We start from the raw sequence: 121,896 nt of genomic DNA on the forward strand, positions 1-121,896 counted from the left end.
GGCTGCTCCCATGAAGCTGGGATGACCTGACACTTTCCATGTTCTAACCTGGTTTTATAACTAAAGTTAGTTGGTTTGGCATTTTAGATTTATTTTAAAGTGAAACTGCATCAGAGAATGAAAACGCTACATCACATACAAAAACCGTTTGTGAAATCTGCATGAAATAAACTCAGTTCAAACAGATGGGAACATGGCAGTGGGGCTCACATTTTAGGTTAGGTCAGGATCAGGGTGTGGTTACCGAGGGAAACCAAGTGAATAATTGGGTCTGATGATGAGAAGGCAGTGGCTAGACTTGGTGGCTAGAGCAGCTGAGACAGCGACGGGCGACTGAAATAACCATCTGACTGAGCCGACTCCTCTGAGCTGCCTCACCTGCAGCTGGAAGAACTGGTTGGATGGGTGTGAGGAGAGAGAGATGGAGCGGAGAAAGGGAAATGGGAGGACTGAGACAAAAAGAGAAGATTAGACAGAAAGATTCATGTGTGAAGTAAGACTGGGGGGGTGAGAAAGACAAAAATACTCTTTGTAAATGAGAGAAAAAAAACTAAATATAGAGAAAGGGAACATCAGCAAATGAAAGATGGGGAGTGTGATATACAGAGAGACAAAGGTATGGTGTATGTACAGTTTTAAAGATATATCAAAATAAAATGAGAGATGGTGGGAAAGAGAGACATTCTGCATTGCAACCCCCATCTTATCCCCCTCAATTATTCAGCCAATCTCTTTGAGATGCCAACTCAGCTTGTTTGCCTCAGTGAGCAACTGCTGGGCTTTTCCTCTGGTGTAGCTGAGCTCAAACACAGAAGCTGAGAAGCTTTCTAATCGTTGATGATCTGGCCAGGAACAATAAAGGATTGTGGCAGCACAAACCTAGTTGGGCAAATATTTGAGCTTAAGCAGCTAAACCACCAACACCCACACACACACATCTGATGAATTTTAGCTCTGATAGCTTGGTCCTGTTCCTGTGTCCTGCTGCAGGAAAGTGGCTTATGTTAAGACCCAATTAATGGCTCTCAGTGTTGGCAACTGTTGTATGTGTGTCTGTGTGTAGGCAACCTTGTTTATTTTGTCCTTATACTACACAGAGCCGTTGCAAGAATGACTACACAATATTTCTATATAATATTCACAATATTATTTTTTAAATCATGTAACGTATTAAGGAATGTGCAGCCATATATACTTGTATTTCTACACCAGATATAAGGTAAAGATACTGTGCAATGTGAAATGGACAGGTGCATGTGTTCTCAAAACAACAGTAGTAGTTTGGCCTACTTATCAACACAGTCAACAGTTGCAGCAGCGGCCGTGACACAGGTCATGGGGGCAATTAACGTACCTTAAAACCCTTAGCATGGGCGCCTGGGTAGCTCACCCGGTAGAGCAGGCGCCCATATATAGAGGTTTACTCCTCGATGCCGCGGCCACATGTTCGACTGCGTCCTTTTGCTGCATGTCATTCTCCCCTTTCATGTCTTCAGCTGTCCTGTATGAATAAAGGCCTAAAAATGCTCAAGAAATGATCTTAAAAAAAACAAAAAAAACCTTAGCATGCGTGATTGGCTGAATTTGCATAAAAATCACACTCCTCAGAGTCTTGACATAGTCCAGTCTAGACACACAGAAGGGATACATTTGCACATTTACACAATGCACATTTTATAGATTCAGTGTGACTTACACTTTCTCATTATCTCTGATGTTAATTGTGAATAAACATCCATAAAAACGTTTAGAAATCATAGGAAAAATGCACTCCTTATAACGGCAAAACTTGCCTGAGAACTCAAGTTTTTAAGTTTTTTTCAGTATCAAAGTAATCCACTGATAGTTGTCTGTACACTTATGCGTACATTGCAAACAGGAACTGCTAAGCTAATTCTGCTTATTTTTGATGGTGCTAATTTGCGAAATGTAAATAAAATAAAAAACAACAACTTGTAGCCCAAAGTGTAACTGAATCCATGGCAATGTTACACCCACTGTTTACACCCCCAAAGCATTATTACGGGGTGTAGTTGTCTCAGTTTTGTCTAAGGGGGGTCCCACAGCGTCAGACTTTAAAAACCCCAGGTCAACACACTAACTCAATCCCATTTCCAGTGAGGTCGAGGAAGGAGCTGGCACAGAGGCTGCTGATGCCGCTGCAGCAGCACCCTCCAGCTCTTCACCAACACCTGAAGCGGCCTCCTCCTCCTCGTCTGCCCCAGCTGCTCCCTCTTGTTCAGGGGCAGCCAATGAAGCCCCGTCCAGTCCCAAGGTAGTGATGGAGGCAGACAGGGCCAGCCAGATGTCCGGTTCAGGGTGCACCAGCCAGGCTTCAGTCGATGATGAAGATGACGTGCCAATCACAGATATCTACTTTGTAAGTAAAGTAAAACCCTCAACACACACACACACACACACACACACACACACACACACACATTGCACATTGCACATTGCAGTGCATGCACACACACATTTACACTTTTAGATTCTTTTAAATCCCTGTTAAGAAAGTAAGCACATCTCAGACTAGGACTAGCTCCCATCACTTCTCATCTGTTTTTTCAACCAATCATCCTTCAGTGTCAATGTGTATTGGCTGATATAAGATATATTTGTAATAATCAATATATTTATAATCATAAAGTTAAGGACTCAGCTATATGATCTCCCACAGAGGCGTTGACAGAAGGACCACAGGAAGGGAGTAGCGACTCAGGCTGGTATGGGAACAACAGTGTGTGCAGTTATTGCTTGCAGTGTGTGGTGTATTAAGTTAAAGGAACAGTTTGACATTTTCGGAAATATGCTTATTCGCTTTCTTGCAGAGGGTTAGATAAGAAGATTGACACCACTTTAATGTCTGAATGGTAAAGTGAAAGCCAGCAGCCGCTTAGCTTAGCTTAGCTTAGTTTATTATAAAAGTGTGAAAGCAGGGGGGACTATGTGCTGGACTATTTCTTGGCTGGGTCTTTGCTGGTTGCCTGGCAACCTCACATTGATGACAAGTGTCCAGGAAGTTACTGCGTCTGGCCAAGAAATATCTGGCACATCTGTCGTTTTTGCACTTAGCTTTCTGTTGGTTTCATTTTGTACAGATGAAAGAAACAAATCAAACATGTTAGCTAGCTTTAGAGGTGCTAGTTGGCCGGTTTTCTTACTTTTGGACAGACCCAGGCTAGCCATTTCTCCCCATTTTTAGTCTTTATACTAAGCTAAGCTAACCGCCTGCTGGCTCTAGCTTCATATGTAGCGTACAGACATGAAAGTTGTAGCAATCTTCCCATCTAACTCACAGCAAGAAAGAATAAGAATAGAATAAGCGTATTTCCCAAAATGTGTAATTATTTAGTTAAACACATTGTATTGCAGGGTGCACTATGGTTTGGAGTGATTGCAGAGCATGTCATCCTGTCAACATCACTTTGGAGTTCCTGTCTAATATAATCGCCAACAAGGCCGCAGAAACACTTAGCAGCTCATTTTGTGTGGAAAAACAACTAAAGCTTTTGCAGTGTGCATGTGTTCAGTCTACAGAATCGTCCTTCTTAAAGCAGCTGGCTACCATTAGATAGTGTTGTGTTGGCAGCTCTTAATATGCCCAAAGGCACAGCTATAAATGAATGTATGGGTGTCAGGTGGAGGATAGAGAGGGCCAGTGATCACAGTTACAGATAGAAACGGTCCCACCTGGCCGCACTATTACTGGGTTTTTCTTATCAGGAATCAAACACCCTCTCACCCTGTGGATCGAGAAATCTTAATGGCCAACAGGTTAGTCAAAGAGCTCCCTTAGTTATCTAAGAACCCTCTCGTTTGACTGTCTCTGGCTGATGCCTTCTTCATGCTTCAAAAGCCGGTCACTCTCTGTAGCAGCAGGGGCTCTGTAGCGCTGCATGAGGGGAAGGGACTGAAGTGTAACTACACAGAAACAAGCTGCAGGTGCTGCGGTCACAAGGGGCTTCTAGGGACTGGCCAAGTGAAAGTAAGTTGTTTCATTAGCTGTTAACACGCTGCCATAGATCCAAACTGAGGTTGAAAGCTTCATATGTCTTGTATATGGCTTATGGACAGGTACATTTAAACCTTTAGGATCTCTGTGGCTTCACTCAGCAGCTCAGTCAGTCAACTCGCCATCTGATCATCCTTTGTGCTCCCTGTCTGTTTCTGCCATCGTCATCATCACTTTTGACATCCCACACAAATCACGTTTCTGCATGGCCGCTCAACCTTGTTTTTTTCCATTGCTAAATGCCTCATGTGCTGATCCACAACTTTCACACGGAAAAAAAGCAAGAACCACTGGACAATTTCAGTGTTATTGTAAAAAAAAATGTATTATTGTGAATTGTCAGTATTTTCAGTTGACAGTATTTTGTCAAGGCAAAAATCCGTTGCTTACATAATTGCTGCTTGTACATTTATGTCTATTATGATTGTAAGAGAGAGGAAAGCAAATTGCACACAATGCTGCAAAATAAAACAGACTGAGTACAATCACATTTGATATGCTTTAACTTGGCTCTGTGCATTTGAGCACATTTCCTTTATTTTATTATAGGGTTTGGTTTGCTAGCTTAAGTTTTTGCAAGAGAAAATAAATCAGATGTCAGTCCTTATAATGCCGAGCAACTTGCATTTCTTTTTATACATAACAAAATGATGCGCTGCTGCTGTTAAGTGTACAGACGATCTGCAGGATTGTCCAGTTGGTGTTAAAGGGTCATATCTTTCAAAGCTTTAAATTACACAGTAAGTGTACAAGGAAGGGTCAGTGAAAATGTTTCAATTTTCATACAAGACATGGCTACGACGGAACATTAGGGCCACATCAAGGGAAAAAGGAGGACGATTTTTTATTTATTTTGCATTTTGAGAATAAAGTTGAAATGTCGAGAATAAAGTCGACGTGTCGAGAAAAAACTTGATATTTCAAGAATCAAGTCGGACTTTTGAGAATAAACCAAACTACTAACTTTACCTATAGTATTCTACAAAATGCATGAACTCTTTCTCTTTTAGCGCATAAACACAGTATGGTGATAAGTATTAGGACTTTGAAGAGATTGTGCCGAAAATTGCGTCTGTTCAGAAGGAGAAACCACACAAACTTGGAAGAGGTGGCCGTATTCCTGCAAACTGAAATAGCTTGTAATGGACAGATGCAAGGGTATCGATGGTTACACCTACGTGCAATACAGAGAGGATATGTTGTATCACAATACACAATAAGACAATTGATCAACTTGTTTGATCCTGAAGGAGTGGCGCTCAGGCGAGCGCAGCACTCCAAGGATGTAACCCATATCTATGGTGCTGCCTACATGGCAGCTGGCATGGCGGACAGTCGCTCTAATGTGATTAAGTGATAAAGGAGTTGAATTTATTCTCGTCATTTCAACTTTAATCTCGACATTTCGACATTATTCTCGAAATGGTATAGTTCAACTTTATTCTCGTCGTGTTGACTTTATTCTTGACATTTCGACTTCATTCTCGAAATGCAAAATAAATTTAAAAAAATCTTTCTCCTTATTTTTTTCCTTTGATGTGGCCCTAATGCTCTGCCCTACATGGCAGCGTTTGTAATCATGTTACTCCATGGGAAAAACACAGCACATCATTCAGCTGTGAGATTGGAGCGATTGCTCACGTCACAGAGGGACACAGGTGTGTGTGTGTGTGTGTGTGTGTGTGTGTGTGTGTGTGTGCGTGCGTGTGTGTGTGTGTGTGTGTGCGTGCGTGCGTGTGTGTGTGCGTGCGTGTGTGTGTCTCGTCACTTTACAGGTTCCTCAGAGTGGCTCGTGACTAAATTATTCAACCAGTATCAGCAGTCTCCACATTCACATTCCATGATTCCCGCCCTGCCCTCTTTCACCTCTGTCCTCCACATCTAATTTTATTTTCTTCTTTAGTCCGCTCTCCCTCATCGTCACTTCTTCACCTCCATCATCTATCCTGCTCTGTCCAATTCATACACAAGCCCCTACTCTTAAATCATTTACACCTTCCCCCATTTCCATCTAGTCCTGAAAAAATAAAAAATAATATAATTCTCCAGTTCTCGGTCTTTTTCTCAGTCCTGTGATTGTCAAACACCGTGGGGCGTGAAAACAGAATGACTGCCAGACTTGTTAATCTATCTGGTATCACTGACTCATCCAGTGTATCTCTGCTGGGTGACACACATTCAGAATAATCCAATTTCCATTTTCACCTCAGCGTGCTTCTTTATTTTCCACTTTTCTCACTCCTCCTCACTTCCTGTCTCTCTTCATCTCTTCTTTGTTTGTCCCTGTCCCACACACACCTATGTTGTCAGTTTCCTGATGGGAGGACCTGGGTGGTCTCTCCTTTCCGACAGAGGAGGAAATGCCAGTCCAGTTTACCAGTAAGTGAGAACTGAGTTAGATGGTGCTAGTCTTGTCGGCGGTCGCTGCCTTGGTATTAGACTAGATTAGTCAAGTGCATAGCTGTTGGTTTTAAGAAACATAAATTACAGTGTTTCTGTAGTTTGTCATGGTTTGCGTGATGTATTCCCTACCGGTGTTTTTGTGATTGTGTTGAAACTAAAACATAATACCTACTCTCCACATAGTGAAGTGTGGGAGGCAGGTAAACACAAAACATCTTATTTGACAGTTATTCCGTTACTCTTGTATTCATCTTCTTTGTAATCTCTTTTTGATTCCTCGCTCTTCCCCCCATTGCACCTGTGTGGATAGAGCGTTAGCTCCAAGGTGCTGGGCTGTGTGTGTGTGTGTGTGTGTGTGTGAATGTGAATATGTGTGTGTGACAACAACCCATCTCCATCACCATCACAAACATTCCGTTGCAGCTGCTTCCCTCTCTTAAAGGGCCGGTACCTAAAATAAGAAGAAACCTACTTTTAGAGACATTATGCAAAGAGCACTTGTGCTTGTTTGACAAGGGGGGGGACACGACATCATGTTCTTGTGTTTTGCTTTGACTGAGGATGCGCTCTGTGTCTGTCCTGGCATCCTGGCTCTCTTCCCATTCCCACTTCCTCCTCCCCGCTCCTCATCCTCCCCGTTTGGCTGATGCAGCGACTCATCCCTCGCTCTGCACACTTCACCTTGCTTCCCAAGAGTTAGTCCAAATGGAGCAAACACTAAGAAATCTCATTTAAACACGTCAGCAAGACCCATCCTAATATTGACATGCTTACAGCACTTCTCTGTACCACTACAACCTGTTATTTGCCAAATTTTTTTCATCTCTGTGTTCAAGTCTGCTAACCGCCAAAAGGATTAACACATCCTTTTACACTCTATTAACATTTTTACACCTACTTGATATGTCAAATTCACACTTTCCGATGTCTCTCAGCAACATTTCCTCCTATATGCATCCCTAATTTTCATTTCCTGTCTTGTCTTTTCTTCTCCTGTGATCTCCCGTGTCTTTTCTCCTGCCTGCCCCTGCTGCTTGTCTCTGTGCCTCTGGCCTTTCCTCTGTCCCTCTGGCCCCCTCTGCTGTGGTGGGTGTATAAAAACAGCCTCAAGACGACAGGACCTGGGTGTACTCTCCGCTACACTATGGCTCAGAGTCTAAGGCCCTGCCAGATGGGGATTGGGAAAGAGAGACAGTAAGTGAGAAGCATCGGACTAAAATATAAAGGACAGGGAAAAAAATCCCTTAGACGAGGAAAAGAAGTCAGTTGTGTTCGGTCTTCATTTGTGGTAACAAGGATGGAAAGGATCAGGTGTAGCTTTACCTGCGTGAGAAGCTTCTACAGTAAATGTAAAACAAGCTTCTCATTTTCAAAAGTGCTTGCTCTGCATCCAGAAACCCATGCCAACATTACAGCATCCATTCCTCATTACTAAGTGGGTGGAAATGGTCACTTGCAGCTCGCATGACCATTTAGTTCCCGACCAGCCATCCTGTATCCCTCCAACAACAAGCTGCTCATCGGCCTGCGTGAAGCCGCTACACTCATGCATCACCACATTCCCACAGCTCATGCTGCTAGGCGGTCACACTAAAGATATGTAGATTAAACTCACAGAGGAGTCACGATTTACAGAATGTGGACATCATTAGGCAATGTGGGTGACTTTTTTTTTATGCAATTATATATTAATGTAAGCATTTTTTAGTCAATTAATTTTACTTAAAGAGTTTAGAGTTTATTTCCAGTGTTAAGATTTAAATGTTAAATGCCACTATTTGACTGCAATTATGTAGCTGATACGGATGAATTAAAATCCAGAGCATTACAGAAAAACATTAACCATTAAAGACATCTTGCATCCTTCCCAGCACCCCTACCCTCTCAAAAGTAGGCAACAAATACACAACTCAAAGACATATTCACAAAAATAGACAGAGACAAGCAATAGAATCCACATCAGAATTAAAATATTTCATATTGGCTCAGGAAATTCTTACTTCACAGCTGCTCACTCAGAAACTAACACTCTGTTATGGTTTGATGTGTAATACATGAATACATCTTCACTTTTCCTGGTTTTCAGTTACTCAGGGTGTGTGTGCTGTGTTTTTTTCTTTTGTTTTCCTGTTTCCCCTTTATATTATAAATGCACTCTGATTAGATGGCTCACTGTTTCACTATCAATTGCAAGTAATGCATGGGAAGATACACATTTTACACCCTGGGGAAATAAAAGCATGTGTACACTCTGCCTAATACATGCACTCTGTCTGTCTCCAACAGTAAGCCCTGTTCTCTGGCAGAGAGGAGCGAACGTCTCATTGGAGAGGACTCATCGGTCTGATGTCCAGACCTCAGCGGTAGCAGCAGGATCTCTGTCTGAACCAGGATTTTAAACATGCATACAGAAACCGGACACTCTGAGGGGGAAAGTGACTTGCGTACCAGAGGGGGGGGGGGAAAAAATCCTGACAGTGATGAACATCACTGATTTCCAACCATCCCTGCCTTTCACCCTTGACAAATGACAAAATTATATCAATTTAATAATAATGTGTATGTGTGACATACAGTACGTGTGTATATGGCTGTAGTCCTATATGTTTGACATACAAGAAAGACCATAGTAACTTACTGTGCCTATGAGGAGTATTCACCCCACTTGGAAGTTTTCATGGCCACATTAAATCCCCTTCGATTCAATGTTATAAAACATGATAACTTCCAAGTGGGGTGAATACTTTTTTTATAGGCATTGATACAGGATGTTCTAGTTCACACAGGCACAGCGCTCTGACAGGCTCTACAGGCTTGGCCACTCACTGCCCCTCACCTGGTAAGCAGTTTAAACAACTGAAAGACAGTTCAACAACACAAAAAGATAGATAATCACTTTCACCCTGGGTCAAGATTGGCCTCGACTCTCGCAATGCTGCTGCTCGTCCTGCTCAGGTCTCCTTGCTGCCTGTGACGTCCATCTGAGAGTATAGGACATGGGGCCACATGTAGACTGCAGTGTGCTGAGTGAGGAGTGAGTGTTGGGGCCTGTGGTGTTGGAGGGCTCTGCTTGTGCTCATAGAACTGGAGTTACACCAATAACCATCGTTTGGTCAAAAGAGAACATCTGGACTCTGTCGTCCTTACATTTCCAGTAGTGAATATATGCAGTTTAGTTTATGAAGGAAAGGGTTTAAGTGCATAATTTCCTTTAGTGAATATATACAGTGATAATAACTTGTTTCATTCGTAGCATTATAATTTCAATCAAACATTTTCTATTTCTGAACTTTTCTTCTTTTACTACAGGTAGCTTCTATTTATTTGTCCGTTTGTATTTTATTCCAAACTTTACTGTTTTCTGTTACTTTTGTACTTCTTTTTTTTTTAAATTTGCATCCAAAGAATGTTCTCTTTTTGTTTTCTATAATTCCATCTCTGCAGCTTTTTATTTTCCCAGTTGTTTCTTTACATCACATGTTTATCGCGTCAACTCTAAACTACTTTTTTCACTACTTCTCTTGTGTGGAAACGGCTGAGGCTTATGCCTCCTGCCTTCATAACAGAAGGCATCATTTGCAACACTAAGGCAGCAGACATTGTCAGTCATTATAGTAACCTTCGCATCATTGCAATGTCTTCCAGTGTTGCCCTATTTTTGGACAGATGCACACAAATCATTTGTAACAATATAAATTAATATTTTATTTTAGGTGGAAAAATAATAAGCATATCAGTGACAGTTGCTATATCTGGTCGCCCTCACCTCATAATAAGAAATCCATTGACTGGACATTTCAAATGTTTGTAGATGTAGAGCATCAGTTGTAGTATTTGCAGTTGATATCGTACCTGTTATCTATATATTTGAATGAACACAGTGTTGACTTGGTGAGACACAGCAGTTTGTTAATGGGTTGAATGTTGTTTGCACTTATCAAGAGGACCTGAAAATGAACTAGTGATAGAGGCCAAATAAACATACATTACTTTATCTTTGTTTCTGCTCACACAGGCTGATATTTAGGCAGCATTTCTTTTAGGATTATTAAGTGTGTGTGTGTGTGTGTGTGTGTGTGTGTGTGTGTGTGTGTGTGTGTGTGTGTGTGTGTGTGTGTGTGTGTGTGTGTGTGTGTGTGTGCGTGCGTGCGTGCGTGCGTGCGTGCGTGCGTGCGTGCGTGCGTGCGTGCGCTGGTGAAGTCAATCACAGTCATTGTTAGTGTTTACTGTAGTCTCTCTGTGGCGGACATCTTAGGACTCTCAAGTAAGACATGTTAAAATTCAACAAACTGATTTTAAATCTAACTTCAGAAACTGTATCTTCAGATGGTTGGTACGTTTCTGAGTGTGTTAGTGTGTAACAGAGGAAACATCAATGTCAGACATTGTAAAATATAAATCAGTTTGTTCCCATGACGTGCAGTGGCCATGTTGTAATCAGTTTGCTGTCGTTCATCAGATGGAGACCATAGCAGCAATATTTTGTACAGTCTAGCTTTTAAGTTCATTTTTATTGCCTTATTGAGAAATGTTACATGTAGGCCTATCGTTTATATTTTTTTTCACTTGTGCTGTTGTATTTATTTTTCTTTCTCATAGTTGTGCTCCTGAGAATGTGTACATACAATTATAAATACATATATAAAGATATACAAATATATTTTCCATTTGAATCGGAGAATATTATTTTTATTTGGTTTTATTTTTGCTGCTGGGCAAAAAATGATTGCAATCTACATAATTTACTGTACCATTGTCTTCAGTGTGTTTATTGAGATGCAGCTGCTGTATATTTATGGTCTATAAACCCCAGCTGTTTCTTTATAAGATATCCAACATTGAAAGATTTGTGGGTTTTACTGTACATGCAAATCAATAGGGATTCTTCCAACTGTTTCAGCTGTGTTGTGTATGTGTTTTCAAATCGCTGTGTGCCCTCATCCAATAGGGAGAGTCCTTGACAGAGACATAGCATGATTTCAAAATGAATATGCATATCAGAAATGTGTATTTATGTATATCTGTGTATATTCATCTATTTATACATGAGGATAAATAGATGGCTGTATGTGCGTGTGTGTTTGGACTCAATCAGAATGAATACAAAATAAAGCAGTTCTATGAATTGTTCATGGAGATAATGTCATACCATGTTTTATTGATTCCTTGTTGAAATCATCAGACATCTAGTTGGAAATGGAAAGGAGCCGTTTGTACCAGTGACCTTGGATTTGGGATTTCTAAACATGTAACTTAATTTGAGAGACTGATCAGCATTGAGTGATTTCAGTTGTTGCCCATTAACTCCTGAGTTCACAAGTCATAAGGGTCATATGAGTAATTGGGTCCTCAGATTTTATGATTGAGTATGACATACCAGTACATGACAAACAAAAGCAGTGTTTTGGAGGATTTAGTTGGACTGTATTTTAGGGATCAATTTAGCTCCATTTGTAATCATATTACAAATCAATAAACTATAAATTGTGTAATTCATATGGCTAGATGTATATGTAACAAAGTAGAATTAAGTAAGAGAAAAAGCCAAACAATGACACATAATACATTGTTTCACTATCATTTGTCCACACAGTCACTGTCACGTGGTTTTAACTTTCTCCGTCATATTTGCCGCATTCTAGGTTGTGTTTCTTCAGCTCCAAGAAACACCTTAGTATTGTGGGATGTTAATGAACATGACCATCTGCCTATTAGATTTAGAAATGTTGGCCTGATGGTGATGCTACATTAAAGGTCTAGAAAAATGATGATGAAGTCATTTCATGTTCATTTGGCCACTAGCTGTTAAGCTATCTTGCTCTCGCCTTTAAGTGTTGGACAGATGATTGCTATCCAGACCCGTTCTAATATCTGGAAAATGTGGCTGTGGGAGTTGGTAAGGTCGGATCATTTGAGGCCATTCGGAACCATTCAAGATAAAGTTACTTTTCTCTAGCACAGCCAGAGACCATCAAGTGTCCATTCCTACCAGTAGAGGGTAGCTCTGCCACAGATCAGACAACCAGCATGCCAGAGGAGGAATCTCAAATCCAGCCTTCCCTGTAACTTGAAGAATACTGGAAAAAAGAATTGCCTCATCAATGGTTCCACTCATGTAAAAGTGATCACAACCTGCAAATATGACAATCTACTGGGTCCGTATGTGTTAAAAATGTAATCACTGTAAAAAAAGGTGGAAGTACAAAGTGAACAACATGACTTAGTTAATAGCATGTTATATTAACAGTGGGATTGTTGTATAGTTAGGGGCAATTAATACATAACATAGACTATTGAATTGGTTGGATGTAGATGATCTGATATTTCCAAATAATACCATAACATTTGTTTTGAGATTGGCTATACTCCTGAGTAAAATTTAAAGAAAAGAAAAGAACGCACAATGCTGAAATACATCCTTAGTGTACTGATTCTGGTGTTCTCTCCCTTTGGTCAACATTGTGAAACAGTCAGCATGCTAGAAAATATTTTTTTAGGCTGGTTTGGTTATTATTGCTCAATCTACAGGATGACACAGGGCGTCAACGTTTAGAGAACAAAGGGTGTAATGCCTCACCGTGTTCTCTACTGTGCGTGATGATTGGTCTGCATTGTCAAAGAAAGCAGATGATTGGTTAATTTATGTATCAGTCAACGTGTTAACATTTGTGATTGGTCGAAAACGACGTTCCTAAACTCACGTGCTCGTTCTCTTCCTTGAAGGCGGTGTCTTCTAGCTGCCGGTGAGGAGGAGTGTTGTTGTTTGTGGGGAAAGTACCTAAAAAGTGCAAAAACTAGTCTTCTACAATGGGAACCCGAGATGATGAATACGACTATTTGTTCAAAGGTAATTTCTATATTAATTGTGGATAAATGACAGCGTGGTAGTCATCTTTATAAAAGTTCGACGACAGTAACTGAGGAAGTCAACTTAGCCAGCGTTAATGCTAAAGTTAGCTCTACTAGTAGCAAAGTGGCAATCGATAACCTGAGCAAAACCTGTAATCGCTATTATAAGTACACCTAGCATTGTGTAATGCTACACTCTTAAGTAGCTAGACGCTGTACTCGCGAACCAATAGGCGAGTCCAGTAATGGCAGTTAACGCTAGTGACTTGCTAACGTCAGGCAAATAAGTAGCTAAATAAGTAAGCTAACGTTAGCTTGCTAACATGGTAGCTAACGTTACTCGGCCTTGTTAAAATCACTTGAGACGACCTCAAGTGTACTTAAAACCTAAAGCTCTTCAACAGCCGACCTCTGTCGTCCAAGACAGAAGATTTATTTTAAAATGAGTTCCTTTTACAAGTCATCTAGCTAACTTTATAGCTAAGACTGACGTCATTCCGCTATCTTGCTGACGTCGTTAAACAATGAGCATAATAAATGCTGCTTGAAATATTGATCTAAGCTGCTATGCTGTCATGCACTACTTTAAACATGTAAGGTAGTGTACCAAAATACATGTTTTACTTTTCACCTTCAATCAGTATTTTATCACAGCAGATAGATAGATAGATAGATAGATACTTTATTAATCCCTAAGGGAAATGTAAGTCCCATACCGGTCATTCACTAAACAAAAAAGACAAGGACACTCAATGAAACAACATTCAATGAAAGCCATAAATAATAGTCAACCAGAATTAAAGTCAGAATAGGAACTAAACTCAAAACTTAGACCTACTGTAAGTTGGTACTAAATGTGCACCGTACCTTAGTGTGCAAGTAGGTACATTTGTGTGCTGTAGAGCAAGCAATCATGATTGCTATCTATCAGCACTGTAATAAAATATTGATTGAAGGTTAAAAGCACCACTTACCTTTTACAGTTTGTCAAACTAACACTGCAGGGCTGCTGTTCAATGTTTTTTTGTCGTTGTGTATTTTGGTTCTAGTCGTACTAATCGGAGACTCTGGCGTGGGGAAGAGTAACCTGCTGTCCCGCTTCACAAGAAATGAGTTCAACCTGGAGAGCAAGAGCACCATTGGGGTGGAGTTCGCCACCCGCAGTATCCAGGTGGACGGCAAGACGATAAAGGCTCAAATTTGGGACACAGCTGGACAGGAACGCTACAGAGCAATCACCTCAGCGTCAGTTTTTTATTTTTTCATTTGACTGCAATATTTACTAGTTTTGTGATTTTTATTTTTTAAATCAAAGGCTAAGGCTGTTTGAGCCCATTAGGAAGTTTGGATTTCATGCCTAAGGATCTCATGCACATAGAGTCAGTATCCTCTTTTGAATCCCACCTTAAATCTTTAATTCTGATAAATTAAATCTAAAAAGGCTTTTTCTTAGTTTCTTATATGTAATCTCTACATATGGTGTATATATAACATAGTATATGGTAGCATAACATATATTGGATTATCTACAGATATATTTCAATTAAGTTACCTATCACAAAGCACAATTCCTGTACTATACGTATTACAAATGTTCACATGTATTATAGCAGTAAACATGCAGATAAAGTTAATTTACTTGAGAAATTCCATTTTAATTGTTTCTACCTGAAATGATTTGAAATGCGAGTGTTTTCATGATAAATGGATCAAATTTGCACATTGCCGTCATTTTTGATTCATCAATTTCTTTGCTCTGCTGTCACCAGGTACTACCGGGGTGCAGTTGGAGCTCTCCTGGTTTACGACATCGCCAAGCACCTGACATACGAAAACGTTGAGCGCTGGCTGAAGGAGCTGAGGGACCACGCTGACAACAACATCGTCATCATGCAGGTTGGAAACAAGAGCGACCTGCGCCACCTCAGGGCGGTGCCCACTGATGAGGCTCGAGCCTTTGCAGGTAAATTATAAAAGGTTTCGTGTGTGTGTGTGACATGCATTCAAATTGCTTTCATGTGTAAAAAACTTCTTTCTGTCCTCAGAAAAGAACGCTATCTCATTCATTGAAACCTCCGCCTTGGACTCCACTAATGTGGAAGAAGCCTTTAAGAGCATTCTCACAGGTAGGAAAAGGGATGAACTCAAATATAACATGCAGCTTACTGTGAATCTCCTGGTAATGTAACATTAAGTTTTACTGAACACCGTCATTGTTTTCTCTCACAGAAATCTACCGTATTGTATCTCAGAAGCAAATATCGGACAGATCTGGAAATGATGAGTCTCCAGGCAACAATGTAGTAGACATAAGCCTCCCCCCAACCACAGACGGGCAGAGGGGCAACAAACTCCCTTGCTGCCAAAGCCTGTGATGCTCTTATCTTCTTTTCCTGTCTGACTCTCTGTCGGTCTTTCCTCTCTTCACCTCTGGTTTACTTCAGATGTCATGCTGCTGTCATCATAATACCCTCATGGTTATTTGACATTCCTTTTTTGCTGGTTTCTTCTTGTTTCTTTGTTTCTTCCTCTGGATTCAGAAGAACCTGTCTGCAATCATTTACGGCCTCATAACCTGGAGAAGGAGAGAGAGTAAAGCTCTTATGATGTTGATCTTGAAGCTAACTTCTTTTTAATTAACTAGCCTTCATGGTCCTATTGACCTGCTCCTGTAGAAGGAGTGGTGAGGGATCAGTAGACCTGTGTATCACTGCTTCAAGTGGTTTCTACTTGCTTCCTTTTCTCGGCTTTCAGTGATACAGACTTTTGCCACGATCTGCTACAGTGGAATCCCAATTTGATGTCTGGTTGACCTGATTCTGCCTATCATGCAATACGGGTGTAGAAGAGGAGACGCTAAGGCGGTACCACTGGAGTATTGATGTGTACTCTGTCTGGAGTTTCTATTTGCCTCTTTAGTTTTCCTCTTTGAGCCATGTGCCCACCGTGGCATGATATTAGCATGAGCCAGGGAACAGACTGGCTGTGACTGTCTGACTTAATATGGGCAAGTGTGAAACAAATTAAGTGTTTTTATTTGTGTGTGTGTGTGTGTGTGTGTGTGTGTGTGTGTGTGTGTGTGTGTGTGTGTGTTAATCTCAAAGATACCAAAGGAGATGGATGCAATTGTTATCAGTTTTGGGTTTTCTCATTTAAGCGTGTTCAAAGCTGCTGAGGTTGCATTTCATTGCTGTATTTGGTGAACCAATCCAGGCTATTTTCAAAATAATGTATAATGCTAAATAGCAAAAAGTAATGTTATAAATTGTGGTGTATGATTTATTATTATTGATATTATGTAATGATAGTATCAGCCTGGATCAAGCCTTGTGTTCTTCACTTTTTAAACAGGATGTCTCAAAATGAAAATGTCTTTTGCACTTATTGCCAATCATTTCAGTGGAACAAATCACCATATATTTTTAAAATACACTCAACATCTTTATCGGGTAACATTTTCCTGTTGGTTGTAAAGAAAAAAAAATGCACTACATGTGTGTTTTTTGTTTTTGTGTGTGTGTACATCATTTTCCTCATGCACTCACCCTTTGCTGTCATATTAATGTTATCTGTTAAAGGGAAAAAATGGATAAAGATGTAATCTGAAAACATTTACATAGAAAATTAACTAAAAATGTAACACACTCCAGCTAGTTAAGTAAGTGGAACTGAAAATCAGAAATGCAAATTGTTAATGTTTGGCAGAAATGCCTCTCTTTTCACTCATCTGTGAGAAATGCGTTCATGTGTGATTGTTTCGATGCATTGTCGTGTGATATTTCACATTTCTTCAAAAATATGTAAAGGTGGCAAACGTAAACTTGTTTTGCTACTTTTCGCATTACACAGAAAATACCGAAGCATAAATAAACCAAATCCACATGACCATATAGGAGACAGACTTATTTTTGGATACATTACGCACTCAGTGTACCCATAACTTTATGCTGTGTTCACCACTATTGTTTAGCAACTTAAGTGTCACCTACCTTTCGTAAATCTACACATATGATGGCTAGGTGCTCAAAGTTTTAGTAGTAGTAGTTTTACAGCATCTAATCGGCAGGCTCCCTAAAATATTGGATATTTGGTTTTAGAATTCTTCATCCTTATTCAAACAAATCTTGTCATTGTGAATGCATTTTAGCACTACATAAAAGAAATATGTAAAATGTTTAAAAAATTGCTTGTTCAATTCAACATGGTCGGCATTTCTGAAAAGGGTTAATTAAGTAGCTCTCCATAATTAAGAAATAATATTCACTATGCAGTTGTAAAACCTGCTATTTCCAGGACTGTAAAATAAAATGTGGGAAGAAATGACAATTTCGTGCTGTCAAGTGTGTGTCTGTCTTGTGCTGTCAGTCTTTGAAAGAGTTCCGTGTTTGTTTTAAATTGTAAATGCTTTATAGAAATCGTATGGTCCTGTCCGTTTGTCTTTTGGCGTGTTGCGCATGAGATGTTTTCGGTGTGCGCCCCACCCTTTGACAAGCTGTTGTTATTCACAATCACAGTTTAACTCGTCCGGTTTGTGTTTTTGCACTCGTCTGCCCTGTCTCCACAGCAGAGGCAGACAGCTGATGATGAGCCTCAGGGGGATATTTAAAGCTCTGGGAAAGCGGAAGCCTGGTCTGCTGTGTTATCAGCTGAGGGCTGCTAGCTAGCACAGCACCGAATAGCATATCACTAGCTAGCGAGTGGCACTTTGTTCAGCGCTGTTACTTCACACATACAGCTAAAAATGAAACGAGAAGGAAACACGAGGTTGTTAGGGCGGTAAGGCCTGCAGCAGTGAAACGTCTCTAAGAAGAAGACACGGGGTGAGTAGACCTTTAAATGTTACACCAGGCTAGCGGCTTACTGTAGGTACTGACAGCTAGCAGCTAGCAAACAACACAGCTGTAACGGGCACCAGCTGACCTATTTGCTGGGCAATTGACATTAATTTAAAAAGAAATTGCAATGGAAATAACTTGGATAATTGCAGCTAATGTCTTAAATATGTAACTGCAACATAGCTAACGTATACACAGCTAATGCATGCCGCCGCCACGTCAATATATTATTGCATTGACATGACACAAGCCTGTTCCAGACAATTGTCTGGATCACAGCTGGATGCAGTGATGGCAGTTACGAAACCGTGAAAACGACTTTAATTTGTTAGTACTAAATGTATCATAGCATAATGTAGTTGCACTTATTAACTGAATTAGAATTTTTAAAACCAGGTTACAGTCACATTCACATGTAGCGTTTGGCAAAAAATAAAAAATAAATGAATTAACTGTGTTTCTTAACTGACTTCTAAAAATACGTTGGTCTGTTTACTTCCTGTGTTTACACACAGTACACCACTCAGAAACAGTAACTTAGTAGATTTCGTTGTTGTTTTGGTTACCCTTTGTTTATCTGGGTCAGGGATTGTGCCTCTTTATCGTGCCCCCATGATGTGTCAGTATGCATAAATAATTGTACCGAGCAGTAGCCTAGTAATACTGAATTGAATGGGTTAAGAGTTAATCTGACCAGGGACCTGTGTATTGAAGTTCAAGTTCAGGCCTTCAGGCTTCACCAAACATTTGCAATCCTTGCTCTGTTAATTTAAAGTATGAGCCAGATTAGCCTATATTTGGGATTTGTTACAGTTAATGTAACAGTTGTAACAATGTTTTACGGTGTTAAGGGCTGCATATTTAGATCCTTTTATTTTGATGTATTAGAACATAGTTGTTTGCAATAGCAATAATAAAATAAGCATATGACTAGTATATAATGAGTAGAAATGTTACAATATCCATATCTAATGGACCAAGTGTGGTAATTTCTATATAGTTTCAACAATATAGAACATTATTTCCTTCACAAGTATATGTGTAGCACCAATTGCCCAAGATAAAAATGTCCCCATGGAGACAATAAAGTATATCTTATAATAATCATTGCAGGTCTGTTTTTGTGGATTGAATTGAATCAGATGTTGTGTTGAAATGATTGTAGAGTGCAAAGTCTTGTATTATTTATTCATAAGGAGATAGAATGAAGACACAAAATCCCATAAATTAACACAAGAATTTCTGCACCATCTGCCATGTTAAACCTCCTGTTTGAAAACAACACAACAACAGTGTTGAGTACATAGGATTATGTTAGTTTAGGTGTAATGCTATCATTTAATAGTGATGTGTATACAGCCACTGGCCTTCTATGAGCACCAGTGACCCAGTATTTACCCAATAGTCTGGTATGAAGGATCGAACGTAGGCTCAGTCAGTATGTGAACACTGTCTTATGTTACGTATACAATATGTTTGTGTGCCAAAGTTACTCACTTAAATGTAACTGTGCTAACATCATTGGAATCGTGAAAAAGTTGAGAATCTCATAATTCTTTCAAGAGGAAAGAAGCTACTTCTATATCATATCATGACATACTTTTTTATTTTTTAGAATGTCTTGTCATTTAAATCTCATAACTGTATTGTCTTGTCAAAATGAAAGAATTTCATGGAAAAACTTTCCATTTGCCATTGGTCTGTCACTGTACTGGATCATTTCCAAAAAGCAAGACAAATGTACTGTAGCAAATTTAGCAGTGTACCTCTTATCTTTAGTCAGGGGTTATCTGAGTGGAGACAGCTGTTTATCACACTTGCTTTTCTAATGGTTTTGCAGCTGCTATGTGCAAATTGGCCCACCTCCCAGCTCACAGCATTCTTGTTAATGACGTCTTTGTAGATCACCTTAGTTATTCTCACATGGCAGAAAATGAATAGTACATGAATCACACTTTCAGATGAGCACTGTCCTAACATAAAGCTAAGTTTACCTAGAACTAGACAGTACTGTTATACTGCTGATAATACGACTGTTGGTCCGACTTTTATTGCTTTCACGCGATTATTTAATTTCACTCATCTTGGAACAGCTAAACAGGATATTGTAATGTAAAGCTAACTATCACAATATTGTGTTGACCCAATATGACAGTCTGTAAATCTAGTGTCATTTCACATATATATTTACTCTATTATATTTGTATACATGTCATGTCAGCTTGCTTCAGTTGAATGATATTATACTGCATTATGGATGTAAATCAAAAGAGTACTTTGTTGTTTTATGAATGAAGAGAAGGCGAGTTGAAGCAGCAGTGCTGTGTGTTTTGACCAATCAGCGACGGCCATCCGTGCAAACCCCACCCCGAAGGTTCCTGTACATTCAGAAAGTACTACCGGGACTAATACAAGGACTTTTGGGGGAAGAAATAAATCCCCCAGAACTTAAATTAGACCCTTGTCCCTGCGGTCGAAAACGCAACAACTTCTTCAGAAGGTTCCTAGATCCGGGGGAAAGTTCCTGCGGTCGAAACATGGCTTAATTGCTTACAATTGTCCTGTAATATTGTACTGTTTCCATTTCAGAATAATCTATCGGAATATGTATGAATGCATTAGTGTGTAAGGAGCTCTTTAATTTTGTAGCTGGTAAAGGCATGGCTAATTTGAACTGTTTTATATACCGCTGGGTAGCTTACATAGTATAATACATGTATAGTAAAAATGCATCATAGTTTATTTGTATTGATAATCTGAATCTTCAAAGTAACTAGTAACTAAAGCTGTGAAATAAATGTAGTACAATACATGGCTCTGAAATGTAGTGAAGTACAAGTATAAAGTAGCGTAAAATGGAATTACTTACATCCAAGTCCCTCAAAACTCTAAAGTACAGTACTTTAATTCTCAATCTTTCTGTCTCTTTCTCTACTTGTAGAAACTAACCACTCCCAATCTGTGGAGAGCAGAGTTTGTGCTTCGTGCTCCTGAAGTCAACCTTTGCCCCTGACCCTTTACATCCTCACCTCCACTGTAACCATGACGACAGGGGGGTGTTGCCACCTGCCTGGCTCTCTGTGTGACTGTGCGAGCAGCACTGGCCTGTGGAAGAGCGTGGAGGAAGCAGGTGGTGACGGGTGCCAAGCGCTCTACGTCACCCAGGTCACAGCCATGGATGGACGGTTGCTCTCCTCTGTGCTCAAACCCATGAGCGCGCAAAGGTGAGACTCCCTTAAACTCATGTTGTTGAACAGAAATATGCAACTGCCTCTTTAGTCATTTTATATACACAGCAGACATGTTGACTTGTCATTGTAAAGAAAAGACAGATGTTACTAATAACATTAACGATGGCTCTGTTCTATTCAAGTGTTCCAGTAAGCCGTGACACTGTGACAGTGATCCAGCACACACAATACCAGGGCCCTGAAACTGAAGCAGCTATATTAGGAGATTTATTTACTCATTTTTCTTTCTACAGTGACATGTCAAAAATGATGTCTGTAAAAAGGCCTAGTGCTTGTATTATATATGTATTTATTGAATTGTATTTTTGAGGTACACTTTGGATTTTCATGTCTATTTTTTTGAATATTATTGTATTTATTGTAGCCTCCCTATTCGGTCATCTGATCTACACGTGTTTCCATTTTTGAAGTTTCTGCATTTCCTGCAATTTTAAAGACTGTGTAATGTGATTCGGGTCCCCTGTATCACACCTGTGTTCTGCTGATTGACAAAGCAAACCAGACGAAGAAGACGCTTAATGCGTTGCTCTCTCTTCCACTTGCAGAAAATGCTTTAAATGTACCAAATTCATTCTGAGCTGGTCCACAGTTGAGTGTCTGATGTGCTGCACCCCCTTTTTGCATTTTAGTATTCTACCTGCATTTGGCTAAACTATATTTTATTTTGTCTCAGTGATGGTCCCATCTGCCGTATTTGCCACGAAGGAGGCAGCAGCGAGGGTCTCCTGTCTCCGTGCAACTGCACAGGCACCCTGGGCACGGTGCACAGGAGCTGCTTGGAGAAGTGGCTGTCATCCTCCAACACCAGCTACTGTGAGCTCTGCCACACGGAGTTCAGCATCGAGCGCCGGCCGAGGCCTCTCACAGAGGTAACAAAGGTCAATGCCCTTTGCTCGTCTGCATCAATCTTTCTGCTTGCCTTTTTTATTTTTTTTATTTTATTTTTTTTTATTATTTTTTTTTAAATTTAATTTTTTTAACTTTCAGTTAATTCTACTTGGGTTGGGCTGCTGTTTGTGAATGTGCACATATAAATGCGTAAAAGAGAAGTAGCTTTTTTTTCTCATCTTTCAGCTTGCTTGCTATTATGTCTTTTCCGTACTTGATTGACTTAAGATCTCTCTTCCACCTGTCCACCTACCTCTCTCCCTTCCCTCTCTTTCGCTTGTTTGATATTCTCCCTCTTCTTCTCACAGTGGCTGCAGGACCCCGGCCCTCGTAATGAGAAGAGGACGCTGTTCTGTGACATGGTGTGCTTTCTGTTTATCACGCCCCTAGCAGCCATTTCGGGCTGGCTGTGCCTGAGGGGCGCTCAGGACCATCTTCAACTGGGGAGCTGGCTGCAGGCCGTGGGCCTCATCGCCCTCACCATCGCCCTCTTCACCATCTATGTTCTGTGGACCCTGGTAAAAAATAAATTCACAATCACATACAGATTAGACTGCAGGACTATTGTAATGCACATCTTGAAATCAAATCAAAAGAACTTTATTTTTCCCGTGAGGGAACTTCATTTGTGGTCAGGCCCATTCAGACACAACATACAACAATACATAGTCAATAATCATACACAAGAATAAATAAATTAGGGCTGTCAATCGATTAAAAAATTTAATCTAATTAATTAAATCTAATTACATACTCTGTGATAAATTAATCGCATACATAATTAACGGTGCCTGAACTGATACTTTTTAAGAAAGTAAAAAAAGAAAAGAAAAAAAAGGGTACTAAACAACAGTTGGTGACATTGAAGAACGGCTTGTTTATTGCTAAGGCCATATGGTCAAAATTAAATGATTTAATAATAATAATGTATAACAATAACTTATTTCACTAGTAAATTGCTGTTGAACGACAAAAACAACAACCAGATGGGAAAAGGACATTTACAATAACTCCAAATGCACCACGAGGCTGTAGTTTACCAGTTTCATTGAACGCACCGTCTGTGTTGTTTCTCCGACAGCAGCTGCAGATTGTTACATACTTTGATATTTATTTATTAGATTGTTGAATCCTCTACAGTAAAACACAGTCAAACTTTACACCATTTAGCGTTAGCTGTCAGCATTTTAACCGTGTTTAATCCAGCTACTAGCTAGCGGTAGGCTAACGTTAGCTGCTGTTGAGTATAGTGTTAACTAGCGTCACGTGCAGCGGTGTTTGTGTTGCCTGTATCGTCTGTTTCAGAGCAGCAGAGAGAAGTGCAGACATATCAGTGGCACCAGATTTCGGTAGTCAGGGTTGGCAGGAAGAAGATTTTTACAAGTAAATGTTCCAATTAATGATCCAGGCAGAACATTCTCGTCTCCCTCCTTCATTTTACAGTCCAATGGTGGCTAGAACGGCTCCGGGTCAAACGTCAATATTGAATGGATTAATCTGCGTTATTTTTTTCTCAGATTAATTAATCGAAAATTAACGCGTTATTTTGACAGCCCTAAAATAAATACTTTAAAATACTAAGAACTAAAAACCCTGTGGGTAGGAGTAGTGGGGTAGGTCGGGAGAATAGGTCGAAGTCTGGAGCGATGGGGGGGGGGCTGTATTGTTCGTTCAGCACTCTGATGGATGCTAGCACGAAGGTGGACATGGCTCGTTTGGATCTTAGGGGCAAAAGGCCTGCTAATTTGCCTTAAATGTGATTTTAAGGGATTATTATTATTATTATTATAATTATTATTAATCAGCTAAAAAGTAATGTGTATAATTGACCTCTTCTCTTACCTGGTTGTCTGTGCAGGTATCTTTCCGCTACCACTGTCAGCTGTACTCTGAGTGGAGAAGAACAAATCAGAAAGTACGTCTGCTCATTCCTGAAGCCAAGGAGTCTAACTCTTCCCAGCATTCCTTGCTCTCTACCAAACTGATGAAGAAGTCTGCCAATGAGAGTATAGTATGAGACCAAATGGAGATGCTTGGTGATAATGGTGTCTTTTATGTGCGAGGGGGCTGAATGTCACCTGCCAAGCAAGCCTTTAAAGAAGCACTTGTGGGCTTTTTTTGTTGCTTTTCACACAAAAAAAATGTCTTTGCCCCATCAATACTTAAGTCACATTACTTTTTAAAAAGAAATCTGCCCTCCTGTGGGTGCAGAAATAAGGGTGACCAAGCTTATGCAACGGCACTGAGGAACGGACCAGCACATGGAGATGTGCAGAGACATGGGACATCATCATGGATATAACATTAAATAACAGTGACAGCAGAATAAGACATGACCAAACTAACTTGTTTAGTGGACTGTGAAATGTTTTAATTGTTGTTCGGCTTGGTTTCAACAAACCCACCAATGGTCCACAGATGACTGCGGAGTGTAGCAGCTCCATTCAATGTTGTGCTGCAATGATGAAAGTGTGTAAACTGCTATATACATGTCATATCTGGGCATGCCCTTACCTAAATAGCCTTGCATTCTCTGCAAAACGTTGCCCATTGGGGAGCTCTTGTGATGCCATATTAATCTGGAAAAAAAAGCATAGCTCTTTAATTTATTCACAATTCAGACGCCAGTATGCTGTCTGAGATGAAACTTTAATTTTGGCACAAGCGTATTGGACTTCTTTCAAGGTTTTATTTTTTATCCTTGCTCTGTTTTTACATCTCATTCAAGAATGGGTGGCAGTACAGCATTAGTAAAACCAGAGATTGTGCAATAAAACACTGTGGACATCGAGGTCTTCACAGCACATGAAGAGACCTTTCCCAACATGCGCAGTTATGCATGCACGCACTGTTAATCATTTGGGGGGGATTTTTTTAATTTTTATTTTGTTAGTGTGTTGTAAAATTCCTTCGTGGTTAAAAAAAATAAGTAATTTCTTTAACCACTGAATAATAAAAAGATTTACTGTTGCTACTGAATTAGGGTTTAACAGTGTCCTCATAGAGGTTCTTGTATTATCAGCACTAAGCAAGTAGGTCTTGCATAGATTGGTGCAAAACTTCATCAGAATGGCTCTTAGGGGAACATTTCCACAAGTGTTATTGGTTGGCTAATGCAGCGTACGAAAGCATAATTTTAACTGTCTGTTAAAGTACTTAAAGCTTTAGTGCGTAACTTTTTGATATTAATGAACGTCCGTTACATTCAAGCCATTGCCAAATGAGTTGCTACAAAGCTAATTAAGACTATCAGCTCCACACAACTCTCTCTCTGTATTTCTCAGTATGGCTATGTTCAGAAGATTGTGGCGTCCGGGGACTTTCCCACGCAGAAACTCAAGTGAAGATTATTACCTCTTCTGAAGAGTCCATGTTTTTTTTTTTATCCTCCGTGTCCTCCTTGGCTACTAGCAACTGCTTGGACGGGGCGGGGGGTGCACGATCACAGAAGGCTTGTATCATGTGGATGCGCCGACAGTTTTGTTGTCATTACTTAGAATTCCTCATGGGGGTGGCAGAAACTACGCACTATAGCTTTAATTCATGCTATTTTATCCTGTTCAATTTTTTAAAACCACACACATCGCTGTATGTGTGTTGTTTCCATAATCACCAAGAATCGGGGAGACTTCCTGCAAGCATTTATCACTGAAGCTATGGTCAAACAACATCGTCTCTGATCTCTGTGCTGGTGTTTTGGGCTTCTGCCAGTCGAAGATACACTTTACCCACCAACAATGACTTTCATGGTGGGTACATTATGCAAGCACCACTAAGGCTTAATCTGACTTTAGCTTTGTTTTCTCTTTTCTTTCAAGGAAGCCATGTGCTTATGTGCTTTTCTACATCCATTTTATGGATGTCAATGTTTTTGAGGTGCAAACTTGCCCTCCTTATGTTTTGATGTTACTGACCAGACTCCATTTGGGTCTGTATTGGTTGTTTGGGAGAGTAGACAAACTTCACTTCTCTCTCTCTCTTGTGTATATAGTTTTCTGCAGTTTATAATCAAGTCACTCACAGTGGCTGTTAATCAGTCGGAAAACACAAACCGCAGTGTCTGCCTGGTTTCCAGATTTGGAACATGGTTTATAACTTACTTAATTTAGACCATGGAAAGACGGTTAATTGACATGTGAACACAATGTCGTCTGTTAAAAGGGAGATACGCCTAAGATGTAAAAACATGTAGTGTTGAGAACATTGTTGTTAAAACCAAGCGAAGGCCATGGGCTGAAACACATTGGCTTTTGGGTGTTCAGTATTATTGTGCCGATCTTACTACTTGTGTTTCATTTTTAACAGTTTTAACTTTAGTATTGAAAGCATTAAAGCGCCCATATTATGCTCATTTTCAGGTTCATAATTGCATTTTGAGGTTGTACCAGAATAGGTTTACATGGTTTAATTTTCAAAAAACACCATATTTTTTATTGTACTGCACATTGCTGCAGCTCCTCTTTTCACCCTGTTTGTTGAGCTCTCCGTTTTAGCTACAGAGTGAGACATCACACTAATATCCCATCTTTGTTGGAAGTCGCACATGTGCAGTAGCTAGGTACTGGGCTACTAGCTAGAAGCTAATGCTGCTAGCGGTTAGCCATCTCGTTCTCAATGGCAAAACACTGCTACAACACACACAAGTTCATCCTAATCTACAAAATAAATTGTATAGAACTACTTACATGTCCCTGTTCTACAGGTATTCAACGCAAAGTTGGAAGTGTCCCGGCTAATCCTGCCTTGACAAAAGTTGGAGAAACAGCTAGCTGATGTGGTTAGCACCATAGACTTAACTTAACACATAGGTTAGCACACACCAAATGTTTCGGCCGATGACGTAGATAGCCCTGCCGATTTTGACCAGCTCACCCGGAGACTGAAGGCAGGATACATTCAGAAACCGTATCTCACTCAAAACAGCATGAATGTTTGTTTTTTTTATTTCATAATATGGGCACTTTAAGGCAAACTTAAAAACTAGTCTAAAGCTCGATTGGTTGATTATTTTTCATTTTATGACTAAACTTTAGTCTTCAAAAATGATTGGCTTTGGGGTTTTTTCTATTCGTTGGAATGACATTTGTATTTTTATTAATGAGTGATCATACTTTTGATTATCATATTTATTAATGATTAATGATGATTAAACATACTGATCATGATTTGCTCTTCCAATATGCTTTTCGTTAACCTTCTTCTAGATGTCAAAGTGAATGCATTGATCCAGAGTCATTCAGTATTGTCACATTGTAAACACATGCAGTACGTTGCCTACAGTATGCAGAGGCCAAAAGTCTGGATTTTATGCACAAATGTGTTATTAATCCTGTTTTTATGTTCTATGCACTTACTTTATAACAATCAGGCTTGACCAAACAGTATTTTACTTAAACTGGTGTGTGTTGGTGTGGCATCGTCACAAAAGAGTCTTTAAAGACCATTTCATACCCGTTCAGAGCAGATTTCTGTTATTGGCTGTCAATAAGCATCAATTCAAATGACATTTCTCCCCCTCGCTCTGTGTATTGTATTGTATCTGAAATGACAATACAAGTTTAACGGCTCATGGGCTTGTAATAAAACATTAGTCATAGGAACAGGGTGCATCTCGGTAGCTCTGCTTGGTGGGAAATTGACACCATATAGTGAGTCGTTGTGCAACCATCTTTTTCTTTTTTTTTTTAATCTGTTCTTGACTGCTGACACTGTGGCTTAACTTTTACACCCACTGGGTGCTGATCATTTCCTTGCCCTGGCCATTTGTCTACACCAACATTACGCTTTGGTACTTTAGCTCCTGGTGGGTTGTTCCACATACTGCCCAAGTTAATAGTTTTTGTGTTTTTAACCGATCCCAGAACAAAGGATTATATCCTGCAATATTGTGATGTACCCGGGGGGGGGCCTTACAAGCTTAGGAGTCATTTGATCATCCATGTGTTTACTGTTTGTCATGAACGAGGCTTTACTCCACGTATTGGGATCTGATTTGAAGCAATGCAAAGAGCTGAGGTGCAGTTATTCAGCAAACGACTACAAACAAAACAACAGAAGTTGGTTAATGCAGAAGATGATGTATGCAACACTGCTCCTCCTTTGGCTCCCTGCAGATCCTCATATCTCCAAAGAGTTGTTACACTTTAACCATAATGAAAATACTTACTTCATAATAGCTTCCACAATTCAAATCCAAAAAGGGATTTTTAAATCATTGTTTTCTTTGCTGTTTATTACACCAATGAACATTTGTTGTTGTTGTGTTGTGTTTTTTCTACGTCTTTTTTGGAGGGTATGTTGCTATGCATTGTTTGCAATTTATGTAACAATTCTTCAGTATTTACATTTTTAAATACTACAATGTTTATGGTGTGCTGTGGAAAAAAAGATGTCTTCACCAAACTACTGGTTCCTGCAATCAGCCAATAATTGTTTGCAAAGCAAATAAAACATGATGATAAATTGTGGGGGGACATTAATCAAAGTGATTGGTTGTTTTGTTTAGATCGCTGCGTTAATGATAATCATTATTGTCTGTTTTCTGCTCTGTACTACTGCTCATGTGAAGACATCTGTGCTCTAGCTTCAATATTACAGTATACATGCTACGATATGGCTGTTTACAGATCATCCTCTTAGTCCAGACAGGATGGGATGTCATTACTATAAATCTGTTTTTGACCACATCTGTATATGTAACCTTTAATCCTGATGGAAAAACAACTACTGCTGTCAAGTTTTGCTCCGGTAGAGAGGCGTAGAATCTCCTCTTCCCACCCCCTGCATATGGAGAATATAAGCAGCTTAGTTAGAAAAACACGTTCAAAATATTCCATAGTGAACAAACAGTCAGTACTTCTCTGCTCCTCAGAAGGAAAACACAAACTATTTCAGTGGGTCCTGATTAGTGATTAAAAACGATTATTGGTACCCTGATATTGTTACTGGAATACTCATGTTCCAGATTTAAGGGCATTTCCCATTTTTTTCCGTCTTTTTTTTTTAATGGCAAAGTTGCAAGTCATCTCAACTTAAAAAAAAACTAGACTTGGATCTTTCCTGAAGGAACTTTACACAACTTGACATTGAAGAAGTATTGAGTCCTTTTAAACCTACATTGTGTAATTTTTTTGAGTTGATTCTTAGCAAAAACCTCTTTGTTCTTTCACAAATATGTACTCATGTGTAATTACTTCCACCAACTAATCAAAGTATTCTCGTAAGCGTAGAATCTGCCATTTAGAATCATTCAGAATACATATGAGCGACTCGCTCGAATGACGGCAGCCATGTAGCGCCTCCATCTTTAAAATACATTGTCCAAAGAGGGACATACCTCCGCATTTCGCCCTCTTACACCTATTGGCACCGTGACGATTGCAAGGGGGAGATTACTCGCCAGGGAAGCGAAAAGGAGAATTAAAACGACTGTGTGACAGGCAAAGCAACAAGACCAAATTTAATATTGGAGTGGCTAGAACAGCTGCGTGTAAACGATGGAGAGAGCTAATTTCGGGTTCGGCCACCGTAGGAGGAAGGGCTAGAAAGTAATATTCAGTTGGTTGTCATATAGCTTCACTGCTAGAAATTCTTACGCAATGTAGATTTAATGAAGTTAAAGTAGCAAAATGACAGTATAAGCGTACTCCACTACGAGTACTTTTTCAAATGTTGCGTTATAAGTACACAATTGTCAGCAAAATGTACTTTAAGTATCAATAGGAAAAGTATTCGTTATGCAAAACTGTCGCATTCAAAATATGCCTCACATTGGATTCTCATTACTTGTTATTGCTGATGTATTAAAAGGTAAGCAGCATTTAACTGTTGTAAAGGTGGAGCTCATTTTGCTAACTATTGGATAGTTTAATCTAATACACTCAATCATTTTATAAACTGATCACATTTTACTGGTCAAATCTGATATGAAAAGTAACGAGTAACTATCTCTGTCACATAAATGTAGTGGAGTAACAATATTTTCCTCCGAAATGTAGTGGAGTAAAATACAAGTACCTCAAAATTGCATTCTGGTAGAGTAATTGAGTATATGTATTTACTTTTCAGCAATTTGATGAAACAAGACTCATCTTTTTTTCTTAAAAATCAGATTATAAAAAACTATTTTCAGTAAGAATACGTCAATTCAAGAGTCTACTTTTGTCAAGGATTTTATTGTAAATTTTTACAGTTTTAAAATTTAAAGTAAAACAATGACAACTTAAGCCAAATATTCTTCAATAAATACATAATGAGGATGTTTTTGGCATGATAACTTATCTGATGTAAGAAGAAAGTTGGAGGAACCACGCTGTCAAACGCATAATACTGCTTCACCAGGTTGGAGTAACTGCCTGTAGTTTATTTACACAGCACCATCTAGTGGTAACCATTGAAATGGATTTTTAAAACCTCGCTGTACACAACAGAGTTTCAGTTCAAACAACTTCACAGGCTTTATTAAGACAGCAACGACTGCCCAGGTTCCTGCATTGCAGCAACCTTCACATTGACTCCATGAAAACAACTCGACGAACCAAGTGACATAAAGGCTTCTGGAAGTGTTCTGTCATGGCAGAAAAGAAGAGCACAAGTAAGTTCAAAAGTCTATATAAAACAGAATGAAAGGTAGAAAGAAAAACAAAACAAAGAATAGAGTGACAAGGGAGTTGGCCGTGAACAGAGCAACGGAAACAAAAAGTGCACAGGTGATGTGGAGAGCTGGAGGATGAGTGTCATGGGGTTGAGCATCACAGGCTCTGGCAGCACTGGAGTTTGTTGCCCCTCTGCCCGTCAGTGGTTGGGGGGACACTTATGTCCACGACATTGTTGCCCGGAGACTCATCGTGGGCAGATCTGTCCGCTATCTGCTTCTGTGAAACGATGCGGTAGATTTCTGCAGAGGGACATTCAAGAAAAAAACAAACACAGCGATGTTCTTGATTGGTTTAAAGCTTCTTAGAAATGGTCTAATCTCTCAGTATATGTAGCTGTGGCACAGGTGTTGATCCCCATTTGTACCAAAATAAAACTGTGCAGTCCCCATATCAAAATAAGTAGAACATTAAGCTAATGTGTAAAAAGTACACAAAGTATTTCTGTGAGGTGCTGGTACTGGCACTAAAATAATGGTACAGTGAGTCAGCATCATCCTCTATTTCTAGGGGTGGAAAGAGAACAATATTTTGAATAAATGATAATGTTGCTGCGTAACTGCTGGATGTGTAAACAGGCAACTGTTTAGAAAGGTGTGTCGTATCAACTTAAAAAGGAGAATTCCGGTCGATTTCAACCCGTAGCTCTGTTGTTTGTAAATGTGGAGTGCTGTCAGTAGCGAGAAAAACTAAAACAATCAGTGTTGCCTACAGCGTGTTATCCTCCTGCTAGCATTAGCACCCAGGAGGCTGGAACAGGGCAAGTGTTTTTAGCCTCTTAACGTGTTCGAAATGTCATTACAAGTGCCTACCCATGTGAAGTGATTCCTTCCGAGTGAACACAGTGAATCTGACTGCAGGAGATGTGAAAGAAATGCATGAAAGTTCTGCTAATTCAGCTCTGTTTAGTTCCGGTGTTGATACTGCAAGACTTAGGGACCGTCTACAAACTACAACACCGAAAAGAGATACAACAAAAATATTTATTAATTTAATGATTAAATAAGGTAGTGTCTCCAAACTTACCTCAATTATAACTTGTCTCCTGCTGGTTTGTACTACAGCACTTACTTACTTACTACTTACTTAAATAAGCATATGCCTATTTTTGAAAATATTTTTGTATCTCTTTTCGATATAAAGAGAAATTACTTGTGAAAAAATCGACTTAACAAAACTTAAACATCTGGTCAGTTAAAATGTTGACAATACTGTGTTATTTTTTTTTAAATGCTGAGGAAATATATTTATATGATCCCTCACTTAATGCATAACGGATGGAACAATATAACTAGTATTTTTTTTTTATTTCAAGTATTCTTTTATTTAATAAAGTAAAAGCAAAATAGCTGATTTTTTTTTTGTACTCAAAGTAAATACTCAAGTACATAGTAATTACAAAAATACTACTTTGTTACAATAACGACAGTTAATTAGTTACTTCCACCCCTGTTTATTATTCAATCACCACCATCAATTAAACAGCAGACAGGCTTCAGATAACCTGATAAAGTTAGTTGACAATGACACACTTTAAGCTGGAACATCTTATTTGTTCATTTGTTACGAGAACAATACCAATCTTCTCTCATTGTACCAAACCCTATATTACCTAATGATATTATATTGCAAACGATAGATGTGCAACATTGAGCTCTTCATAGTACATTACATATGGTACTGCGTCTTGCTCTTCCTACCTGTTAAAATGTTCTTGAATGCTTCTTCTACATTTGTGGAGTCCAACGCTGATGTCTCAATAAATGAGATGCTGTTCTTTTCTAATGTGGGGAGAGAAGAAAGATACATTTTAAACATGTACACAGTATTTTACAGATTATAAGACTTGGCTTGGCTTGCTTCATTACCACAGCGCTTGGTGATTTACCTGCGAAGGCTCGAGCCTCATCAGTGGGCACCGCCCTGAGGTGGCGCAGGTCGCTCTTGTTTCCGACCTGCATGATGACGATGTTGTTGTCAGCGTGGTCCCTCAGCTCCTTCAGCCAGCGCTCAACGTTTTCGTATGTCAGGTGCTTGGCGATGTCGTAAACCAGGAGAGCTCCAACTGCACCCCGGTAGTACCTGGTGACAGCATAAACCACATGAATACAATAACTATACCGTCTTCATTCAAGGTAGGGGTGCACGATATATATCGACTCAATATCGTTTTTTGCAATATCAATATCTAAAAGGTCCTGAAGAGTATGCGATATTCCGTTTGTATTGTGGAGAGATGCGCCGGTGGCTGTATGTTGTGATCAATTTAGAGCCCGCATATTTCATTGGCTAGTTGCCCTGTCACACGTCCACACTTTGACAGCGTGAGTGAAGAAGGAGATAGAGACAGCGAAAGAAGCGGGAAGCGAAAGGACAGAAAGAGAGAGTGCAAACTGCAACGCGAGTGTGTGGAGCGAAAGGAAAGAAGAGACAGAAAAGTAAGAACACAAGTGTGGCTTAAGCTACAGACACACCGACCAGACGGCCAACCGTCAGCAGAAAAGCCAGTTGGACTGATCAGTCTCCCCGAGTTGGTCAAAAAAAAACACCAAAGCAACGAGACGTAATACGTCTCGATAACAGCAGGGGGCGCTAATCTGTATTTTCGCCCCAAAAATGAAAACCGGCAGCTGATTGGACGAACGTGTCACGTGGGTCTGGTTTCTCCTGAAATTCAAAGACAGACTGTCATGGCGGCTTGTTCAGAATACGATCTCATATTGTACTAAAATAGTTCACCGAAACGTGTTTCTGAAAACATTTTAAGCGAGAAATAGGCCGTGCAGTTGCTGAATCTGTCTTCATTTCAGATCGACAAAGGTCAGTTTAAAAGATTTTCATCAGACTCTAGTCACGCTCATCCCGCTCCCCGCTTCCAGGTTAGCACTCTACCAATCAGATGGGTCATTTGAGTCCGACTGCCGGCAGTGCCCGCCCCGCCGATTATACATGTCAAATCGGCCAAAATGAAGGCCGACGGCCCCTCGGACGGACGACGGCACGGAACACACCGAACAGACTCGAGTCACCGACCTCGCCAGACTGTCCGATGGCCGATTATCGGGTTGGTGTGTCAGCGCCTTTAGGGAGACGAGGAAATTATGGAGATTGAAGACGAAACGTTAGTAGCCAAAAATAATGCCTCCTCGCCAGCGTGGAAGTACTTTGGCTTTAAGCCAACAGATGTTGCTCAAGTTAAGGCACTATGCAAAACATGCCATATGTTGGTACAGCACGTAAGAGGAAATACAATCAACCATTTATCTTTTCTTTTTTTTGGGCATTTCTGCCTATATTTGATAGGAAAGCTGAGATCTCAAAGCGGAGAGAGAGGGCATGCAGGAAAACCGTCACAGGTTGGATTCGAACCCTGGACCTTCGTCGAGGAATAAACATCTGCACATGTGCGCCTGCTCTACCAATTGAGCTAAAAGGCCACACAATCAACCATTTTTCTTACCTTAAAAACCACCACAAGACACTGTGCATAGTAATATCCCGGAAAAAAAAAATCTGTCAGTTTAAATAAACCCTTGAGTTGTACGAAAACCTATTTTGATATTCTATTAATCTATTTAGATTCATTCAAACCTTTATTTAACCAGGATAAAAAACTCCTTGAGATTACAAATCTCTTTTACTAGAGTGTCCTGGCAAGTGGCAGCAGCGTGGTTTCAAATAAATACAAAGACAATAACAAGTAAAAACATAGACACACTTTCACTCATCATATTCAAACAACAATGTCATCATAAAGAAATCTGGATCCTAAATCGATATAAAAACAATGACAGACAGACCATTTGGATGTTTTATCCCATAACTTTTGTGTTTTTAGATGTTTATGAATATCGAAATTAATATTGATATCGCAATATTCAAGCTCAATATTGCAATATCACATTTTGTCAATATCCTGCCACTCTAATTCCAGTGCAATATTTCATGCATATATGCTAGTTCACACACAGAGAAAATACTCACGCTGAGGTGATTGCTCTGTAGCGTTCCTGTCCAGCTGTGTCCCAAATTTGAGCCTTTATCGTCTTGCCGTCCACCTGGATACTGCGGGTGGCGAACTCCACGCCAATGGTGCTCTTGCTCTCCAGGTTGAACTCATTTCTTGTGAAGCGGGACAGCAGGTTACTCTTCCCCACGCCAGAGTCTCCGATTAGTACGACTGTAAACAAAACAACACTTTTTAAACACTTGTCAGGGTGTTGGCCAAAATCAGCCGACACAAAGACAGCTTCTTTCCCCGAGCAGTCACTCTGTTGAACGCCCCCCACCCCCCACCCCGCACACTGAACAAAGTCAATCAACACTGTTCTGTTCATCTACCTCATGTATATCTCAATCTTACAATTACAATATTGTTATTAATATATTACCATTGCGCTGAACTGCCCTGCACTGTATTTATATTTAAATCTTAAATCTCAGACCATACTGATATTGCACTATTCCTTCCCTCTCGTCAATTGTTATTGTATATTTTTTTGTAAATTTATAAATTCTATTGTATTTGTTGTTATACTGCATACTTAACCGTATTTTTTCTATATATACCAGAATCAGCTTTATTGGCCAGGTTTGCATAAACAAACAAGGAATAAACAAATTCCTTGTTTGTTTATGCAAACCTGGCCAATAAAGCTGATTCTGGTCATTGTGCAAGGAAAACATTTTTTTTTTTTTACTGCAGATGTACAGCCATTGATGCTGACAGTTACACAAAATGTACTAAACAACTATCATTCAAAGTTTGCACTATAGTCATGTTATCATTCAGCCATGGCTATTTTCAGGCAAAGTGAAAGTGCTGACTTGTTTTGCTGCTTTCCTTTTTGTACTGAGAAACCCTTATCAGACTTTGCCCGGCTGGGAGTCATGCAGGAAGAAGCTGACAAAAGCCTGCTCTTTGGGAAATCTGACTCAACAGTTTCTCAAGGCCTCTGATCCTGTGTATTTGTAACGAGTCATCAGTATACAGTATGTAATCAGTTTCCAGCTGTCACACTGGCCTGGGCCTCTTATACTACCAAACCATACCATACTACAGTAGATCCATGTGATAAAGCCTATATGTTTCTGTTCCCTCTTCAGTAAACCCTTTTAAAACCCTGCATCTAAACTTCAGTCAATGATTTTGCATACAATTACACACTCTCTCTCTCTCTCTCTCTCTCTCTCTCTCTCTCTCTCCTGTTAACTACAGCACTTATTGTTACTAAAGCAAGTTCTTGGAGCAGCTGGTTACTGTAATTACCTCAGCAAGCTGAAAGTGACAGTTAGGTTCTCATCTTTTGAGATCCAACACAGTATGTATAGTATACATTAATCCAGTATAACTTAGTTAAACGCCATCATGTGATGCATGTTGTGGAGAGACACATGCATGTTATGGATAACACAATAATAAGCTGTTTCTTATTCAGAAGAATGCCACTTCAATTAAGACAGCAAGGTCAGCAACATGTTATCAGGAAACTGAACTCCAAGGTGTAAAAGAACCATTGTGACCAGTGACTCAGTACTCCGATCAGGCCAAATCTACAATTGTTTGGTTTGGAAATATGCCCTTAGCCATCAAACGCAAAATGGTGGTTGGGAAAGTAATACATAACGTCACCTGAAGGAGCTACAGAAAACCAAATACCACACAAGAGTTTCCTCTTCCTTCCTGCTACTATTATGAGCGAGTTTCCTCCCTCAGGCGACAGGTTTAGACCACTGAATAGTCCGCCACAAAGGGAACTCTTGTTTTCCTTTTCTATTTAATGTATTGGATTTCATGAGACCGCCTGAAGAAAATACGCCACTGTTAGCTAGCTAGTGCTTTTAAAGTGTGTTTATAGGTAGGGACAACTTCTCTTAAATTACAATAAACTAGAATTGAATAACGTTATTACAAAAGTAATAGCACCATCCGTTTGACTAGCTCCTAGCTTGCAGGGCTAACGTTAACTCACCATACGCCCTACTTTCTTTAAGATAAATTAAGCAAAACAAATGATTTATAACAAACCGTGACACTAATACTCGGTAACACATCTTAAGAAAAAGTAAACGTTAGGTTGATTTGGATTGACGAGTCCGAAAAACGTTACTAGCTAAGAAAACAGTTTGGCTAGCTACAGTAAGCTGCCACCACCACCAGCTGAAATTTAAAACTGACCACTGACGTTTAGCACAGTTAGCATCCATGCTAACCTCAGCTCGGCCGGGGTTTCCTTGCTAAATGACATCATACAAGGTTATCTATAATCAATTTTTGTTCCGCTTACCTTTGAACAAGAAATCATACTCGTCGTCTCTGTTCCCCATTGTTTGATACGATCACCTTTCAAAGAGTGCGGTGATGACAGAAAATATGTTCCCTGCCCTAACCAGGGTGCCGTGCCAAGATGACAGAAGACAATGCGCACATTGCGTAGGAAGAGCAAAGTCGCTGGGAGGGAGAGTTGCGTTAGTGACGTACCGGTACGTTATGGAATGCCATTTTATTCAATAATAAAATATATTTATTATTAAATAAATAAATATGTCTATGAATTAGCTACCTCCCTACCTACTACCCTACCTACCTAAAATTAAATACAAATATATAAATATAAATAAGTTAAATAGCCTAAATAAATAGGTTTTACTACTTAATTACTTTTATTTTAGCTGACTTGTAGAAGTCTGCGTTGGGGATGCTAGAATTAAAATGTGTAAAAGCACAAAGAAACCTAGACATTTTACTGAAGAGATTTCTACATTATCGTTGACGCAACTTGTTCCATGTTGAATTGGCTCTTCAGCATCGTTCTCACACATTTGTAATAATGTGATGTAACATTTAGTGCTGATTGCTGAAAGGCATGCTCCAAATAAGAAAATGAAAATATATCCCTGGTTCTCATGTCATTATCTATTAAAAGTAATTTGATGAATAGACAAAACTCCACCCATGCTAGATTCACTGGTACAGAGACTAGCCACCAAGTCTTTAGGCAGCAAAATAAATATGTTGGAATGATTAGAAAGATATAACTTCCCACCTTCTCAACTTGCAATGGAAATGTAAACTTCACATATCCTCATTTATATATGGCGTATTACACTGCATTCGTTTTAGTTAGGTGTAAACTGACAATGAGTGTTTTAGATAGGCTTATGTTGATAATACCACCAGGAATTCCTCCAGCAGAGGGAGCCACTATCTCTTCGACTTGATATTACAGTTTTTTCCAACTGCTTACACACGTTTTCAAAACTATGTCTCCTTTTTTCAAAACTCTACACACAATTCCCAAAACTGCACACACAAAATGCTAAATAAAACACATCTCAAAATGAAGCATTTGCATCGAATGGCAAACACTTTTTTCACAATAGTAAATGTTTTGATATACCATGTACACACTGTTGTTCTAAATCTAAAGCGCTTTTGTCTTTCATAGGCTTATATTTACAATGTTCTAGAGTGAAAGTAATCTGCTAAAAGTGGGTGAAAAGTGCATTGTAAACAACAATGCAATGTTACAGTAAAACAGAAAATATATAGCACAGTATAACACAGTGCTGTATACAGTAGCATGAAACAAGAAAACAAAACTACAAACATTTGTAAACCAAAGGTATCATTTAGAATAAAGAATATGTGTGTGTGTGTGTGTGTGTGTGTGTGTGTGTGTGTGTGTGTGTGTGTGCGTGCTTGTGTGTTGGGTGTTGTGTGCACTTTGTGCAAAACAAAGTCTGATTGATTTATAATGCTGAAATAGTCATTAGATAGTTGCATGCCTGTTCTCATTTCTGAGGGTTTGAAGTATGGACGCCACTGTAAAGCTACTCAAGATGGGCTTCTCTCATGATCAATCCGTGGTTGATCACATGATGAATAAGTGTGGAAAACGCACTTGAGTGCGTGCTGTTAACAGTCTTTTTCTTTTCAACTCAATCTGTCTTTACGCATATAAAAGGTTAGTTTCAGTGAGGCCCAAAGGTGATTTCCATATCTTGAGAAATATGTCGCCACGTCACAAGCAGTCCTCGGTCCCACCCGTTAATATTTACAGTCTATGATCACACCCGCCAACTCCACACATTGACCAATCAGCGGCAAGGCCGCTGCCGCCTACCTGACACACAGGTTCCCTTCTCACTTTATTATTCAAGAGGGTTTCACTGCAAATTAAGCAGAAGCTACTGAGATGTTATGCTGCTGCTATCTTAATCTGTTTAGAAATTCAGATTCATTGTAAACATCGAGACCATCGTGATGGCAATGCGAACAGCGCGACAGAGGAGCCAGCTGCCAACCTGCTACTATGAGGGATACCTGGAGAAGAGGTCGTTCGAAGATAAGGTAGTTTATTAGATTGTTTTTATGTGAGAGACAAGTTTGTCTTTTTTGTATGCAACAGGTGAAATGGACTGCCAACAGTTCTAATTCTTATGACTCTTTTGTCTGGGTCTAAGTTTGTTTTTAATCGGTGTGTGTGTGTGTGTGTGTGTGTGTGTGTGTGTGTGTGTGTGTGTGTGTGTGTGTGTGTGTGTGTGTGTGTTAACTTTGCATGTCGCATTAGAAAGGGTTTAGCCATTCTTGTGAATAACAGTGGCCCAAAAGTCCTACTGAAAAACTGAAGGAGTAGCCTAAACATTTACTTTGAAGATGTCACAAGAAAGAAACTATCATGATACATTTCAAGTGAGTATTTGTCTCCTCAGTTTATCCAGAGGACTTTAGGGGGGCTGAGTGAATACTCTACACAATATGGGCCCTTCATCTCTGTGGGGAGAAATACGATAAAAGGAAAATATGCGATAACGTTGTTGAATATCGCAGTACCGATATTACTTGCGATAAACACATATTAAAAATGTACTCAGTTCTGCCTTTTTGCTGCTTTCAGTATAATGCTTTAATACAACAAATAGCTTTTTGAATAAAAAAAAGAAGAGGCCCCATTTAAAAAAAAAAAAACTAACATTTTAAAGTGCAGTTTTCTATTGATACTCTCTGTCAACTAACTAAAGAAAAACCTTAGTGTCTTTTGAGATGTGTTGCAGTCCTTCGCAATGTGTTTATTGCGTAAGTTGATATCCCGATGACAATAATATAGCCTTAGTCATCTCCAAGTCCTGTGAAGATGGGGTGGATGTACAGTTGTGTTCAAAATAATAGTCCAACATCACTAACCTCATAATTTTTTTTGGTAGAAGTGATATTTCTACATGGCAAATAATTTACTAGTAAGTGTTGTAGAGTCATAGTAAACCAACAGACCCAACAGTCATGACATGCATGCTGCTCATTCTGTGTAATTGAATCTGTAATTGAAAGGGTCATGTTCAAAATAATAGCAGTGTTGTGTTCACTTAGTGAGGTGATTGATTCTGTGAAGAAACAGGTGTCAATTATGGCCCATATTTAAGGAAGGAAGGAAGCATATGTTGTGCATGCTGGTTATAGTACATTTCACACTGAAATACTCAGCAAAATGGGTCGTTCCAGATATTGCTCTGAGGAACAGTGGACTTTGATTAAAAAGTTGATTGGAGAGGGGAAAACATATAAAGAAGTGCAGAAAATTATAGGCTGCTCAGCCAAAATGATTTCAAATGGCATCCAAAGCCTGAACGACGTGGGAAAAAACCGTCAACTACCATTCAAATGGATCAAAGAATAGCCAACATGGCAAAGTCTCAACCAATGATCAGCTCCAGGAAAATCAAAGAAGACTTAAAGTTACCTGTGAGTACTGTTACGATCAGAAGAAGCAAAGCTATCAGCTAGAAGCCCCCGCAAAGTCCCATTGCTGAAAAAAAGACGTACTGAATAGGTTGAAATTTGCCAAAGGACACATTGACTGGCCAAAGGAGAAATGGGGCAACATTCTGTGGACTGATGAGAGCAAAATTGTTCTTTTTGGGTCTAAGGGCCGCAGACAGTTTGTCCGACGACCCCCATGCACTGACTTCAAGCCACAGTACACTGTGAAGACAGTAAAGCATGGTATGGGGATGTTTCTCATACTGTGGTGTTGGGCCTATTTATCACATACCAGTGATCATGGATCAGTTTCAATACATCAAAACACTTGAAGAGGTCATGTTGCCTTATGCTGAAGAGGAAATGCCTTTGAAATGGGTCTTTCAACAAGACAATGACCCAAAACACACCAGTAAGCGAGCAAAGTCTTGGTTCCAGATGAACAAGACTGATGTTATGGAGTGGCCAGCCCACCCCCAGACCTCAATCCCATAGAAAACTTGTGGGGTGACATCAAAAATGCTGTTTCTGAGGCAAAACCCAGTAATGCAGAGGAATTGTGGAATGTAGTTCAATTGTCCTGGGCTGGAATACCTGTTCACAGGTGTCAGAAGTTGGTCGACTCCATGCAACACAGATGTGAAGCAGTTCTCAGAAATAATGGTTATGCAACTAATTATTAGTGCACTGATTCAAAGTAAAGCAAACCCTTGAGACATTTTTCAGTTCATACAGTAAATGTTTGAGTTTGTAAAGAAAAATGCAAATACTGCTTGAACAGCCTAATGTTCCTTTTTCTTCACTTTCTGTAAAGGTATAACACAAACTTCATCAATTTTGGTCATGTTTTGATTTGGAATTGAATGTGCAGTGTTCCCAATACATTGATATTATGGAATTAAAAGCTATTCTAAGGATTTTGAGCATTATTCACTTTTTTTAAACACACTGCTATTATTCTGAACACAACTGTATGTCTTAGTGCTGATGATAATAATATGCCATTGGCGTTAACTGTGTATGTACGCTGTAAATCCTGTTGAGGTACAGATGGATTTATTGTGCACACTTAATGCACAGCACCAGGTAAAGGCAGGTTAAGTGTTAGGGTTTTCTGTGGGTGGAGTTGCCTGTCATATAGTTTCTTGTATATTGTGAGGACTTTGACTCTCAGCTGTCTCCATCTGGTCTGACTGCTATTCTGCGTATTGTGCCATAAAGATTAGAACAAGCCAGGAACTGACAGGAAAGCAAGGTCACTAACTGGAAAGGCAGGCTTTGCAGATAATGAATCATGTATGCTGGTCAGGACCTCCCTGATAAGAGAGTGAATGCACTCCAATGAGAGCATGTCAAATCAAAGCTGAAACTTTTTTTCTGAGGACACTTTAAATCTATCCCAGTCCTGGATAAAAGTTAGTTTGCTCAGTTACATCAAAGTCCCAGTTTTACAGATCAGTACTTATATTTTAGTTATTTTGAGTTCAGTGGCGGTTTTAACCTGAAACCGACCTACAAACAAATGAATTATTCAACACTCACAAGTCAGGTCCAACCAATCCACACACTAAACAACAGTTGATAACATCACACATAAAGTCTGATCCAAGAATGTCACCTGCACAGACAGTTCATTTCCTTGTTGTGTTCATTTAGTATCTCACTTTACATTCTGTTTAACACAAATAAAAACCTGTGTTCTTCTTTAATGTTTATTCATAGCTGTTCTTCGTCCCTGCTTGGCATGTTATCTTTTAGTCATTACGTCTCTCTTTGTGTGTTTGTGCAGACATCCCGAAAACTGTGGACCAGCCTGTGTGGAAACACACTGTTCTTCTTCAATGACATGAGAGACACTGGTGTAAGTTATCTCAAAGATTTGGGTTAATACGAGCCAGATATTTGGATGATTATTGATCAAAACCTTTCCTGATGAAGCCAACAGGAATTATATGTCATTCCATGTGTCTTTGTGTGTTCATCAGTACATAGAGAAAGTGGAGCTCAGTGGATTTATCTCAATAACGGACGACGGCAGCCAGGATCGTAACTTGGATGCAGCCAGATTCATCCTCCAGATGAAGGATATAAATGTCAAATTCACTGTGAGGAAATTAACCTAAGTTATGTAAAGCATCCTCATTTTTTCAGAGCAATGCCTCATTTTACAGTTTTTCTCTCCTCCGTTGTGTCTACAGGCTTCTAACGCAGAGTCTCGGGAGCTGTGGAAGGGCTATATCCAATCTGTGGCTGAGGTCAGTGGTGTATAACATTTAGTTCGCTTTATAGAAAGAACAATAACAGTTTTTTTTTAATGATTTAAATTTAAGATGACCAATGTTTTGTAGTTAACATCAGGCCCTCATTTGCACAGATGATTTAAAGCAGAAACTGTGTCTCCTTGCAGTTGTCGGTACCATCCTCCCTCACCCTGCTACCAGGACAGATCCACATGCTGAAAGAGGCAGTAGAAAAGGAAAAGGAAAGAAAAAGAAATGTTGCTCAACCTGCTGTACTCAACCACTGTGCTTACATCAGCTTCCAAGCAGACATGCCAGCGTGAGTATCAACAAGACTATTTAGTATTGAAACTCATGCTCAAGTAAAATACCGGTTATTCATAATGTGGCCAATAGAAAGGGCTGAAACCATGATGCACATGACCAAAACTCATGTTAAAGAAGAGCATTTTGGAGCCCATTAAAAACGTCTTGAGTATTATTATCATTATTTAAAGGTCCCATGGCATGAAAATGTCACTTTATGAGGTTTTTAAACATTAATATGAGTTCCCCCAGCTTGCCTATGGTCCCCCAATGGCTTGAAATGGCGATAGGTGTAAACCGAGCCCTGGGTATCCTGCTCTGCCTTTGAGAAAATGAAAGCTCAGATGGGCCGATCTGGAATCTTACTCCTTATAAGGAGCAAGGTTACCTCCCCTTTCTCTGCTTTGCCCGCCCAGATAATTTGGCCCACCCATGAGAAAGAGAGAGGCATCATGGCTTTCAAACGAGCAAAGTGGCAGTTGGTCAAGGCCACACTCCCACTCTCCACCTTGCCCCCCCCTTTTACCACTGCAAAATAGGTAAAGGGCTACAGTATAAACAGAATCCAGGACTAAACAGGCATTATGTATCGGCCTTGAAGCATTCTGGTAAATAGCAATGGAATATCTAAATTCAGCTTAGAATCTTATCTGTTTTCATAGCAATAGCAATGCTGTGCAGGGAAAACTCATATTTGGTGATTTCTTTTTAGGTTTTCAGAAAAAAACTGAAGGATTAAATGCTATTTTATGTGTTCAGAAAAAAAAAGGTGACAAAGTATTTATTTCATTAGGACTTTGCTGATGATGCAGATGTGGTGTCTGCTTAGCTCAGTCATTGCTACCTTGACTCTCAGACAAGACTTTGTGCATTTTAATCCACCCTTTCTCCTATATACAAACTCTGTGTCACTACTAAAAATCAGTTTGAGATGAGTGATGGCTGAAGTTTTTCCTTTTGTCTAATGTCGGTGTTTTGTGACGTCCTGCAGTTGTTACCACCATGTGTCCCGTCTGGAGGCAGAGCTGCTGCTTGAGAAAGAGGCCAAGAGGGGAAACCTCCTGCTGAGGCCCGGGAGTAACGGAACCTCCCTCGCTGTCAGCACCAGACAGGACCTTGAAGGGTACACACACCCAAAGCATAAACACACACACACACACACACACACACACACACACACACATACACTCCCACACAGATCTAATACATAGGTGAACATACATATCAGACAATTGGACACATATTAAAACACAACTTCTGTATCTTCATTTAATGCAGGACTCAAAAGTTCTACTTCTAGAAGAGAATATAACAAATAATCAAATGACAGTTTTAACACACTGAATCTGTGTGAATGTGTTGTTGCATGTTGTCATCTTGTACAATTTATAATCTGTTTGTTCATTTGGTTACACTATACTTGAAGGTATCTACATAAGAGTGACATGGCACTGTCATGAACGTGTCATAAACATTATAAACAAGTCGTAAACGCTTATGACATAACGCTTCTTTTAGTAGTCAAATGTAACAAGTTATGGTTAGAGTTAGGGTTAGGGTTCATGTGTCATGACAGTGTCATGTGTTCATGGCAGTGTCATGTGTTCATGTCAGTGTCATGTCACTCTTATGTAGATACCTTCAAGTAAAGTGTTACTGTTCATTTGATCTGTGTCCTGATTGCATGCCTTTCTCTTCCTGCATCAGCTCTGTGTTCAGACACTACCGTGTGACTCGTAAACATAAAGGGGGCTTCGCCATTGACGTGGACAATCCTGTGAGTATTAGAAATCATGCTCAAGTTACTTTGTACTGTATATGCCACAGATAAAGGTCTGAAGGCTGGTCTTTGTTAGGCAGGTAAACCTATTAGTAATAAAACAGGAATCTTTTTTTTTTTTTTTTTACAAGATATATTTTTATGGCTTTTTCCTTTTAACAGCTGAAGAGAGACAGGAAAGGGGGGGGTGACATGCAGCAAAGGGCTTGGGTCGGATTTGAACCCAGGCCCCGCTGCGAAGGACTATGCCTACATGGGGCGCATGCTCTACTGTGTTCTCTTTGGATAATGCAGTAGACAAGAAAACCAACATTGCTTTTAATTGCTTGATCAAATCGGCTTCAATGAGCTTTGCCTGCGAGTAATGTGAGTAATGACTTTACATGGCAGTGAAAAACAGAACATGAGAAAGAACCAGTTGTACTTTAAAAGAAGAGGATAAATACTGGTACACAGAGTTGGCAATAGAAATGGCATTTAGTACAGCCATTTTTTCTGTACCTGAACTATATACTGTAGATTTTCATTCCGCTGCCAGTAACATGACTCACGTATGTGTATGTGTGTGTGTGTGTGTGTGTGTGTGTGTGTGTGTGTGTGTGTGTGTGTGTGTGTGTGTGTGTGTGTATGTGTGTTTTACATAATTTCCTTCTCAAAACTAATGACACATTGACACAATAATTAAACTCAACTCGTGATAAAGTTTCCAAGAATTTTGATATTGTGGTAATTGAGGTTGAGTCAAGTCCAATCGCAAAATAACAACACGTTTTATTTCCTATGTGTATTTCATTTTTCTTAAGTTGCTAAAGAAAAGTTGTTCTCGGTGCAGGTCCCATGTGCCACGCTACATGATGTGATCAACTATTTAGTGGAAAAAACGGACAGAGTTCTGATTCCTCTGATCATTGAGGAAGCCTATGAGAAAAACATCAGTACGTACAAGAAGAGACTTTTTTTTTATTTTTATCTTTCTCTTTCACTCTATTTATTCTTCTCTGTGTTTGCCTTTTCTTTTGCTCACTTTGTATTTAAGGTCACTTTTAAAGCTTTGTAATTATTATTCCATATACCAAACATATACATTTACCATAAGGTATACATGACTAATTTAAGTTATGGCTTTTTCACAGCTTTTATTCGGACTGATGACAATGGAGAGATGAGCGTTCAGTGTGCCTCGTCAAACCTCATCCCACCAAGTTTACCCTCCAAACAAGGTACTGCCATTGAAACAAAAGCCAACAAACATGAACACGTACATGTCTAGCCACTAAACTGTTTGCACTTTATGCCACTCCCTTTGACGCATACAGTTATCAGAAAATTCCATTCCATGCAACTAATCTTAGACTTTTTCCAACAAGTCAAAGTCACACAAAAAATGACTTTAAGTTGATTCTTGCAAACCACTTTGACAACAATTAAAACTAATAAATAAATAAATAGTTCTTTAATATTCTATTTTATATTATAAACCTACTAAATGTACTTTCTGGATAAGCAACATATCTTAAGTAGTTATCATGTTTACATTTAAATTAGGGCTGTCAATCGATTAAAAAATGTAATCTAATTAATTACATACTTAATCGAAAATTAATCACATACATAATTAACGGTGCCTGAACCGATACTTTTTAAGAAAGTAAGAAAAGAAAAAAAAAGGGTACTAAACAACAGTTGGTGACATCAAAGAACGGCTTGTTTATTGCTAAGGCCATATGGTCAAAATTAAATGATTTAATAATAATGTATAACAATAACAATAACTTATTTCACTAGTAAATTGCTGTTGAACGACAAAAACTGTAGTTTACCAGTTTCATTGAACGCACCGTCTGTGTTGTTTCTCCGACAGCAGCTGCAGATTGTTACATCCCGGTGTTGAATCCTCTACAGTAAAACACAGTCAAACTTTACACCGTTTAGCGTTAGCTGTCAGCATTGTAACCGTGTTTAATCCAGCTACTAGCTAGCGGTAGGCTAACGTTAGCTGCTGTTGAGTATAGTGTTAACTAGAGTCACATGCAGCAGGGTTTGTGTTTCCTGTAACGTCTGTTTCAGAGCAGCAGAGAGAAGCGCAGACATATCAGTGGCACCAGATTTTCGTTTGTATGCAAACGTCAGTATGGAATGGATTAATCTGCGTTAATTTTTTTTTAACGCGTTATTTTTTCTCAGATTAATTAATCGAAATTAACGCGTTATTTTGACAGCCCTAATTTAAATACAATGTAAATACATACAACGAAATTAAAAGTGCTAAGCTATGGTGCGAACATAAAAACATACATATTAAACTAAGAACATAGAATGTGAAGATGGTAAAAATAATGAAAACTAGAGTAAATAGTAAAATAGTGAAATTGCACATTATTACGTAAAGTGCAGGTGCGTTGCAGATTATTGAACATACCGTAGTGTACACGTTCATTTTCAAAACCTGCACACAACCACTGTTATTTACTGTGACTGCACTGTTGTTTACCTTGGCCATTACATATATCAACCCTATAATGATTATAATTACATTTTGTTTCGCAGTCGCTCCAAGAGTACCAACCCCTAAACCAGCGCCAGCACCAACTGAAGAAAATAATTTGTATCAGAATGAAGAGCGTGAGTACAACTCTCCTGCCAACAGCCCTATCACCCCTGCCATTTGTGCTTCTGTCTCGCAAAAACACAAACCGGTGTGACTTAATTTTTCCACTGTCATTGCTAACTAATGTTTGTGTCCAACAGGGGAGGAGAAAGACAAAGAGACAGAGGATTCCTCAGCTGTTCCAGTAGCACGTAAGTCACCCTTATCTTTCTGTCTCAGAAACTCACCTGTTCCCTTTATGAACGTGAATCATGTGTGTGTGTGTTTTTGGTCTTCCACAGAACCGGAGACAAACAAACTAAAGAAAGCAGTAATACCTCCAACTCCTATTCCTCGCAAATTGCCCTTTTCTACATCACCCCCATCCACCACCACCACCACCCAGGCTGTTTGTACCTCCACAAACCAGAGCCTGGATGGGAGGATGAGAAACCCCAAAGACCCTCTGGGACAGAGTAAGTCCACACTGCTTCACTGACAAACCCTGCCCTCGAGGCCTAATTTAAATAGCAGCTTGTGCCGATATATTTCTCAGTTCATATATTTGCTGTTATGTGTCATTTTAGTGTCTGTTATGCCAATAATATCAAAGCTTATTGTCTGGTCTCTTGCAGCGATATCGGAGCTGAAACTCAAGTTTGGACAAAAGGCCAGGTGTTAAGAGTGTCCTCTGCTGCTGGGAACCTCTCAAAGCATCTGAAAAAAAAATCTGCGACAACCAGTGACTTACACCAGTACAGAGAGCCATTTACCAGTCTGTCCCAGCAAGATGTACCAACACAATGGTAGCTTTCCACACAAAACCTCTTTCCTCCTCTGCGCCTGGGATCTGCTCCTCCTAGTCAGCTGGCTGTTGGCAGTAAAGCCACTCCGAAGATTAACACTTCATTGATTCACCCATCTCAGACACTCATTAGCAAATTAATCAAGTGTAACGAGGGGTGTACCTGTCACATTATCCTCGCCCTGTTTCTTTTGTATATATTTTTACATAGCTAATTTATATATATTGTAAAACATGTGTTACTGCCCATCTATACAGTGAAGTGTGAATGAAAGAAAACTGAAATTAGAGTGGGCTTGGGGTTTCTGTACCTATTGTATTCAAATGTAGTTTTTCAGTGAAGTAAAACTCTTTTGCTTTTGTCACATCCAATCAGATACATGTGACCAAGCAATATCTATGTACGTGCCATGCACTGCAGCAGTATCAGTTTTATGATGTTCTGTACCTGTCTATTTCCTGTTTTGTTTTTTTATTAAGTCGACATTTGTTTCTTACTTTGTTTTATTATTTGTTGAAGCAGAAATCCAAGAACAAGTTATCTCGCTCCTTTATTACCTCAACAACTGATACACTATAGTGGAAAAATGTAATTATTTACAAATAAAACTGTGACATTATCAGTCAGCATGTAAAATAAAGTTAACATTAATCTCAGCTTCTTCAAAGCATTGCAGGCTACAGTTATTCATGAGATGCATACAGAGGGAGCAACATGGCGAAGCAAAACTGTTACATTGTGTAACTTAAGACACAGACGCTACTCAAGAGGTCGGGCTGTGCACAATTAAGGACTTGATAACATCAGTTTCCAGAGTTTATCACTTGTGTTTTCTCTCACCCAGGTGGACTCCAAACCTGGATAACACTCATAATACAATTTGTTAGCTGAGGCTACTTGCTAGCTATTGGTTATATTTGGACTACAGACGGTCCACTACTCGTAATGGGATTCCTCTTTAGCAATTAAAAGTGGTGTTATTACTGTAGGTATAGACACATACATACTGTACAAACAAGCATGAGGGTGCAGTCAGGTGAATAGAATGAATACAGTACAGCCATTTCCAAAAATCCAGCCGTATCTGATGACCTACCTCTACATGGAGTTACACTGATTAAAAACTCCTGCGCTGCGCCGAGCCTGGCTGTCAGATTAAACTCCACAGCAAACACTGACTCTGATTTAAAACTAACAAAACCTTAGCAGGAGGCTTAATGATCTTGCACGCCAAGTGTGGGACCCGTCTACAAAGAGTGAAATGCAGTAAATACTATTAAGTCTGCATGCCTTGGCAAGAAATACAACATCCATGATATGTGTTGTTCTTATGATCCATTAGTTCCTGGCAAAGTAGAGTTTAATGAATCCTGATTTAATGAACGGCCTTTTATTCAGTAGCATTGTGTAAGAGCAGGTGGTTATTTGGGTTAAATAGGTTGGTTGATAGGTAGAGGGCAGATTCAGTAGGTGATCATTTACCAATAAGCTACGTTACAACCAGGTTATAATGACACTGACACAATACATTGTTTTTTAAAATTGAAATAGGGAGACAATGTTGGTACGGATCACCCGATTTGGCCTATCAGTTTGGAAATGAGAAGGAAGGCACAGGGAGAGAGCAGACAGGACAGGCTTTGACCAGGACAGGCCTCGACCCTGCACCTGCAGCTGGCTGCGTTGACAGTACGACTGACAGTTTTGGTAATGGCAAGGAAGGGAGGGCAGCGGCCAGCGCTAAATCTTTGCTCTAGCAGCAGTGGGACAGTGCTAAATGACGTGTAGAGAGAGAGAGGAAAAACTAGTAAGACTAATGCGTCCCACAACAACAGCCGGAGGCATACATCTGAAGAGTTCTGTCACTGACAGCGCAGATGACTCACTTGTTCCCCAAACACATTTTTTGTTGTTATGCAACACAGACACTGGAACAGGCTAGACCATCATACTCCAGTGATGTAACTCTTGCATGGTATGGCTTGGACCACAGCCAGGGCAGAGGCAGATGTTCTGCAGCGGTGGCTGTGGTGGAGCAGAGCTGAGTGGATGGGTCTAGGTGAGGCTGGCGTTGGAGCTGCTGGTGCCGCTGTTCTTCCTCTGGCCGCTTTGCACCAAACTGGGAACCTGTAGGCCCGTTAGTACTGAAAAACTGCCGTTCCACACCTGCAGGGAGCACCACATCATCCCAAAGTTTAAAAACTAAAAAGGTCATGGGAACTAGGGCTGCAACTAACGATTATTTTCATAGTCGATTAATCTGTTGATTATTTTCTCGATTAATCGATTAGTTGTTTGGCCTATAAAATGATCGAAAATGGTGAAAAATGTGGATCAGTTTCCCAAACGCCCAAGATGACGTCCTCAAATGTCTTGTTTTGTCCACAACTCAAAGATATTCAGTTTACTGTCACGGAGGAGAGAAGAAACTACAAAATATTCACATTTAAGAAGCTGGAATCAAATAATGTTTACTTTTGTCTTAAAAGAATTACTCAAACCGACTAATCGATTATCAAAATAGTAGTTAATAGTAGTTAATAGATTAATTTAAAAGTTGACAACTAATCGATTAATCTTTGCAGCTCTAATGGGAACAATAGAGCAGTTCTTTAGATAATATGTATTAATAAGCTCTTAAGGGAAGGTTTCTCACCATGAAAGCTGGTATTATTGGCTGCTGGAACTTGGTTTTAAAGGTGTGCATCAGCTGTTTAGTTTTGGAGTTGTAGAAAGACAGAACACCTGGAGAGAATAAAGAAGGCAAATCACACATATGCACTATATTTAAAAAGTAGGGCTGCACTAACCCGTTTTCATTGTTGATTGTGTTGAAATATCAAATACAGTATATCAAAAAGTCAATGAATTGTTTAGTTTATAAAATTTCTTCAAATTGCTTGTTTTGTTCGATGAACAGTCCAAAACCCAAAGATATTACATTTACAATGATATAAAAACACAGAAAAGCAGAAGTTATCTTTTTTTTTTCTAGTAATGTTTTATCTGTTGTATTGCTTTGACTGCAGTGTTTTATGCTGCTTTTTTGGGAGGATTTTCCATTCAAAAAAGGTTTCTAACCTCAAAGAGACTTACCTGGTAAAATAAAGTTTGAATTAATAGATAACATTTTAAAATCCTCACATCTTAGAAGATGGAGCCCTGGATTGTTTGCCAGTTTTGATTGATAAATGAAACAGTTAATCAGTTTGTTGATTCATTTCTGACCATTGACTAATGGCAGAATTGACTTCATTGTTTCAGCACTAAAAAAAATATATTAAAAAGTACTATTATCTTTCATACAGACTCACTAAACCGATAATCGCAGCTGAAAACAGACAATAAAATATAACCTGATTATTTGCAACATATTTTTCACATTAGTGTTTGTTTTTGGGGGGAGAAATCCTCAACACTTTACAGACCAACAGTGATTCTATCTGGGATCATTCAAACACAGACTCTACGTGTGTTTATAGTACCTTCGTCATAGTTGACGTAGACTCCTATAGTGTTTGGGATGGCACAGTCCAGTGTCCGAGCCTTGTTGTTGTGTTTTGCTGTGAGGCTCTGCTGCAGCCAGTTGTTCAGATGGATGCACCAGGAAGCGCTGCTTTTCCCCAGCTGGTCGAATTTTCCGAGGCTCCGCAGGGCTACACCCACAGCGAAGGCTTTGCTCTCCTTGTCAAACCGCACCTCCCAGTACTGTTGGCCAGCGTCGATCATTGTGTCAGCTGTCATGAGACATAAACCCAGATAATTCCTTTCTACACTCATATTGTGTCAACACAATCTGTTGTGTAGTTTGGGAGGTGAGGTTACATGTTAGTAAATCTATTTTGGAAAGAGACAATCAGACTTCAGTTCTGTGAAAACATTTTGTGTTGGCAGTTTTACAGGAGAAACATCCAGTGAAAATCATGCATTGGGTTTGAAATATACGAAACTGTGGAAATGGCAACAACAAACAATAATCTGGTCCATACAGGTTAAAAGGGATATGGAGGGTGCAAAAGTTGGGTCTGGTTTAAACTAGGGATGCAGCAATTAACCGATTTCACTATTAACCGCGCTTTAAAATGTCACGGTTAATTCATCATAAAAGCTCCGAGCTACAATGTTAACTGACTGCACGTTATGTGTAACGTTGGCAGTGTGTGCAGTTCTTCTTAAACCTCCTTGAAAACATAAACGCTGGCGCGCGCACACGCACTTCACACATGAAATCAGAAGCCGGTGTGCCAGTTTAGCTGGTGATCATGTTAACTGGTGATATTTGCATAAAATCAGTGAATATTCAACAAGGCCTGTAGGTCAAGTAGGCCCTGCCTACTTTTTAAGAGCGTTCTGCTCTGCCTCCGCCCCTCGAGTGCCAGAGGTTCACATTTTCACAGTGTTTGCAACAAAATAATGGATATCGCTGAAAACATCACCAGTTTATGTGTAATACATGTCCGTTTAAGCATTATCCACACAAATACGACACATACTGTATGAATGGAAAAAAATAAAACGAAACAACGCACTAGAGATCTAGCTGGGATTCAAACCTTGGATGTCATGGACAAAAAAAAGTTGACGGACTAGCTTCTACATCGTCTATACCACTACACTACGCACCTCTGAAATGATTTCTATCTATATATTGGACTTTTAGTCTAAGTTAACACAGGTTAACATATGAGAGAAATATATGCCCATGTTAACTGGTTATATCACAATTTAACATGGCCAAATGCAAGCCTCGAAACAGTAAAGTAGGTTCATCTTTGCCTCACATACCAAAACCTAACTGATGTACAACAAACAGACATGACCCCACTTAACACTTTATTCCATTTTCCGAGTTTGACTTTCATTTATCCCACACATAATTTGTTGGCCCACTTTGAAACAAAATGGTCATTATGGTATATGATTACAAAACTTTGATGTACTGAGAGAGTTTGATAACATTCAGATGTTGTGGTTTCAGATTCCTAATATGGGTCTAATGAAATTAAACACTAATCTAATTAAACTATAATCAGTTGACTTGTGGCACAGGTTGAAAGCGACTGTTTGTACTGTCTGGCTACACATTCTTTATGAGATGGCTCACAATAACAATGATAAATGATCACGTTTGCGCATGACTGACGTGTTTAATTTTTACCCCCAAAATGGAATAAAGTGTTAAGTGGGGTCATGTCTGTTTGTTGTACATCAGTTAGGTTTTGGTATGTGAGGCAAAGATGAACCTACTTTACTGTTTCGAGGCTTGCATTTGGCCATGTTAAATTGTGATATAACCAGTTAACATGGGCATATATTTCTCTCATATGTTAACCTGTGTTAACTTAGACTAAAAGTCCAATATATAGATAGAAATCCTTTCAGAGGTGTGTAGTGGTATAGACGATGTAGAAGCTAGTTCGTCAACTTTTTTTGTCCATGACATCCAAGGTTTGAATTCCAGCTAGATCTCTAGTGCGTTGTTTCGTTTTATTTTTTTCCGTTCATACAGTATGTGTCGTATTTGTGTGGATAATGCTTAAACGGACATGTATTACACATAAACTAGTGATGTTTTCAGCGATATCCATTATTTAGTCTCACTTGCAAACACTTCGTGAAAATGTGAACTTCTGGCACTCGAGGGGTGGAGCTACTTCCGCTCAATTTTCATTTCCCTTCAGTACTCCGTCTGGGTTTGCGGTATATTCTTGGGTTTTCTCCGGTCAAATATTTGTAGGTCCAATCAGCGAATAGAGGGAGTGGCTGAGAACGATGACGTTGAGGACGTGCACTAGAAAGATGCGAGCGAAGCCATTCGGTCTGTTGTGGCAGCAATGCTGCCGAATATCCAGAAGTTAAAGCCCGAGCAAGAACAATCTTTGCTGAGTTTTGTTGGTGGCCCTCCTCCCCACAGGGTTCGGGAAAAGTTTGATTTTCCAGCTCGCTCCGTTAGCGGTGAAGGAGTTGGCTAAGGCTAACGCTAGCGATGCTAATGCTAAATATAAGCTGATAGTTGTTGTCGGTCTCCCCTCTTGTTGCACATGCGCATGACATACGTCACGACCAAACGTTAGCAATTGGTTATGGCAGATCCAGAGTGGCTCTGGGCAAATCCAATAGTTTTAAACTTCAACAGAGTACCCGCCTTCAAGGAAGTTAACACTTGTCAATGGAGAGAGGCCAGACTCTCTGTACAAATGAAATGTACGAGAGTCTGGTAGGACCAGGCTACGGAGGCAGAGCAGAATGCTCTTAAAAAGTAGGCAGGCCTTGTTGAATATTCACTGATTTTATGCAAATATCACCAGTCAGCGGCACACCGGTCAGCGCGAGTGTTGACAGTCAGAGTGATGTACAACGGCGTCCCGTGGTGGGATAACTTAGCTACTGCTGCAATTTTTAAGCGTTGCATAAAGTTAGCAAACACCAGGAAAACACAGAGCCAGCCCCCGACCTCACGATTGTTCGTTAACGTTGTTGTTAAGTGTTTGTTAGCTTGTTAATGTTACCAGTTAGCTAACGTTAGCCTGTTTAATGTTACAGTTGACAGCTAACGAGTCAGACGTCGACGTCTGCATTTACAGTGACCGACTCAAAACTCCGCAACAGTTCCATCATGTCACTGACATTACCACTTGACGTTACTTAGCAGCTCCTTCAACTTAAACACCAGCAGGGCCGTTTCTAGCCCCAAAAGGGCCAACTTCTTCTTAAGAAAGACAGCATTGTTGTTGCCAACTTGACCTTTGTTTGTGGTGTGACTGATTCACCTCTAGTCTCTAATCTTTTCAGAATAATTTAAATAAAAAGGTTGATGATTGCTTATATAAAAAATTTCACAACATTCAAAACTGTTACTGTTATTTCTGTTTCAAAAGGCAGCAATAAAGAACACATTAAAATCTTCAGTGTTCATGTGATTTCATACATTAGTAACGTTAGTGAAATTAATTAATGCATAATAATAGTGAAACCGTGATTATTCTTCAGACTATAATCGTACCGACAAAATCTACAGTATAATCGTTGCATCCCTAGTTTAAACATGGATAAACATTATGAATGCAAACGACTATTTTGCCCTAGCTATTCAGGAGCGTAACATTCATTTTGGAAGATAAGCAGGCTAGCTAACTTGCATACCTGGGTAGCTACAGGCTAGTGTAGCAAGGCTAATAAGCTAGCCTGCAAACTCAGTAAAGCGAGATGCATTTGAAAGTGTACAAGGGCTCATAGTATTAAAAGGTATCTCTTTTAACGTTGTCCCCTTTTCACTGAGTAGTGGAAGAAAGCCTAATGCTATTTAGTTACTTCTTCCACCCACTAAGGTTGAACCTAAAGCAGTGAAATAATTGATGCTGCTAGAACGGCTCGGTTTCAATAACTGTACAGCTACAACTCCAGTCTGGTAGTGTTTTACTCTATAGTTTTACTCCTAGAGATGTGGAAATACATGTATTGTGCTTTGTTTTTTGTGTGTGTTCTCTCACCCAGCACTGTGTAGGACTCTGCTGTAAATCGGTCTCTGCCGGGCCGGGCTGTCGGCGCTCTCTTAGGTGACATCAGGGCTGACCTGGTTACAGATGAGACAGATGGTAGGCAACAAACACTAGAAAGACCCATATTTTTAAGATGTATTCTTAATGACAGTAAGTACAAGCCCAGGTTCAAAGACCTTGCGGTTCACAATAATACACACCTGGCTGGAGAGTGCATCGGGGAGTTGGTTCGGGTCTTTTCCTTGCGGATGTCCTGTATCTTTCCTCCACAGCTGTCCCACTCCACACTCAAGTCCTCCACCTTCAGGTTCTGGTGGGACGAAGCAGCGTCCAGTTTGAAGGTGAAGGCTGCAAATGGAAAATGAGTCAGATCTTTATATGTTTCTATCAACAAAGACCCCACAGACCTTTCATGCATTGTCAATCATAGTGAAATAATAATACAGCCTTATATAAAACCTAGTTTGTGTATTCTCACCGTGGGTTTCTAGTGTGACCGGCTCAGAGAACTCTCCTGCAACGGCCTTGTTACACGCTTTCACTCTGAAAGTCATGAACCGGGTGTCAAAGCGCAGACCTGAGAATAAAAACACAAGTATCCTTTATGAGTCCACTTCATCAAAGTTCAGACAACAAAATGTCAAATACCTCCTTTCAATGCTCCTCCTACCGGTGAGTGTGTACTCCAGCTCTCGTATCCCCTCTAGAACCATCCAGGGGTAGTCTTCTCTGATGCGCGGCGGACCCTCGTGGTTTGTGCGTCGATGCTCCAGTATGTAGTGGTCTATCTTGTTGTCGGGCTCCGGTAAGGTCCAAACTACAGTCACCGTGTTGTCGCAGACCTGGCACTCTGAGACCTGGATCTCTGGAGTGGCTGGAACTGGAGAGAGAAGACAGTTTAATATCCAAAATCCACTTCCTCTACTCTTGCTCAACGCTCTTAATCTTATTTCACTATAGAAACAGCTGCTTGGTTAAATTATTAAATAATGAGACATGAGCAGGTTCAAAATTATTTTAAAAACTTTTTTTTTTTTTTTTAAATAGTGGATTAAGTTTATAATGTATCATGACGTGAGCTGTTACATGGGAATAATGTTACAGCTGCATAAAAATTTTTTTTTTTGCCACAAGCTGACAGCTACACAGCCCAGCATATTCTTCAGCTTCAGTGTTAGCAAACAATTGTATATTTACACATCAATCGGATCTGGAGCATTAATTTAGAGTCATGTTTGTGCCCCCCCTTATGAATGTAAGTACAATATTCACTCTCTGGGAGGTAAATATCTGGCTCTTTAGCTGCTAAATGTTCAACTATTATCACCAGCTAGACGCTAACTTCTCTCTCATTAGCAGTTTGGTGCTAAACAGGCGGCGTACAGTGGCTGCATCAGAGCTTTTTTTGCTTAAAACAGCTGCTAGCGAGGAGACTGAGCCCTACAGTAAATATGTAGGCTGTAAAACCACACCAGTGCCTTGAAATAGGTTAAAAAGCCTCACACAGCTGCAGAGTTGGCTGATAATTCTCTGTGGTTTCATCGCTGTGAGTGACCCCTTTCACATTACATGTAGTCATTTGATTCCTCGTATATAAAATAATGATAAGTGGAGTTTGTTGAAACCAATGCAACACACAACTCGTTTCACACAGTCATTGATTTTGCTGTGATTAGACATTGTGACAGTGTGTGGTTTGAAACAAAAGCCCAGAGTTAATGCTCAAAGTTAATGCCTGTGTAGTTGCTACTGATTTATTTGTTTCTACTGATATAAGACATTTACCAGCATTTGTTGATGACTCTTTTTGCACTTGTGTTGCATTAAGTATCAAAGGTATAAATACTGTAGAATGGGCCCATTTTATAGTGTTGTATATAGATTATATAACTGGATTATTATTACAGATTATAAATGTATTTATATGTAAAAAGCATTATAATATTGCAACTGGTCGAGGTGGAGCCAATTTAAACTACTTAATATACTGTTTGGCAGTTCAATCTGTAACAGTGCAAAACCCCCAATTTTAAAAAGACAATTCTGGCTTTAATAGGATCCTAAAACCTTTTTTTTCTCAAAACATGTAAAAAACACATGTTAATGCAGTAAAGTTGTTGCTTGAAACAACAAAACTATGTGGGTATCTCTGAGCTAGAATTCTGAAAATAGGACTTGATTTTGGAATACCTGAAACAAATTGATTTGCGTGGAAAACAGTCTGGTATACTTACTGTAATGGTGAAAATACGGGGTTAGGACTTAATTATAGACTAAAACGACTTGATTAGAAGGAGAATTGTGTTTTTTTTTGTTAATTAGTAAAGTAACTACAGCTGTTAAATAAATGTAGTGCAGCAAAAAGTACGATAACGGAATATGACGCAGCATGAAATGGAGATATGAATGTACTTGTTTACATTACACCCCTGCTGTAGTCACCGTCTGTATTTCTTTGTATTAAAAGTGGAGCAGACCTGGGAGAAACTTGAGGCCCTGCAACACCCCCCTCTCCTGGCTGAAATCCACCATCAAGTGACTCATGTTGTCACTGGCTTTAGCCTTCAGGGAGAGGCGAAAGGCTGGAGCCATTGTCACGCTGCGGACAAAGAGAGACACACACAAAAACACACAAACACACAGAGTGGAAACAAGCGTTGTCTATTATTTAACTGGATCAGAGGCAAAAACAGGAGATTCTAATACTGCTCACTAAGGAAAGGCCACTAACTAGACTTCTGGTACTACTGGTAACTCATCAACCCAATCAAGGTTTAAAAGCAGAGCTAGAGAGGGGGTTCATCCAGGGAGGAGGGAGGAGGGAGGGGGGGGGCTGACACAGGATGGTACAGACTGGAGAAGACAGTGGGAAACACAAAGACAAAAGGCTCTCGAGTGGAAAGTTTTCTATAGTACTTAATGTCTACGACATGGGTGTGGTACTGGCTACTATGTTTTGAAAGCATGCATGCCACATTATGAGATGGCTCAATGCTTACAGGACGCTACAACAAAAGGAAAGCAATGGATGGCTCAGTACTATACCTATCCTTAATGTCTTTGGCCGCCTGGAGACGAGAAGCAGGAAAAAAGAGAGGAGAGAGATACGGAGCGAAGAGAAAACTGAGTTGTAGCCCATCATGTTGTCATTTAACACAAAATGTCACTGGTGGCTGTTAAAATAACCGCTGGAAGGACAGATTAAATCACATGTATAATATGGACACTGGAATTCACCATCAGTCATTAAAAATAGAGTTATAAACAAACAACGAGCAGCAGAGGGAACAGTGCAGCATTACAACATCAGCGGTGGAGTGAGTCAGTTACCTGATTGAAACCGTCTGTCGCAGAGGAGCAGAGTGTCTGATTGGCCAGCTCCAGCAGCTCCTCTGAACTCTCCAGGGCTTTGGAGCAGGCACTCAGCTGACTCTGAAAAATTACCAACCCACAGTTAAAAAAGGGTGCATCTGCTAACTCTTATGCAGTTGTCTTTAATATAATGGGATTACTGTGTTCTCTGCAAAAGCGATGGAGTTTGCTACATCATTTGAGAGTCATGGCTTGGTCCTGAGGCTGAGAACTTTGAGAATTAGAGAACACCTTGTTTTCAGTGCATGTGAGCTGGAATAGTTGCTGTACAAACTACTGCAAAAACTGGATCAACTCAAAATCAGCTATTTGGTGACAGAACTTTAATTTGATAATTAGATATCTTTCTAAATGGCCTGGAACGTAAAAACTCCTTTTGTGATCTCAGGAATTTGGAGAAATAGACTAACATTTATCAGGCATCTTCCATTTGGTAGTCTGGATCAACGGAAGTACACTTTCCAGGATCCCCTCACCTTCCGCTCTGTGTGTTGCCTAAAAAAACCCTTCGATGCGGGAAACAACAACAAACTTCGAGCTAGCATGTTACATGCTGAAAATGGCAAGCTTTGAAGAAGATTTGGATCGTACAACAGGGGAGGCCTGCTTGGTTCTTTCGGGGAATGGTTGTAAAGATTTACAGAGAATGTGTTTACGGCATTTACTCTCTAACTGGGATGTTTTGGGACTGATTGGCGGGATTGCTGTGCACGAAATACACACATTGATATACTGGTAAGAAAAAAAAGATGTTTAACCATGTATCCGGCTAATTTAAATAGCTCACGTTACTGTATTGTGTGAACGGTTAACTTCAGTTAATATTGTATGTGGCGTTTTCTTTTGCAGGGTGCTGTAAATGTTCCACCAAAGCAAGTTCCTTCACAAGACTATTTTGCAGAGCCAGAGCTTAGCGCCGATTGTGATTGGTTTAAAGAAATCCAAACAACCCAGAGCGTTTTTTCCCCCCCTCATATCCATGAATGTATGTGTGGTGTAGCCAGACCTCACTCCACAGCACTGTGGACATAGGTCTGGCTATGCCACACTACACATTTGGTGTTTAAGAGATGGCAAGAAATGACGTACATAAAATGTGTTTTACATTTGCTTATTTACTTGACAATAAATGCAAACAACAGAATGAGTTTCTTGCATAACCTTGAATATACTTATAAATAAAAACAATTAAATTACATAAATTTGCTATTATTTTGTAAGTCCAAGAAAAATCAAAGACAGCTACCTGTAGCTCATATGTGCGGCTGGCTCTCTCCTGTTTGATGCGTGTCACCATGTTTTCCTTCATCTCGTCCAGAACAGAGTGGAGAGAGGTGAACTCAGACTCCAGGTCCTCCTGGACTCGGCTGGAGTTCGCCTGGTGGCGTCACAACAAAAATGAGTGAATACAGGAAATAACCTTTTCTGTAGCTGGATGAATATACCTTGTGCAGCCAGGATTACATTTTAGTTCAGCCATTTACGTTTTTGTACCTCTAAGTTGTCGAGGCTCTGTTTGAGAGTACAGACAAAATTGGAAATCTCCTCATTCTTCATGGCCAGCGTGTGGGTGATCTTACGCAGAGACTCCTAAAGAAAAGGCAAAATCTGACTTTTCAGTATTTAACATTTTGTTATGCCTGAAAAAAAAAAAAAAAAGGACAAAATCTGCTCCTTTTAAACCGAAAAAGCAAAGCCTATACAGATTAATATTCTCTATCGGTGGCCTTAAAGCCTGTGTGGCACAGAGGGCTGAATGACTGCATGTTTCTCCTCTAACCAAACACTTGACCAGCCCATTTCAGGTGTTCGTGCATCCTCTGTGGTGGAGGTTGTGCTAGTCAGTGTTTGGATGGAGGGGACACATGGAGCTTAAGGCTTTCAGCTCCCTTTTAAACATGATTAGCATTTGTTCTTCAGGACTGGATGGGATCAGAGAGGGACCTAGCCTCAGTGCACAGGGTTGGAGGACACTTGGGCGGAAGGATGCGCATTTATAATTTAATAATGCAGCTCCACAACCATTGAACAGCCGACTTCAAAGGACTGGACACACACACTAGGTCGACTGTTATACGGATCACACATCTGATATGTTACCACTCCCGTTATATTTTATCTAAAGTTGACCATCCCACAGTGAACAAGCCCGTTCATGCTGAAGACTGTGTGACTGTGTTTGTTGATGCGAGAGGAGCTGCGCCAAGGCCCCCCGTCCCTGACTATAACGCCGATACATCGTTAACAAAGTCAACGATGGCATGCTCAAGATAAACCTCACCTTCAACCGGAAAAACACTGATTCAAATATAAAACATCACTGGGGAATACGACTCCGTACCGCATCCACAAACTCCCCAATTCTGCAGCTTGTCCCCCTCCTTCCTTTGTACACTAACGTAACGCCCTGAAACGGCTTCCCCCATCAGAGACACCTGTTCCTCCGGCTCCGGCTCACCTTCTGGTCTCCCATCTCGCCGCTCAGATGCACCGGCGCCGCTCGAGCCGCAAACACCGCCGGTATTTCTCCTCCGTCCGCCGCTTTTTTATTTATTAGCACGCCGGAGCTGGTACTGATGCTGCCGGCGGAGTGCAACGCATCTTCGGACGGACACCAACCACCAACGCCTTTGGGCCGTAGTGCGTAGCGCGCATGCGGCAGAAGAGGATTCTGGGTACTGATGTTTCTGTTGCGCGGGTGAGTAATGCTGCCTTCATGTACTGTCGGAGAAAAGTCCATTCGAATGCCATAAAGAGAAGCTTTCATGTTGTGCTTTTGCAAACGACCAACCGTGGTTTTTAGCCGATATTATTCCGAACAAAAATATTAAAATAGATAGAATAGTAACATAGGAACAGGTTCACACTAAAAATCAGTATATGTCTAAATGGACAAAAATCAATCAAAAATATATTAAATCTTTTGGCTGAAGAGCGAAGAGAAAAGAGTTGCTAGTTAGAAGAGTTGAGTTAACAACACCAAGTATTACAAAGACTTTTAGGCTACAGCATAAAAGCAAGATTAAAAGATTTTTTGTATTTGTGAGTATGAACAAAACACGACAACAAGTTAAAAGGAAGATACAGTATCATAATGAGCTTAAATATTTATGTGTACTGGCAATGGTCTTCTAAAAACACATTTCAAATATTTTGATGAAAACTTCAAATTGCCATTAACGTTATTTAAGCGAAAATTACCAATTTTATACTAAAAGGAATCAGGGTGTAAAATGATCTAATTAAAACTAAGGCTGCCCCCATCGGGTGCAGTGCACACAGCACACTGTAGATGGTAGCTTCACTATATTTTGTAGAAACCAACAACACTTCTACACTAATAGCCTACATTGCCCAAAGTTCCTTTGACAGTTAGTTTGTGGTAATTTATGAATATATATGAAAATGCACCCTGAGAGCAATAAACTACGTAAACAGTAAATAATAATGTAGAACCCAGACAATAGTGTAGCCTACTTTAGTGGTGCAACTCCCTGACAAGTTTACTAATTAACAAAAAGCAACTAGCAATCAGTGAACCTGGGTCTTTTTTTAAATTCTTTCATTGGTTCTTATTTCAGACTTGCTGATATGGATTTGTTTACAAGTTTGTCACGGCAGAGGTTGACTGCCCAGGGACAACAGCTAGACAATCACTGTTGTGAACTCTATACCTGCCGGACATGCTATTGTTGCTCTATGTATTGTCTTACCAATGTGATGTTTTTTCATATCTCTTTCTTTTTTATTTTTATTTTCTCAATTGAACATAGTCACATATGATTTTGGATATGTCTGTAACCCCCCCCTTTCTCCATTTGAAAAAGCAATACAAATGTTGATCACAAAAAAAAAAGGCAGAGTTTGACTAAAAAAGGAACAAAATAACATTTTCGGCATTATCTTGCAATTCACGGTCTGCTGTGCTGTATCTGCATGATTGTTGATTTTAAAACAACCAGAATGACTTAAGGCTGTGTTTTCATAGGGAAGAGCAAAAGCAAAGTAGCTATATTCCTTTTTTTATTGAAGAAATCCAGTAGTAGAACAACACCATTATGTTCTATAAATGTTGAAAATGTGTACATTTATATGTTTGACTGTAACTTTGTAACCACTGCATCTTTAGTAGCAATATAAATAAAATCGTTTTAAATCAGTTTTTAACATATTGCTACTTTATTTCATGTTTGCATAAAACAAACCACCCAAAAATACCTTTGCTTTGAGACACAGCTGTAAACACATTACAACCAAAAAATGACAAGATAAAATACCAGAACACACAAGGAGATTCATCATGAGATAAGACCCGTCTCTGTAGGCCTGCCTTTTATTCCACCAACAGTATACTAGTGTGAATGTTCGGTATTTTCAGTTTAATTGAAAATATAGATGAGGTATATTTCAAACACAGCATCCACTCAAATCTAAACTACTGTCCCACTAAAATTATTGATGATCATTTCTTTGCTGACGTTACAGGCAGGACCTACTTTCAGTCTCTGTGAAAAAGAAGTTCATATGATTGAGGTTAGAAGTTTCTTCTTGTGGCCTTTAGTCTAAACAGATAAAACACAGACACTTATTATCACACTGCACCCTTTTACTTCAAGTGAACTAAAGATGCGTTATACTAGATATCAGTCAATCAGTGCTAAACAGATATCAGATCTCTTCCGACTACACCTACACCATCTCTTCCAACTACACCTTGGATAAAGAAGAAGAAGAAGAAGAAGAAGAAGAAGAAGAAGAAGAAGAAGAAGAAGAAGAAGAAGAAAAAAAAGTATATATATATTTCTTGATGCTGCACTGTCATATGGCTCTTTGTAGTATTACCTATTTAAAGCTAAAGTACTTGCACTTACTACTTGTTGTCTGGAGTTTGCACCTTCAAAGTTGAACGCATTTATTTGTAAGTCGCTTTGGATAAAAGCGTCAGCTAAATGACATACAATGTAATGTAATTTTAAACCTAACTGTAAAATGTCACAAACACCTGACACTTTATTCTTGCTTTGCACTAGACTTTCCGTTGGGCCTTTTTAATATCTTACATCCACAGATGTATGTAATGTAGTATGTGTTTTTATTTCTGATAATGTGTCTTGCCTGTTATACTGTTTTCATTTCATTTTTCATTTCATGTTTATTTGAATAGGGACAGATGCTACGACATAGACATTTCTGCAACAAATCTCCAATGTACAAGCATCACAGCATGTATAGCTATTGCTAGTTTCCTAGTGCCTGTCCCTAGCAGGGCTTAAAACAAATATTAAACATTGCCACATTAAAATACAAAAAGCACATAAACATACAAGACACATCCATCTGTACAATTAATTGTGAATGATGTCTGGCCAAAGGTGTTTTTTTTCTAAAGGAAATTTTACAGTTTCCCTGTGATTGTGTTTCTAGTGGACAATCCACTGGCCTGTAATGGTTGCACCATGTCACAGAGAGCCTGAGGAGCCTGTTCATGTAAGCACTTCCAGATGAGATTGGAATTTGCAAATGCAATGTAGTTGTCAAATCTTAACATGTTCAGATCTCTCAGGATGTGACAGTGATGTGATCTGGTTGGCCTTTTGCCCAATATTTCCAACGCACGGTTGTTTGTCATTGTTTATTGTTCTGTCATGAGCACACTGAGGCAAATTCCCAACATCAAAGTTGTATTCTTGTATTTCTTTTTAAGAAATTTTTTTTGGGGGCATTTTAAGCCTTTAATTCCACAGGACAGATGAAGACGTGAAAGGGGAGAGAGAAGGGGAATGACATGCAGCAAAGGGCCGCAGGTCGGACCCGCGGTCACTGCGTCGAGGAGTAAACCTCTATATATGTGCGTCTGCTCTACCAACTGAGCTAACCCGGCCAGAGTATTCATGTATTTCTCCACGTGATTTGTATATGTGAGACCAGAAGAGGTCTGTTAAATAGTGGTGTCTAGTAATCCCATATGGGATGGGCCTAATGTTTGGCATGATGACACAGAAATAAAATCTAACTAACTAACTAACTAACTAACTGTATGGCAAACAAATTTAATACATCCTAAATCTTACAGTAACTCTTTTGCATGAAACCATACTGTAAGAAAAATGACATCTACTTTATAACCTCTTATCTTTGTCGTCTCTCTTGCAATTATTTTCTAGCTTGTGGTTGGAGATTGAATCAGAAAGTTCATCCACCCCATCATACTCAGTTGTATATGTCACAGGAAGTCAAGCACTCCTTTTCTTGTACACCGCTATGGGGACAAGGTAAAATGTGTTTTAGCACCCTTGCACCAAAAACCACAAGGGTTTCACAAACCCCTGATATCATCGTCGTGTGCCCTATTCTTACTTTTATTCAGCCAGTCGGCGCCTTCATGCCCTGTCTGCCTCTAATCTGCAGAAGTGTGCCCCCCCTCCCCCCCAGCAGGATGTAATGTTTTAGTAGTGATGTAGCAGTAGCAGCCTGCTTTGATGTCTTTAAAATTAAAAGCAATTGGAACAATAGTGTTAGGTCAGGAATCTCTCTTGTCTTTTTGAAAGCCTACACTATTTTCCATCTTCAGTATGAAACAATCCCCTCCCCAGTCAGCACACTTACAAAATTCTCACAGTAGAAGAAGAAGAAAAAACAAAAACTCCTCCCTCCCACCCACACAAACAGTTTTTTTTTGTGTCTTGCTCTGTCATACTTTATGTGCAGATAAACAGCAGAGACAGGATGAGTCTGAGACGAAGAAGACCACCTCTCGCATGAAAAGATGGAAATGTGGCTGACACGGTCGACTCTGCTGTTACTCACAGGTAAGACCCCTAAAAAACAGACAACGTGCAGACAAACCATAACGATATGAAATTAGGCTATTTAATAGAATATGAAATGAACAGACTGAAATGTAATATGTGCAGAGCGACTGAAAAATGAAATCCATTTGCCTGTTCATAGTTTTTTCAGTTTTTAACAGTTACTGCAAAGTAAAAGACTCTATCTATCTATCTATCTATCTATCTATCTATCTATCTATTTATCTATCTATCTCTTTGTCTGTCTTTCGCAGCCCTGGTGATATCTGGTCAAGTTTCTGTGATTCTGGATGAAACGCTAAAAGAAAAAGGAGAGAAAGTTGCTATTGGTTCCTCTGTGATTTTCAAATGCCATTTGAAGATTGATACCAATGACAGATTTTGGGTAAAATGGTATTTCAACCCGTCTGGATCTTCATTCAATGAAACACACCTATTCTGTAACAAATCTGCAAAGCCCTCCACCGTGGTGTCTAACCAAACAAAGCCAGACCAGAGGGACGAAGAGCTATGTTGCATTAAATCAAATGTAACAGACAAGGACAGCGGATGGTACTTTTGCAAAGTCACAATAGATATTCCCACATTAATCTGTAAAAACAGCTACGGAACAGAAGTAAATATTTGTAAGTATTGTGTGTACCTGATAGAGGCGGTAACCCTTTACTTCAAGTCCTCATATTTGACCTTTAGAAGCAGTATACAAACATTTCATGAATGGTTTATATTATAATATAGTTTTTTTGTTGTTGTATTTGTCAGAAAAATTACTTCTTCCCATGAAGACAACTATAATTTACTATATTTTTATCCATTATCTGTTTTCACACCAGCCTCTACTTATTAGTACCTATAGCAGGGGTTAATAATAAACTACTTATCTGCTTACAACTACATTTAAGAAGCTTATAAACCATGTATTATGTATATGCTGCTTATTAATGCTTAATATAAAAGCTTAATATGATGAAACATTATATCATGAAGGGATTCATTACATATTCTGGCTTGCTAAATGAAAGTATCATTCTGTTTCCTCTGTGACAGTGCAGCGCAAGGAACATACAACGCGCCTGTCACTACCCCTAGTGACAGTCAAACAAGGTGTGTGTGCATGTGTGTGCGCGCATGTATGAATGTGTGCGTGCAAGTTTGTACCTAGCTCTTATGAACAATAACGCACCATGCCTTTTTAGGAGCCAGCACAGTCTGAGGTGTTATTCTGGTGGTAGTAAGTGATGACTTTCCGGCGGCCGTTGCTCTGAACTGGTCAAAACTATTTCAAGTTGTTCAACTTCATTCTGTGAGGTGTGAACTTCTGCTCACACTGGCATTGTGTTAATTGCTTGACAAATACACATTTAAAGTGCTCACACAAACCATATTATATTAGCCTTATTCTTGTACATTGGCCATTGTGATAATGATTCAACGCTTTAAAGGACTATTGTGTGCACACACTGACCTACCTATACACACTCTGGTATGGTTAATTAATTAACATAATTGGGATCACATTTCAAGACAAACTTTTCTCTCCTACAGCTACTGTGTCTCCCAGAGACAACTTCTCGCTCATCGACCACTGGATGTGGATCCTGTTTGGGGTATCTACTTTCATCCTGATTGTCCTGCTGGTCCTATGTGTCTTGCTGAGAAGAAGATGCCGCAGAAGCAGAGGTACCAGTCTTCCGTTTTTAGTTGGAAGGTTTGGATAATCATCTAGACCTACTGGTGACACTGCAGTGAGCATCTATAGATTAGAGACAAGCTCTGTAGGCAAGCGAAGCCGCAGGACTGTGATGAAAGGTGCCCTGGGAAAAGAGAGAGCAAGAAACAAACACTCTCACAGAAAAGTTCAGTCAGTTCAAACATGCTCTGAATGAATACTACTGGTTTCCTTTGTAAATTTGCATTTTACAGAAGATATGATTTGATGAGATGATGTGTTTCTTTGTGTCTCTATAGTCTGAGTGAGAGAACAAAAGAAGCATGTATATCTGCCCAACTCGTGGCCGTCGGATGCAAACTGAGTAAGCAAGTGGTTTGTGTGGTTTAAACTGCACAGTGTGAGATCATCTAAAACATCAATGTAGGACACACGTATTCTGCTGTGTGGTTCAAGTAAAGATGTAGAACGATTTTAATTTCCAGAACAGCCCATAGTGTTAGAAGACAAGGCCCTCGTTTTGCAGGCAGAGCTCAGTGCACGAGGAAAAAAAAGTGAGATTTGGTCGCAGCCGACTGACCCACACTGAGGAAAATATCTGATATTTCCAGAAGTGACATCAGCAAAGCTGAAAAATCCACCCACACCGCACCACGCACCACTTTTTTTTATTATTATTAAAGTTTATTTAGGTAGGGACAGATACAAAAAACATAGATTTGCTTAAACAGTCATCTGATGTATGTATCATAGTGTTTTTAGCTGAAGCTAATTTACTGCTTTGCCAGGCATAATGACAATTTTACTGACAATTGTCACATCAATAATACATTTCTACATAGCAACATAGTTTTACTAAAGAGTCGCTTTCTTACAAGGAGATGTTTCTTCTTCTTTATTGAATCCCTTTCAGTCGCATTCAACATTTACAAAATTAAGACACCCACTTTTGTTGGTTTTTCTTAGTTGCTTTTGCACAAAAGAAGTAGGACACAGGCTACATGCTACCTACATACAGGGGACGTTGTGTTGAGTATTATATGTGTGAATATCTGATTTACAGCAGGACAGGAGTATTATTTCTTTGTGTATTTTACATTACAGTTACTGTAAGGCAGAGGCCACACTGGAAAACTGCACACAAACAGTGAGAAGTCTGTCAATTTGGACTTTCTGTTGAAACTGGTGTTTGTTTGATGGATACACTTCAGCTGACTATAGGAGGATTGGATATTTAACAGTACTATATTTGTGTTGCTGCACGTAACGTTTCAGGGAGAGAAATGAAATACAGAAATTTCAGCAGTGACCAAGTTTCTTTACATTTTGAGCATCTTGACTATAAAAAGATTTTCTTTTATTTTGGTGGCATTGATGCACTTGTTGATTCATTGTTTTACTTATGGAACATAGGTCAAATATTTTGAGTGAGTGACAGATTTGTGCTGCAGAACGTAATTGATGTGGTGTTTTCGGTTCATGTTTTGAGAATGTTAGAACAGTTAGACAGAAGGTGTCCGGATGCAAGAAAGGGTATTGGGGGCTTCCAGTGTAGTTACTGTTGGTCAGTGTGTGTGTGTGTGTGTGTGTGTGTGTGTGTGTGTGTGTGTTTTACATAATTTCCTTCTCAGCAGCGATAATTGAGGTTGAGTCAAGTCCAATCGCAAATCACATTTCCTATGTGTATTTCAGTGTGAGTGTGTGATAGACTTGAATCTGATAGACTTAGATAAATAGATAGTGCCTAATTGTAAATAGAAATAAAATAAAACTAATAACCAGGAAAATTACAGGATATTTTATTTAAGTCAAAAGGATATCATTCTTATTATATCGTGTATCGTGGTTTTTGTTGGAAGTAAATGGCTTTCTCTCCAATGCATAACAATATATTGCAAAATATATTATGACAATCTGCCTTCTACTAATGTCAGGGTCCAACTGTATTTTCTTTTTCAATTTTTACCCAGAATACATTCTGTCTATCTTCAAAGCAAATGTTCAATGCTGTAAGTTTTCAGTTATCTTTTTATCTTTATCTAGTCCCACTGAGGAGGGATACATCTTTTCTGAGGGAGATTTGGTTGAGACAGCATCATAAAAATAAAAAATAAAAACAGACTAGACAAAGAATCAATAGGCTACCAAAACAAATATCATTTTTGATTCTGTTCTGCAATTTAATTGCAGTATTCAAAGCATAATTAATTAAATTAATTAATTAATTAATTAATACATTCACCCTATCAACTGAAATGAATCCTGTTTTTGCTTCTTGTTGCAGGAGAAGATCCTATCTATGCAAACACTCGTCCTGTGGCCAACAAACAGCCTTCACCTCGGCCGGCGATGCCGGTGGGCAACCTGAAGGAGGCTTCTTCTTCTCAAAACCTCCGGAACCCAAGTCCAGGCAGGCGATACGACGATGGCAAACAGAGATACAAACATTGAAGAAGTCATGGACCTCACAACCCCTCTTCACATTTAGCCACGGTCTTTACCTGTAGCCTATTCACTGCAGTGCAGGTTAAATGAACGGTCTTTTTATTATCATAATGAATTCTGGTATCATGTGTTTTTATGGTACAGACTGGTACAGAAGTATAAATGTGTATGTCTTCTTCTCAGATATTTGTTGTAAAATAAATGGCTATTATGAACCACTAGGTGGCAGATTGAGACTATCAATGGGTACATTCAAAATTATCTTTTATCTTTTCTTTTGTTTGTATTTCAACTCCTAAAAGTATTAATTAATAATGTTGCCAACAGCAGCCTTTGTACAGTATGCTACATAAGCAAAAAGTGCTATTGTAAATTGCTATTTCTAGTATGACTTTCATATGGTAGTGTTGTTATGTTAATGTTTTTTTATCAACTGTGTGATTATTTTTAGAGTTATTAAAATATTAAGATTCGGATATTAAGATTCGGAAAATGCAGTTTTTTTGCAAAACAATTTGTAATATATTGAATGTTAGTAGACCTCAATGGTGATATCTTGTCATAATATCACAATTTAATTGTGCACTTCAACGTGCGATTAATACCTTGGATGTGATTAATACACATCACAAAGAAAACAAACAAGTGCAAAAGTAGTTCAAATCAAAAGGGAACATTACTATTGTTTTTCGGTTACAGCTGATTGGCTGTTTTTTTCTTTTAAAAGAAAGGTGTAATCAAACGTCACGTGACTTGGCGCTGCCTACCGCTGCGCTCCCTGCAGGAATCAGATGCGGAGTGAACGTTACAGGTGGAACACAGAGCGCTGAGCCGGGTCCAAGGCAGAAAAAAAACAGCAGCAGTCTCAACGGTTTCTCATGTAGACCCTGAAAACTCTCCGGTGAGTGTGATTCGGAAATATGACATGTGACTTATTAACTTGTTTGTGCGCAGTTTCCACCCCCCCAAAGGCTTATTGTTTTTTTCCACGGAGCTCGGGCTGGTTGTGGGAATTGGTTTAGCAAACCTGTGGGGTTGAGAGGTGCACACACTGTAACTTCTCTGTCTTATCTAAGATTATAGGCTATATCTAATAATAGCAGCCGAAAGCTAGACTAAGCAGTAGTAGGATATGCGTTTAGGCAAACACTTCCCCACCGCAGACAGACAGGGAGAGACACTTGAAGGGTTGCTGCTGGTAAAGCTTTAGGGCAATTGGCAAAGCAGCGGATAATGTGGTTAAATCCTGTGGGGAAAATGCTTGGAACCACAAGCCAAACTGTATTTATTAAACTTAAGTAGACTGCACAGATTGGCTCCATTAAAATCCAGTGACAAACCATTTAGTTTAAAATGTGCAAATCTCTTCAGTAAATAGTCCACAAAAAGAAACTGCTTGTGCATGTAGAAATGACCCAGGTTTGAATTTTGTGTATCATTTTGGAATAATTAGCTATAGAGCTACATTATTTATTCACCAACAGAACATCTGAACATGCCTGTGTTTGCATTCTGTCTGCAGTGTGACTGAATTCAACTGAATAGCCTAGTATATATATGAGTTTAACATGATATTTTAGAGTGTGCAGTTTTACGGATGGTGAGAATTACAGCACATGATGCGTGTGTGTGGCTAAGCGGTCAGAGGATATACTAGTTGCTGTCAGTGCACTTGCTCAGCTGTCATACTGCAGCTCAGTGGGGCACTGGGTGTCGAGGCAGGGTTGCACACTGCTACACCACACAATACACTGGAACTCTGTGGTATCTAAGCTAGACATGATGCCTGTTTCCTTTGTGTTTTACTGTAAGACACACACACACACACACACACACACACACACACACACACACACACACACATAATATTTGCAATGACTCCAAAAGTTAAAAGAATGCTAATTTGTTTCCCCTCGATATTACGTGGTAAACTGATTCCAAAACTCAGTGGCTGTTCACTGAAGTCCCTTTTCATGTGGGTTTAAATGTCAACCAGCCACAGTGGGGGAAAAAAACATTTGTGCGCCAGCTCCTGACAAGTGACAAAGTTTTTCACAGGTCTTCTACACAGGTAAAACACAGTGTGTTTTAAATTGCAGCATCGCTGACGCACACGTTAAATAAAGGGTGTAACTGCTGTTGTTGAACACACACATGAAGGCTTCTCTTCTAGTAGCTCATAATCAGATGGACTCAGATGGTCACTAAAGTGACTTTTAGAGATTTGATCAGTTTGGAGAACCACAGCAGGATTAAGCAGTTTAATGGCTGTTTATGGCACATGATAGGCTGACATGGCATTTTTAAGATTGTTTTTTTATATATATGCATATCTGGTGCTTCCATGGTTATGCTGCCATTTTCTATATATATATACATACATACATACCTAAATACAATTCATATACTGACTAGTGCTGAAATTATTTCCAATAGCCGAATACTGGTTCAAGCTGAAATAGCAAATGTTCCTTTGTGCTGCTTCTCCAATGTGAAGCTTTTCTCAGGTTTATATCATTGTAAAGTGAATATCTTTTGGTTTTAGACTGCTGTTCAGACAAAATGAGACATCTAAAGACATCACCTTGGGCTTTAAGAAGTTCACTTTTTACTGTTTTCTGACATTTTATAGACCAAAAGATCAAGAACATAACCCCCATAATGAATACATATTGAAATGATGGTTAGTTGCAGCAGCCCTGGTATTGACTCTATGAAGTTGTATACAATGACAGTCATTAAATCAGTTCATTGGTTTTGATTTCAAATCCAAACTGAAGTGCTCACCACATTTAGTTTTCTTGGGTGTTCCCGTCTGTCAGTGAACTTGTCACACAACACAGGTAGAGCAGGCAGAGATGTTTGGGTGTTCATGTTTTCTTTTTGTGCCCCAGCTCCTGCTGAGACTTGCCTGGGTGTGTTTTCTTTTTTCTGTGTGTATGTGTGTGTTCAAGCGTGCATTTACACTCAACCAGACTTGTCTCATTAATGACAAGTAATTTGTCAGTGCAGAGAGAAAGCGTCTCATTGAACAGGTTGTTGCATTTTTTTTTTATATTGTTGTTCGCTTAGTTATTATCCATTAGCCTAACGATGCATGTGGTGATAAAAAGCTTAAAACCTCTACACACACAGCATTTTTTTGAAGTATTGTTTTCAGCTAATTACAACTCTCCTGAACATTGCATGCAAACAAAAGGTGGCCAAGCACTGTAATTATGATAAAATAATGGTTTGTCTTAGCCATCTGAGCTTGCAAAAATATAACCTGCTGCTGAACTGGGGTGTGTTTTCCAGTGAATGTTTCACAACACAGTCTGTGACAGAACAAGGAGTGTCAAAGGTGAGCAGCCTCCCACAACCGGTTTCCTGATTAGGCCCCTGTGATGGAATAGTGTATTACAGCACGCTCACCAGCCAGCCTGTCAGCGGGCCACTCAGCACACGTCTTGACTGACACTAGGGCTGAACGATTAATCGTTTTCAAATCGAAATCCCGATTTTTAAAGAATGCGATTAGCTAATCGTGAAGACCGCAATAGTTTATATCAATGATATCAATATATATCAATCAACTTCTGGGATTGCTCCGTTGCTGCCGTGAATTCCGCTGGATCACACTCTTTTCGGCCGGATGCCCGTTACCTTCCGCTTTCTTTGTGTTGGAATTTTAAACTCCGGTCAATTTATGAGGACTTCGGTTAACTGCTCCTCAGATCTCTGCAGGGTAAATCCAATTTATAGTGAATGAGTGCTGTATGACTGCTGGCTGTCTCTATGTTAGTCCTATGTCAGCTGCCTAGGGACTGCAGATGAAAAGTAGTTCTTTTTACGAATCAAATAAACCAAAAAAAACTAGCTAGACTATCTGTCCAATCTGAGTTTTCTGTTGCACGACTAAAACAACTTTTGAACATACACATGTTCTACCAAAACAAGTTCCTTCCCGAGGCTATTTTGCTCTGTCTGGCGCTTAGCAGACAGAGCGGATGATTGTGATTGGTTTAAAGAAATACCAATAAACCAGAGCACGTTTTTCTCCCATCCCAGAATGCTGTGTGGACTAGCCAGACCCTCCTCCGCAGCGCTGTGGAGGAAGGTCTGGCAACGCAAGACTAAAACTGTGATTAATCGAATGTGAATGTTTAGTGTAACATTTGGTTTAACATTTTTTAGTCCTCTTTATTATTATATTTACTGTTTTTTCACAAGATAAATGCTGGAATAATGTTACATATCACAGATTGTTTACAGAAATGTCCAATGTTCAGTGGATGTTTCATTTATTTGTATTACTTTATTTAACATGATTGTAGAAGGTGGAATATGTAGATGCTGCTATTGAACTGAAGCATATCAGAAATTTCAGTTTACAGGAAAGTACTGATATTTTTTTATATTGGAATTGTTTTGTACTATAACTATAGCTTTTGTGATAAATGTTCTGTGTTTGACTGTTCAATGTTCCATGCTTATTTAAAGAAAAACACTTATTGCTGGCAATTCATATCTATGTTCTCATGCTTGCATATGAATATAGAGCAGTTTTGATGGTGTATCATGTTGCTATGCTCCATGACATGTTTTATCTGTTACACAGTGAATATTGAACGTTTTGAAAAAAGTAATCGCAATATCTGGCAGAAAAATGAAAAAAAAAAAAAAAATCTTCATCAATTCAGCCCAAACAAGCACACAGGCTGGAAAACAGGCACACTGGCAACAAACCAGTCAGCCTGTGACTCAACCAGCATCAAACCTGTAGACCAGTTAGTCAGCCACTCAGGTAAATCAGTAGAGTGAGGATGTCTCACCCATACTGCACAGCATAGTGCAGTCATACAAATAAAGACGCACACACCAGAACCTGGTCCTATGCAGTCAGGGCTTACTCCAGCTGTTTGACTGTTCACATGACTTTTTGGATTTGGGTTTGTTATGACTCACAGTGATGACAACAGTGTGCATGCCTGTGCACATTTCAGACACTGCTATTTGGAGGTTGTAATTTGTACGCATCACGTAGTCGTAGTGAGAACCCATTGTAGAGAATTGTAGATATGGTGGAGGCTCCTGAACAGGCTATTAATAAATATATATATATATATATATATATATATCTCCTGATGGTTCAAGTGGTTGGAGTGTTTGGAGATACTGCTGGAGGGCTTCTTGGACGTTTATAAGTGAAAACCCACTGCCACGGCACTAACCTTTTCAGGATTCTGCTTGGCGTAAAGGTCCATGTGGGAGATACATTTTCACATTAACATCTGGAGATGTAAAGATAAACTATTTGCGTCACACTCTTGTTGTTTGTTCTAGTTTTTGTAGAAGCTCATCTTCTCTGACGCTGACTTTGTGGTTGCTGTATTTACATGCAACCACGTAGACAATGTTTCATAATGTTCTTCATTGTATGCAGATACTGTACTATTTTTCTCATAAACGATGCCATTCATAAATATTCCACTTCTTTTATAATGTGCCTGTAATGTGTAACGACAGCCATACAGGTTTTGCTGGCTATACAGGAATCAGCATTGATCAAAAAACAAAAGACAGAGCTCGATTTCACAACCTACCCTTTTCCTCAGTGGAGAGCACACCTAACTTAATGGTGGTTTATTATTATTATTATTATTATTATTATTATTATTATGCTCACTAGTACTGAAAGAGAGAACAAATGGTTGGTTAATCAATGATGGTTACTCATTCATGTTTGAAATATAATGTAAGGACCCTTTATACACAATCTGCTGAAATACACCAGCCTTCATTAATGATTTACTTGTATTAATAAAGGTGTGTGGTTAATAAAGGTTAGGGTCATAAGCCGCTTTGTAAAATGCCATTGAGTCTGCAGTTATTAATGCTAGTGCATTAACAAATAGATCAGGTCAAAGGTCCATGGGATGGTCCTTTCTGATTAATTCAAAAGAACAAAAAAGGAGCAAAGGTGGAGGACATAGACACATACATATGGGATCATAATCTTACCATCCAAAAGTAACTTTTATCCATGCATTTATTTCATCCAATGCATTATTATTGTTTAGAGGGATAGACCGATTATCGGGCCGTTTTTTGGCAGCTTGCAGATTATCTGTATCGGCGTTTTATTTGCCTGATAACCGATAAAGTTAATGAATTAAAAAGTGCGCTACTTTGTCTCCGCTACAGCTCTGTGTCTGTCCCTCTGCTTCGGTTTCACTCACCACTGAGTCTGACTTAATGTCCTGTGTATTATATACTGTGTATTATGTTGAAAGTTTATAATTCATTAAATAATTGCTTAAAGCATTTAAACAAAGTTTTGTGTTGGAGTTTGTAACATTCCAACTCTATGTAAAGTTGTAGCTTCTTTTAGTTAGTCATTTTGGTTTTCTGGCCCGCAAACTGCTCGCAGCAACCTTGTTGCTAGGCGGCTGCAGCGTGCAGCTTTTATTCGGTAAATATATTCTAATAAAGCTACTTTAAGCCTCCTGTCCAGCACCAAATGACTGACAGACAGTCAAAGTTGGCAAAGCTGGTGAAGAAAGTGGAGCATTTAGTAGAGCTGCAGAATATGAGGAAAATATGCAATGTTGTTGAATATGTCAATAACTATTTTATTCGCAATAGATAAAGAGATATTAAAGTGTACTCAGTTCTTTAGTTTTGCATAGTATCTGTGCTTGTGCCATGACATCTCTTCTGTATCAAAAATATGACAGCTAGATGGCTGATGTGCTATTTGTTTTAGGCACCAGTTTCGTTTGCGCTCATCTTGTCACACTTTTCTCCTTCAACAATGCAGTGTAGTACTGCAGCACTAGTTTAATAAACCTCAGTCGCATACATGCAGATTCTGACCAATCAGACAACAAAGTAGTGCCTACAGACAGAATGTAACTTAATACGTTGCTGATATTTTTTTTTCTACTTTCACAATGTGTTTATCGCGCAAGTTGAGATGTCAATGAAGATGAAAAACCTATATATTGTGCAGCCCTAGCATTTAGCAGCTAAAGAGACACATTTTTACCTGTGGAGTTGACCTGAAGTAGAGTAAAGTAAATATTTGACTTATATTTGTCAGGTGGCCAAACTCTAAATGAATGGTGGTGTTGCTCGGTGTCTGCTGGATGTGTCAATAGGTTGCTAAAATGGTCACCATTCGCCAATACATTTACAGTGTAAGGTGACAGATAATATGTCAAGTGTTGTGTTTCATTCAACATGTTAAATTGCTTGAAAGAGGTTAAGATTTTTTAATGTTAGAAATCTCATACTAAAAAAAGACTAGAAAAGAAAAAGCAGCTGTATGCCACTGGTGACTGATAACTTGTGTAAAAACCTCAGCTGTGCATCCCCCCAACCCTCAAACACACACACACACACACACACACACTGGCCACACGTCCACATGTCAGTGTGTGAGTGTGACCATGGATAAACCAAGGAGAGAAACGGGGACAACTGCTGTACGCGTTTATTGTTATAGCCATACCTGTCTGTCTGCACTGTTTGGAAGTATCTGTCACATGCTGTGAAAAACAACCTGCAGTCAATTCATTCAGCTGTAGCGCTCAACCTACAGTCCCCCACCCTCACAGCCTGAGGGGTAAAGTATGCAAGACATCAGCGCTCTGACAACAGATGAGCAGTCCTATACATGCAGCAGCTCGTCCCGCTGTGTCAAGTAACAACAAGGTGGGAGCATGGCAGTTTGTTGCGAAATGCACATTAAAAACTGAGGTTGTTCAGAGGCACAAGGGAGCGGGTGCCTGGCTGTCTCTCGAGGAAATTTGGATGCTGTCATTTTTGCTATCTGTCAACAGGCGAGGACTCTGGTGTGTGTCTCAAAGGATCTGTGCGTCTCTGTGAAATCTGCTGTATTTTCTTCTCTGCGAGCTAAAAAAATCTAAACAACACTTGCAAAGCAGCTGTGTGGTGCAGCTGCTTTTTGAGCAGTGTGCACCAAAAAAAGATATGAGTATAGTTTTTACATTGCGAGTCTGCTCTTAAGTATGCTTTGTGTGTTATTCTGAGAAAAAGTGCCTTGATGAATTTTGAATGAGGCTGCGCTGCTCAGTTAGTCAAAACAGAAAGAAACTCGACAAAGAAGTGGTAGGTCTCAATTCAGCTTGAATCCCAGGTTAGGGATGGAGCGCTAAAGCAATGAATTATTGTGATCTGCATGCATGCCCAAACCTGAACTGATCCCCTCTGCCGCGTGAACCCAGCTGAGCCCAGAGGAAGCAGGTTCTTATCAGGGAGGAGGACAGGAAGAGACAGAGTGAAGGAGGAAGAGAGAGTGGGGGTTGGTGGGCAGCATGGCAGCATTTCACTTGACATCAGTTTCCTCTATGAAGTTTACAGTTATGACTTTTCATAGTTCTGTAAACCTCTGATACAAAATTGGGTGAACTCTGGAGTTTGGAAGACATATAACAGACAGTCTAATGAATGCTGCTTTAAGTTGCATTAAGGGAATTGTAGGATCCAGTGTTGTTGGCCTCATACAATGCACTGAAAGTCAGGATATTTTGGTCGATTTTGACCGTTCTGGGTTTTAATCCGCTTAGTGCAACGCTAATTTGCTGGAGTGGCCCTTTTAGGAAGAAGCTTATGGTCAGTTCTCTGGTGAAAGATCTGAATGATCATCTGATGTCTATCTTTCACTCCTGCTTACTGTCAATTGACCGCATAGATTTTCATTTTGATGATTATATGAGGTTATTTTTAAAAGTTATTATATCATCCACTTTGCCTATCTTTTAATGTATACATCATTTCAAGTTTTAGCATTAAAGTCAGTCTTTTCATGTCATGGGTATCTTTAAAAATTTAATGCATAGATGTTTTCATATCTTTCCTACAGGTGTCCATTAAGATGATCTCCTCCAATATTCCTCACCAGTAGCTGGGCAGCATGGCTTCTGCTCCTCCTTCCAGAGAGGACACCAGTAGCTCATTAGCACTGCACTGGAGGCTAACTCCGACATAGATACACAACCCGCAGGACACCGACTTCAAACTGAACCGAAATCAGGCTGAGCTGCACCCCCCCACAGACCTGGTTAAACATACTTATGAACTGCCTTCAGAGGATGACTTGTGCCAGAGTGGCACGTGTCCAGGACAGTGACATCACCACAGTGTAACAGCGGCAACATCTGGACTGAGACCTTAGACCATGTTCTGTCTGTGATCGGGTGCTTTGGTGGCAGAGCTGGACTGTGCAGCTCTTCCACACAAACCAGGACTCTGAGCCATGTCTTTTCTCTCAGCCCTGAGCATCGTCTGTGGATTGATGCTTCATGTTTCATTTAGTGCACTCAACGCTCACTACTGTGTCCCACGAAAGACTGTCCCCTACCAGAGTAAGTCACACATTCTCAATGCTTCCCCACTAATATGTCATGGGATACTTGTATGTGTTGGTACAGTGTTTCTGGAATATTTACTCCTCGGTTCGACCAATAAATACCAGAATTTTGTCAGTTTAAAAATGCATTTTAATATTTTAACCACTGTATGTGAACAAGCAGTGCAACTTTAACTTTAGTTTATGTGCTGGCTGGGACAAGCTTATAACCAGTGGTGTAGTCTAATGTATTGTAGTGGGTATACTGTACTATATACAGTATATACACACGTATTGGCCTATATATATGGGCCAGAATCTGCCTTTGGGGAAGGGGGGGCATATCATAGTGGGTCTGGGTGTCTCCCCCAGGGAAGTTTGAGCCTCAACAACTTAATTTTCTGCATTTGGATGCACTTTTATTCACCAATTTACGTTGGACATACCATTATTTAGCCTATGCGAAGAAAAAGAACACGGATGACAATTCAAATATATCATTGCATGTCACTGGGCATTTTTAAGTGGGTATATGGAAATCCTGGAGATTTCCTAGTGGGTATACTGTGTATACATGCCTATCACATAGACTACACCACTGCTTATTACATTTCAATGAGTTTGCACTTTGTTTTTGCTGTTGGAGCATTTTGCCAACTGCAGAGAGTCACAGCAGCTAAAATCTAGTAAGTAATGCAGATGCTTATCTTTTTAGACGAGCTGAAGTTGTTCAAAGAAGAGGGGATCTTCAACTACTCCACTATGCTAATGAGAGACGACTTGGGTGTGCTGCTGCTGGGGGCCAGAGAGGCCATATATGCTCTGGACATCGACAACGTCTCGGTCAAAAAGGCTGCGGTAAGAACATGTGAAAGATCTGTTTACAGAGCGTGAAGGTCTGCCACTCTGTTCTCATCAGCCAGCTGTGTTCTGTTTTGAAGCTGTTGTAAAATAACGCATAAACACAAATGCCTGCAGAACCGTTACATATTAACATGCCAATCCTCTTTTGCTAGATTAAATTGCTATTCACTAACTTTTAATTATTGCAGATTAAAAATTAAAAATGTATTGAGCATTAATGATATGTTATGACCGGTGGTTGAGGCATTTCATCAAATAACCAGTAAGCCACTCAAGGCCGGAATTGTCTTTCCTTATCCTGGATTATATCAGATGTTCCTATATTTTTTTGGTTTATAATTTCTTAAAGGTCTCATGGCATGAAAATGTCATTTTATGAGGTTTTTTAACATTAATGTGAGTTCCCTAGCCTGCCTATGGTCCCCCAATGGCTTGAAATGGCGATAGGTGTAAACCGAGCCCTGGGTATCCGGCTCTGCCTTTGAGAAAATGAAAGCTCAGATGGGCCGATCTGGAATCTTCCCTATATGTCGTCATAAGGGGAAAGGTTACCTCCCCTTTTTCTGCTTTGACCGCCAGAGAATTTGGCCCACCCATGAGAGAGAGAGCGACATTTGGCTTGCAAACGGGCGAAGCATGGCAGTTGGTCAAGGCCTTACCCCCACCCTCCACCTTGCACAAGAAAGAAAGTTAGAAAAAAAAAATTGTGCAACAGAAGTTAAAAAAAATTACATTCTTGTACCTTTTAATCAGTTCATGACCCTTCAGACTTATCTTGGTCACAAGCACATTTCACTAACATTTCATATATCAGTTCATGCCTCCAGTGAGTATGTTCTTTCTCTGCCCTCTTTCACTATTTTCAGAGAGTGTATTTTGGCTGAAGATTGCTTACAGAAACGCATTAGGTTGCGTAATGAACTGCTCTCACATCAGCAGCCAGTTCAACACTGTTTTCTATTTGCACATTTGCATGAGGAATTTGAATAAATAATGATCTTGTTGAACTTTAGAGACAGTGGTCTGTTGATTTAAAATTGTAGTTAGACAGCCACAACAGTCACAAGTGAAGAGAGACAGGTGTCCCAGCCCGCAGGTAGCCCCATGACTGAACTGACTGGTCTTGACGTTGGATAAACAGTGAGATGTGTTAGGTAGGGTAAACAGGCTACAGCGTCACTGCCGTGCTGTGGGTTGCGACACCATTCCTATGTGCTTTGACAAGACACTTTCCCTCTGTTGTTGATGCAGGTGTATTGGCGAGTTACCGAGGAGAAGCAGAGGGAGTGCACGTACAAAGGAAAACATGCTGAGGTTTGTGTAATGTCTTTCTAAACAGAGCTTGCATACGCTAACATTTACTTCTTAAAGGATGGCTAAAAGCAGTTTACTTCCCCATGCAGTTTATATCTGTGCATTTGTAAATCATTTATATGGGAGTCTTTTTCCTTTTTAAGTCTTTACACATAACTTTCTTTGAAGTGCTTTGCTTTCAGCTTTATACTGAATGTCCAAATAAAGGCACAAGTAGAAAATGTACACAGCCTTGACCTTTCGGTCACCAGCTCAACCCCAGCAGCCGGTGCAGTCGGTGTATGTGTGAGGCATGTTTGTGTTTTTGCGGCTGAACTAACAAAGCTCTGACCTTGGCATTCTCTCTGCTGGATCTTGTTGCAGGTGGAATGCCGTAACTACATTCGAACCCTGCACAAAGTGAATGAAACCACAATGTTTGTGTGTGGCACAAATGCTTTTAGCCCCTCCTGTGATTATATGGTGAGTAAACTGTAGAATATGGAGTTGGCTTAGAGGATTTTGTAAATTGTTTCTGTATGTAGGATCTCGGTTGATTAGCTGAGGTGGTGGTGGTTTTGAGTCATTCAAATCATTTGCAGACCCCTTTCCTTTACTTTGATTATAAACTCATTGGCTTGAATGCTCCCATTTAAAGGGATAGTTTGGATCTTTTGAAGATGGGTGGGTGGGTGGGTGGGTGGATGGATGGATGGATGGATGGATGGAAAATTACAGTGTTACAGCAGCAACATATCAGACACACAGCACACATACAGAATATACAAGAAAGAATAGAATATACATGAAAGAATAAATAGGATAGAATACAAGAACAGCTATTTAAAAAAATGAAGATTAAAAAAAAAAATACAAACTGGAGAATGTACAACATATATACAAGTTAGGAATAAAAATGTACAACTACTTAAATAGTATTAATAAAGATGTAAGTAAACCTGTGCAAGTTGTATTTAGTGCAGTTAGGATGTATAGTGATATATGTGGTATATGAGTCTTATCTAACACTCAGTGATGAAGTGTTAAGTTGTATTGCCTGTGGTAGGAATGATTTCTTGTAGCGGTCAGTGCGACATCGAAGTTGTCGGAGCCTCTTAGAGAAGGTGCTCCTCTGTTGGACCAGTGTGGGGTGGAGAGGGTGGTCGGGGTTATCCATGATGGATAACACTTTGTTCAGTGACCTCACCACCACAGCTTCAAATGTCTCCTGTTTGCAGCCAATAACGCAGCCAGCCTTCCTGATCAGTTTGTTCAATCTGTTTGTGTTGCTGGCTCCGATGCTGCTGCCCCAGCAGATTACGGAGGAGAACAGAGCGCTGGCCACAACAGACTGGTAGAACATCTCTCCCCATGTAGGCTGAGGCCTTTGCAGCGGCCTGGTTTCAAATCCGACCTGCTGCCCTTTGTTGCGTGTCATCCCCCATCTCTCTCCCACCTTTCCTGTCTATCCACTGTCACTGAAATAAAGGGAAAAAAGCCCCCCCCAAAAATAAGCTTTAAGAATGCAAAGGGGCTGCAGAGCCGTTCCCTTCCTGCTGAAATCAATCACCATCTCTCTGGTCTTATTCACGTTCTGCAGCAAGTGATTCTTACCAGTCCACTCCACAAAGTTGTCCACCAGCGCTCTGTACTACTCCTCCTGTCCATCCCTTATACACCCTGCAGAGTCATCAGAAAACTTCTGTAGGTGACATGACTCTGAGTTGTACTGAAATTCTGTGGTGTATAAGGTGAACAGAATAGGAGACAGCACAGTCCCCTGTGGAGCCCCTGTACCACTCAACACCACATCAGACAGAACACGGTCCAGAAGGACAAACTGTGGGCTGCCTGTCAGGTAGTCAGTGATCCAGGAGACTGTTGACGCACTGACACCCATCAGCTGCAGCTTCTCACCTGGTAGCAGTGGCTGGACGGTGTTAAATGCACTGGAGAAATCAAAAAATGTGATTCACAGTACTGCCACCACCATCCAGGTGCAAATGAGCTCGCTGCAAAAGAAGGATGACGGCGTCTTCCACTCTCAGACGAGGCTGGTAGGCAAACAGTAGAGGGTCCAGAGAAGATCTTACCAGTGGCCTCATGTAGGCCAAGACCAGCCTCTCCAGCACCTTCATCACATAGGATGTGAGAGCCACTGGGTGGTAGTCCTTGAGGCCAGATGGAGTCGACTTCTTGGGGAACAGGACAAGGCAGGACGTCTTCCACAGCAGCGTCACCCTCTGCAGGCTCAGGCTGAAGAGATGCTGGGGAACAGCAGAGAGCTGGCTGGCGCAGGTCTTCAGAACCCTTGGGCTGATGTCGTCCAGGCTGGCAGCCTTGCGCTGGTGAAGCCTCTCCAGTTGTCTCCTCACCTGGCCAGGTGTGATTGAAAAGCAGGGGGGGGTGTGTGTGCTTGAAGTGTCTGTGGGGGGAGAGGAAATGTGCTGTAGTGGCGGGGGCAGTGGGCAGACCACAGGGGAGTGAGAGGGGAGGTGTAGGAGCAAGAGAGGGAGGGGGGGAGGCAGTGAAGGGGTGTGGGGGGTTGGTGGAGTGGTAGAGGAGGCAGGGGATGCCTGTGAACTAAACCTGTTAAAGTAACAGTTCAGCTTGTTTGCTCTCTCACGGCTGCCTGGTGTTTGTCTTCTTCTACCCCCACACCCGGTGATCTCTTTCATCCCCGTCCACACCTCCCTGATATTGTTCTGTTGCAGTCTGGCCTCCTGACGTTGAGGTTGTGCGCTAGTTTTGAGTTGTAGTTCCGTAATGGCGGCGGAGAAAGATGCGGTCTGTTGTGGCAACGCTGCCGAATATCCAGAAGTTAATGCCCGAGCAAGAACAGTCTTTGCTGAGTTTTGTTGGTGGCCATGATGTTGTGGCCCTCCTCCCCACGGGGTTCGGGAAAAGTTAGATTTTCCAGCTTGCTCCGTTAGTGGTGAAGGAGTTGGCTAAGGCTAACGCTAGCGATGCCAACAGTGCAGTTCCACCTGGCCGTGCGACGCTTCTGTCTGCCGCACTCCGCTTCATTCCTATGGGTGACGTCAAGCTACTTTAACATGCCCACAAAGCATCCCGGGAAGGCGGCGCTGCATTTGAAAAAATGCTGCGCGTCAAACAAGCTGGCTGATGTCCGTCTTTATGCAAATTAACGGGTTCACTTTATGCAAATGAATCCGTTGAACGTGACACGGCTATCCAATAGAAGTAGACGAAAATCTTTCAAACTAACCTTTGCCGATCTGAAATAAAGATCGATTCAGCAACTGTATGACATAAAATATGAGATCGTATTCTCAACGAGCCGCCATGACAGTCGTTTGAAATTCTCGAGCAGCCAGACCCACGTGACGCGTTCGTCCAATCAGCTGCCGGTCAAGGGTGTGAAGCATCAACCACGGATGTGTGACATGATGTTGCCAAAGTGGATCTCAGTGATTTTCTAAAACAGCTCATCACTGTATTGTTTTTAGCAAACATTTCTCGTACAGGGTAAATAGTGCATTTGTTGGGGACTATTTTATACACATATAATTGGTGCTTTAGTGAGTATTTACAGCTGCAGGACAGTGTATGTAGGATTGACTCAAAATAAACTACATTGGCATGGTCTTGCTTGCGATTAAAGAGAAAAATTGTGTTGTTTGCTTATTTATTGTCTTTGTTGAGTTTGATTGTTCAACAACATCCAGCTTATAAATGCAGTGTATCTTACTCAAATCTCAGAGGGCTGAGTCTTCTGAACGCTGATCACCAAGGAGAATGAAATGGTTTCTATGTGTAGAACCACAACACAACAAACTAACTTTTATATAAAAAATAACATGGTATATGTTTACTTTAAGGGATGGTCTATCTCAATAATTATTTAGCAAGATATCATTTGAACAAGAATACAAAGAAATTGCTGTGTTGAAGGTTGGAGATCAATTTAAAAACTTGTATTGTCTTTTATATACTTGGGGAAATGGTGAGTCATAATGTAAATATATGCAAGTTGGACTTAATTGGCTAAAACATGCAAACCACTGGTGAAGTCCCAATACTGTTCCTCAATAAAATTGCAGTGTTTATCTTTATTTTTCCTCAACCTGTTTTTTTCTTTCTCTCTCTCTCTCTCTGCCTTTGTTTCCGACAGACGTTTGTTAATGGACAGCTGAGGTTGGAGGGAAAGCAGGAGGAGGGAAAGGGGAAGTGTCCTTTTGATCCCTTCCAGAGATACTCCTCCCTCATGGTTGGTGAGTGTCTGAGTCAGATTTGCTGCCAATGGGAACAAAGCACAGAATGCGTCTGAGCGTTCAAAGTGCACCAACAGTTCAACAAAGAGCAGCGTATGATAACTGTGTGCAAATTTTACGAGGCCACAAGACCTGAGCACCGAATGCAGTTACAAATGTCACCCAATATCTCCGACTCCGCTAGTGCTACCTGCTCACTCAAAATATGTACTAATTAGTCAGAACAAGCCAGTTGGCTGTGTCCATTAGTGCACATATAAATTAGACATTGTTCTAGCTTAATATGAATAATGGATTTCCAGGAATTTTTCCTCACCTCTTGTTCCTGTCCAACAGGAAATGACCTGTATTCTGCTACATCCATCAACTTCTTGGGCTCTGAGCCGGTGGTTTTGCGCAGCTCAGACTTGGCTCTCCGCACTGCGTTTAAGAGCTCCTGGCTCAGTGGTGAGTTCCTCCTCTGGAAAAGAAAAGAAAAGAAAAAAACTGCCCATTTAAAGTTTTATATAAAGGTGTGCATACTTCCTGTATGTGTAACGCTTTAATGTAACTGAGGCAGGAAGTTTTTAGATTTTTCTGCATCTGTCCTAAGCATTTATTTCATTTTTTTGTGATTTCAGAGCCAAACTTTGTCTACATGGACTTTGTGGGTGAGAGTTTTGGTAGTCCGGATGGTGATGATGATAAGGTGTACATGTTCTTCAGTGAGAATGCCATGGAGTACGACTTCTACAGCAAAGTTGCAGTGTCTCGAGTGGCCCGTGTCTGCAAGGTATATTTAAGTACTGAATAAAAACTTGCAGTCTCTGCAAGACCTTTGGCATTTTCAGAGACTTTAAGAGAGAGTAGGTTTAATAGCATTGCTGTTTGAAAATGTGCAAACTCTGTGTTTGGCCTCACGCTGCCTGTCTGACACTGGTCTGGTTGTTGTGGTTGAGAGGAATGTCTGCAGAACTGCACGTGACCGAGCGCCTCTGTCTCTGTGTTTAGGGGGATATGGGCGGCCAACGGACACTGCAGAGGAAATGGACGTCGTTCCTGAAAGCTCGTCTGGATTGTTCCCTCCCTGAACCCAGTCTGCCCCCCATTGTCCAGGATGTCTTCCTGCTGAAGGACAAGGACTGGAGGAAGAGCGTCTTCTACGCTGTCTTCACTCCGCAGTCGTAAGAACTTACAATCAAATCCTGTAGTTTTATGGCTTAGGGCGGGTGTTGATGTGCATCATTGTAGGAAGTAAGCTAATGAAAAAGGTGTCTATATTCACACAGTTATTGGTCAGAATACATTTGTCATTTGTCTGATACAATATGTTAATATAAGGCATTTAGAAGTTAATATTTTTTATTTGACAGTTGACATTTATAAAGTACTCTCCACAAACATTTGGCAGTTTGCTTGAATAAATGTGTTTGATTTGATGTTTCCAGGAGCTTGTCCCAGGTCTCTGCAGTATGTGCATATAGTGTGTCGGCCATTCGAGATATTTTTAATGAGGGCAAGTTTAAGACACCCGTCGCTGTGGAGACATCTCACGTCAAGTGGGTGATGTACACTGGAGAGGTGCCAGTCCCCAGACCAGGAGCGGTGAGTCTAAAGACAGAAGTGCTTGTGGATATTGAAGCGTACAAGCAAATCTGAAAAACCCAATTCTGAATTGATGTTTTGTATTTCAGTGCATCAATAGTGTGGCACGTCAAATGGGGATGAATCGCTCTCTGGACCTTCCAGACAAAACCCTCCAGTTCATTAGGGACCGCCCCCTTATGGACGAGGCTGTTCGCCCGCTGACAGGAGGGCCGCTCCTGCTCAAGAGGGGAGCTTTGCTGACTCGGATTGTCGTGGACAATGTGTTGGCACTGGACAGACAAAGATATGCCGTCATGTTCATTGGCACAGGTAAACTATGGGATGGGATCTCTAACAAAATAGGTGTAATTTTACAAAGATGAACATAGACCTGATCTGATGTTGGGGCTATTATAAGCTTCTTTCTCAGCTTAGTTTTCTGTATGATTGTTCTGGTTTATTAAACTTAAAGCCCTTGAAAACTTTGTTTTTTACATCTTAAATTCTCTATAATGTAAAATGTTGGGTTTAAAGCCAACTGTTTAAAACTTACAAATTTAACTTATTTGTTAAATTAGGACCGTGTAGTTTGTTCCAATTTGATCGGCAGTGCTGACAACCTGTAGTTTTATGGCTTAGGGCGGGTGTTGATGTGCATCAATGTAGGAAGTAAGCTAATGAAAAAGGTGTCTATATTCACACAAGTATTGGTCAGAATACATTTGTCATTTGTCTGATACAATATGTTAATATAAGGCATTTAGAAGTTAATATTTGCTGACAACCCCACTGTTATCTTGTTTTTATTCAAATTCTGATTGCACATCACCTTTTTCCATCTGAGCGCCGCCTACTTCAAACCAGTCTTAAAAGCAAGGGCAAAAACATGAAATACATGTGAAAAACACAAAACTGTTCAGACTAGGACAGAAAATAGTTTTTTTCACGTAGGAACCCATTTGTTATAGTAAGAATCAGATTGAGAAAATGTAGTTTTGGGACCTTTTTAATGGGAAGCTTTGGGAAGACACACACTTTGTGTAATGTGCTTATTATGTGGGTATTATATGGTCCTTTTTTGTCTTCTGATAGAAAACGGTTACGTTCAGAAGGCTGTTAACTACGCTGGAGAGATGTTCATCATTGAGGAAATTCAACTGTATGAAAACCCAGTTCCTATTAGCATCCTGCGCCTCTCATCCAGCAAGGTGACTTTTAACAGGTTCAATACAGTGGCAATATGGTTTGTTAGCTCATCATTATCATAGATTATGTTCATTTACTGATGTTTTTCTCAGCAAATATTGTACAATGTATTTTGAATTTATATCTCAATTTAAATATGTTGTCACTATATTGCTTCTGACAGGCAGTAGAGAGGCTTCAGTGGTAATAAAGGTGTGTGTGTGTGTGTGTGTGTGTGTGTGAACATAGGGCCAACTGTATGCAGGATCAGAGTTTGGAGCTATCCAGATGCCCGTCAGTAACTGCAGCCGCTACGACACCTGTGTGGACTGCATCCTGGCCAGGGATCCTTACTGTGCCTGGGACTTCAACACCCAGCAGTGCTCCTCAGTCTACAGCTTATCACCCCCCTCAAATAATGCAATACAGAGTCTGAAGGAGGGAAACGTCTCACAATGTCCCCAGCCAGGTACATTTACAACAAACAGCTTCCCAGCCCAGTCTTATTCATTAGTGTGCAGGGAGACCAACCTTATGTATGTCTGTGGTTTTTATTTAGATCCAGTAGCAGCTGTGGACTTTATCCTAGTTCCAGAAAACAATATCCAGCTGCCTTGCCAGCTCCACTCTAACTTGGCGCAGGTCCTGTGGCGATTCTCTGACCAAACACTTCACTCCAACAACAAATACTACATCTACAGCGGGGGCCTCCTCATCCTGAGTGCCTCTGAATCAGACGCTGGCCTGTACACCTGTGACTCAGTAGAGCTGATCAACGGCAGAGCATACAACCGGACTGTGGCGGTTTATCAATTACAGCTCTACTCTGGCAAAGGAGCCGGGGACCACACTACTCCTGGCAATCAGGTGACAAATTCCTCAAACTCTATTTTTAACAGTCTGACTACAGCTGCACCAGGGCTGGTATCTCTGCCAAACCTGGTCAGCGAGGACTCGTTGTCCCCCGAGAGCCAAAGCAACACTAGCAGGGTAACTCGTTTAGAGGTGGCGGTGGCTCTGCTGTCGCTGCTTTGTCTCTCCCTGATGGGGGTCTTATTTTGGGTCTGGAGTCAGGGACGTTGGGGATGCTTCAAGTTTGCGCAGCGCCCCAGTGAAAACGAGCGGAAAAGCCAGTCAGCCGAATACATGCACATCCCGAACAGAACTTCAGAGATTAAGCTCCTGGGGCCTGAGTCTGGAAGACCTTGCAGTGCCAATAATAATCATTCTGCGGTTAACTTCAAAGGGAACGGGGAGCACCACTTCACACCTATGGCCAACATTTCAAGTCTGGACGGGCTGGGATACATAAATGATGAGTCAGAGATTTGACTCTGCTGAGGTATAGAATTCAGCCAAAGGCCGACAACAGTGCACTAATTATCTTCCTATAGATGTGCTGCTGTAGAAAAGGTCTTCGCATTATAAATTCTTTTGATTGGCGTCATGTTTCTCCTTGCCAATTTCCTCCACTGTCTATCATTTCTGTTCTCTGACTGAGCAGCTGATGATGAGACTTAATCAGGATTTCTGTTGGAATTTCACTCCAGGAAACAGTTGAAAAGTCTTTTTTTTATTTTTTATATACTGTATGTATTTTTTGTACAATGATATATTGTGAATACACACTGTGTAATATATTGTGTACAGGTAAGAGCTTTTCTTTTCAATTACTATTTATTATGAACAAAGTTTTTATTTCAGCGCTCATATTACCTTGTAAATAAGATCTTGTAAATAGTGTCAGCAACAACACGTAGCAAACACTTTGACCTCTAATTTACAGGCAGATTTCATTTTATGGACTGTTTTATTCAAGACAACATTCATCAGCCAGAGAGCATACTGTCCGGTCTTTGGCTGTGGGGTTAATGATTGACTCTTTTCGGCCGGATGTCCATCACCTTCCGCTTTCTTTGTGTTGGAATTCTAAACTCCGGTGGATTTCTGAGGACTATGGTTAGCTGCTCCTCAGATCTCTGCAGGGTAAATCCAGACAGCTAGCTAGACTATCTGTCCAATCAGAGTTTTCTGTTGCACGACTAAAACAACTTTTGAACGTAAACGCGTTCCACCAAAACAAGTTCCTTCCAGAGGCTATTTTGGCGTGGCACCGTGGCTCTGTCCGGTGCTTAGCACCGCCCAAGACGATTGTGATTGGTGTAAAGAAATGCCAATAAACCAGAGCACGTTTTTCTCCAACAGATACTCCTGTGGGTTGTGTGACGGGATGATATCAACAGAAAGACACACGCACACCGACACCAGTTACCTCAGACGTGTTTGTTTTTGTTGAAAAAGTCTGAGACCAAACTAAATTACAGGAATGTATAGCTGAATCTGCTGTTTTTCACACTCTGTCATTATCAGTGCTCAGAGCCGTTTTATGTTTTATCTCAAACAAGTACTGTTGAAGTGGGTCTTTGCTCAATTATTCAGCAGTTTCTAAGGAAAAGGTTACATATTGATCTTATCAGGTGATAAATTAGATATTGCAGATTAGATAGAATATTGCAGATGCAGAAAAAAGTGTTTTCATGTCTAGCACACGCACGCGCACACACACACACACACACTGTGGAATTAAAGCAAACCACTCGCCAGTGATTGTTTTCAGTTTCTTTATTCAAAAAAAAAAAAGCCAGTGAGCTTATATTGAGTTGTTTTAGAAATCTTTATTTTTTTAAATTTTTTTTTTAGCTGCCCTCTCTCCTGTTCATTAGCCCTACTTTTCCTCCTGAGATTTAATGAGCTCTTACTTTTAGTTCAGGCTGTCTGGTATTTTACCGCTCACAGGCTTCTTTATCGCGCACGCAGTTTCTTTGAACAGTTCTGACTTACTTTTCTGAATAAATCAATACGATGGCAGCATCTCTTTGCCAGGGTAAGAGATTTTACACTAAGAACATGAGATACAGAAAAAGAAACACAGCAAAAGTAGGCTCCAAAATGGACAACCAGACCACACATGGGCCAACTGGTGCATAGAACCAGCTGGCAGCTGGTTGAAGTTGAAGCCTGTATTTCAGGCTAACGATTATTTTCATTGTCGATTATTTTCTCGATTTGATTTTTTTTTTGTTTATTTCAATCAATCAATCAATCGCATAAATACACATCACTTACATAACATACATGGTAAAAAAACAAAACATCCAAAAACGTGTCACCTTAGTTCATGCAGTGTAATCTTAACTCGTTTACAATCAATACTGATCAAAAAGGTGTAGGTTGAAGCATTTGCTTATTACACCTACCCTTTTTACATTCTATTTTATTCTTTTTTTTTTGGTCTTAGGTCCCTCAGGATATTATGAATTTATATCAAATATTAATTTCTGTATTTATATACATATCACACGTGCAAAAATAAAAACAAAATACATTCCCATTCATATACACATTGCCATTCATGCCTCGCTTTTATATTTGTTAATCATCCTACTTTTTAGTATTTTTTTTAAATCTTAATCGATTAGTTGTGGGAAAAATGTTGATCAGTGTTTTCCAAAGCCCAAAATTAAGTCTATAAATGTATTTTGTCCACAACTGAAATATATTCCGTTTACTGTCATAAAGGAGTAAACCTTTAAGAAGCTGGAATCAGAGAATTCTTACTTTTTTTGTTCATTAAAGAATGACTCAAACGGATTTTTCAAAATAATTAATTTAATAGTTGACAACTAATCGATTAATCTGTGCAGCGCTACTTGTATTTTGTATGTTTGTTTAAAGAGCTTAAAAAAACTGAAGGATAATAGAGTTGTCTAATGCCACAGAGGACATCTTTAACTTCAAACAACAGTGTTTGGAAAGGAAATATAACCTTTAACACTTAACCATCGCGCCATGAAACTGGATGTGCTAAAAGTACCGAACACGACTGGATAGTAGGATGTACAGTTTTGAGTTCTAAAGTCAAACAGATCTGATATATTCCATACTTTTGTAGCCGTTTCTCAGATTATCATCCCAAATTCCAACCATTAAAATGTATTTTACATTAAGCTAGGACAGACAGACATGTTGGGAATAATAGTATTTATTGAAATGTTGCAATATTTGAAGGTTACTTCAACATATCCATTTTATCTTGTCACTTATCAAATAACAGAAAAAAAATCAAAATACTAATCTTGGCAGTTGGCCATGAAGGACACTTTTGTAACAAGAAAATGAAAATAAATCAACCGGTGAGGCACCTTTTATTGCCGCTCGGTGCTTATATACTTCATATAGACTTTTTGGATCATTCAATGGGTTTAATAAGAGTCTTTCCCAATGTTTGATGGAATGACAGTAAATTAGTCCACACTTTGAATATCAATGACTTAAACATACTGTAACTACTCTAATGCAATATTTCACTTCATCGCTGATCTATTTGCAGTAAATCTTTCAGCCAGCCAGTTGAGTTGTTTGTATTGGTTTGTATTGGTTACATTGGTCAGTTCATTTGAAATAAGAGAATTCGGTTTAGTCCCCCTCCCATGATAGGCTGCATGCAAGCACACTGCAGTCAGCAAACACAAAAACTCAGTCTATCTGTGGGAAAGTAAAAGGGACTAAAACATCGACAACAGCAGATAAGGTTCTTTCAGGGCCGGGCGCTGACCACTAAAAGCAAACAGTGTAGCTTTGGAACTACAGAAACTTGAGTACAACACGATACTTTGGGTGTGACTTTTTTTCAGTTTCAAAATAATGGAAAGAGGCTGAAGTGTTTTTGGCACATCAGTGCTCAGTGAGAAATCACTGAGGATTACGCACCAACGCCCCAACTTTTAAAATGTTTCCACATGTTGCTTCACTGAAGCATACGTCCAGTTTAAAAAAATAAAATAAAAGCATTTGTTAAGGCTAAAGTCAAGCAAGATATTTTTCTCATACAAAATCTGCACGTAGTATTAAAGCGCATTTCAAGAAAGCACAGCCAAAGCAGGCAAGCATGGAGATTCCAAGCACAGCGTATCAAAAATAAACAACTCCTGACAGAAAACCCCTCATACACAGAAAAGAATTCCACCAGATAAAAATCGTGCAGTTTGCAGACGTTGCGAAAGAAAAATGAAACCCTGTTCTTCAGTGCACTACGGTTTCTAGCAAGAGGATTTGGCTAAACATAAAACTATCCATAAGGCACACTTCTTTCACATACTGCTATCCTGAAACAGTTCACTCTCTTCGCGTTTCCACTTGCATAGTCACAAGACTTTAGAGCATAACAATTGTAGTTCTCTTATTCATTTTTAATAAACTATATGTAAACAAAAGTTGAAATGGAATGGCAGAATTTGGCAATAACCCTCTACTACAAGTGTAGTAGTGAGCTTTAGTGAAAACATTTTTTTTGTAGCAATCTAATCCTCTCATTCAAAAAACATGTCTATGCATTTTGTGATGTAAGGGAGAGATGATGGTGCTTTGAAGTGTGTTGTTGTGCACCACAGAAACGACCCGCTATCTATCTCCATCTAGAGGCGACTCTCTGCTATCACCAGTGACTGTTGTCGGGATAGCTGGGCACTGCGGCAGGGTACTGGGGCAAGCTCGGGCCTTGGGCCGTCTGAGCAACAGCGTTAAACCCCGCTTCCCTCACTGGTGCACTCTTCCACAACCCGGTGCTCCACTCTTCCTGAGCGCGCTCCAAACTACCGCCGCCGCCACGGTACATTCTGTGCACCTGCCACAAGAAAGAAAAGTGGGAGAGAAAAAAAAGAAGTTCATGATGTGTATTTGTGTCCGTTTCCAAGCATTGGGTGTGGGGTTTATACACATGAGGGATCCAATCTAAATGCAAATGTGTGTTTTCAGGGTATGGGTTCACTCACCTTAATGAGAACCAGCGCCATCAAAGCAGTCACCACAGTGAAGAGCAGAGTTGTGATAAGCATCACTACAGCGGAGCCCACATTTGTGCTGAAAAACATCACTGTTGCAATCCAGCCGCTTTGATGTGTTGGTGAGATGGAGTAGTACGGGTTAGTGTATCATACAGTATGCAACTAGCAAAGTGGATTTAATACAAACATTTACAAGTTACTAATCAGCCATGAAGCAGTGAGGAAACAGATGCAGGGGTTAACAGCCTACTGTGATGATCGGTGTAAAAGTAAATTTAGATGACACATCGTATCATGAGTGAACAGCGTTATTATCACAAGAAGCTGTTCAGTTATTGGCCACAAATAAATAGCTCGGTTTAAGGAACATTGTTTGCGTTTAAAACAATTTTCACATCTTCTTTAAAAAAAGAATAATGTGGCATTCTGGCTGTAGAAATTTAAATGTGAACACATGATTTTATAATGTACTCAAAAAGTAGGAGAAATCCACTCACAAACTATATAAAATATAAATAAATAGAATATAAAATATGATCCAAAATAACTATTAAAAATGTTGATTCAAAATTAAGGTCAGCCTGTTTGTAGAAATGTGAATAATCTTTTGGAACAGTTTTAAAAACATCACTTCTAAAACTATTTTGAGTGAGAGTGTGACATGTTCCATGGAATTTAGAAACCTCTGTTTCTGGAGTTGAGTTTTTCTGCAACTTAACTGTACCTCCGTTCTGACAAAATAAAATAAATATTAGACATACCATACCTAAAGATGCCTCACCTAGTTTTAAGGTTATGGCTAAAAGCTTTCCTCCACCATTTACATTTAACGACAAGAGGCTCATGGTTCAGCCAACGCCAAGTCAGCAAGTCAGAAACAGCAATTAATAGAAACAAAAATGTAAAAAGCTGCAAATAGTGTATGACGACTCGATCACTCATCATGAGTGAAAATGAAAGTCTGATAGAAGCCTTGATCATTTGACAGAAGCCCTTATAACCCACTCACAAAATAAAAATAAAACTGGCAGTTCACATTGGCACAGTCTTCAAAGAGGGTTTGGTTCAACTCACCATGTTCCCCAACCGGAGATGCCTATAGTCTGGATGACGGCCAAGACACACTGAAAGAAGAAGATGAAGAAGAAGGCCATGAAGTTGAACGAGCTATCAGCCCTATGAAAAAACAAGAAAAAAAAGAAGAGATAAAGTTATACAGCAAAATACAGCAGATCACAAACAGGCCAAGAGTTGCTTTATTTTTGTTGCAATTCTGCTTCCTCCTACTAGTTGTCAACATGTGGATACCATATTGGTCTTTAATACCACATAGAACACAACTTCAAACTTGTTTCACAAATCATACTGTCCAAAGTATTAAAGTACAATGGAAAATCAAATCAGTAGGGGCCATATGGCTTAGAACCATTTATCATTAGATCACATCATTTCCAATACTTCCCAGCATTATATAACAATAATTCCTAATGATATTATTGAATAACACAGCCTGGATCCAGAAAAGGCCTCAAGTTTTTTCTAAAACTGACCCTTGCCGATTATGAGGTGATCAACCTCCAAGCTCCTGTGGTCCCCAGTAGTGACAGTGCTTTTGATAGGCCTGACTCGAACACTGTCTGAACAATCCCACTTTTAGTTTATAGGTGTGTGACGCTTCCCGACAGCCCTTAATCGGATACAAACACATTTCATAACTGACATTACTCCTGACTTTTGTGAATTAAATGTAAAACTTTTTAATAGGTTGTAAGGCCTTTTTTTAAGAAGCTGAATTCAATGATTTTAAAGACTTGAAGACCCGCAGATACCCTAACAATGTTGAAAAAAAGCTGGCATAAAATGGAGGGTAGGTAATGTATCAGTAATGAATTATCTGACCGAAATCCATTCTCCTTAAGTTACAGATCACAAATCATTCATTTTACGCATTCCAAAACTCTGACAATAAATCCGTATCAGATATTGTGGAATGGTGCTGACTGCATAATTATAATTGGGGATTTTTTAAATGTCAATTTCAAAGACATCAAATGCGCTAAATAGAGCTTTTATAACAATCACTGACAGAGTTTTTTCAGGCTGTCTCTGAACCAATGCCCTACTTCTACTACGTGGTCTTCCTATCAGTCATATCTTCCGCCTGCTGGAATCCTCATCTCTCCCTCGTCTATGACAGCAGCAAGAGTCCCTACAAGATCTAAGAAGTCGGCTCATTAAACACTTCTCTGAATCTCTTTGCATTAGCTACCAATACAAGTAAAATCCACATGCAAAGTCGCAAGGCAGACTCTGTTGAGATTTTCAAACCTAGGCCTAAAACCATTTTTTATTTCCACAATTCTGTTACTCTTGCAATAGGATTTTTTTTTTTTTTAAATTGCCTAAATCTTGTTGTATTAACATTGCTAATTATGTTTGGTATTTTGCCCGTATGCGTGTGTGTATTTTTACAAGTGATGTCTCATACTTGTGTGTCTGATATTATATTTTAGATTTTATTTTACTTTCACTAGATGGCAACTAACCTGAAGGCTTTGTAGAGTGGTCTGAACCAGCAGGTGTAACTGCACGGGCTAAAGAGGATGAGCCAGAGTAGGGAAAAGCCGAAGTTTGTGACATTTCCACCCCCAGCCCACCAAGCAATACACGAGATCACATTTATGCACAGTGTGCCTGAATACACTGCGGGGAAGAGAGGACAGTGGACAGACGAGAAAAGGAGAGGAAGGGTGGTGATTAATGTTTCAACATAACAGTGCATGTTTTTCTTCCACAAAATTACTAACATAGTGTATGTGAAAACACGCACTCATCCAAAGTGTGTAGACCCTGCGAACCAACTGCTGGTGGGGTGCGGGAATTTCCTCTTCAATGTTGTGATAAAAGCAGGGCTTTATTCTCATGAACTGAGGCAGGGGAGGAAAGTTATTCACCCTTTCTGAAATAGGAAGCAAAGTGTCATCATAATATTACTTACTTAGTCTTACTATTTTACATTTGAGTATGTTACAACATGCTTTATTTCAGGGCAGAGGAGAGAGGAATGTAGGAATGTGGAAAAGTGGAGTGTATAGATAGATAGATTTAAAAAAAGAAAAAAAAAGTGACAAACCTGCCATTTTGAAATCCCAATTCTTTCCTGGATAATAAGAATATACAGAAATAAGCACTTAACACCCATATTTTGATACAATTATAGACAGGAGACTTTTTTTTATAAACCAATTTCACGTGTCTGTTTGCTATATAGCTAGATAATACTCCGTATAGTTTGTGTTTATTTGCTTGACGGCCAAAGAACCTTGCTAACATTGATTAGCATACTATCATTTACCGTCAACCAGTTTAGTGACTAACGGTAAACCGGTGGCTTTACCCGGCTGCACATTCTAACTTTAGTCAAACTGTTAACTAATGCTTATCAAAAAACATGAAATTATCCAGTTTTCTTTCTAACTATACCTGTGTGAAGTTATCATGTATTTACTTTATGTGTGATATTATAGCTACAGTAACATTAACGTCAGTTAACTAGCTAAAGCGCGTAGGCAGCCCAGTAACGTTAACGTTAACAGAAGCAGAGCAAAGCTTAGTGGCTCTTTGTATAACGTAGACGATGTTGCTTCATTTGACTAGGTAACTGGCTGCAGTTGATGAGGAGTGAAAGGCTGTTACAGCTAACGAGTCAACGTAAAGAGTTATATAGATATGTCAATATTACCGGGATAGCGTTTATCTCCTCACGTTTCCGTCGACTACAGAAGGGAATCTTTCAGGATGCGCTTTCTCGACCCCATCGAACATACTGCGGCTGCGCCACACCGTAACATTTTGTAGTTCTCAGCTGTTTCTATTCAACGCACTCGGGAGCCTGAAGAACTACAATTCCCAAGATTAATGTGAGCGGTAAACGGGAAACGCGTGACTCCAACATGACACCCGTGGACCCTAAAAGAAGAGTATTTCTCATGTTCTGGATGGATGTAGACAACTTTGTAAAAAAGAAACATGACATGAATGTTCAGATGAATGTTGGCATAAATAAGTTGGATGTGATGCTAAATTTAATCAAGATTGAAAATAACATGCTGTATATCATACAACTATTTGTTATAATGGCCAGGAACCAAACCAACTTTCCTGCACTTTATTAATGAATTTCAGCAGTTATACCACCATCAGATCTAATGTTAAAAACAAAAAAAACATTAAATTAGATGATTAAAAAAGTTAATATGATGCACATAACACAGACTCCAGTATTAAAAAAAAAAAGATATATATATATATATATATATATATATATATATATATATATATATACATATACATGCATATATATATATATATATATATATATATATATATATATATATATATATACACACATATACATGCATGCTCTTGTCTCTATATTGTTCTACTGTCTATATCTGTTTGTATCTCTGTATATGAACTTGTGTATAAAGAGTGGGGGGAAATGGTGGATCCCACCCATGCAAATAGGCAAATACATACAAAAAACAGTTCAGGACAGGCCATTATCATCTTGGAGCAGGTGGAATTTTTTTTCCGTAAATGATGAACATGTATCACTGATACTAACAAAACTGTGTGGGTGGTGAGAGAGAGTGAGTGAGTGAGCGACAAACCATGTTTTTAGACTTTCAAAATGTGTAAAAGTAGTATTAGAATAAATAATCTACAAATGTATTGGGGATAACATGCGCTATACATCTAATTCATGAAAAGTATTGTTGAGTAAACAGTCCATAAAGCAGCAGCCTAATCTGACGTTCTGACTCCTTTCTTTCATTTTACTATCCCACAATCAACCAAGGGGGTAAGCTTCGCTTCAGAGCTCGAATCTCCTATGGCGCCATTTTGATGCTACAAAGCGATCACCCGACGTTAGCATTCCATTGACTGCCATTCATTTTGACGTCACTTTGACAGCGAATAACTTTACATCTGAAGCATTTAAAGACTTTATTTGTCCATTGTTTATTTCTAAAGAAACACGACAATGTATAAAAGGCTCCATTACCTTGTACCTCACGTTATGGCTCCGTAGTATACGTTTTTGTAAAAATAGGCTAACGATTGTGTCATAACCACGCGACTTACTGTCGCATAATAGAGGAATTACCGTATAGTACAGGAGAAGCTCGCAGGCAGTTTGGACTTACATTAGCTGTTTAAGTTTAATTACTAATGTTAACTAGCATTTTAGTTAGCAATAATTAGCCTGTGTCCATGTTATCTCCTTACATATACCTACGCTCTCCATCTCTGCAAGATTGGGAATTATTGAGATTTCTCTTGGCACAGCTACCAGACGACTTACAGCTTTCAGACACGTTGCTCACGTCACATTTACGTCTTTTTTCTCAGGAGGCTGCGCAGTAACGCTCAGCGCTCACCGGAAAAGTGCTTCTAAAGGCCTTCACTGGTCTCCGTCCAGAGCAACGGGATCTGTTGGTCCATTCTTATATACAGCTATGCAATCAACATGGCAACCCTGACTTCTGAAAGTCAAACTCCGCGGCCAATCACAAAGCCCAACATCAGACAGAAGGCGTGCCCTGTAAGCTACAGCTGACATCCTTTGATTTATAGCACAGGGTGTCCCGAACAGGGTGGATAGTATGTTTATTAAAGAAAAGATTTAGACCACTGAATGAAATGAGCTCACAACATTTCGTCTTTTTAACGAAAATTTCAAGTATAACGCCACATTTGAAACTCTAGTGCTATTGCATTATGTTCCAAGGCGCTGTACTATACGAAACAACGGCAACGTGCAACGCAGATGCTAAAAACAAACGCCTCCACCGGTGATCAGAAACTTGCCTTTGACCAATCAGCGACGGTTATTGACGCTAGTGACACACTCCCGCCAATTCCGACTAGGGAGCGCGAGGTGAACTGGAGTATGTGGGAGATACGGAAAGAGAATGCGTTATGTTTTATGTGAAATAAATGTCGTTTAAATAACAGCATACTTTTTTGGTTCGTTGTTGGGACATTCTCGCAACCTGTATCGTTGTTTTACCGTAGAATATCGCAAACTAGAGGAGCCCCGGCTTAGTGGTTGGGATGTTGGCGGCGGAAAACCACCCATCTGTGGACGGACATCTGGCAGCATCGACTCCCCGCAGAAGAGGTAACTTTAATGCTAATGCCATTTTTTAGCAAGCTTTCATATGGTTCTATCAACTTGCCTAAATGTCTATTGTTATATTATGGGCACAGTGTAGTTTGAACTACAAGTTAGTGTCCACAAAAGGATGACAAAGACAAATATGTCTGCTGATTTTGCAACCTCGTTTTCCTACCGACATCAGTTAGCTAACGTTAGCTAGCTAAGTTAGTGACATTGTTAGGAGGCAAACGTTAACTAATTAATATTAAATCAGCGCTAACTTTCCAAACACTACAGCTAACTTGCTGCCCCGGCTTGCTACCAACGCTAAGTCTGTAACTTTAACGTCAAATGAGATACACTAACGTTATGTAGTGAGTACGTTAGTCCTCAAACTACCATGGTTTTCCCGTCACAAGGCTGTGACCTTAACATTAAGTTACGGTTATAGAGACTTTAGCTTGTTGACCTAACGTTAGTGGCAAACATGGCTACACGGCTTGCTTGCTCTGTTAACGTACCGTTGCTATGTCATAGCTATGGCCCATAGGCTCTGCCCCGAGAAGTGCCTAGCAGTAGCTAATTTTGTTAGGTTAGCAGACAAGCTAGTCGCATTAGCATTCGTGAGTTGGTTAACAGTAGCACCTCAGATGAAAGCCGTTTTCTGAGGTGGAACACCAGATCTGCTCTATTGTCTTAGTTTTTTTTACACACCCACGTTTCTTGTGGTTATAGTAACTTAACGTAAATGCAACAATTGTCCCCATTGCGAAGTTTTAAGTATTGTTGTCGGGCATGCATCCTTTGCCTGACAGCCCTATGAAGTGTCTGCTTTGCGGACTCGACCGGGCCTACAGCACCTACTAACACACCGGTTGGCGGGAGAGCAAACCAAACACAACCATTAAATGTATTGTAACACTGTAATGTTAGCACACCGACGTTGCAAACTAATGTGACATTTAATGCAACACCGTAACCAATAATACTCTGTGCGTTTATGCTATTCGATAGACTTTCACATCAATACAGGGTGATTGCTCGATATACAATGGCATGGGGTTATTACAGTAGTAAACTAATATCGGGTTGCTGTAAGCGGAGTCTTAACCGTAAAAAAGTGGCTCAGTTGTTAATGCATTAAATGTGTGCTCCGGCCTAGGTTGTTGCTATTTTGAAGATAATAATTCAAATGAGTTGTAAACTGAAAGCTTTGACAGTGGTTGTTATTTTAAGTCAGCTTTGTGTTTTCATCAGCTACAAACAAACTTCAGTTGTTATCAGTTCCACATTTGTCAAAACTTGTTCTTGATAGATTTGCTGTGACCAATATAACAGCCAGGACATTATTCCAAATGTGAATATTTTGAAGTGAAGTTTTGGCCTAAAGTATTATTTTATGATGTTATTTGTTCTTTTCAGGCATGGATTGTAAGTCAAGTAAGAATGCTAACAAGAAACTTATCCAAGGTAAATATGTTTAATTTTTGACACTCAAATGACACTGATCATTTTAATACTATCCATTTTTTACATACCTTACATTTACATTGCCTATTAATGATTGCTGCACCTTCTCATATGGTTATAGTTGCCCTCTACTGCAATGAGAGCTACATTTGTTAAACCCTTCAAATCTGTGTTGTCACTAACATTATTTTGATCAATTAACAAACTCATGAACTTGTACAAATATTTTTCATTTTTGATGCTCTCAGATTGCATTTTGATGAACATCTTTGTGATAGACCCATCATCTGTTGTTCATTATGCAGACAGATACAACACAACAGCCATTATAGTGACACAGTTTGTTTTTTTACTTTTCCTTCAGCTCGTCTACCGTTCAAGCGCCTGAACCCTGAACCTAAAGAGAACCAGCTGCCTAAACGGCCCTGTGCACATGCCTGCCCTGAACCAGGAGTCTCAGACAGGGAGAATGAGTCCTCTGCACTCCCTGTTCACAATGGACCGCCCTTGGTTAATGGTCGCGGTCCCCTTGATGGTTTCCTGAGCCGTAGGTGCCCTCTCCCCTCAGATGAGAACATGGTTATAGATCTGACTGAGGACAACACTTCGTCTCCCGTAAAGGGCCTTGTGTCACTTACTCCCGCCTCTCCCTGTCTCCCAACAAAAGACAAGCATCAGGGCAAAGACAAAACTGCATCTTTTGGGAAATCCAGCAACGTTGATCACACTCCTAAAACGGACACTTCAGACTGCACGGTAGACAGCGAAGATCAGGATGAGGAAGAAGATGTAGAGGAAGAAGATGCTAATCAGACGGCATCTATTTCACAACTTGATACAACGCAGGATTCTGAAAGTGAGCCAGAGGAGCAGGATGAGTCAGAGAACGTTTCCAGTTTAGGAAACAGGTCTATGCTGTCAGCTTCATCTGTCAGCTCCACATCTGAAAGCTCACCAGAGAGGCCCAAGACTGATGACCCCACACCCACTAGTACACCTACAGTATGTACATCTCCCATTGCTTGCTTTTTATTAAATCCCTCTTAGGGCTGGGTAGTATTAACTGATGCAATATCACATAATATACATTTATCAGTATTCCTAAGAGTTTGGTAATGTATCTGGATACATCACACAAAAACAAATGGTTTATCACAAATTACAGCATGGTAATACAAAATGTGATGGAAGTAGTAGTTTTTTAAATGATAAGCTCTTAGTGGTTTAGTGATTATAGATTTTGATTAGCATTTCCTTTCTACTATTAATACAATTTGTAACATGTTAAGTTGATCATAATTTCTTGATTTATAAACATAGAAAACACATAACAAGATCAGATCAAATTAGTTAATGCTTTAGATTATTTTCCCCTCCTTATCACATTAGACATAGGTCACATTTGCGAGGCAAATATCTGTTAAACTGAGACAGGTACCTCTATTAATAATGTGACAACTTTTTGAGGATGTCTATAAGTGCTATCAGATATATTGTAGATATTCGCACTCAAGAATATTTGTGAAACTGTATAGTACAATACCAGTGCAATAATTTGTAAGCTATAATGCGCACAAATTAGTCAATAAGGCTTGATGACATTTTGTCAAACACAATTGACATTGATTATCCGTTTTTTAATTTTTCCCAATCCATATAGGAGCCAAAGACCACCCCCAAGATACCATCAGATCAGAAACGGATCAAAAGACGCTCATTGAAGGTGGGACCTTTGATATATACACTGCAAGTTCTTGTTTTTTAGGTGTCTGTTTATTAACATAGTTTTAAATACAACCTGATTTTTATGTGTCTTATTTCTCACACACTTTGTCATTTATGAAAAGTTATTTAAGTAGAAGAGAGAAACTGATGAAAATTCTGCAATTTATAGAGTTTACAAGAACAAGAGGAGAGACTTCTGCTGCAACGGGAGAAAGAACGGCAGAAGGAAGAGGCTAAAGCTGCAAAAGAGAAAAAGAAAGAAGAGGCCCGCAGACTAAAGGATGAGCGAGAAAGGGAAAAACGAGAGAAGAAAGAAAAAGATGAGCGAGAGAAACGAGAGAAAAAAGAGAAGGAGGAGAAGGAAAAGGCAGACAGGTTAAAAGCAAAAGAGGAGCTAAGGAAATCAAAGCTAGAGTGAGTAATGGTTCATGGTACTCTTAAGTCAAGACTTATCCATTTCACATGTTTTCAGTTCCATAAGTCAGAGTTGGTTAAAAATGCAATTACATACACACAGATTTTTTTTATGCTAAGTGTTTTTGCTTAAATTCGCTCCAGGGCAAAGCTTGAAGAAAAGCGGAAAAAAGAAGAGGAGAAGCAAATTAAGGAAGAAGAAAAACGGTTAAAGGAAGAGAAGGATGTAAGTTTATGTAGTAGGTAGAAGCTATGACTTTTGTGTTTCCGATTTGTAATGGACCATTTTACTGAATAGTCTGTTAACCAATGTGTATCTGTTTACAGCGCCTCAAAGCTGAGAAAGCTGAAATTACACGTTTTCTGCAGAAACCCAAGATCCAACAAGCTCCAAAGGTTAGTAGATATCGCACTATAATTTCTTTTTTCAAATTTTTGTTATTCAGGTGCGTTTATCCCTCTACAAACTGTTTTGTTCATAACTACAGTGCTCGTTGGCGCTTGCAATTATCTTAACATAACTTTTAGTGCATAATTAAAGTTAGCTTAAAGGTTGTTTGCTTGAGTTGCATCACATGCTGTTATCACTTCTACACCCTCCTTAACTAAAGATCGTCAATTGAATTCTATAATACAAATATATCACTGCATCTTTTCTGTTTCAGACACTTGCAGCTGCGTGTGGGAAGTTTGCACCATTTGAGATAAAAGAACACATGGCTCTGGCACCACTATGTCGCGTTCAGTGTGAGGACTCTGTTCTGGAGGAACTGGACCATTTTTTATTGAACCCTGGGGATAACTTGAATGGACTTAAAGACTGGATCGGGCGGGGACCCCGCCGCTCGGGACCCACCAAACCCAGAAAGGCAAACTTACTCAGGTAAAACTGGCAATAGTGGCAATTCAAATTTGTGCACTCTGTTTTGTCCAGTTTTGTTTGCTTTTTGATAAAAAATGATACATGATGGTAATATAATTACTAGGAAATACCAGTATGAGCTGAATCAAATTACCATTGAAATAATAAGGCAAACAAACATTCATGGATCCACTAATTACATTTTTTTTGTCCCCGACTCCCAAACTCAGTGTATCGGCTGATTCCGGAGCTCTGTTCTGTTTAGCCTCTGTGTGGAACTGATAAAGATCATTCTGCTATGTGTTAGTGTGAGGCTGTAACCCATTTTTTATTATAACTGCAGACATTCATACACTATCCTGTTATGCAAAGTTTGACTATAATATTTTTCGATTTTCTTTTTTTATTATTGGCAAGCAAATTTATTTTTATAGCACCTGAACAACAAGGCAATTCAAAGTGCTTTATATACGACACAACGGCAGTGCATTTCTGCAGTCGCTATCTTCTGTGTATCCATAAGGCAGGCGGAAAAGGCTTTACTAAATGTAACTACATATTTATCCATCTCTACACAAAACCACTAAACCTGCACAGTATGCACAACTGTCTTTTTCCTCACAAACCAAAACCAATATGATAAACATCATAGCTTCTCTATAGTGATTAGATCTTCATTAGAACATCAGTCCTCCTTTTTCCTCATTTATCAAGCTTTGTTAATCCTTTTATAAAATATCTACTGTTTTCTCAGCGAGTGTATGACAGTAGAAGGGCCACCAGAAGGTGTGCCAGATCGTAAACGTTACGGATCCATGAAGCTTCTGCAGTTCCATGCAAACTACCGTCCAGCCTACTGGGGCACCTGGAGTAAGAAGAGTTTACACATTTCACCTCGCTGCCCCATCAGACAAGACAAGGTAAAACTATTTTGAAAGGCATTAATCTGTTTGGTTTACTAGTCCCCTTTCAAGAGATTCCAACTGTACTAAACATAACCTACTTTTTTAAGGATAGATGAAATGGATTATATTGACATGTATTTAAATGTAACACAAAAGTCTGTATCAACTGAACCCAGATTACATAGTTAAGCTTTTTCAATTACTTTAAAGATTTTGGCTTGAATTTTTTTGACTATATCCAAGTATTGTATTTGCATAGCTGTGACACTAATCACAGTGTTCTGTCACCACAGGATTTGTTAGACTATGAGGTGGACAGTGATGAAGAATGGGAGGAAGAAGAACCAGGAGAATCCCTGTCACATAGTGAAGGGGTGAGTTTCAATGAAGGGTCAAAACGCATGCATGTAACATTTCCTCTATGTAGTATCTACATCATTGTCTTGGATCATAGTTTAAAACCCATGCAAAAGTACCTCTATGTACACTTGCATCTACAAATGGTATGTAATCAGCACTATTGCCAACCAAAGCATACACTTTTAGATATCCCATGTCTCAGGCAGCCACCAGTTTCCGTTTCTATCAATACACAAAAATCAACTTGTAAGCAGTGACCATTTTATAGAATAACCAATTGGCAAACATGGATATTTTGAAAAGGACAGTGAGGACTTGGTTGGTCCATTGAAAAATGTGCTATTTGGCTGCTGACTCTAGAACTTTAAACATCAAAACCAACAAACAGTTTATTAAAACAGTCCCTTGTTGCATCTGCATGTAATGCTAATTTAACTTGGACAACAAAAAACCTAAACAAAAAAGGCAATTAAATGTTCTCTGATGGGTTCTCATGTACATTTTTTGAATTATTTGAAACAATGCAACAACATTGGCATGATACTCTTTAAAAGTATTGTAAAAGCTTTGAGTTTGAATTGGTACCTTAAAGTGCTTTTACTCTACAGCTGACTTTTGTTAGTGAATCTGCATCACACCAAGTAGTCGAATGAAATGTAATATCTGAATCGTTAAAGTATATCAATAAGGATTTTAAGAGTGAACAAAAACAACATGGAAGAAAATTGGCTTTTAAAATTGTTGTTAACTTGTGCAGGCTACAAAGTACACACGGTTACAGTATCATATTTATCTTTCATCTTCCCAACAAGGAAATTGGTATGAGAGAAGATGATGATGATTTTAGTTTTTTAAAAGACTGAACTAATCAATTTCAGGAAGATGAGGAGGAAGGAGGTGAAGATGATGATGATGATGACGGCTTCTTTGTTCCTCATGGCTACCTTTCAGATGATGAGGGGGCTCTAGAAGAAGAGGTATGAAGGGAGCTGCTATATTGGTTGTTTTTCAATACATTTTTTATTGGGTCTCCTAAAGGCTGTAGTAGGCAGTATATTTTGACATTCCATAGTAACCTTTCAGCATATTGTAGTTCAACTGGTCTGACAGAAAACTAGTTTACAGGCTTTAGAAAATCTAAGATCAGAGAGAGCGAAACTTTAATTTGACAGACTGGAATAGTCTCATTTTTAAATACTACTTGTACGTTTTGTTTCCTGTTTGCACCACTATTAATACACATTCAACCTTCCAGGAGGGTGGTGACCTGGAGAAGCAGAAACTACGTCAGAAAGTGAAAGCAAGGGAGTGGGATGAGCTGATGTCCACCAAGAAGAAGATGAAGGTGCTGGACCCAGTGGTGAGGGGCTGCGTCTGGGAGGGAGAGGGACCTGGTTTGCAGCTCTTCCAGCCTTTTGCTCTGTGTCTGGTCGAGCCTTTACCCAAGGCAGACACCAGCCCCAGCCCAGAGGAGCTTTCTCGGAAGTGTCAGAGAGAAGCACAATGTAAGTGTGTGTGATGTGATTCAAGTTTTTGTGGGTTGTCTTTCTCTTAAAACTTTACAGTGCCTGTTGCAACTATTTTCCCCAGACATTTTCCATTTGTATATTGAGTGTTTGACAAGACATTTTTTATCCAATTCACGTCTTGAAAATGTTAAGTTGGTTTGCCTTCATGTGGGGTATCCGAATTGGGGGTAACTTATAGTGATTTCCTCAGAAGTCCTGTGTATTATGGTGCTACAAATTTCAAAGATGTGTACTACGTTATGTATAATGTATGCTAAAATAGTGAGATGGTGTATTGACCATCCACTTTTGGTAGTGGATTGGTGGTGCTAACGTATGAGACACTGATTCCATAATCACAACCCACCTATGACTATTACAATCACTATCATTTATCACTATTATCATTACATAATAATAATTCTAATTATACAAGTCTTATTGGGCCCTTTTTTCTGTCATACCTGCAAACTAGTCGCTTTTTGGCGAAAATTGCCGTTTTGAATGGGAAAATGTCATCCACATGAATCGTGTAGATCCGAAGAGTTTTTATTTGGGGGGGGGTGTATTAGCACCATGTCACGCTAGTTAACACTAAACTTGGCAGCAGGTAACGTTAGCCTAGCTAGCAGCTCTAGTAAATGCTGACAGCTAAACGGTGTAAAAGTGTGTCTGTATTAGAGATGTTCGGAGCCGATACCAGTATCGGTATCGGCTCCGATACTGCCTAAAACGCTGATATCGGTATCGGTAAGTACTGGAGTTTATGCACCGATTCGATACCACGTAATAAAGCCCTAAAGAAAAAATACGTTAAAGTAGTTTATTTATGTTCTTTTTCCGTTATAACTGACTGTCAAACTGGAGAATAAAAGAACGTTCTGTGGCATTCATGTTTCACAAAGAGTTTAACCTGAGCCAGACTGACAACAAAGATAGAAATCATATCACATCCATACATGGATAGTATACAGTTCTTGAAACATAATAAAATATATGACACACTAGTATCGGATCGGTACTCGGTATCGGCCGATACGCAAGTTCAGGTATCGGAATCGGTATCGGGAAGCAAAAAATGGTATCGGACCATCTCTAGTCTGTATTTCACTGGAGAGCAACGTATGACAGTGTGCAGCTGCTGCTGTTGGAAAAAAACAACATAGATGTTACGTTCACTTCAAACTTGCCACGTCAGCCTTGTGCTGCATTCAAAATTATTGTAAAATACCCTTTTCCCATCCATTGGTTGTTTTTGTCGTTTAACAGGAATTTACTGGTGAAATAAGTTAATGTTATAAAATGTGTCACCTTTTTCAGCCCTTCTGAGTTTGCAGGTATGTTCTATAGATAATCTGAGTTTGCTCTCATTTAATAATAAGCATTTGCAGTTTGGTTGAAAAAGTACACATGTATAAATGATAAATAACCCTCTCTATAGAGGAATCACAATTAAATTCTGTGGAAGTTGGGATACTTTGTATAGTTTGATATTTAGGGTTTCTAACAATTACTTTAATGTTTGTTATTCATGAGCTAATAATGCATTCTAAAAAACCCTCTAATGCTATTTCTACCACAGTACTCGGCCAGCTGCTGCCTCTGCTGCACGGTAACCTCAACAGCAGCAAAGTGATCATCACTGAGTTTCAGGAGTTTTGTCGTCAGCAGACCTCCTCCTCGTCATCAGCTCCTGAACTGTCCAGCCCTCAGAGCCCAGCAGAAAACATCCCCACCAGGTGAAGCCACAATATTTGGTGATAACAATTTTCTGTGTAATGTGATCTTAAAAAAAAACAACATAATAAACTATTTAAAAAACGACCAGGGGGTGATGTCACGTCATGATGCCTTATCCATTATTTCTACAGTCTATGGTTATTATCTACAAAAATATTTGGCTATTCAAGTAATTAGTTTCAACAAGCCACTCTATATCTTATTTAGAAATAAATCTTTTTAGTTTTATGTCTATTAAAATAACTTTTCCCCCTCCCTTTCATCAGAATACAGGTGAAGCGCCTTATCAAGAGCAATGCTGTTTATGAGAAGCGATCAACCTACAGACGCTGCTGCTGGTATGTGCACACAGAGGTCCTGTCCCGTTTTGGGCAGGAGGCTCTTCCCGTGCCCTGCCAGTGGACCTACCTCACCACAGGAGCTCGAGAAGAGTCCCGTGAAGAACCCCAGGCAGCCACAGGCTCTCAGGGAAACTCTCCCACTACACCACAGACCTCCTCCACCACGTCTTCATCCTCCAACAAAAGAAAGAGCACAGGCAGCATGTCAATCACCAAGTTCATGAAGAGATGTACTGACCCTGAGCAGGTAGAGAAACGCACTCTTAACATGTTTTTAAATTACCGTGCAGACTTTACTGCCATATTTTTGTTCTTTGTGCACCCTTTTGTTATCTTTTTTTTCTCCAAAGACTATCTCCTCATGGAAATATGCGTTTCACATGCTGATTGTAGCCTATTATGGTCTTAAATCCCTGTATTTGCCAGATTGAAGCAACAGAGGCAGATGGTTTTCAAGCTGACACTGAGGAAGATGACGAGGAAGACTGCGTCATCATCGCCACACAGAATAGTGAGTTAAACAGGATGAATAAAAAGCTGATTGCCAATTTGTAATGTTTAATCAGAGATTCAAACTATTCAAATGTTTGCATGATCATGATTTTTAAGACGCATGCCCAAGCTCATATGACTTAGTCAGCTAGACGCATACAAAACAAATTGGACATATTTTCCTAATACAGATATGTTTGTCATCGTTTTTAATGGTTACCCTCATTCACTTTGTTACTGGGAGTTAAGCTTGATGTGTGCTTCTGCGGCGATGCATGTATACATCTCTGAATATGCGGAGAAAAGGGTGTTGTGGTTATACACTACTGTGCAGAGTATCTTTGGCTACGCAAATTATCAATTTATTTATTAATGTACAGATACACTGGCAGTATTCATGCAGATTACAGTTAAAAAAACAAGTTTGGCTAACAGCTGACACGCTCACACTGCCTGCGTGGTGTGAGCGTGTCAGCTGTGTGGCGTGTCCGTTTTTATTTGGCTCCCATGTTAACAGGTTAGAGGTTGCACACTGCCTGCGTGACACGTGCAGCCGAAAACGCGTGCCTGCTAGAAATAGGACCGGCGAGTATTTTTCACGCGACGCGCAAGCGTGTTGGAAGCGTTTCCAGGCTAAATAGAATACGAAAAGCTGTTTATATGTCATTTTGACACAAATACATTTAATAAATTACATTTTGATGTTTGAAAGTCTCTAGGTTTTGACATAAATGCAGATATAAATGTAACTTAAAAAAATAAATAAATAATTATCGATTTGACAACTGACACGCAACCGAAACGCCACGCTCACGCCACGCAGCCAGTGTGCAGGAGCCCTAAGATCCTTGTGTGTTTTAGGCACCTGCCTCGTTAATTTACAAACTCTTGATAGTATCTGGTTTAAAATGTATGTTGTTTTTTTTTTTTTTTTTATTCATTATCTAAATGAAACCTAATTAATTATTACTCTTACTATTCTAGTCCCAACGACAAAGAATTCCTCCAGCGAGGGAGACTGTCTGATGGAGGTCACCCCCTCTGACACAGCTGCTCTCCCCGTGGCCTGCGCTGCTCCTACACTCGCCACTGCCTGAGGACAGGATAGGTCGTCTCCTCTCACCAAGCTACCCTGTTATCCTCCTAAATATCTCCTTCCTGATTCTGAACTCTACTGTGTCCAAGACAGAATCAAGTCTTTAATCAAGATGGAGCAGCAAAGCAGCACACTCTGGTACAGGCAACTCACAGCTGGTGGCCTCTGCTCAGTATTATGAGTTCCCTCTCACCTTAAAGGAGTCACGAGTCATCCTGCCTGTAAAATGTAGTTGTGCAGTCAGGAGTGTCTGACTTGATTATTGAGGGCAGTTTTGTCCATTGTTAATTAACTATCCGTCTGATTGATTTTTGCATTGAAGTTTCAGTCCGGCGTGTTCAGCATGGGTCTCTTTAAAGTCTCTCTGGCACTGCTTTAGCTACAGCAGATTGAGTTGAACAGAGGGAGGGAGAGCAGCATTGAAATGCCCAATATTCATGAGAAGAAGCATCCAAGACATCAAAAACAGCATTATTTACGGTTCTTGAAATGTTGAATATATGACATTATTGGATATCTTTTAGTCTAAATGTATATAGTTTACCAGAATTAAGAGTAAGGAAATGAGAGGCTGGAAGTCATCTGTACATTTCCCTTTGATTTCAATGGGTGCATTTATTCTGCCATTTCTAACTTGGACAACTCACTGGAGTAGTTGCTTGATCTGTACTTGTACAGTTAGGTCCGCTGTCACAATGTTTTATAAATATGTATTTTCTGTATTTTTTCAAGAATACTTGAACAGGATAAATTCATTAAACATGAATAAAAGTACTGCACTTTTATATTCCACTCATTCCTCCTCCTATTTAAGAATATAGGAGATGCTGTAGTGCCTAAGGTGAAAACAACTGACTGCTCAACATTAGGTGTAATAAGGTCGTTTTGTTTTTTACCCCAATCGAAGACTGTCGAACAAGAAGTATTCAACCCTTGAAGTCAATATTTAGTAGAGGCATCTTACAATTTGACATTTGGAACTAATTAAAGGGAAAATATATTTTTCTTTTCTTGAAAGAGCTGCTCAATTGATTTGGGATGTGAATGGTCAGCTTATTATTTTTTTGTGTCTTTTTTTAAGGTCCTGTGACAAATCTTGATTGGTTTGCTGGATTACTGCTCCAGGACAATACAATTGTTTTGAAACCTCCCGTCTCATAGTTCCGCTGCAGGAGGTTGTCCTCCAGGATTAGTGTATGATGCTGCAGTGTGGTGGGGCAGGGCCGGCTACACAAGCTTTCACACACCATAAAGCAGCCACTACTGGGATCCATGGTGGAAATGCTGTGTAGAGTAACAACAAACTGCGTTAAGCTTAGAAATGCTCAAACTGTCTAATCATACAGTAGAACCATTTTCCACTTTAGAAAAGACTGTTCACACTTAATGTCATGCCGTCAATTGTATTCATTTTCAGATATTAGACCAAATTTTAGCATTTCTTTTTCTTCCAAGTTGTCTTTTTTTTTGTTCACTGGTAAACAAGCTGCTGTTGACTCACTGACTCAAAACAGACGGGAGTGAACTCTTTTAAAAATGCACGGTGTATAATCACTCTAGTCCAGTATTTTGTTTTGATTGAGAAGAAAGAAAAGCTCTCCACTACTTATGTCAGTCGTGCACTGAAACCGCCATGTTTAATTTGCAGTTGTGTTGAAGGTCTTGCTTTGTTTAATAAAACATTTAAATACCCTAGAACACAAAACATATTTCAGTCAAAGGGCTATTTGGGGAAGTAAGCATTGTAATGGTTCTTGTATATTCACTATGTTGTGTGTTAGTTGTAAAGCAGCTTTCCTTTAGATTGAAGTGAAACACTGACTTGCCTCATAATTCTTTTATTTAACAAAAGTAATGATGCAATACAAGCGATCTCTATTACAGGCAGGTTAAAAAGCAACAGAATACAACTCAGAACATCTGGACAGATCACAACTGCTAACTATTTTTAATAAGGTTACAATGCTGATAAACCATTTAAGCCCTTCCATTGAATACCTGTGGGCAACTGCTGGACAGGCTGAACGAGACCGCAGAGAAGTGCAGAAATGTTGCTTATGGCCACCTTGGCCTCACAAAACGCACATTAAATTATTAAATTAAAGACCCAGCAGTTATGTGTTGCCTTTTTTGGTGTGCCACTAATAGTACAGGTTTAAAGTGGCAACAATTTTTCCTACTGTTATAAACACTTGAGATCTATTTGTCACGTTTGTGTACAACTCACTTGGGATGTATTAAACATAAGCAATGAGAGGTAGGTCGTTGTCATCCTAACCAACCACAAGCAACTATAATTAGCGTTTACAGATTTACCTGGCATAGATTAATGTACAGCAAAACAACTACCAAAATAAATGTATTAACCTTCAATGGGGTGTTTCAAGGGAAAGGGTTGATCTAAAACATTAACAATTATGGGATAAATTAAAACTCACAACTTTGATTTCTCATTAAATTCAATGGACTGGCACGTATGTGCCATGAACTGAATTTTCATGTACTCCCACCTTGTTTGAAATATAGACCCTTTTTATCTCAAGGAAATGTGTTTGATACAAACAAAATACAAGACTCAAGATTAATTAAAACTAGTATTATCAAAATAACACGAGTCCATGAAATGTAATTCATGTCTGCCTGCATGCCAGAGCAGGTTGGTTACATGACGTTTCTGCAGTGAGCCTCTGCAATTAGTAGTGTTGATAAAGTAATATGAGTTTTTTTTTTGGGTCATTTTACATTTAGGGAATCTTGTTTTAAAACATTTTAAATAATCCCAAAAAGCTTGTAACATACAAGAAAATATTTCTGTATAGAATCCACCATCACATTGTCAGCACATGGCTATCACTTCAAAAAATGAATAAAAAAAAAATCATCAATGTTTTGAACCTCAATTTTAAGTCATCAGTTATGATTCCGGTTTGTGCTCATACATATATACGAATAAATCACAGAGAAGTCTGTTGTACAACAGGGAGTACAAGGCCACTGCAGAGCAGAGGACCAACCAGACTAATATCACATCAAATCCATCAGTTGACAGACAAAAAGAAAAAAACTGCTTAAACTTCAACACCGCCGAACAAAACGAAATAGCATTTCAAGTCCAAGCCGGTGCACAGACACCCAGCAGCTTTTAAAATGAATGAATCTAGGTGCTGAGACACCAAATACATGTCCACAACAGTATCGGACCAAATTTACTTGGCTTAATTACTTTGAATTTTTCTTTACGCGACTGTACAGCCACACTGTTAATCCAACTGTTGTGGAAGCACTGTGTACTTTAAACAAGGGGAGGAAGTGTTGATACAGTTAAAACAAGGTCTCTCAACGTGCCACATGAAGTATACCTGACTGGTAGATTGTTGGTTAGTCTGTTGTCTACACAGCATGTACATTCAGGATGCAACAAAAAGCACTTCACACAGTCCCTTGCTTTCTCCTTACATCTGTTAGTAGAGCTTCCTTCAGTACAATGTGCTGCTGAGACATTATCCCCACGCGGAGAGAGAAGGGGATGATCCGCAAAACAAGCCCATTAGGGTGAAGTTGCCCCTAGTCTATCGTTGCTACTCACTTAAGTTAGCATTTGTAAAAAAAAAAACTCATCGCTAGTCATTTGTAAGGGGCACTTCCACCCCAGTAAGTAGTGCCAGAGGGGGGAGGTAGCAGGGAGTGTTCAGGGACAGAGGGTCTGCTCAGCTCAGGGTCCGAATGGTTTCCAACAGCTCTGGTTTGAGGAGGGCGGGGCTCTTTCCGCCTGCGGCTGCGATATCCGCCTGCACAGCTGCATCCCAGGCGAAGGTGAGCAGAGCTGCAGGGACCTAAAAACACACAGACACAATTTGATCTTAAAGTGCCCATATTATGAAAAAAACACTTTTTCTGGGATTTGGGGTGTTCTTTTCTTCTCTGGTGCTTCCACACGCATACAAACGTTGAAAAAAATCCAGCCATGCTGTTTTGAGTGAGATACGGTTTCTGAATGTGTCCTGCCTTCAGTCTCCAAGTGAGCTGTTCAAAATCGGCACGGCTTGTGACGTCACAAGCTGAAACGAGCTGGCTAACCACAACTGTTAGCTCGTAGCGTTAGCATGCTAACGCTAGCATGCTACCTCGTTCTCAATAGCAAAGCACTGCTACAACACACACAAGTTCACCATAATCTACAAAAGAACTACTTCCATGTGCGCCCTCATTTAGAAGTCTCCCAGCTAATCCTGCCTTGTAACTGACCGAAGTTGGAGAAACAACCTCTCTTTTACTGTCTATGGAGCTAGCTAGCTGACATGATCTACATCTGAGCTACTGCACATGTGCAAGTGCAATCAAAGATAGTACAGAAGAAGAAGAAGAAAAGAGGTCTCACTCTGTAGCTAAAACAGAGACCAGGTGAAAAGAGGATCTGCAGCAGTGAGAGAGAGCTGTGCAGTACAACAAAAATATGTTGTTTTTTGAAAATTAAACCATGTAAACGTATTCTGGTACAACCTTAAAATACAATTATGAACCTGAAAATAAGCATAATATGGGCGCTTTAACTTCAGGAAACGGAAATACAAACACTGGATTGTATAAAAGATGATGGCACACTTGCTATTGGGACTGCAACTCACAGTTATTTTCAATATTGATTAGGGGTGTTGAAATTAATGTTTTTTTTGGGTTTTTTTTGTTTGTTTTTTTAAATGGTCAACAAACCCATGAAAAGCCAAAACCAACAACATGTTGGTCCATCTGCCTACCCTCACCTGTTTGTGGCAACGACCAAATTTGTTCCTACTAAATTAAATGCATTTCTTAAAAAAACTGGCCTCAAATATGCATTGTCATTTTAAAAAAAAGACAGTGGTTTCCTAAAACAGCTGAGCACTTTAGTTTTTAGCAGACATTGCTCAAACAGGCGCAAACAGTGCATTTGTTGGGGACTATTTTCAGCAGTGGATGAATACACATTTGGTGCTTGTGATCGTGTGTATTTACAGTATTAAGACAATGCATGAAGGATGTTTTTAACCGTTTTTGACTCAGAGAAACATGCTCTGCGTTTTGTTAGTAGAATCAATGTATTGTTGGTTTTGGTCTTTTCATTGAATTTGTTTACAGTAGAGAAATTAAAGAATATCACCAGCCAAACTGTATCTGTATCTTAGATGTGCCCATTTATGTAGGCCAGTTTCATGAGAAAACTGGTTTCCACTCACCAAATTACACTCTGCGAGAGCAACTTCTTCAGCCTCTTGTAGTTTCTGACCTCCAGGAGCGATGAGCTCAAATGGCTGCCAGCCGTCCACCAAGGACTCCCGTACGAACGCAAACAGCACAGGCAGCCGGTCCCACGCATAGAAGGTCCCTGGGGTGAGACATCATCTTTACTGACTCACATCCATTTTAATTAGGGCTGATCGGGTTGTTGACTCATTTTGTATTGATCTGAATGGGTTTTTTTTTTTTTTTTAAAAAAAGAGGCTCTTACCTTGTAGAAGGCTTCCATCAGGCAGTCTGATCCTGAGCAGGGTGTAGTTGTATTTCCTTCTCTCCCTCTGCTCCTCTTTCTCCCTCATGGCTTTAGTGCGCAGCATGGCGTTCTTCTCCACCAACTCACTCCTGGGAAACACACACAAGACACACACAGGTCATTGAGTGCAGGATGATGGTCCAAAAATGATGGACAAACACTACTAGACCACAGTCCGGGGAGGTGTGTGTGATGCGCTCTTTGGTATTCTTTGTGGCTAGAGGTGCATAGCACACCCACTGAGCACTGAAGGGGTCTACTATCATACATTAGTGAAGGGTGTGTTGGAGGATGGTAACAATCATGGCCAATTACATCTGCTCTTGTCTTCTTCTGTCACAGCCCCCCCCCGGGTGACTGGAAAGCTGTGTCGTACACTTTACCCAAACAGTTTGATGTGCAGACATGTATGTGGTTGTTTTGCAACAGCATAGTTATGCTTGTGCAATGTTTAATCAAGCACAATGATCAGGGTTGCATAATCGCACGTTGACAAAGAGCGTGACTCAAATAAGAAAATGCAGATGTTGAGAATCAGAAATGGGTCTTTACTCTAACGTCCTGGCCTCACTATGACACTCGGAGAAAACAAAATACAGTTTTTCAAGGCATTTTGATGTGTATACAACAGACATGTTGTGTTTATTTGGAGAGGATCTGTCTCCTCCAAAATGTCAACGACATCTAAATACACAGTGCCACTGGAATGCAATTGTGTTATTTTGCTAAATATCAAATTTGAATTTGTTTGCTGGTGGATCAATTTCTAAGTGTAGTTCCTATAACCTAGACTGTACCATCCATTACCAAGGAGTCTGTACCTCTGCTGTTGCTCCCTCTTGAGCTCCTCCGCTGTCAGGTTGTAGAATTCTGGCGGCAGCTCGAAGCGTTGGGCGTTGGGAGAGGATCTGAATGCTTGAGGCTGTCGGTCCAGCTGAGCCCTGACCGGCTCTCCTCTCTGGAGACGATCCCTCCTCTCCTTCATCAACTCCAGGGCATCGGGGCTATGCTCTAGTAACACCAGGAACTCCTCTTCCTCCTCTGATCTCCAGGAAAGGCAAGCACAAATGGTGAAAAATTGTGTTAGCCAGGTTGACCGTTTAAATGATGATAAGGAACTTGTTTATTAAAGTGGCCATATTATGCTCATTTTCAGGTTCATAATTGTAATTTGAGATTGTATCAGAATAGGTTTACATGGTTTAATTTACAAAAAACGCCATATTTTTGTTGTACTGCACATTGCTGCAGCTCCTCTTTTCACCCTGTGTTCAGGTCTCTGTTTTAGCTACAGAGTGAGACATCTCAACTTCTGTAACATCTTTGTTGTCAGTCACACATACGCAGTAGCTAGGTAAGGATTACATGAGCTAGCTAGCGGTTTCTCCAACTCCAAGGCAGAATTAGCCAGGAGACTTCTTCTAAACGAGGGCGCACTTCCAACTTTGCGTGGAATACCTGCAGGACAGGGACATGTAAGTAGTACTATACAATTTATTTGTAGATTAGGGTGAATTTGTGTGTGTTGTAGCAGTGTTTTGCCATTGAGAACGAGCTAGCATGCTAGCGCCAGCATGCTAACGGTTAGCCCCCTAGGCCCCTCGTTTCGGCTAGTGACGTAGAAAACCGTGCAGATTTTGAACAGCTCACCCGGAGACTGAAGGCAGGACACATTCAGAAACCCCTCTCTCACTCAAAACAGCATGAATGTTTGTTTTTCAAAGTTTGTATGCGTGTGGAAGCACCAGAGACACAAAATAATACCCCAAATCCCCAAAAAAGTGATTTTTTCATAATATGGGCACTTTAATGTAGGAGCTTTTACCTTGACCCTCTACAGGAAGCATAATGCTTGTGAAGCCCAGGGCCTCCAGGAACTCTCTGCTGCCCTCCACACAACGAACTTTCTCCTGAAATAAATCAAAAAGAGGGAATGATATAAAAGAAGGCTTAAGCTTATACTCAAAGGGATGACGTCCACAGTACTGAGTTTCAAACTCACCTGGTACACCTTGTTGCTGAGTTTAATCTTCCTGTATTTCTCCTCTGTGGGATTCTTACATATGTTCTCAATATACCTGGTGACAAAACAATGAACAAACATACAGTTACTGAAGATATGACGCTGTGACAACAGTAGTAAACAAGTCAAAAAATGGAAGTCAAAGTCAGCAGGATGATTAGCCACTGCCACAAGTGTCTTACTTGCTTATGATGTCCACGGCAGCCTTCACTTTCTCTCGGTCTTTGTTAAATGTGTGGATCATCATAACAGAGGCCTCAACTCTATCCTCCTCAAACCGCTGACAGTAAAAACAGACTACATGTTTTATCAACAGTACTCCCTAGAACAACATTCAGTCATATTCAGAGGAAGTTATTATGTTGTAAACACATTCTAATTCAAGCTAAAACCACACAACAACAAGTGAGAATATCTTCAGACGTACCATCAAAATGGCCTCTTTAATGTGTACTTCTCTCTCACTCTTAGTTAGAGTTGCTCCAGTTAGCGGACATGTGAAATACACACCTGACACTGAGAGACAGGCGGGATCTTTCACTGGCACTTTGGCTCCCTGGAAAGAATGGTCAATCACAAATATTGTCAGACTAAATACTGATCACTGTGAGCTAAGCATAATCTTAATGGTGCCATTTCAAAAACCTTGATTTAACCTAACAAATCACTGAGAGACATACCTCTGCTGTATCTGCCTTTTCTTTCTCAGCCAGTGCAGCCGCCTCAAGTTCTCTTTTAACTACAAGTAAATACAGAGAACCATGCAATTATATGTCTTTTTTTGGTAACACTTTATAAGCAATAGAAAACTAAAAATTGTTATTCTTTAAGCAAACTTTTATACTGAACAAAAAACACCTCACTTTTACTACAAGCAGTGAATTGGAAAAACCAAAGACTCTGACCTGATCACATAGGCAGGCACTAATGAAAATCTCAGACCATCAGGACTAGGGATTCACAGATGTGTTTAGAAACAAAAACAAAGCCAGTAATCCAGGTTTTCCCAAATAAGCAAATAGTAATACCTATAGGTATTTTGTGTGGTTAACTGCTTTTAAGAGGAGACTACAGTAGTTATTTTGTCTGTACAATAGAAGAGAGCACCCAAACATGATCAGACAAATAGTATCAGTGATAATAGTACCGGGTTGACACTAATATTACTTTCTAAAAACTGACATAGTCTTATGGCATTAGTCAGCCCATAAATGTAGGTTAAATTAGGGCTCACAACCCTAAACATTTTGTGACAACTGCATGTAATAACATAAAACAACATTACTCAAAGCATACACATCCCATTATTCGATAAAAGTATGTAATGTAATGCGAGGCGGGGTGGAATTCAACTCATTTTGGGTTAACAATTGTTGGATTAGGGTCTTCTGTCTCACCCTGGTTCCTGATGACGTCCTGAGAGGTGTAGACCTTCGGCCGCTGATGCTGTTCTATCCTGGCCAGGGCTGCGGCTCCAGCCATCTGGGATCCTTCACTGGGAGCATGGCGATTATTCTTGCTACTGGAGCTGCTCTGCACTACCTCGGGCTTGCTACTACAGTGTTAGGAAGACAGAAAGGCGAAGTGAAGAGACATGTTGTGGCTCCACGTTGGGCCTCAAATCTTCGTCTCCAAACAGCCACAAATATTGCTTAAACAAATATGCAGTTTAGCTAGCTGACGTTAGGCTATTTTATGTGCACACGGACGCCTAGACGTCAGTGTTACAGCAAGTCTATTTCCAGTCAGTAGTTAGCTAGGAGGCTTAGGTACGAGTAAAAGTCCATTTACGTTACTAAGAGCATTGGCTAAATACGATTTGTATGGGGATTAACTGTTGCTGAAATTGGCTGAGTAACGGTTAACGTTATTACATAATCCAGCTGCTAACGGAGGAAAACAGTAAACGTTAGCCCATTTACGTGATATGCTACCTAACACATAACGTTACAGTGAAAATCACTGTCAACATTGTTTTAGGTAGCTTTGCGAGATGCTAACAGTGACCCAATAATCATTAATTACCAGCGGCTAGCTGTTTGCTAACTCAATTTTGCAACGTAAAACAGCTAGCTAGCTATGCGGCTAGCTCTAGCACTGTTGCCACAGTTAAAAGTGAAGTTTGTTATTTGCCTGGTATCTTCTGTTAGTTTCTTCCCAGGTCCCGCAGTTTTAAACTTAATGTCTTTCTTAAAGCCATCGAAAAACTTCTTCATTTCCGTTAGCTGTCACAGAACAACCTGATCGCAGAAACACAAATAGATGAATAGCACTGAGCAGGACCTTAGCTGGAGGGAGGGGGACCAAAACAAAATTCTGTCAGCTGACAGAAAACTGCTTCTTCTTCTTCCTCTTCTTTTGGCAGATAACTACTTTTGTCTTATACCGCCACCAACTGTACAGGAGTGTGGCGGGCTTTTTCCACCTTCAATTGACAGGACAGCTAGGTGAGAAAGGGGAGAGAGCATGGATGTATTAGATGGACACTGGATACAGTGTTCGGCTGGAAGCCCCGTACATTCCAATGAGAGTGCTCAAAAGCGCATAAAGCAAACATGGAGCTCGGATCTTCCGCACTGGGAGCTATATACTGTCTATGATTGAGAGAGAGAGGGGGAAGACATGCATGAAATCGTCACAGGTCGGACTCGAGTCCTGGACCTCTGTGTCGAGGCATAAACCTCTCCTCTCAGTTGTGCACCTGCTCTACCAACTGAGCCAACCCGGCCACAACTATATCAATCTCTTTTGTTAAATT

At 39.9% G+C, this 121,896-nt stretch overlaps 11 protein-coding genes across 20 annotated transcripts in view; 7 read left to right on the top strand and 4 right to left on the bottom strand.

Moving 5' to 3' along the window:
* Window positions 1-11,548, top strand: part of pip5k1ca (phosphatidylinositol-4-phosphate 5-kinase, type I, gamma a) — a 51,877-nt gene extending 40,329 nt beyond the window's left edge. The window contains exons 16-18 of one of the 3 annotated variants that reach the window (XM_078259318.1): window positions 2,119-2,380; window positions 7,523-7,612; window positions 8,705-11,548. In XM_078259318.1, the coding sequence (XP_078115444.1) occupies window positions 2,119-2,380; window positions 7,523-7,612; window positions 8,705-8,707 (355 nt within the window). In that variant the 3' untranslated portion in view covers window positions 8,708-11,548. Of the gene's footprint in view, window positions 1-2,118; window positions 2,381-2,680; window positions 2,727-7,522; window positions 7,613-8,704 lie in introns of all 3 variants that reach the window. The other 2 variants (XM_078259319.1, XM_078259320.1) reach the window with 2 other exon arrangements.
* A 1,588-nt stretch (window positions 11,549-13,136) lies between these two features.
* LOC144523633 (ras-related protein Rab-11B-like) lies at window positions 13,137-17,152 on the top strand. The gene is made up of 5 exons (XM_078259329.1): window positions 13,137-13,265; window positions 14,317-14,512; window positions 15,037-15,230; window positions 15,313-15,393; window positions 15,497-17,152. Exons 1-5 carry the CDS (start codon window positions 13,226-13,228, stop codon window positions 15,640-15,642), a joined length of 657 nt encoding a protein of 218 aa, XP_078115455.1. The 5' UTR covers window positions 13,137-13,225; the 3' UTR covers window positions 15,643-17,152.
* Window positions 17,153-17,682: 530 nt separating this feature from the next.
* marchf2 (membrane-associated ring finger (C3HC4) 2) lies at window positions 17,683-27,839 on the top strand. Of its 2 annotated transcripts, none has more exons than XM_078259327.1 (5): window positions 17,683-18,087; window positions 21,044-21,326; window positions 22,027-22,231; window positions 22,550-22,759; window positions 24,100-27,839. In XM_078259327.1, exons 2-5 carry the CDS (start codon window positions 21,145-21,147, stop codon window positions 24,256-24,258), a joined length of 756 nt encoding a protein of 251 aa, XP_078115453.1. In that variant the 5' UTR covers window positions 17,683-18,087; window positions 21,044-21,144; the 3' UTR covers window positions 24,259-27,839. The 2 variants fall into 2 exon arrangements, with proteins under 2 accessions (XP_078115453.1, XP_078115454.1); XM_078259328.1 differs by having other exon boundaries at window positions 22,027-22,222.
* A 2,557-nt stretch (window positions 27,840-30,396) lies between these two features.
* LOC144523634 (ras-related protein Rab-11B-like) lies at window positions 30,397-37,326 on the bottom strand. The gene is made up of 5 exons (XM_078259330.1): window positions 37,183-37,326; window positions 34,880-35,075; window positions 32,784-32,977; window positions 32,596-32,676; window positions 30,397-31,137 (listed from the first exon to the last, which is right to left on the bottom strand). The coding sequence occupies exons 1-5, from the start codon at window positions 37,220-37,222 to the stop codon at window positions 30,992-30,994; spliced, it is 657 nt and encodes a 218-aa protein (XP_078115456.1). The 5' UTR covers window positions 37,223-37,326; the 3' UTR covers window positions 30,397-30,991.
* A 1,675-nt stretch (window positions 37,327-39,001) lies between these two features.
* Window positions 39,002-49,030, top strand: LOC144523639 (signal-transducing adaptor protein 1-like). Its single transcript, XM_078259339.1, has 13 exons — window positions 39,002-39,248; window positions 42,445-42,516; window positions 42,641-42,760; window positions 42,854-42,910; window positions 43,063-43,214; window positions 44,193-44,324; window positions 44,909-44,978; window positions 45,814-45,916; window positions 46,115-46,201; window positions 47,529-47,603; window positions 47,730-47,780; window positions 47,871-48,044; window positions 48,204-49,030. The coding sequence occupies exons 1-13, from the start codon at window positions 39,162-39,164 to the stop codon at window positions 48,248-48,250; spliced, it is 1,227 nt and encodes a 408-aa protein (XP_078115465.1). The 5' UTR covers window positions 39,002-39,161; the 3' UTR covers window positions 48,251-49,030.
* fsd1 (fibronectin type III and SPRY domain containing 1) lies at window positions 48,717-61,788 on the bottom strand. Its single transcript, XM_078259336.1, has 13 exons — window positions 61,704-61,788; window positions 60,740-60,835; window positions 60,492-60,623; window positions 59,204-59,305; window positions 58,919-58,941; window positions 58,351-58,472; window positions 56,544-56,753; window positions 56,352-56,450; window positions 56,074-56,221; window positions 55,865-55,947; window positions 51,860-52,111; window positions 51,031-51,119; window positions 48,717-50,540 (listed from the first exon to the last, which is right to left on the bottom strand). Exons 1-13 carry the CDS (start codon window positions 61,716-61,718, stop codon window positions 50,430-50,432), a joined length of 1,482 nt encoding a protein of 493 aa, XP_078115462.1. The 5' UTR covers window positions 61,719-61,788; the 3' UTR covers window positions 48,717-50,429.
* A 68-nt stretch (window positions 61,789-61,856) lies between these two features.
* Window positions 61,857-70,644, top strand: LOC144523640 (uncharacterized). Of its 3 annotated transcripts, none has more exons than XM_078259340.1 (6): window positions 61,857-61,943; window positions 65,954-66,054; window positions 66,309-66,680; window positions 67,107-67,158; window positions 67,600-67,734; window positions 70,008-70,644. In XM_078259340.1, the coding sequence occupies exons 2-6, from the start codon at window positions 66,012-66,014 to the stop codon at window positions 70,228-70,230; spliced, it is 825 nt and encodes a 274-aa protein (XP_078115466.1). In that variant the 5' UTR covers window positions 61,857-61,943; window positions 65,954-66,011; the 3' UTR covers window positions 70,231-70,644. The 3 variants fall into 3 exon arrangements, with proteins under 3 accessions (XP_078115466.1, XP_078115467.1, XP_078115468.1); XM_078259341.1 differs by having other exon boundaries at window positions 61,923-61,943; window positions 67,102-67,158; XM_078259342.1 differs by lacking the exon at window positions 67,107-67,158 and having other exon boundaries at window positions 61,925-61,943.
* A 289-nt stretch (window positions 70,645-70,933) lies between these two features.
* Window positions 70,934-90,320, top strand: LOC144523636 (semaphorin-4E). 3 transcript variants are annotated; one of them, XM_078259332.1, is made up of 14 exons: window positions 70,934-71,069; window positions 79,038-79,539; window positions 80,239-80,381; window positions 81,639-81,701; window positions 82,065-82,163; window positions 85,816-85,915; window positions 86,252-86,362; window positions 86,536-86,687; window positions 86,906-87,078; window positions 87,343-87,499; window positions 87,589-87,811; window positions 88,574-88,689; window positions 88,916-89,135; window positions 89,226-90,320. In XM_078259332.1, the coding sequence occupies exons 2-14, from the start codon at window positions 79,431-79,433 to the stop codon at window positions 89,996-89,998; spliced, it is 2,439 nt and encodes an 812-aa protein (XP_078115458.1). In that variant the 5' UTR covers window positions 70,934-71,069; window positions 79,038-79,430; the 3' UTR covers window positions 89,999-90,320. The 3 variants fall into 3 exon arrangements, with proteins under 3 accessions (XP_078115458.1, XP_078115459.1, XP_078115460.1); XM_078259333.1 differs by lacking the exon at window positions 70,934-71,069 and adding an exon at window positions 73,405-73,895; XM_078259334.1 differs by lacking the exon at window positions 70,934-71,069 and adding an exon at window positions 77,521-78,006.
* Window positions 90,321-92,692: 2,372 nt separating this feature from the next.
* scamp4 (secretory carrier membrane protein 4) lies at window positions 92,693-99,994 on the bottom strand. 2 transcript variants are annotated; one of them, XM_078259345.1, is made up of 7 exons: window positions 99,878-99,994; window positions 97,643-97,669; window positions 97,340-97,468; window positions 97,056-97,212; window positions 95,584-95,685; window positions 94,498-94,615; window positions 92,693-94,349 (listed from the first exon to the last, which is right to left on the bottom strand). In XM_078259345.1, exons 2-7 carry the CDS (start codon window positions 97,647-97,649, stop codon window positions 94,161-94,163), a joined length of 702 nt encoding a protein of 233 aa, XP_078115471.1. In that variant the 5' UTR covers window positions 97,650-97,669; window positions 99,878-99,994; the 3' UTR covers window positions 92,693-94,160. The 2 variants fall into 2 exon arrangements, with proteins under 2 accessions (XP_078115471.1, XP_078115470.1); XM_078259344.1 differs by lacking the exon at window positions 99,878-99,994 and adding an exon at window positions 98,252-98,355.
* A 412-nt stretch (window positions 99,995-100,406) lies between these two features.
* On the top strand, window positions 100,407-111,779 carry chaf1a (chromatin assembly factor 1, subunit A (p150)). The gene is made up of 16 exons (XM_078259331.1): window positions 100,407-100,696; window positions 102,098-102,145; window positions 102,510-103,147; window positions 103,806-103,868; window positions 104,040-104,284; window positions 104,429-104,510; window positions 104,612-104,680; window positions 104,950-105,167; window positions 105,901-106,066; window positions 106,345-106,425; window positions 107,290-107,388; window positions 107,667-107,916; window positions 109,502-109,658; window positions 109,926-110,247; window positions 110,427-110,511; window positions 111,477-111,779. The coding sequence occupies exons 1-16, from the start codon at window positions 100,630-100,632 to the stop codon at window positions 111,587-111,589; spliced, it is 2,703 nt and encodes a 900-aa protein (XP_078115457.1). The 5' UTR covers window positions 100,407-100,629; the 3' UTR covers window positions 111,590-111,779.
* A 3,097-nt stretch (window positions 111,780-114,876) lies between these two features.
* ubxn6 (UBX domain protein 6) lies at window positions 114,877-121,448 on the bottom strand. Of its 2 annotated transcripts, none has more exons than XM_078259338.1 (11): window positions 121,272-121,448; window positions 120,536-120,690; window positions 119,819-119,877; window positions 119,566-119,694; window positions 119,321-119,418; window positions 119,118-119,193; window positions 118,941-119,025; window positions 117,937-118,156; window positions 117,074-117,204; window positions 116,802-116,950; window positions 114,877-115,421 (listed from the first exon to the last, which is right to left on the bottom strand). In XM_078259338.1, the coding sequence occupies exons 1-11, from the start codon at window positions 121,352-121,354 to the stop codon at window positions 115,296-115,298; spliced, it is 1,311 nt and encodes a 436-aa protein (XP_078115464.1). In that variant the 5' UTR covers window positions 121,355-121,448; the 3' UTR covers window positions 114,877-115,295. The 2 variants fall into 2 exon arrangements, with proteins under 2 accessions (XP_078115464.1, XP_078115463.1); XM_078259337.1 differs by having other exon boundaries at window positions 120,536-120,693.
* Window positions 121,449-121,896: the final 448 nt, after the last annotated feature.

The sequence above is a fragment of the Sander vitreus genome, chromosome 9 (genome assembly GCF_031162955.1).
Source record: "Sander vitreus isolate 19-12246 chromosome 9, sanVit1, whole genome shotgun sequence".
Classification (NCBI taxonomy): Eukaryota; Metazoa; Chordata; class Actinopteri; order Perciformes; family Percidae; genus Sander; species Sander vitreus.

Bases quoted from the DNA above. Each gene is read 5' to 3' on its own strand.
- LOC144523633 (XM_078259329.1), top strand. From the start codon at position 13,226: ATGGGAACCCGAGATGATGAATACGACTATTTGTTCAAAG. The intron at 14,513-15,036 runs GTCAGTTTTTTA...TGCTGTCACCAG, and splicing joins TACAGAGCAATCACCTCAGC to GTACTACCGGGGTGCAGTTG. The intron at 15,394-15,496 runs GTAGGAAAAGGG...TTTCTCTCACAG, and splicing joins CTTTAAGAGCATTCTCACAG to AAATCTACCGTATTGTATCT.
- marchf2 (XM_078259327.1), top strand. From the start codon at position 21,145: ATGACGACAGGGGGGTGTTGCCACCTGCCTGGCTCTCTGTGTGACTGT. The intron at 21,327-22,026 runs GTGAGACTCCCT...ATTTTGTCTCAG, and splicing joins AAACCCATGAGCGCGCAAAG to TGATGGTCCCATCTGCCGTA. The intron at 22,760-24,099 runs GTAAAAAATAAA...TTGTCTGTGCAG, and splicing joins TCTATGTTCTGTGGACCCTG to GTATCTTTCCGCTACCACTG.
- LOC144523634 (XM_078259330.1), bottom strand. From the start codon at position 37,222: ATGGGGAACAGAGACGACGAGTATGATTTCTTGTTCAAAG. The intron at 35,076-37,182 runs GTAAGCGGAACA...TTTTGTTTACAG, and splicing joins GTATGATTTCTTGTTCAAAG to TCGTACTAATCGGAGACTCT. The intron at 32,677-32,783 runs GTAAATCACCAA...TCCCCACATTAG, and splicing joins TGAGGCTCGAGCCTTCGCAG to AAAAGAACAGCATCTCATTT.
- LOC144523639 (XM_078259339.1), top strand. From the start codon at position 39,162: ATGGCAATGCGAACAGCGCGACAGAGGAGCCAGCTGCCAACCTGCTAC. The intron at 42,517-42,640 runs GTAAGTTATCTC...TGTGTTCATCAG, and splicing joins ATGACATGAGAGACACTGGT to TACATAGAGAAAGTGGAGCT. The intron at 44,325-44,908 runs GTACACACACCC...TTCCTGCATCAG, and splicing joins ACCAGACAGGACCTTGAAGG to CTCTGTGTTCAGACACTACC.
- fsd1 (XM_078259336.1), bottom strand. The intron at 56,451-56,543 runs GTAGGAGGAGCA...TTTTATTCTCAG, and splicing joins GCTGGAGTACACACTCACCG to GTCTGCGCTTTGACACCCGG. The intron at 56,222-56,351 runs GTGAGAATACAC...TTCCATTTGCAG, and splicing joins GGTCACACTAGAAACCCACG to CCTTCACCTTCAAACTGGAC.
- LOC144523640 (XM_078259340.1), top strand. From the start codon at position 66,012: ATGGAAATGTGGCTGACACGGTCGACTCTGCTGTTACTCACAG. The intron at 66,055-66,308 runs GTAAGACCCCTA...TGTCTTTCGCAG, and splicing joins GACTCTGCTGTTACTCACAG to CCCTGGTGATATCTGGTCAA. The intron at 66,681-67,106 runs GTAAGTATTGTG...GTGACAGTGCAG, and splicing joins CGGAACAGAAGTAAATATTT to CGCAAGGAACATACAACGCG.
- LOC144523636 (XM_078259332.1), top strand. From the start codon at position 79,431: ATGTCTTTTCTCTCAGCCCTGAGCATCGTCTGTGGATTGATGCTTCAT. The intron at 85,916-86,251 runs GTGAGTGTCTGA...CCTGTCCAACAG, and splicing joins ATACTCCTCCCTCATGGTTG to GAAATGACCTGTATTCTGCT. The intron at 87,500-87,588 runs GTGAGTCTAAAG...TTTGTATTTCAG, and splicing joins CAGTCCCCAGACCAGGAGCG to TGCATCAATAGTGTGGCACG.
- scamp4 (XM_078259345.1), bottom strand. The intron at 95,686-97,055 runs GTTAGTTGCCAT...GTTTTTTCATAG, and splicing joins CCACTCTACAAAGCCTTCAG to GGCTGATAGCTCGTTCAACT. The intron at 94,350-94,497 runs GTGAGTGAACCC...TTCTTGTGGCAG, and splicing joins TGGCGCTGGTTCTCATTAAG to GTGCACAGAATGTACCGTGG.
- chaf1a (XM_078259331.1), top strand. From the start codon at position 100,630: ATGTTGGCGGCGGAAAACCACCCATCTGTGGACGGACATCTGGCAGCA. The intron at 103,148-103,805 runs GTATGTACATCT...CAATCCATATAG, and splicing joins CACCCACTAGTACACCTACA to GAGCCAAAGACCACCCCCAA. The intron at 109,659-109,925 runs GTGAAGCCACAA...CCCTTTCATCAG, and splicing joins GCAGAAAACATCCCCACCAG to AATACAGGTGAAGCGCCTTA.
- ubxn6 (XM_078259337.1), bottom strand. From the start codon at position 121,354: ATGAAGAAGTTTTTCGATGGCTTTAAGAAAGACATTAAGTTTAAAACT. The intron at 118,157-118,940 runs GTAAAAGCTCCT...CCTGGAGATCAG, and splicing joins GCTTCCTGTAGAGGGTCAAG to AGGAGGAAGAGGAGTTCCTG. The intron at 116,951-117,073 runs GTAAGAGCCTCT...GTCTCACCCCAG, and splicing joins TGATGGAAGCCTTCTACAAG to GGACCTTCTATGCGTGGGAC.